General features: G+C 41.0%; 2 protein-coding genes across 3 annotated transcripts; both read left to right on the forward strand.

Moving 5' to 3' along the window:
• Positions 1 to 2,848: 2,848 nt before the first annotated feature.
• Positions 2,849 to 65,543, forward strand: RAB8B (RAB8B, member RAS oncogene family; the record flags this gene model as incomplete). The annotated part of the gene is made up of 8 exons (XM_079700366.1): positions 2,849 to 2,972; positions 51,103 to 51,163; positions 54,236 to 54,296; positions 59,141 to 59,218; positions 60,202 to 60,291; positions 61,512 to 61,577; positions 64,480 to 64,530; positions 65,451 to 65,543. 8 exons carry the CDS (start codon positions 2,849 to 2,851, stop codon positions 65,541 to 65,543), a joined length of 624 nt encoding a protein of 207 aa, XP_079556492.1.
• Positions 65,544 to 76,530: 10,987 nt separating this feature from the next.
• On the forward strand, positions 76,531 to 118,057 carry APH1B (aph-1 homolog B, gamma-secretase subunit; the record flags this gene model as incomplete). Of its 2 annotated transcripts, XM_079699941.1 has the most annotated exons (6): positions 76,531 to 76,643; positions 78,004 to 78,174; positions 83,222 to 83,292; positions 84,112 to 84,234; positions 97,634 to 97,761; positions 117,890 to 118,057. In XM_079699941.1, the coding sequence occupies 6 exons, from the start codon at positions 76,531 to 76,533 to the stop codon at positions 118,055 to 118,057; spliced, it is 774 nt and encodes a 257-aa protein (XP_079556067.1). The 2 variants fall into 2 exon arrangements, with proteins under 2 accessions (XP_079556067.1, XP_079556068.1); XM_079699942.1 differs by lacking the exon at positions 84,112 to 84,234.
• Positions 118,058 to 120,423: the final 2,366 nt, after the last annotated feature.

Consider the following 120,423-nt stretch of genomic DNA (forward strand, 5'->3'; position numbering starts at 1 on the left):
CCAGAGGGGGAGGAGCGGCTGCCCAAAAGCAGGAGGAAAAGAATACTGGCCTGACAAAAACCACAGAGGGTAAACTCCTTGGACAGCTAGATTCCTGTTACGTCAAGCTGCCATGTACATGTTAAACTTATCAAAGGCTTCAATAAACATTTACAGAATTAAATTGAAAGTGCTGGTCTGCTTAGTATCTGCAGTGACATAGCATTTTAAGGGTGGGTTTGGACAACTGGCAAAAAAGTATTGATGCAGTTTTCTCAGAACATAGTAATGTGCCACTTGTAGAAAGAAAAGAAAGTGGCAGCCAGCAGCCTGTGATCTGTGGGACCCTTAGGTCTACAAATACACTTATTGTCCAGTCTTTTGAGCAAAGTGCCTTGATTCAATAGTAGTTACTACCACCCAAATCTGACCTCTAAGTAACATGTTGTTATACAAAATATGAAAATTCATAATTCACAAAAGGAAAATATTGGATTCTTCTTGAAGTAGTGTCAGTATATCAAAATGCTTGAATGGTTCAACAGTGGTATACAAACTTATCAGCTAGAAAGTCCCAAATGTTATACACACTTGCTAATAAAGAAAAGCCAGGGAAGTGAAAACAAGACAAAAAAATTTTTAATTCCCATCAATTAACAAAATTCCCCTAAGGAAACTTAGGGACTTTAAAATTCCTAACCCTAGCTTCTCTTATGAACTTAAGTTCTTTGCCACATCAGTGTGTTCTTATTCATACAGAGAGAGAATGCCAATAGTTGCATGCAGGTAGTGGAACTAAAAGTTATTTTAATCAGTACACGTTTTACAGAAGAAAGAGGATTCCAGTGGTCTTTGAAGATTTTTTTCACTTCTTTTCCAAATGAAGAGGAAGGTGCTGTCCACATTTGTTCAGCCCTGGCTGAGGCCAAGTTCACAGACTTGCCCAAGAACTGGCTGGGACAAGGAGGCTCAGCCTGTGCCAGAGGACAGAATCCCTCCTCATTAGGGGATAGAAACTGTGACTCTGACCTTCTTAGAGATCTGTTCCCATCAAGTGGACTCTAGAAATTAGACATTAGATTAGCAGCAACCCTCTGGGTACTGTATGATTAAGAAGTGTGAGTTAATGACACATTTTATCTTTTTTTTTTTTTCCACATAGAAGGTGAAAGCAGCTACTAGGCCCAACTGAATTTTCTGGGCTTTCTTGTCTCACAACAAGACGAAGAATGGAATATCACTGGCATTGAACATAAAGTCACAAGGCACACAAGTTGTGTTTCAGAAAAACCTGCTGTCTTGTTCAACTAACTGCCCAAGTTTTCTCCTTAGTCTACTAATGGTTGAGTCCACTGGTTCCCTTAATAACCTTCTCTAACCTTCCAAAAGGTGTTTCCTTAGACCTAAGAACCATAGACTGTGGTTCTCGTATATTTTGGCCTCAGGAACCCTTAATCCTCTTAAAAATTATTGAGGACTCTAAAAAGCTTTTGTTGGTATTTGACATGTTAGAAATTAGAAGGGAAAAGATATGAGAGACAGAGAGCCCTGAATGGATAGAGCTTCTGGTCCCAGACCTCCTTAGCTATTCGCTTGCCCTTCTGCTTTACCTGAGCCATTCAATCCCCCTTTCATGAGAGCGTGATATGGTTGGGTTTCTGCCCCTAGCGACTGAAAGAGGCCTGAATCATACATCCACAAAACAAAGAATAGGCTAAGACAAGAAATAAAGGATTAAATTGAGTATAACAGAATGCTGCTTTTCCCCCATTTGTTATCCGTAAAAGTGAGAGCCTACAGAGGGCTGAAGAAGGTAACCATCACCACTAACATTTTTCTACATTGCCTTAAGGATTTCAAAGTGCTTTCACTTTCAGTATTTCACTTAATTTTTCCTACAACCTTATGAAACAGCTTGTTTTATACCCATTTTACAGATGAGAAAACTAAGGTGCAGAAAGCCTATGTGCTGTTAAGCAGATGAGCCAAGACAAAATCCAAATCTTATCCTCCAGATTCCCACGGTCATAGTTCCTGCCTCGCATGAATGCTTGCAGTTTTATAGGGCACAGGCCTGCAGCACAAGCCTTGAAAATTTCAATTCCCAGATTTCTTGTCCATCTTCCTGCGGGAGGAGGTAAGCGGTCTGCATAGCAGATCCTCTAAAATACCCATGTATTTCTCTCTGCTCTGGAGGCGTGAAGAAGAGAACAGGAGTGGGGTTCAAGCGAGAACCGCAATCATTCTTTTCGAGCTCCGTAACTGACGGCCTGCGGGAGGGGGCTCAGACGTGGTGCTGGGCAGCAGCTGGCGGAGAAGCCAGATAAGGCACTCTGCAGATAATCCACAGCCTGCGCCAGGGCAGCGGGAAGGAAAGAAAGCATCTCAGCTGCGGGTCGCGGTGGAAGAGATGCGGGATCAGCTGGACTCAGATTCCGAGGTCCTGGATTTGAAAGACACCAGCACACAAAGAAACGACGAAGTTAAGTTCCGGTGGTAGGGCACGCAGAGTTGGAAACCGGCCCTCCCTGCCTACCTAGAGTGGAAACGCCTAATCCCCGATCACCCAGCCCAGAGCGGCTCTTCTTTTATCCTTTGGGGCCGCGGGGACAACCTGCCCCGGGCACGCCCGAAGCTGCTCAAAGGAACTACAAGCCCCACCAAACACTGGGGCGCGGGCGGTGATGACGAAGCCTCCGCAGATTGGCCATGCAGGGCGGGGCGCGCAGGCCTTCTCCGAGGAAAGGGGCGGGGCGCGGGGCGGGGCGAGCGGCGGCGGCTCAGCGGGCACGCCCCCTCGCCCGCGGCCCCCTCCGCGCCTCTCTCCGCCGTTCCTCTCGCTCCGCGGTCAGAGGGCCGGAGCGAGAAGATGGCGAAGACGTATGATTATCTGTTCAAGCTGCTGCTGATCGGCGACTCGGGGGTGGGCAAGACCTGCCTCCTGTTCCGCTTTTCCGAGGACGCCTTCAACACCACCTTCATCTCCACCATCGGTGAGGGAGGGGCCGCGGCCGGGGACGGAGAGTGAGAAATGGGGAGCGGGTGCGAGGGGGCCGGGAGAGAGCGGTGGGAGGGCTTGGGAGCCCCAGGGAAGGGACCCCGGGGACAGCAGGGCTGCGAGGGCAGTGGGAGAGGGTGAAGGCATGAGGGAGGGGGGGTCGGTGGGGACGTGAGGCTGGGGGGGCGGGCGGTTGAAAGGAGGAACTTGGGGGCAAAGGAAGGGGAGGAGGAACCAGAAGAACAAGGACTAGGGGTGTTGAGAGAAATGAGAGGGTTGGGGGTGTGACAGGGAGGGGCCTTAGAGGGACAGAGTGGGGGGGACACAGGAAATCTCATGGAGAGAGAGAAGGGAATAGTGGGTGTGAAATGGATTAAAAGACAGGAAAGAGGAAGGAAATGTGAAGGGGGAAATGAAGGGTTGGGGGAATGGGAATGGGAGGTCCATGAAGTAAAGGACAGAGGACACAAGGGACAAGAGAGGTGAGAACCCGGGAATCCGGAAGGAGTTTGGAGGAATGAGTGATCAGGAGGTAAGGGATGAGGGGCACTGGCTACAAGAAGTCTGGTCATAGATATCATGGGAGGGGCCAGAAGAAAATTGCAGGTAGAAGATGAGTTCAGGGGCCAGAGGATGGAATGAGGATACTTGGTGGAGAAAGTAAAGGAGAGCTGGCTGTGAAATAGAAAGGAAAAAGGAAAGCAGAATATACAGTAGAGAGGTTGAGCAAAGAAGAGAGAAGATGGGAAAGGGAGAGGAACTGGAAAGTAGGACTTTCTTCAGTAACTGGGAGCACTGGTTACCATTTTCTCTCTCTTTACTCCCTTTGGATCAAGTGCAGGAGAAAGAGCAAAAAGTGACTAATAATGAGATACTGTCTATGGAGCATTAAATTGTTCTGTGAGTGTTAAGGGGTGTTAAGAGGATGGGTGACTTTGGGAATGGTGTGGTCAGGAAAATGTGGTTCATTCCTTTACTATCTCCTGTGCCACAGCACTTCTCAATTTTTAAAGTTCTTAGCCTTGAAGGTTTAATAATTCTCAGCTGGGGAATTGATCTTACATTGTGCCTGCCTCCCTGTATATTTTCCTTTGGTTTTAATTATTACTTGCTAAACGAATCACAACATGCAATATACTCCTCAGTTACTTTCAGTTGATTCTGATTTTTCTGGTCTTGGCTGGGAGCTGTCCCTCCCACTTTTGGAAGACTCTGGTCAGGTAACAAGATCTCTAACTTAACGTAAACCTGAAGAAGAGCAAATCAGAACTGGTTTTAAGCTGCCTGTACAAGTGACCTTAACATCATTTCCCTTGTTAAATAGCTGCGGTTAATTAAGTACCTTAAGAATCTTAGCTCTTGGTTGTCTGGATAATGTCATGGCTTCTCATAGCGGCTCACTTAAGCATCTTTCAAATGGTTCTTAGAGCATATTTCGCCATGAATTGCTGGGATTATTAGGGGGCTCGTGCTATGGTAATGAGTTATGTTTTAAGGATAATTTATCATTTATAAAAGAATATTGGGGTTTAGAGCACTCTTCAGCCAAGCACTAGGAAAGGCTATGGTTTGTTTGTTCTGGCGTCTTTCATATGGATTGAGTGGTCTGAAACGTCCCGGGTGTTATGATGTCTGGGCTTAGGGAAGTTTGAGTTGCAAGTTCTTGGCAGTCATTCTTGAGTGGGACTTTTTCTCTTCGGAGGAAGCAGATTTTAAATGTCATGTCTCAAGTATATTCCTAAGAGATTTGATGGGAGCTGTTGCAGCAACCAAAAGGCGTTAATTTTTGATGCTGCTACTCATTTCAAAACCCCATAACCCTTTTTCATTGTGGAATGCACACTGCAGTCCAGATGGTAAAGGACGGTTTCTAACAAGTCGAGTGGGTCGCCTTTTGTCCGTTCTATGAGTGACCCTCCCAGAAGTATTCCCCTGCATCGAAAGTGACTGAATCTCACTGATGCTGTTTCCATTAAGCTCCTTAAATGACTTTTGCTTGTTTGTAATAGTTTTATTAGTTTCCTCTTTTTTGGTCTTAATTTTTGTCCCACCTTTTCTGTGAGGGTGCCTGCTTCCTTTTACAATAGTAGCTTTGAAAAGTTACCTTTCGTTCTGAAGGAGTACAATCTTTCTTCCGTGGATTTTTAAATTTATTTTTTTAATGATTGAAATTTGGTTTTGTGGAGGGTTGCAGCTATTAAGGCAGGAAAACAAGTGTCCTGAAAGAGCTTAGAACTGGAGGTAGGTGTTAAATGGGGTGAATCTCATGTGTCATGTTGGCCTTTGTATTTTCCGTGGGGTGGATGTGGTAAAGAGAGGCTCTGAGCTGTGCCTTCAGTTGACATGGAGGGGGGGAAATCCCATGCCTCTTATTTAGCCCCAGAGCTCTGACAGGAAGTGGTGGCCCACTGCCTTCAAAGAGCACAAAAACTGTACATACCTGCAACCTAATGCTTTGGAGTTGAAGTTAAGCTAGGAAAATAAGGTGAATGTTAACATCATTCTAGTGAAAAGTTCCACACACACACTGATCACATAGGCTTGGAGTGTCCACATCTCTGGCAGCAATATCTACCCCCCTCCAGCCGTCACCCCTGTTTCCAGGTGATCTGAGGTTGCTGAGGGGAGAGTTGGTGGTCCATCTCCTCCCAGTCATAATTATTTCTTGAGGCACCTCAGTGTGGAAGTTTCCAGGGCTTTTCTGACTGCCACATCATTGCTGACAAAACTTGATAAGGTCTACGTCCCAGGAATTGTCCATTCCTTAATGGGCATTTCTTACTACATGGGGTTTGTGTGTGTGTGTTTTGGGAGATATGTATGGATGCCTGTTTCTTCCCATGGAGATACATTTACAGTCTTAATTTTGCTCTATTGAAATTTAAGTAGTTTTAAAAAAGGACATCTGCCACCTCTAGACACTGTTTTGATAGGGGTTCTGCATTCATGAAAGGAAGGAGACAATTAGTCATTTTGATTACAGAAACAGTTGTCTCACATGCTTTCTTCTTTCATGTATCTAAGGTTCTGGTATCTTCTCTGATGTCCCAGCTCCCCTCATTTCCTTTCTGCTCTTGGGGGTGGTAAAGGGTACAGTGTTTTCAACTGACTTGTTGGGACTCTTTTCGTATATCAGTCAGATAATATTTAACTTTTGAGTAGGGATGTTTTATCCATTTGAAGTTGTAGGCCCAGTGTCTAGGACCAACAACCAACAAGCATTTCAGTTCCAACGTTTAAGAACTGAAAAAAAATTTTTATGATTGACTCCCCAAGCCCCTTACATGATCATTAATAATGATTAATTAAATGTATGTAAAATGTAGCATTAAGACAACTAGGAAACGGTAATACAGTAGCTCTGAATTATATTTCCTATGGGATGTGGGTACATTTTAATATTGATGCGAGGGTCGTATCGATGTCTTGGAATGGCCTGTACCGAACAAGGTGCTGGGAGAACAGAAAGAGAAAACCCAGCCCTGTCCTCTAACAGGACAGTCTAAGCTTCCTCCCTTAACTGTCTCTCCCCTGCCCTGCCCCCTTCTTCCTGTTAGGGTATTTCCTGAGTGGTTTTATTATTTAGTATAGTCATAGTTTGACAGCAGAGTCTTAGAAATTATCTACCTTATGCCCATGGCCCAGTTTTATAAGTAAGAAAACTGAGCTTAGGTTGATACTGTCAAGATCACACAGCTGGTTGTAGAAGAGCCTCTAGTGAAACCCCAGATTCAAGTCTGGATCACTTTTCACAACTGAGCTGCTGCTATTTCTGATCAGTATGATCACCACCATAAATTCAAGTCACCATCTTTTCCAGGGAGGAATTCGATTTTGCACGTTTGCTTTTATGTGAGGAAAGTTAAGGTGTTCCCATTTGGAGTGCTGTATCACTTTAGGGAAACAGTAAATGCTAAGACAACTCAGAGTCCTATAGGAGTTTATATGGGCTAACTCGGCGTGTTTTAACTGTCCTTTGCCCTTTCTATGTCTGTAGTTGCACATTAGGAGATCAAAGTGTATCCTGCCATTAAAATTCCTTCCATGTGCAAAATACCTAATGACGTCATATTAATGTGTGCTGATGATCGTTGCAACCTAGTGCCTAACATTTTATTCCCTAACATTTTTTTTCCCTAACATTTTTTTCTTGGATTCACTTAAGTTTCATTTAGGGGTTGGCAAACTATGGCCCACAGGCCAAATGTGGCCTGCGGCCTGCAGCCTGTTTTTGTGCAGTCCACAAGTGAAGAATGGTTTTTACATTTTTAAAGGTTATTAAAAAGTAACACAAAACAAAGAATATGCAACAGACACCATATGTGTCCCACAAAGCTTAAAAATATTTACTAACTGTTCCTTTACAGAAAGAGTTTGCTGACCCCAGCTTAAAATTAAAAACTGTTTTTGGCTGGTAGCAATTCAAAGTTTTAATCAAGACTGATTGACTGAAAAACAAACTTTGTCATATTTACATTTTTATCCAAGATGATATCAACATTTGGCTGAGCATAATCCAGATATGTAGTACAAGTAGATTTTAATTTTCATAGTTGTTTTCCGTGGTTTCAACCTCTCAAACAAAAATATGTAAGGGACAGGCAACTTCAAATTGAACATTTTGTACATAAAGCCTTATTTTAATGTCACTGTCTCTTTTTTTTTTTCCTCTTGTGAGTGTCAGTACTTTATTTTGGCATGAAGACAGGAAGCTGGAAAATACACTGTATTTAAAATTTTCTTGGTTCCCCCTCACATTGTGGAAACCCCCTCCCCCCAGAGCTAATCTGTTCAAACTCAAATACTTAAAAATTACAGCAGCAAAACAAAAGCACAGAAAAAAGAAAACCGGATGGAGAAGGTAGCCAGGCCAGTAGTGTCACTTGGTGTGGACGACTGAGGTGCTGAACAGGAGCTTCTGTTTCTGTTTTTTCTTTTCTTCCTCCTTTCTCTTCAGAGAGGGGATCTGAAGTAGCCCGCGTGTCCAGTTTTGTGAAGGCTGCTTCAATAGCTTGGCTGAAGGAATTCTGGAAACTGGGCACGGGAGCACTGTCTGCATTATCACTCTCCCCATCGCTGTCCACAGTGGCAGGAGGACCTAAGCTGTTTTCATCTTTCTTTGGAGCAGTTTTGGACCACACATCTGCTTTTGCTTTTCCAATTCTCAGCATCTGGGCAAAGGAAGGGAAGGGAGAGTCTTCTTCCAGACCCCCAAGGCAGAATGAAGAACTGCCCTGACTGGCGGTGGGTGACAGAGGGGTCAGCAGAAAGTCTGCTTGGGAACCTGGACTTCTGCTAAGAGGAGAAAGGGAGAGAGCCCCATGGCCCTTTCTTTAAAAGCTGTCGATAGACTTCCCATCTAGGTGATAGCTTTGAAAAGAACATTGTTTAAAGATTTTAATACTTGATCATAAAGGGTTAAACTCATCTCCTCAGTTAGTGTTCTAGCGAATGCAAAAAGCTATTCAACAAATCAAGGATGGAGATGAGTCTTGGAGACAGACCTAGATGTGTCTTAAGAATAAGCATACTTTAACAAAGAGCTTCACCAGCTGTTCCGCATGGCAGCAAACCAGGGAGGAGGTTCTCTTGGCAACAGCACCAAGATTGTTTGGATCCTCTAAGAAAAGCTGGAGAGAGATAGGTTTGGATATTGTCTTAGAGGAAAATGTCTGGTCTTTGAAGACAAGGAAAAATTTAGCAGTTGATATTTTAGTGGAATCTGATAACTGAACCTGGAAGGAACCATGGAACCAGAAGTGGGAGACCAGGGAGCTGCCGACATGGCATGAGGACGTGGCTGGCTCTAGGTCAGACCTGCCTGCCTGCACACAGGACCATTCTGGAGGCCAGCACTCTGGTGTGTGTTAGAATGACTACGTGGGAAAATTCGGCAGGAAAGAGTTTTCATAGCAGGATGAGAAGAGGGTGGGAGTGGGGAATGGGGAAGTAGCTGTTAGCTGGTGAGTAATATTGTGGAACATAACATAATATGGATCTTCTGAAATTTAAGTAGCCGATGTAGCAGCTTGGTTCATGTTTGGTGTTAGGGAGATTGCATGGTCAATTAAGAGCAATAGGTCTGGGGTCAGATCAGGGTTCATGTCCTGACATCTGCCGTTCCTACATCTCTGGCCTTTAGTGAGTCAGTTGTCCTTCTAGGGCCTTAGTTCCTTTATCTGTACTAGAGTATACTAATACTATACCAACTTTTCAGGGTTGATGTGAGTTCCCTAGGGCAGGAATCAAATATTATTCACCTTTTAAGTCTCCAAGGCCTCTACTACATGACTAATCAATGGGATGAATGAATTATGAAAGCACTATATGAGCTATAAAGCATTGCTTAAATTTTAGTTATTATCTTTCCTAATATTTTAGATAACTAGACGATGTCTGAGGCAAGATTAAAAGTGCTTAATTTGGGGCTTCCCTGGTGGCGCAGTGGTTGAGAGTCCGCCTGCCGATGCAGGGGACACGGGTTCGTGCCCCAGTCTGGGAAGATCCCACAGGCCGTGGAGTGGCTAGACCCGTGAGCCATGGCCACCGAGCCTGCGTGTCCGGAGCCTGTGCTCTGCAACGGGAGAGGCCGCAACAGTGAGAGGCCCACGTACCGCAAAAAAAAAGTGCTTAATTTGAATTCTCAATACAAGAATGGTATTTCCCCCACTGTAAAATGCTGCCTTTCTATAATCAGTTTTAAAGGGATATTTTAGACTCTGAAAGATATTTCACTTGTCTTTCAGTCTCCATAATAAGCTGTTTAACACCCTGCTTCCAACCCCCCACTAACATAAATACCAAATAGAAAATGAGTGAAATCACTGGGTTTGCTTTAGAAGAGCCATTTCAGCTTTGTCTTTGCCCATTAGCTTCAAACAGTGCAACAGATGCCTATTAACAGTTTCATGCCCGGTTTTAATTAGCAGATGGAGCTATGTTTGTGTCTGTGTTCTGGCCAGCACTGTTTGAGTGACAGGGTAGTGAGTGGTTTGGAATTGGGCTGGGCGTTTGGGTTGAATACAGCCAAATTCTATTTTAAAAAAGATGAATATAAACATTTATTATATAGAACCGCTTGTGTATCTCAGTGGAACAGCATAGTGTCTAGAGTAAAACTAATGTTTGCAGTTATGTTTTCTGCTCTTATTATCCTTTAGAAATTACATAATATGGAAAAATACCTTTTTATGGCTTAAATGAAGGTTTTTGGATAGTCTTGAAACTATCATGTAGTGGCTTTCTCTGAAGATCTGTTTCAGTATTTTGGTATAGTGGGTTGAGGACTGTGCAAAGCTGGGACGAAATGGGGTTCAGCATGAATGTCGATGCTGATGGGTTGGTAGCTGCCTCCCAGCATGCTGTGCTGTATAGAGTTCTGAGGTCCTGTCTGAGCTCAGCAAGACCGAGGGCTGTGATAGATTCCTGATGTGGGCCATGGGCAATGGACGTAGAGAGTGGATGGCAACATCCTACATATTTGCTATCTATTTTCTTTTTCTTTTTCTTTTTCTTTTCTTTTCTTTATTTTTTTTGGCTGTGTCGGTCTTAGTCGCGGCACACAGGATCTTCGTTGAGGCATGCGGGATCTTTCATGAGGTATGCAGGATCTTTTGTTGCAGCGCTCTGGCTTCTGTGTAGTTGTGGTGCACGGGCTTAGTTGCCCCGCAACATGTGGGATCCTGACCCAACAGTTCCCTGACCAGGGATTGAACCCGTGTCCCCTGCGTTGGAAGGCAGATTCTTTACCACTGGACACCAGGGAAGTCCCTGCTATCTATTTTCTAAATTGAATATGTAGTATCTGCTGTCCAGTGTGTCATGGTTAAATTTCAGTATTAAAATATTATCTGCCAATGACTATTGCATATATATATATTTTTTTTAATAAATTTATTTTTGGTTGCATTGGGTCTTTGTTGTGGTGCGCGGGCTTCTTATTGCGGTGGCTTCTCTTGTTGCGGAGCACCGGCTCTAGGCATGCGGGCTTCAGTAGTTGTGGCTCGTGGGCTCTAGAGCATGGGCTGTAGAGCACAGGCTCAGTAGTTGTGGCGCACGGGCTTAGTTGCTCTGCGGCACGTGGGATCTTCCCGGACCAGTGTCTCCTGTACTGGCAGGTGTATTCTTAACCACTGAGCCACCAGGGAAGTCCCTATTGGATACATTGTGTCTGGAGATGTGTCCTTTTCCTGTGTTCAGTTTTGACTTTTGGGATTTTCCTTATTTTGCGTTGAATTATTAAGAACCTTAAAGGAAGTAGGTGCCTGGTTGTCCTTAGAGGAAGAAATGTCTGCACTGCTTTTTTTTTTTTAAAGTTACTTAGTTACTTAGGACTTCCTTAGGGAAGCCACATAAAGTGATGGAAACAACTTGGAAACAGTTCTTGCAGCACTGTGACAAAGTGTTTTCTTGCTGTCTTGCCTGTAGCATTCAGCATCAGTTTAATTAGGCACTTTGGTATTTACCTGTTGCTGAAACTTTGGACATTTTCCACAGAGCTCTCATCTTCCTCAGCCCAGAATTTTAATTCTTGGCTCCCAGGAGAAAGTGTGAAAGCTCTGCACGTCCTCGTGTTCATCAGATTAGGCTTGCTGTCGCTAAGACAGGCTGGATGACAGTGCTGCTTGCAGTCCCATGACGGCATTGCAGGATTTCAGAGCACTTAGCAGAAGCTCGGTTAGGTATGGAATCCCACCTCATCATGGTAAAAACCAACCACAAAGCCGTCAAGCAGTATGTCGTGTTTCACAGCTTCCTGCTGGCAAAGTTGGGACTGGCGTGACTTCCCCACATCATGTTGTAATTCTGCATATTTGAGGGAAGAACTTGGCAGTAATTCGTTTAATAATTCATAGATATTTTCCTGCTGTGTAAAGTAGAAGGGCAGTCTCTAAAATGTATGATCAACTTTTGACCTGAAATATAGGGTGGTCTACTTAAAAGTTGAATTATAAGAGTTCATTTCTTATGACCCTATGCAATATTTGTTTAGCTGGAATAGGTATTGCAAAATAGTTTAATCTCATGCAAATCTCATACACGAAATCCATTACGAAAAAAACAGTTTGCATTGTGAGATGTCAGTGACTAACCCTACTGTAATTTGTTGCTTATGAATTTGGATGGGATAGCTGTTTATGTTTTTCAACAAGGAATTTTTTTTTCTTTTCTTAAGGTCTCTGAATAAAATCTTGAGATAGCATGGAAAACAATTCTTTATTGAGAGTTAACTGTTCCATTTTTGGAATGATTCAGACCACTTTCTCATCTCACTCTCCATCCAACACCTCACCCCTATCAGGGTTTGGGGAGAGGGGAATGGATTGGGGAGAGAAGAATGAAAACAGCATTCCACCCTCCTCCTGTATCAGTTTCTTTGACTACTTGTTCAGTCTCTTTTGCTTTTGTTAACAGTTGGAGTAAACTGTTGGGTGAGGAGTTAGAAACTTCTGCCTAAGATATAGTGGCTTTTGACTGCACTGCTTTCTTACATTGTTTAAAACTAAATAATAAAAAATGGTCATCGGGCTTCCCTGGTGGCACAGTGGTTGGGGGTCCGCCTGCCGATGCAGGGGACGCGGGTTCGTGCCCCGGTCCGGGAGGATCCCACGTGCCGCTGGGTGGCTGGGTCCGTGAGCCGTGGCCGCTGGGCCTGCGCGTCCGGAGCCTGTGCTCCGCGACGGGAGAGGCCGCAGCACTGAGAGGCCCACGTACCGCAAAAAAAAAAAAAAAAAAAAAAAAAAATGGTCATAGCCATGTCTCAGTCATAACCAGCAATGAACAGAGTAGGATGTTGTCCATGAACAAAATAAGTTGAGTGAGTGCATTTCCTATTTTGTTTACTTACTTTTGTTTTGAAAATGTCCAGTCTTACAGAAGCATGAAAAATTAACGAAACAAGCAAAATAATTTCTTTCACATCCACAAAATTCCATAACAATTAAATTTAAAAACATGTATATATAAATATCATCAGAGGTGTGTCTCTGTCTTGGCCCTTCAACTTCGATAAACACCATTGTATTTTATTTTCTGTTGGAATCTCATATGATTTACCACATTTTTTTGGTCAGGTCATCTCCTTTTTATTGCAAAATAAAGTATATAGTACTCTGAAAAACAATTGTTGCACGTTTCCAATCAGTGATGGCACAAGTCCTTCCTAAGGACATTAGACCAGGCCTGTTTTCTCATTGTGAAAGGCAAGTTCAGGCTTCAATGGTCTTCAGTCTCTTCTGGCCGCAGCATTCTGTGAGTCTATGAAATCAAGTAGTGTCTGTAAAGAAAAAAAGGGTTTGTCCTTTTTCAGTTAATGATTGTGGGGAGGTTTCTTTTTGCAGGTACACGCTAAGGTTTTGATGACATGAAGACGGAAGAAGAAGTAGCATTAGTTAATTCAAGCTGAGCCTATGTTGATCTTGTAATTTGATTAAACTTTTTATAGTACCAAAGAGACTGCTTAATGTTTTTGAATCCTGTCCTTAAAAATGTCTTGGTTTAAACAATAAAACTAAATGTCACCAGAAAAATAACTATAGTCAGCCCTTTGTATCCATGGGTTCCACATCCACAGATTCTACATCTGAGGATTGAACCAAACTTGGATTGAAAATACTCAGGAAAAAAAACTCCAGGAAGTTCTTAAAAGCAAAACTTGCATTTGCCATGCGCCAGCGTCTATTTACATAGCATTTACATTGTATTATTAGGTATTTTAAGTAGTACAGAGATGATTTAAAGTATATGGGAGGATGTGCATAGGTTATATGCCAAATACTGTTCCTTTTTTTTTTTTTTTTTTTTTTTTTTTTTTTTTTTTTTTGCGGTACGCGGGCCTCTCACTGCTGTGGCCTCTCCCGTTGCGGAGCACAGGCTCCGGACACGCAGGCTCAGCGGCCATGGCTCACGGGCCCAGCCGCTCCGCGGCATGCGGGATCCTCCCGGACCAGGGCACGAACCCGCGTCCCCTGCATCGGCAGGCGGACTCTCCACCACTGCGCCACCAGGGAAGCCCACTGTTCCATTTTATATAAGGGACTTGAGCATCTGCAGATTTTGGTATGCATACTCTTTGGGGCAGGGGTGTCCTAGCACCAGTCCCCCACAGGTACCAAGGGATAACTGTACTTGAAAGCTGTAAAAATATTTCTTTGAGATATATAAAGTATTTTCAGATTACCTCATTTTTGTCACATAAAACGTGGCGAAGTAGGTGAAAAATAAACTAAAATAATAGGACGCCTTTTGCTTCTTAGGTATGCTGAAGCTAAATTTCTGTTTGACAGTTGGGGGGCCTGAGACCCAGAGGCATGGAGATTGTTCAAGGTTACGCAGAGCCTGGCCTTGAGCAGTAGTTTTCTGATTTCAAGTCTCTTTTCTCTTACAACTCCTCTACCTTCAATTCTCTTGCCATGGAAAGACATTGATGGTATAGCATAAAACCTGGACATAGTAAGTATTTTGTGGGAGAAGAGTCAGAGATTGAACTAGGAGACGTAGGGTGATTAGCCATTTGCTTTTGGGCAAGTCTTTTAGCTTCTCGTGGCCTTTGTTTTCTTTGGTCTTTTTTTTTTTTTGGCCTTTCTTTTCTTATCAGTAAAAAGGAGAGGCTGGGGTTGGGAACTGTAGTGATTTGTTAGTAGGCTACTAGTGTCAGACTCTAAGTCATTTTCACTAAATTCACTCATTCAGTGAACAATGTTTTTTAGTCCACGAAATATTGAGAGGAGAAAAGAGTAGCGAGTATCCAGGCAGTTTGAACACAGTGATGAAAAGGGCTTCAAAGGGATTAATGAAGATGTTAGGAAAGCATAGAGGAGAGGTAGAGGAGGGTGTCTAGGAGGGAATGACGTGGAAGTTAAAATCAGGCCCCCAGGACGGGTTAGTTGGGTAGAATGTGGAGTGTCAGGAGGGAGGGCTGTCCCCTGCAGGTGTGGGAGTCACAGCCCCTGGAAGAACTCCTCAAGTGACGGGCATGTGACAAGAGGTCAAGTTGAAGGGTAATTAGAGGGCAGATTGAGAAGGGACTTTACACCTGTTCAGGAGTCTGGACTTATATCCTGAGAGCAGTGGGGAGTCACTGGGGATTTTGCACACAGAGACCAGTTAGGAGATAAGCAGACTTCCTCAGTTGCCCCTTCGCTTCGCTTGGACCTTCACTGTTTACAGAGTACTTTCACTTACGTCTCTGTTTAAACTCCTCCGTAATCACGTCCATGGACAGAGATTGTCTTCCTGTTCTAGGCAAGGAAGCTAAGGTTCTGAGAGGGGGATAGACTCTTGATCAATCAAGTAGGTAGGTGCAGGAGCCAAGACTTGAGTCTTGAACTTCAGTTCTGGACTATAGTCTGTCCACAACAACCTGCTCCTCTCAGAATGGGCCCTGAAGTTTTCCGTGGGACTCAGTGCCCTGGCACTTGGCCTGTCTTAGCGGTCACTTCCAGTGGTCTGTAAGAACTGTGTAAACGGACCAGCAAACCCTTGAGAAGTGTGTTGAGTGGAAGGGTGAAATCAGCCTCTCCCTGGACAAGGCCCAGTAACAGCTGATACAAACATGCATCATGTTGCCTGTTGGCCTGGGACGTCAGTGAACTGTGGTTTCAGGTTGTCTCCTGGTCTCTAACCCAGTCCCTTAGGAAGCAATCAAATATATACACAGCAGAATGGGGGCAGGAGGAGACAGAGTTTAATTGTGAATCCAGCTCTTTTGTGGAAAGGGAACTAATTATGTCAGAAATCTCAGCATTGCTTCTCCACATGGGGCCGATGGTTTGTTATGCTTGTATGTATGTTGTTGGCCTCAGATAGACTGTAGTGTGCTAGGCACAGCTGCTTTAATTGTGAGCTTCCTTCCTTTGACAAATTAAACTTCTCGTTAGCCTGTCCTTTCCTTTCTTCCAGGGTGAAATTGTCTCTACTCTGGGTTTTGTTTGTAAAGCCTCGTTCGGCAGTTTTCCTCGGATTCACAGTGACATTGTAGGCCATACTGACACCTGATTTGTTTGCTAACCCTTAGTCTCCAGAACGCTGCTGTGAGCCAGAAAGCAGAAAGGTCCAAGCAGCGAAACTGGATATAACAAAGTCCATTTGCTAATGAACTTGCCTCACTGGGGAGCCCCTGGGTCCAAACTTAGCCTTTGCATTTGATTCATTAGCCTTTGATTCATACAGTGGTCGTTGGAGCCGTGCTGGGGGCCTCCTAGAGACAGGCCACCAGCATCCAAGAGGAAAAAGCAGCAGCGTGGCACCGTGGTGGTGACATTGATTATGTGACTTCGGGCAAACCAGTAGTGAGCCTCCCAGGCTTCCATTTTTCTTCATGAGCAAACAGGGAATGTTGTGCTAGATACACTCAAAAGTCCCTTCCAAAACTCCGATCCTAATTGATAGCTGTGGACTCACCAACACAATGGGAAAAGTAGACGTAAGAACTGAAGATAACATTGTGTAGATAAAAGAACTTGGGCTTTTGGGACAGAAACTCTCAAATTCCAATCCTGATTCTGCTACTTCCTACTTGAGAGCCTTGGGCGAATTATTTAACCATTTTCCTTATTGATAAAAGGAGGGTACTGACTCTCTTGCAGGAATTTTGTTATGTTTTATTTCGAGAATGAAATGCATTGTTGTGTGCATAATGTCTTTGGCACATGGGAGATACACAAAAAGGTGTGTCTGTGTGTGACTGTGTGTGGGTGAACTCAGTCTTGGTTCCCTGAGGGTGGCTTCACTCCGAGAACCTTCGTGATCCATGGGGCTTCATTGTTCTAACACTTGCTTTTAATGATAAGAGCTTTTACATTTACCTAGTGTTTACTATATATCAGGTACAGTTCTAGGCATTTTACATGAATTAACATTTTTCATGGATTGACCCATTTAATTCTCACAACAACCTCTCAGGTACATTCTGTTATTATTTCCACTATTTCCAAATGAGGTAATTGATGTACAGAGTGGTTGAATAACATCTTAGTGTCACACAGCTGGTAAGTGGTGGAACCAGCCCCAATTTGAATCCAGGCAGTCTTGTTCCAGAGTCTATGTTTTTAACCACTATGCCTTTCTGCCCCAACAGTGACTCAGAAATATTAAAAAAGAAACAAAAAAAAGATTAGCTATGTTTAAGGAGGTGATGTGGTGCAAGGTGCACTGTGGTGCTACTCCTTATCAGCTGGGTGACATCATCACATCCTTTAAACCTCCTTGGTCCCTGTCCCCTCTTCTACAGAGAATTGGCGTGAGGCAGTTTAATGCAGTACTGTAGGGAAGCATTTGGCATAGGACCTCACGCGCAGCCAGGGTCAGTAGGTGGTGAGGGTTTGGTTTTTCTCCAGGTGACTTAAGAAACACCTGCTAGAACAAGTTCCATAAAAAATATGAACAGGGACATTTTGGTTGCTTAATGGGGTGTGCTTTAGTTTTCTAGAAAATTAGTCCTTAAAGTTTAGGACTACATACGTTTTACTAAGCTAGAGTGAGAAGTATTTCTTTAAACTCATTTCCAAAGTGAAGGTGATTGTCCTTGGCCTCAGCTGGTGTAAGGAGGTGTCCAACACAGCCCTTGATCTTGGGTGCAGGGTGTCAGTATGATATAAGCAGCAAGTTCTTCAGAACCTTTTAGCTGCTGCAAACTCTCAGACATCTTGAATTCCTCCTTCTGGTGAAAACAAAAACAAAAACAAAATCAGTGTCGAATGCCCTGTCTAGAAAGGACAAATGTTTCAATTTAAATATTCCAGCTCAATGTCCTCTGTTAGGGCCCTGAATTTTAAGTGCAGTGAGTTTCTGAGTGAGGTCACCTGAATTTTAATGAGTTTGTTTGCATACATGAATTTGAACAATACATTAAATCTTGAAACATTGTAGCCGATTTTAATGGAGTAAATTACCCTACTTGAAAGTTAGTTAATAGGCTTTTCTTTACCTAATAATCAGGATGATGATACTTTCATCTCAAAAAAGTCATTAATCATATTTTTGCAATATTGATACATGCTGTTATTTTTTTTAATCATTAAACTGTCTCATCAAGAGAATTAGGGAAATAAATGTGTCAGTGTGAGTGTAAAGCGTGATCTTCCCCCCTTTTAACCCTTTCCCCCCCTGTGATATTTAGTACATACTGAATGCTTAAATGTACATGGTAGGAATAAAGCCAAAACTGGGTTTGGTTTTGTACAGTGCTTGCTTGGACCAGGAAGGTGAAGTGTGAGATGCTCTTTACTAGCTTAAAAATGTTTTTAAACATTATAAAAAAAAAATCACACACACACACACACACACAAGGATGGTACAGGAGGTGACAGGGAACAAGTCATGAAGGGGAAGGGCTAAGGAGGATAGCTTTTATTGTGACTGTAGTTGAAAGTACATATGTAGTGTTATGTGCAGGGAAGTGACACATTTAATTTACAATTTTAAAAGCTGCGATGAAGAGGGTTCATCTTGGGGTTTAATGGCACTGAAAAACCATGCCATGGAACTTTCTGGTCCAGTCCATTCCCTAAAATCATGTTGCATCCAGAAAAGTATTTGTTAAAAATGTTCAGATAGCCGGTCTTACCTCCTAATGAAGCATAAAGATTGTGAGGGTTGGTTCAGTTAATGTTCTGAGCACTCAGATGTGCCAAAATGTTGGAATGAGCGGAAGCTTTCAGGACATCCCATCTGATGGTGACCTTCTGGAGGACAGGAACCATGGCTCGCCTCTTCAGAGCTCATTTGTCTGATGTTCAGGCATGCAGTATCTGTGGAATAAATGAACTAACACCATATATTTCCTTCTGAGGAATGGATTTGGGCTCCTGTAATAGTGAGATCTCATCCATTAGCACATACATAAGCTTCAAAGGATGTGTAATTGTCACCTGTTACTGCTTATGGTCTTTTTTTCTAGATGTGAGAATGATAAAATCAACCTGTTTCTCTTTTACCCAGAGTATTTGCCTATGGTAAGAAATGCCTGCTGACTTCACTTATGCCCATGTGTAAATGCACAGTTTTTGGTGCCTGGAAGGCCCTCCGTAAATGTTTGCAGCGTGAATGAACAGTTGGTGGCCAGTGGCACTTTCCAGCTGTTCATGTCTCACTCAAATCACAGCAAGTGTCTCCCCACTTTCCCCTATTTTCCAGCAAAGACCCCATGACCCCATAACAAGAGCTTCCTCAACATCCTTTCTTGCCATTATAATTTCTGCGTATTTTCATCTTCCCCTTGTTTCCTTTCCCCTTCTCTCCAAGGAGCCGGTGCTGACCTGTTGGTTGATGTTCTTGATGTAATACCTACCCTCCTACTCCTGGGGCCGGACCCTGGCAGTCGTCCTCCTCCTCTCTTACATCTTCTCTCTCCTCTTTCTCTTTCTCTGCTGGCCCTTTCTGCTCTGCTTTCAATCCTGTTGAAATCATCCCCATTTCGATAAAGAGATTGCTTAAACTCACCCCTTCCTCAGGTCACCTTTCTCCCCATCGCCTTTCCTTTTGTCGTTTAACTTCTTGAAAGAGAAGTCTTGTCACTTGCACTTTTCTACCATCTCCTTACTCATTAACGCCTTGAAATCCTGCCCCGCCTGCTTCCACACTGCGCTCAGGTTGTCCTGTCCTCAGTGAGCAGGCCAGTGGCCTTTGCTCATTCCTCATCCCCCTTGGCCTCTCAGCAGCACTTGGCACCGTTTGTCACTTGTTCCTTGAAACTCTTCCTCCACCAGCTTCCAGGAATTGTCTGCTCAATTTGTTTCCTACTAACTGCCTTCTGGTTCCAGTGGCAGTCTCATTTTGCTTTTCAATTGAAGTCATTTTCCAAGTATCTGTTCTCTATTTTTTTTTCCTTTTTCCTCTTTTGGAAATTAGACATTCTAATGCAAGTTATAATCACAAACTGCCTGTGTGATTACTGCGTGAAAGTTTGTCTTTCCTGCCAGATTGGAGGTCCATGAGTGCAGGTCCCAGGTCTGCTGATCTTCAGCATATCTGTAGCACCTAGTACAGTGCCTGGCATGTAGTGAGGGTTCAGAGATGCCCAAGTGATGAAGGAGGTAAGCTTGCCCCCTTCCAAGCCTTCCATGTCTGACTCTCCAGCATCCTGTCTCATGTCCCCACCCTTTCCCAAACTCCTGCCCTGTATGTCCCACCCCAGCATGAATTCATTTCCTCCTCTTATCTAGTCCCCTAGATCTAGTACCCTTTCATGAATTTTCATATATCTGTTGATACTACTGTCATTTTTTTTTCATGTATCTAGGTTCGAAATCTGGAAATCTCTTTGACTCTGTCCTTTTCCTCAAATCCTATTCAATATATGTAATCTGTTGCTAAGTCCTTTCCATTCTTCCAGCACCCTGCTATAGGCCCTCAACGCCTCTCACCTGGACTTTGCAATATTCTCCTAGGTGGCCTGAGCACTTCCAGTCTCACTTGGGCAGCAGCACCCCCCCACCCCCTCCGTTCCATCCCACACATTTTGATCAAATTAATTGTGGAGCATAGCCCTGATTATACATCATGTTCATCCCTTACCCCTCCCTGAAAAAGTCTTATTCTTCACTTTGCCGAATTGAATGTCTTCCTCAGTCTACCATTCCAGATCCCTACCATGTGGCTTCACCTGTATTTCCTTCAGCTCCTTACAGGAGTCCTAGACTCTAACCGACAGACTCCTACTAAACAGAGGTACCCGGTGGGTAGTGGCCAAGTTTTCACCTGACCAGTGTAAGGTTACTAGCTGCCCTTGCATGAGAAGGAATGCCATTTTTAATTTTCTGAGACGATGTGCTTCCTACATTTTTGGAATGAAAATGCTCCTTTACTTATAAAATGACGAGGCTAATAGATAGCCATTATTTATTTCATTATCATTTGCAAAACAAAAATGCAGTAGAATTCTCGCTGTTTTGTTTCTCTGAGGGAGAAAAATCTTTCCAGTCCAGTTTTCTCCCCAAGCAAATTTTATGGAATACACAGTTCCTAGCTTAGTATGTTCTGTCTTTTAACTTCTTTCATTCTCCCTACAACTACCCTTTTTTTTTTCCTGAAGATTTTACTAATTCACAAAATTAAAGAGTCTAAGAATCACTGCTCTGCCAGAATGGATGGTTCCACGAACACACCTCGTTCTGCCTGTTGACATCCTACCTTTCCTTCCTGATGCTCCTCAGGTGTTAACTTTCTTTATGCTGCCATGTCAGAGCCTTCTCTCCGCCCCCTCTCTGCACTAGAAGATGCTTTCTCTTTCCTCAGTGGTACTTTATGCCCTGTAGTACTTCAGACTTTTGCGTGGCACTTCCCGTGTTCTTCCTGTGTTAGAAGTAGAGCCGGCTTCCTTCTCCACTTTCCCAACTTCCCACTCCCATGATAACTTCGTTTGGGGTAGAAGCTTGTTTTATCTTGGTGGTCTCTGCATTGCCAGACATTGTCCTTGGCACATAGTTGGTGCTTGGAAAAACTGTCATCAAACTGAAATTTCAGGATGATACTGATGAAGTGATTAAGTAAAGCTCTCATCTTTGGGGATAGGGGTCCCCTAAAGGTACTAGTTCAGAATTTTTTTCTTGATGATTCCAAATTACAGTCACTTACTAAAACACGTTAAGAATGATTGTCCGTTTATCTTGTAAAGATAAAATAATCTTAGACTGCAACTCTAGATATCTCAGTGTGGAGTGAAGGTCTGCTGTGGTTGAGTTGAGAAATTACACATTTCATTTGGCCTTTTTCTGTGAAACTTTTTTTGGAACGTTGATTTTGATTTCATTTTGACAGAGGAGGCCCTGAAAATCTTCTTTCTCCCAGGTGATAGGCTACAGTTTCTTTACCTCTGGCTTTCTCTAGAGCTGTCAGCAATTGGCCTGATCTAGACAATGAAGTTTTCTTTGTGTCTGTGTGAAAGCCATCTTTGAACTATATACAGGCCTGTTACTTTTATTCTTCTTTAAAAAAATTTTTTTTGTATGAACTTGGTTTTTCTTCCCACTTTGTCTACATCTACACTCTCCCACCGAATCTTTTGTTACTGAATTTGGATTGTGGAAAGTAAACCTGGCTGGGAGATAGATAGGTAGCACCACAGCTGGGCCTCCTAGTATACACGCCCGAGACAACCTTCTGTGCAAAGTACTTTCTACCTTGACCTCCTATGCTGGAGCCATTTTTCAACTTTTTCCACAGAAGCACTGAGATTATTTTGGAGTTGGGGAAAATGGCAGGGTTTTTAACATGGAAGACCCTGAAAGGAGAAGGAAGAGGAAGCCACTGCCTCTTCTGTCTTGTCTTTTCTACTGAAAAAGGGCCAGAGAGTGTGGTGAATAGTGATGGTAATGGTGGTGGCTGCAGCTGTGGGTAGTTCTTGGCCTTCTTTTTCTAAACTGGAGGCTGGATTTGTGTTCTGAGTGACTGGTGTGTAAATAGAAGATGAGAAATTGAATTATCTCTTGAAGAGGATGAAAGCTTAACATCATACGACAGGCCTGTTCTTGCAGCGTGCTGAACAGTGCTATGTGGTGTGGTTCTAATTAGCTTTGAAGAGCCAGGACTTAACTCCTCCCAAGGAATGTTTTGGGTTGTTTTTTTTTGCCGTAAGATACCACTGCATAGTGACCCATTGGAGTTCTTGCAACATCAAAAGATAAAAGCAGGAGTAGAGTTTGGGGAGCATTCTGTGCTTTGTTTGAGATGTGTGTCTTATCTGCAAAAGCCCAGATAAAAGTGAATGATCAACTCTGCTCTCTTTGGCTTAAGTGTTGTACATTTAAATCTCTTCTGGCTTTTTTGGCCTAACTTTTCTGACAGGGGAACAAATGAATAGAATATTACTGGTAGATCACAAGTGTAGAAATTACTGGGGTTAGGGGGAAATGTTTTACAGATGTTCCTGAAACTCAGCCAAATTGAGTGAATTCTTGCCCCTTTACGTGTTGGGAGCTTGAGAGTACTGTCTCGCTTACTGGGCTATTATAACTGTTCTCTGCTCCAGGCTGCATTCACTCACTGTATCTCTCATTGACAGGCTTATGTAACCCCGTCATACCTTAACAGTGATGGCCTTTTGAACAGGAAAGAATGTGTAAGACTTTAGAGAGAGTCATAGTTTGAAAATTTCCTTATAAAGCTTCTTGATATTGTATTTAGCAAATACTTCCTTTAAATAGATCTTGTTAAAAGTTAAAGTGAATCTGGTAGAGTTCAAAATTCACTTCCACTTAAATCCAATTATGGCTTTGGTGGATTTTTTGCCAGGCACCTACATTTTCCTTAGTCTCACCACGTATCAACTGACCAGTGCATCTCATACGTACCAGATCTGAAGATGAAATGCCCCTAGTTGATTGTTCCACATCATTCGGAGCCCTGTCTTCCTAGGACAGTGCGTTGTGGTCCTGCCTTCTAAGTTGTCGTGGAAGCATCCTTGGTGCAGGACAAGCAGAGCATGCTGAACTAGTTCACAGCAAAAAGCAAACAGCAACAAAAAGTTGATATCCAGGTTGTTGCATAGGTCACCATGTTTATCATTTTTAAGGATAGTTTTTTGGGTTTTTTTTGTTTTTGTTTTTTTGCGGTACACGGGCCTCTCACTGTTGTGGCCTCTCCCGTTGCGGAGCACAGGCTCTGGACGCACAGGCTCAGCGGCCATGGCTCACGGGCCCAGCCACTCCGCAGCATGTGGGATCTTCCCGGACCAGGGCATGAACCCGTGTCCCCTGCATCGGCAGGCAGACTCTCAACCACTGCGCCACCAGGGAAGCCCTTAAGGATAGTTTTTAAGGGAGGGACTTCACCAGCACATTTGCTGTTTCAGTTCATTTTCAGCTGTGACTCATATTTATTCTAGTCTAACCTAATTTTTGCTTGGAAATTTTTTTGTAGTAGAAAATGTCACTATCAACCAGGGGAGGGGAAATGCTGATTGGGGATCAGAAGAACCAAGATACTGTAGTGATAATTTGGCATCACTTTTGACTCGAGGAAAAAATAGAGAACCCTTACAAAGGAGAGTGTTGAAAAGTACACAGTGATTCTTATAGACAGATAGGGGAAAGGAAACTCACCTCTGAGCTTTACTGGAGTGGGGGTGCGGGTCAGGGAAATTACTATAGAATTTTTATATGTGGTGGGGAAAGAACCTTTGGACTTCCCCACGTGTTTCCTCATTCACTAAGCCAGCTCTAGTGAATTGCCTCACGATTGGTGTATGAATAGAGAGAAAGACACTGGAACTCTCACACTTGATCTTTTTTTTTTTTTCGTAAACATCTTTATTGGAGTATAATTGCTTTACAATGGTGTGTTAGTTTCTGCTTTATAACAAAGTGAGTCAGTTATACATATACATATGTCCCCATATCTCTTCCCTCTTGCGTCTCCCTCCCTCCCACCCTCCCTATCCCACCCCTCTAGGTGGTCACAAAGCACCGAGCTGATCTCCCTGTGCTACGCGGCTGCTTCCCACTACCTATCTGTTTTACATTTGGTAGTGTATATGTGTCCATGCCACTCTTTCACTTTGTTCCAGCTTACCCTTCCCCCTCCCTGTATCCTCAAGTCCATTCTCTAGTAGGTCTGTGTGTTTATTCCTGTCCTGCCCCTAGGTTCTTCATGACCATTCTTTTTTTTTTTTTAGATTCTATATATATGTGTTAGCATACGGTATTAGTTTTTCTCTTTCTGACTTATTTCACTCTGTATGACAGACTCTAGGTCCATCCACCTCACTATAAATAATTCAGTTTCATTTCTTTTTATGGCTGAGTAATATTCCATTGTATATATGTGCCACATCTTCTTTATCCATTCATCTGTTGATGGACACTTCGGTTGTTTCCATCTCCTGACTATTGTAAAGAGGGTTGCATTGAACATTTTGGTACATGACTCTTTTTGAATTATGGTTTTCTCAGGGTATATGCCCAGTAGTGGGATTGCTGGGTCGTATGGTAGTTCTATCTGTAGTTCTTTAAGGAACCTCCATACTGTTCACCATAGTGACTGTATCAATTTACATTCCCACCAACAGTGTAAGAGGGTTCCCTTTTCTCCACACCCTCTCCAGCAATTATTGTTTGTAGATTTTTTGATGATGGCCATTCTGACTGGTGTGAGATGATATCTCATTGTAGTTTTGATTTGCATTTCTCAAATGCTTAATGATGTTGAGCATTCTTTCATGTGTTTGTTGGCAATCTGTATATCTTCTTTGGAGAAATGTCTGTTTAGGTCTTCTGCCCATTTTTGGATTCGGTTGTTTGTTTTTTTGTTATTGAGCTGCATGAACTGCTTGTAAATTTTGGAGATGAATCCTTTGTCAGTTGCTTCATTTGCAAATATTTTCTCCCATTCTGAGAGTTGTCTTTTGGTCTTGTTTATGGTTTCCTTTGCTGTGCAAAAGCTTTTAAGTTTCATTAGGTCCCATTTGTTTATTTTTGTTTTTATTTCCATTTCTCTAGGAGGTGGGTCAAAAAGGATCTTCCTGTGGTTTATGTCATAGAGTGTTCTGCCTATGTTTTCCTCTAAGAGTTTGATAGTGTCTGGCCTTACATTTAGGTCTTTAATCCATTTGGAGTTTATTTTTGTGTATGGTGTTAGGGAGTGTTCTAATTTCATTCTTTTACATGTAGCTGTCCAGTTTTCCCAGCACCACTTATCAAAGAGGCTGTCTTTTCTCCTTTGTATGTTCTTGCCTCCTTTGTCATAAATTAGGTGCCCATATGTGTATGGGTTTATCTCTGGGCATTCTATCCTGCACCATTGATCTATATTTCTGTTTTTGTGCCAGTACCATACCGTCTTGATTACTGTAGCTTTGTGGTATACTTTGAAGTCGGGGAGCCTGATTCCTCCAACTCATTTTTTTCTCAAGATTGCTTTGGCTATTCAGGGTCTTTTGTGTTTCCATACAAAGTGTAAAATTTTTTGTTGTAATTCTGTGAAGAATGCCATTGGTAGTTTGATAAGGATTGCATTGAATCTGTAGATTGCTTTGGGTAGTATAGTCATTTTCACAATGTTGATTCTTCCAATCCAAGAACATGGTATATCTCTCCATCTATTTGTATCATCTTTAATTTCTTTCATCAGTGTCTTATAGTTTTCTGCATACAGGTCTTTTGTCTCCTTAGGTAGGTTTATTCCTAGATATTTTATTCTTTTCATTGCAATGGTAGATGGGAGTGTTTTCTTAATTTCACTTTCAGATTTTTCATCATTAGTGTATAGGAATGCAAGAGATTTCTGTGCATTAATTTTTCTCACACTTGAACTTGAAAGGCCCATCTTCATATATAATCATCCACAGATGTCTGTGTGTGATTATATATTCCCATAGTGAGGGAATGATAAATGTAAATGAGAACCATGATAAAATTTTGCCTTGCTTTCTTGCACATTTTCAGAATATGATTGAAAGCACATGCCACTGTCAGTAGTTAACTATGAGGTTCACGTTAAGTTTTTTTTTTTTTTTTTTGCTGTGTTAAGTTTTTATAAGACTTTGTCAGAAACCTAAAGCATGTTTTAGTGTCAGAGTCTTCCCTCTCCCCTCTTTCCTTCCCTCCCTTCCTCTCTCCCTTCCTTCCTTCTCCCCTTCCTCCCCTTTGGAATCAAAAGGACACTCTCGTAGGTTCTGACTAATCTCTTTTCAAAACTAGGGACAATTCCAGCCTGGACACAGATTAAATTAACTTTCATTTCTCTGTTTCCTAACTAGTACCTGAAATTGTAACTGAGTTATACTAGATAATTGCTCTCTGACATCTTTCTTCAAATAAAATCTGAAGGATAAATGTTTGTTAGACACTATTTCGCTGCCCCAGACAGGTGGATACGTAGGGAGTTGGGCTTGGGAAGGGAAGCACAGCTTAGGTTAGGGAAGCAATCATAATATGACTTAGGTCAGTGGATCAGTGTGTGGTAAATCTTTTTCCTCCAAATAGTGCCAGATGCCCAGAAAAGCCACTGTACCGCCTGAAGAATGTCTTGTTCACTTAGTAACTCGTACTTATGCTTAAAATTAATGTGTGCCTCTTTTAAATTCAGTAGGCTGTGCATTTATGACTACCGATAAAGCAACTTTCATTTAAAAGTGATGATAACAGCTTATGTTGTAATAAGGACACTTAAAAAAAAACGAGGAAACAAAACAATCTTCCTCTGATTAAGGGGAATTCTTGCACGAGGTCTCTTTCCAACCGCTTTTGCTTATGAGTACTGAAACTTAAAATGAGTAAATTGTCTTCCAAATAACATTCTACATTTTCCATTTATCCCTATCTCTCATATCTGCTCTCAAGAACAAAACAAATGTGGCTTCCTTCTCTCCACCAGTTTTGTATAATGTAGAAATTTCCAGTGCTTAAAAATTCAAAGTGGTCATTCCTTTCAAAGCATTACAGTGTGGGGGTAAAGGGTCTGTTTAATGTAGTCATCTGAGAGCTTAATTCCAGTTTGGAAAAGAATTCTGCAATGATGTTGAATTCCTTGGAAATGGGTGTGCTCAGCTGCTAACACTTTCCAAAGCTTGTGTATTTGACAATGGATGTGACCAGGGCGGGCATTTCCCGCCTCCAATTTCAGCAGCATGTCATTTCTCTTTTCTTATGTAACAATCGAGATTCGAGTTTCTGCTTTTGAGAGTTCACATTTCCTTTTTTTCCCTCCTAACTTAAAAACTGCATTTTTTTATTTCTAAAGAAAAGCATATTTTCTGTGGAATATATATAGTATTTATTTTTCTTGTTTACTGAGGTCTTTAAAATTGAAGAGCTCTTATGTCCTCATACCTTCCACCTCATTAGTGTAGAGTCAGGTGTCTGCAGTCTCTGTAGGATTCTGAGCTGCTTCCCCGTTCCAGACGGGCCACATACCTACTGTTCCTGTTTGTGACCAAATACCATGTTGGTCCCAAACCACCAACTGGGGCTCAGGGAGTCTGGAAGTTGAAGACTGATGTCTGCATAATTCAGTCCCAGGGCCCTTCCTCTCTCATACCCATCCCTCTTCCACTCTCTGATTTAGACTCCTGCCTTCCTCCATCTGGACCTCAGTTTCCTCTTGTGTAAAATGAGAATAACAGCCCCCATGCAGGCTTGTTTTGAGACTAGTGATAAGGTATATTAAGTACTTAGCACAGTCCTAAAGTTGTCATATTTTTTCCTCCTCTCTCTCTCATTAAAAAGTGAAGCTGGGGGCTTCCCTGGTGGCGCAGTGGTTGAGAATCTGCCTGCCAATGCAGGGGACACGGGTTCGAGCCCTGGTCTGGGAAGATCCCACATGCCGCGGAGCATCTAGGCCCGTGAGCCACAACTACTGAGCCTGTGCGTCTGGAGCCTGTGCTCCGCAAAAAGAGAGGCCGCAATAGTGAGAGGCCCGCACACCGTGATGAAGAGTGGCCCCCACTTGCCACAACTAGAGAAAGCCCTCGCACAGAAACGAAGACCCAACACAGCCCAAAATAAAAATAAATAAATAATTTATTAAGACTACATATTAATAAATAAATAAATAATAAAATCTTAAAAAAAAAAAAAAGAAAAATCTTAAAAAAAAAAAAAAGTGAAGCTGGAGTGGCTTTTCCTTATCAGCAAAGGATTTTTTAAAAGGAAAGAAATGGCATGTAACCTTTGGTTGACTTCCAGAATCTTCTTTAGGCCAGTGTTTTTCAGTGTGGATTGCAATCTATTATTGGGTCATGGAGTCAGTTTAGTGTGTCCAGACTTACTTTTTTTTTTTTTTTTTTGATGGAAGGGAAGAGAATAGATCATAACATAAGAATAGAAAATAAAGTACATAGAAAAGAAAGATAGTTTCCAAAATATACAAACAGCTCATACAAGTCAACAACAAAAAAATGAACAACCCAATCGAAAAATGGGCAGAAGATCTCAATAGACATTTCTCCAAAGAAGACATACAGATGGCCAATAGGCACATGAAAAGATGCTCAACATCACTTATTATTAGAGAAATGCAAGTCAAAACTACAATGAGGTATCCCCTCACACCAGTCAGAATGGCCATCATTAAAAAGTCTACAAGTAACAAATGCTGGAGAGGGTGTAGAGAAAAGGGAACCCTCTTACACTGTTGGTGGGACTGTAAATTGGTGCAGCCACTATGGAAAACAGTATGGAGGTTCCTCAAAAAATTAAAAATAGAGTTACCATATGATCCAGCAATCCCACTCCTGGGCCTATACCCAGACAAAACTATAATTTGAAAAGATACATGCACCCCTATGTTCACAGCAGCACTATTTACAATAGCCAAGACATGGAAAGAACCTAAATGTCCATTGACAGATGAATGGATAAAGATGATGTGGTATATATATACAATGGAATATTATTCAGCCATCAAAAAGAACAAAATAATGCCATTGAGCAACATGGATAGACCTAGATATTATCACACTAAGTGAAGTAAGTCAGAAAGAGAAAGACAAATACCATATGATATCACTTATATGTGGAATCTAAATATGATACACATCAACATATCTACGGAACAGAAACAGACTCACAGATACAGAGAACAGACTTGTGGTTGCCGGCAGGGGTTGGGTGGTAGAGGAGGGAAGGAATGGGAGTTTGGGACTAGCAGAGGCAAACTATTATATATAGGATGGATAAACAACAAGGTCCAACTGTATAGCACAGGGAACTCTATTCAGTATCATGTGACAAACAATAATGGAAAAGAATATGGAAAAGAATATATATATATATATACACACACACACATATACACAAAACTGAGTAACTTTACTGTTCAGAAGAAATTAACACAATATGGTAAATCAACTATACTTCAATAAAATTTAAAAGAAAGAAAAGAAAGAAAGGAAGGAAGGAAAAGAAAGTACAGAGTCCACTGCATATACAGGAGTAAGCAGGGGTAAGGGTCAAATGTGATTTCATGAAGCCTTTTCTTTTAAATATTTTTTAAAATATTTATTTATTTTTATTTGGTTGCACTGGGTCTTAGTTGCGGCAGGTGGGCTCCTTAGTTGCAGCATGCAAACTCTTAGTTGCAACAGGCATGTGGGATCTAGTTCCCTGACCTGGGATTGAACCCAGGCTCCCTGCATTGGGAGCGCAGAGTCTTAACCACTGCGCCACCAGGGAAGTCCCAATTTTATGAAACTTTTGTTTCAGTTATGTAAGTATGTATAGATGTGTTGTAATGTACTGTGATATAAAAAGTATTTCTTAACTGTGGGTCAGAAAAGCTAGAAAGCCACTGGTGTGGCTGCTTTTGCCACTGAAGACTTTAAAAAAAAATTTAAGCCAACTCTTAAAGGAGGCTGTATTTAATTGGATAAATCCTTTTTTTTTTTCCCCGTGAAAGAAAATTGGGCCTTTTAACTGTCAAACTTTTATTGATGGAGGGCTTCCACTGATGGTTTGACCTGCTGTGTCTCTGTTAGGGTCTTTTGGGTAATCAACCTATTGTCTCTCTCCTTTTCTTGGCTTTCTGCTTTTTCTCACTCTAAGTGGACTTAGTGGAAGCCATTCTAATTGTTGGAGCAGTGGCAGAAGTTCCCACACAGCAGAGACATCTGTAACATATGGTTTTGTTGGTTGTTGCCAAAGTTTTAAGAAAATTATGGTTTCTGAAGAAAGTAAAACTCTCTAACCAACGTGAAATATCCAGTTCTTCCCCCTTCCCCCCACACCCCCACTGGGTGGTATATTGGTCCTCCTAATATAACTACAGAATTGGTATTTATTTCACTGTGTGTGTATTTTTAAAAATCACCTAGATTCCTAAGCCTATCTAAAGTGACATGTGATTTTAAGGGTTAGAATTGAGATCATGGTAAGAGAACCTCATTGCGGTGGCTTCTCTTGTTGCGGAGCACGGGTTCTAGACGCATGGGCTTCAGTAGTTGTGGCACGTGGGCTCAGTAGTTGTGGCTCGTGGGCTCTAGAGCGCAGGCTTAGTAGTTGTGGCGCATGGGCTTAGTTGCTCTGCGGCATGTGGGATCTTCCCGGACCAGGGCTCGAACCCGTGTCCCCTGCATTGGCAGGCGGACTCTTAACCATTGTGCATGGTAACAGAACCTTTAATTCAGTTCCACTTCTCTAGAAGAGACTGCATTGCTGTCTCTTCTTCATTCTAAAAAGAAAAGACATCTGTTTTATGTGTGCTTAGTACTGTGTTTTTGATTTGTTCTTTTCTCAATAATTTAGTGTTTGTGTCTCTCTCCTTTTTTCTTCCCTCCCTCCCTCCCTCCCCCCTCTCTCTTTCTTTCTTTCCCCCTCTCTCTCTCTCCCCATCTCCCTCCCTCCTTCTCTCTCTCTCTCTCTTTCTTTATCACCTAAAGTTTTCCAAATATGTAACTTAATTGTTACCCATTAAGATGCATTCCAGTAGGATCAGTTTGGAGATATGTGACCCTAATTGTTTTCAGAAGTGATTAATCAATGTCAAGAAGTATTTATTGAGTGCCTGTGATGTGCTTGGCATGGGAGAGAAGTTTACAAAGAGAATAGCTTGTAAAAGATGAAGCTTAACTTTCATTCATCTCTTTAAACATTTATTGAGCACCTACTTAATCAGCTGCATACTGTGCCAGATGCTGTGCCTAAATCTAATCGGGAAGGCAAAACATCATATGAAACAAGAATAATTAAATGCCACTGCTAGTGATATTCTAAATTCAGTAGGAGTTTAAGGTAAAGATTAAGCAGGGCTGGCTGGGATATCTGGAGGACAGAGGAAGTGGAGTTACTGAGTCTTAAGTCACTGTCAGGATTCCAGTGGGAAGGATGGAGAATGTTCCAGACAGTGGGGGAATCCTGGAAAATGCTTTGAGGCAGGGAATATCAGAGTGGAACTTGAGGGAGACATTTCTGAGGGTGTGTATGAGGCACTGTGAAAACTAGGGTTGGATATGTTGGGTGAGGCTGTGTACTTTAATGTGGGTAATTGTAGAGATTCATAAGCTCAAAAGGCACTCCACATACTGTGGGTGTGTACAGTGTACTTTGGGAGAAGGGATTATAAATAACTAACCAGGATGTCCTGTGCATACTGTGATGGAGGCTGGTACCATGATGGAAGTAGTATAAGGAAAAAACTTGGAGCCACCATGTCAGTGGCTACCCTTGAGCTATATTGGTACTGCTCTGGCTTAGGGCTTAGCAACATTGCTGACTCAGTGACAAACTTCCTTTTTGGAAGCCTGGCTCCTGACTTGCCAGCATATGACACTCTAAGTTCACCAGGTCTTCCTGTCCTGAACTGCCCAGTTGATTGTGAAACTGCAAGATAGTAATAGCCAGGTAGTAATAGCCAGGGCTGCTTTCTACTCCCAACTGGAGATCCCGAATGTGCTTTTCTTTCAAGACCAGGGAGTGGCTAGGGATCTATACAGGTGCTTGCCCTCTGCCTCAGGCTCACATATTAATGGTGGAGATGTTTTCCTTAAAGCAATTATTGAAAACAATTATTCATATGATTTCACGTTTGAGTCTCCATTTATCTGACACTTCTGTCTGCTTATTTATTTACCTACTTGGTGTTGTTTGTGGAGGTATACATCAATCAACTTTTGCTGTTACACAGCCCCCAAATCTCAGTGGCTTAGAACAGTAACACACATTTAATTCTTGTAGCTAAAGGCTGATCATATCCTTGGTCAGTTTTCCATCAAATCCATTTCCTCCCTCTTCCCCTGCCCAGGCTCATGAGTCAGCTGGCTTTAGACTGAGTTCAGCCAACTAGAGACACTGGAGGGAGGTTGGAGGGGAAGAGAAGGGGAGCAATCAGGGCATTTCTCCTCCCTTTCTGCCTCAGGTGGCTTCTTCAGCAGAGACTGTTTCTCCAGCTGGGGCTCCAGCTCCCACTGGACAGGGCCACCATGGTTCCACCCTCTTGTTATTATAGGCCTTCAGCTCCAGTAACACTATCTCCTTCTTTAGTCTGTCTGGCTTGGGGGTGGTAGTGGCTCCCTGCTGTTGCTAAACCTTTTACCATCCCTTCTTTGGTGCTCCGCAACTTCATGGCTTGTGTAACCAATTCCCTATATTAAATTCCTCCTGTGTAGATACTGAAGTGGTTTATTTTTTCTGGTTAGATCCTGACTGATACATTTTTCCAAAAAAGGAGTATTTCTTTTGTCCTTTATGTTTTTCTTTCTATCGTGCAGCCTCAGAAATAGGTATCAAACAACCCATTTTATTATCCCATAAAACACCTCCTAGTAAAGCAGTGTAATGTGAAAAGAGCACTGGGTTTGGAGCCTAACTGATGTCACAGAACAGTCTATCAGCTGGTCCTATTTTAATTTTTTGTGATCATTTGTAGTTATTTCCAGCACAGTTTCTTTCTCATTATAAATTCAGAATTGGAAGATGCACCTACAATTATAAAGTTATATAAAGCATTCATGTCATATTGGAAGAAATTTATGTGCATTTAAAGGGTATTCTCTAAATGGCCAGGAAATACATTTGACCACTGATGATACCCTAGGTATTCCAAATTTTTTGGTTCTTCCTAGCTTTCCTATGGAACCAAAAGCATGTTTCCTGGGGCAGCATGAGTGTCACAATCCCTGTCTTGCAGGCCGACTTGAGATGGATTTCCATCTCAGGAGCAAAAGTTGCCTCTTGCCCCTTCTCCTGAACATCCACTATTTGGGGCCTTGCTGGAGGGGAGAGGTTTGCTTTGATTCAAAACAGACTTGCTGTGATGGAGTCTTTTCCAGTTTGAAAGATGCCAGGATGATCAGATCTATTTTGTATTAATCTATCAATAGAATAAGAATTCTTTATGGAATGGCTATACTAAATATACTGAGAGAGCTCAAAGAACTAATACCTAGTATTCAGGTCCACCCAGAGTGGACCCATTCTCCTTTTGTGATCTAGAGATGACCTAGAGCTAGGTTCAACTTTCAGTGCTCTGTTGGAAACTGGTTCCTCCCAAATCCTTTGTAATCTGAGTTGGTACCTTCAAGGCTGACTCTGAAGGGTGATTCCCCTACTAGTGCCACTTGAGTCCCAGAATTCTCATAGCGTATAGCCCAGTGAAGGGAGCTAGGCAGGCACAGATAAATATCCCAGCTCTGCTCTTACTAGCTTGTCATCTCGGACAAGTTACTTCTTTGAGCCTCAGATTCTTTGGTGGTGAAATGGGGGATAATCATGGCTATTTCTTATGGTTATACCTGGCACATAGTAGGTACACAGTAAATGGTAGCTCTTTAATATCATTTCATCATACTTATCAGACAAAAGACTTTTGAGTCAGGGGCTCAAGACTACAACTGAGCTACAGAGGGTAGCTGAGCCCTCTAGCCTTTGCTAATATAACTTAAAAACTGACAGTTTTTATTTTTAAAAATTTTTAAATTAATTTTTTAAATTGGAGTGTAGTTGATTTACAGCGTTTTGTTAGTTTCTGCTGTCTAGCAAAAGCTGACAGTTTTTAATATTACCATTCTTCGTAAATGTGATGTTTGCTCATTTTGACTTTTAGCTGGTCATCAAAGCTCTTAGAGTTCAGAGAAAATGTCAAACTTGACCAAGACTATCGTTTATATATTGGAGTGCTGGGAGGGAATGTGAAGGTGATGGTAGAATGAGTCCTTTTTTTTTTTTAAACTGTTTTAAATCCTAAGCCAAATTGGCTTCTAAACAACAGTGAAAAATTGCTGTTACCATTTTTGCCATTTGTGATAGACAAATGCCACTTGTTTACTCTCAGCCTTTGGGAGATAATTGTATGCCTGCTTGTAGAAAAGACAGAATTAAAGCAGGCAGTTTCCTATCTTAGGAAATCATGTTTTCTGTTGGTTTATCATCTGTTGTTAGTTCCTGCTCCCGAAGAGCAAATCTTATAATGTTATCTTTAACAAAATATGTAAGTATGACGTGGAATTTTCACATTAGGAGATTTTAGTGCCTACTGGCCTGGGAGCTCCCTGAGACCCATAAATTTTCATCTTTGTATTCCTCAGCACGTAGCGTCATGTCAGGCTCAGGACTTCTTGTCAAATTAAATATTGAAATTTGCCCTTTCATTAGTCAACTTGATTTTCATTAAGTGTGACTTAACATCTGACTAAGCTAAACTTCATTGTATCTATCATATGTGGTTGAGCACTCTTTAGCCATGTCTTTTATGTAGCCAAAATGAAGCAGTCTCAGTCAGTTTTCTGTTTTATAATTTGCGTCGTGGATTATACTTACTGACAGGCTGAGGAACTGGTTTCACAGTCAAAAAGGGGGCCATGTCTGGCACTTCTCTGCCTCAGTATCATAATTTCCACACATGGACTGCAGCCTTGAGGTCCGCAAAGACTTATCTGAAGTAGATGAAATATCAGTTTTTCTGAATGCACGACTTTTTTCTGGTTTCTTCTGTCACTTTCAGAAATTCATTCAAAGAACTGCAGTCCAATGGGTGTGATCTCTTCTGTTCCCAGAATGGCCAGTGACATTATTCTTCACCCTCCTCAATTCTGCTGACAGACCATTTGGGGTTAAAAATACACAGTCATTGTGTATCACGTTTCTTAACTTCTTTGCATCACTGTCATATGCATTTCCTGACCTAATGACTACACTGTCCAAATTGGGAGCACTGACATTGTGACCACCAGATGTGGAAATCCTGCCCCAGGCTTGCCCGAGGACATCACTGAAATGACAGTGTGTCTATAAAATGATCACATGCGTGGAGAGTTCTGTTTTTGTTTTCCACTTTAGTAACTGAGGGTTACAGTTAGGGTGTTGCCAGTGTACTTTTGGATCAGTCAGAAACTGGGTAGATGAATTTAACATTGTAAATTACCACCTTTTCAATTGCAGAAGTAAAATTTTCAGCTTGATGATCAAGTTTGTTTTGTTTAGTTTTTTCCCAACCGTTTATATGTAGCAACACTCTGGCTTGATCCACCCCTACACACCCAAGAACCTGGAATTATCTACCCTCTGTACCCCTGAGTTTACTTTTAAAATAATCTGTATATACCTGCTGTTTCTTTTTTCTAAACCACATTGTAATATGGAGCCTTAAGTAGAAAGATGAGTTAAAAATATACAAAGCAAATTATTCACCAAGGCCACTTGTGCCCTTTGTGTGTGGGAGGGAATTCATCGTGAGCCTCAGCTGAGCAGCTTTTAAAGTCCAGTGAGCTCCCTTTATTAAAGCTTGCACTGTTGGACTTCCCTGGTGGTGCAGTGGTTAAGAATCTGCCTGCCAGCGCAGGGGACACGGGTTTGAGCCCTGGTCCGGGAAGATCTCACATGCCACGGAGCAACTAAGCCCATGCACCACAACTACTGAGCCTGTGTTCTAGAGCCCACGAGCCACAACTACTGAAGCCGCGCGCCTAGAGTCCGTGCTCCACAACAGGAGAAGCCACCGCAATGAGAAGCCCGCACAGCACAACAAAGAGTAGTCCCCAGTCGCCTCAACTAGAAAAAGCCCGTGTGCAGCACTGAAGAGCCAACACAGCCAAAAATAAATAAATAAATAAATTTATTTACTTTTTTAAAAAGCTTGCACTGTTGCCTTCTCCTGTTTTACAGCTGCTTAGATTAATTGAATAAGATGAATAAATTATAGTACGGCAAACTCAGAATTATCTTGTTAATTAGGGACAGGGATAGCATGGGAAAGTGAAACCTGCCGATGATGCCTTTCCTCCTGTGTTTGCTCTGCCGATGCCACTAAGAAGCATCATGTGAAAGCAAGCTCACATTTCTTTATCCCTTTCTTTGTCTTCCCACACATTCTGTTGCAGGTGACAGCACATAAACTGGAACTGAAGGAATTAGGGGACAAGGGACACATTTGTCCAGGCTGTTTGGTAGATAATGGTTGCAGTCTTCAGTTAAAGACTCTTTCAGGAGCATATGAATTACTTATTTGGTGTGCCTTTTTATGCTTTTTTTCCCCCCATAGAAACAGTATTATATTCATTGTTAAGATTTTGTAAGAGCAGTCTCTCAAAGCTTCTTTAATCCAGAATTTGAAGTATAGTTGTAGTGAGTACTATTTCATCTATAGCATAAGTAACATTTTCTTCAAAATTGCTTAATACAAAGGTAATACAGGAGTATGTGAACATTTTAAGTTCATAAATGTGAAAATCATCTCATGGTAACATACCCTAACATAACTGCTTTATTGCTTTATATGTTGCTTTCCATATATATTTTCTTCATAGTTACAGACATAGTGCCTTTTATATTTTGCTACTTTTATCAAATTATAACATAAATACTTTCCAAGTTTCTGTGTAATCTTGATAATGATCAAGGATTACTTTTTTTTTGCAGTACGCGGGCCTCTCACTGTTGTGGCCTCTCCCGTTGCGGAGCACAGGCTCCGGACACGCAGGCTCAGCGGCCATGGCTCACGGGCCCAGCCGCTCCACGGCATGTGGGATCTTCCCGGACCGGGGCACGAACCCCTGTCGCCTGCATCGGCAGGCGGACTCTCAACCACTGCGCCACCAGGGAAGCCCAAGGATTACTTTTAATAGACTTAAAATACTCCCTCTTGGTGAAAAAGATGCAAAGACTTCAGTGGCTACTCTAGCATAGGAAATAGGGGAGGAACTGTTGATGGGGGGATGGGCAGCAGGCTGATGCTGTTTTCAAGGAGGTGTGTCTGTGTTTGTACCTGTCTAAGAGAAGATGTAGCTCTTGGTCACTCACTCATTCTGGTCACTGACTCCTGGTGTTCTGTTGTGGGAAATAAGGGGCATTGCCCTCCAGGACCCAAGGAGACTTCCGAATGAGTCGTTTGTATCTTACATGGCCTGTTGGTTGGGGCAACTGCCTGTTTATGACCTGTTTAAAGAAAATACTTGTATTTGTAACTTTGAAACACTTGCCCGAGAAAGATAGGTGCTAACGGACATTCTTTGATCCTTAACGTGTTTCTCCAGGATTTGGAAAGAGCTGTCTATTTTGAAAGAAATGGGTAAAAAGAAGCATAAGGTAAATAATTCTCCTATCCAAGATTGAGGACCAGTCAGAGGAAACTGTGCAGGTAGTTTCTTGCTAGAATGCTCAAGGCCTTAGTTATTGGGGCTGGGGGTGGGGTACCTTGAATGGGATATTCCACTTTGAAGTTGGTTTTATAAAAATATGCCGATAAAAATATAATTTGAAATAGATTTTTTGTCAGTTTTAGAAAAGTTATTTTATGTGGCACTGGATGAATCTCCCAGCCATTAAAGTATCAGGATGGCTTTTAAAAAATGGTCTCTTGTCAATATTGTCTAGGTTTCCTTCTCCCCAGGCCCCTCTACCACTCCCGCCCCCACCCCGCCACCAAGCACCCCCCCCCCCCCCACCAAAACACAGGGCTTTGGAAGTAGGGAGAATAATGACTGAATGTGAACCCCCTGTAGCATATCTTGACAGCCCACTCATTTTATGCTTTGAATATAGTTATTACTCATTCTTTGCATATTTGAAGTTTAACGTGGCAATTAGCCCCGGGGGACAAGGGAGGAAAAAAATAGGACATGTTCTAGCTGCTTCACTGGTCCAGACTATAGGTTAGAGAAGATTTACCAGCCCAGTTGTAACATTGTATTCTGTTTTAAAAGTCAAGCCAAGGGCTTCCCTGGTGGCGCAGTGGTTGAGTCTGCCTGCTGATGCAGGGGATAGGGGTTCGTGCCCTGGTCCGGGAAGATCCCACATCCCGCGGAGCCTGCGTGTCCGGAGCCTGTGCTTCGCAATGGGAGAGGCCACAACAGTGAGAGGCCCCTGTAACCGCAAAAAATAAAAATAAAAAAATAAATAAATAAAAGTCAAGCCAAGGAAGTAGTAGGTGGCATAATCCTTTATCACCCTGTAAAGTTACAAAAATGTCTCAAGTATTTAGAGGTGGATGGCTGTATATCTATGAGATATGCATAATAGGCTGGTAGAAGTGTTTATTACATGCATGAAGGTTATAGGGTGTTGTCAACTTTAAATGTCTCGTAGGGAAGTGTGTTTACAAATCAGAATGATATAATCACCTGGAAAAGTTTTTCATTTTTGATTGGGAAAACTGTATTCTGTTTGTGCCATTTTTGTTGATTTTTGTCTCATCCTTTTGCTTGCATATACCCCATCTGTCTTTTTAAATCCTACTCATTAGCAATAGCTTATTATAATTATCCATCTGCTACCCTGGCTCCAATGAGCTGTAAGTGCATCTTAATTTTACTGTACTTTTTGTGGCATTGATGTTGGTTTTGATCAAGAAAAGCCTTTTTTTTTTTTTTTTTTTTTTTTTTTTTTTTTTTTTTTTTTTTTTTTTGCGTTATGCGGGCCTCTCACTGTTGTGGCCTCTCCCGTTGCGGAGCACAGGCTCCGGACGCGCAGGCTCAGCGGCCATGGCTCACTGGCCCAGCTGCTCCGCAGCATGTGGGATCTTCCCAGACCGGGGCACGAACCCGTGTCCCCTGCATCGGCAGGCGGACTCTCAACCACTGCGCCACCAGGGAAGCCCAAGAAAAGCCTTTTTTGCTAACTAGATTCAGAGCAGTGTGAGTTTGCAGTTATGTTTGTTTATTTTATAATCTCTGATCATCTTCCTTTTATCTAAAGAAAAGTCAGTGGAAGAAGAGGATGGGGGAGGGGTGAAGTGGGTACTGTATGACTTTAGATGATTCTTCTCTTCCAGCCTCCAGTAATTTGGTTCAGACCCTTACCTCCTCCCCCATTATACGTTGATCTGTATTAACTGGCTGAGGAAAATTACTGAATTTTTACATTGTAAACCAATATAAGCTGAAACCTTAAACAAGTGATTTGGGTATTTTCCAGGAAAATAATAAAATCGTAGCTAAAGTTTATTTCAGCCCTAGTTGCTAACTGGTATATTACATTGATAGCAGTCTTTTTTGGGTTTCCTCTTTTAAGAGCTCATTCTCAAAGGGAAAATACATATCATTTGTTTTTAGTTAGCTGTACCATGTAATATTGTTGCTTAGCTATTTTTTTCTTTTTAGCTTTCATTTACCTCCAAACGAATGGAAAGTATGATACATAGTCAGTACTTGGAAAGATTTAAAGGATCAGTTTTGCTGCATTTTTGGTGCAACATCATTGGAATGTAGTTGTAATTTTTTCCAGTGGTAATTCCAGTGATTTGGCAGTATGGTTTTCCCATGGCAATAATATGTAAAATCTGGGGTTTGCTTTTTTATCTTCATCTTTTGAATAACCACAGTATTCCCTTCACCCTTAAATGAAACAGACCTGACCCTGAGTTGTCAAAGTACACACAAAGAAATTCCAGGTTTAGGACTCGTACTGGAGGGCTTTGCCTGTTACAAAGGTACAGTTTTTCAGAAACAGTGAATAGAGCAGACGAGATGCAGCTGGTTTCGTTGGGGAGCAGTTTGGTTCTTGGAGTGGTCATGAATTAATAACGGGAAAAGAGATGGAAATCTCAGAGGCATTCTGAACTTTTACCCTTCAAGGAAGTCTAGTTCATAAATTAGGCTTTTTATGAAAAGAGGTTTTATTGAAGGGAAAACATCTGTTCATTGAAAGCCTTTAAAATCCACATTTTGACAACTTCAAGCACATTGCTACTTCCAGATTGAGTAACACTTAAAACACATTTCCTTTTGAAAGTGCAAGATTTGCAAAAGAGACTTGTGCATTCTTTGGCCATTCTCAAATTGTCAGTTGAATGCTGGGTAATCGCTGCTGGCTCCTTAATCAGATTTAAAATTCTCAGTCCTTCCTAGGTGTTTCTGCATACTTTATCTGAGTTGTTGTAGCTGTGTTATTACACCTTATTTGCCAATTCTGTTTTTCTCTCGACATTTTGGCAGCTCTAGCATTAAAACCCTTTCATTTGTAATTCAGTTATATTTTAGTAGTTATCATTTGGTATTATAGTGATTTGTTATTTTGCCCTTTCGTTGCCCAAAGACATTTTAAGGGTTAATTAAATCTTTATATTTTAATTTATAAAGCCCTTTGAGACTCGCCAATATAGAGATTCCTTAAAGCTATTCTTTTTTTTTTTTTAATAAATTTACTTATTTATTTATTTTTGGCTGCATTGGGTCTTCATTGCTGCGTGCGGGCTTTCTCTAGTTGCAGCGAGCGGGGGCTACTCTTTCTTGCGGTGTGCGGGCTTCTCATTGCAGTGGCTTCTCTTGTTGTGGAGCACAGGCTCTAGGCGTGTGGGCTTCAGTAGTTGTGGCACGGAGGCCCAGTAGTTGTGGCTCGCGGGCTCTAGAGCACAGGCTCAGTAGTTGTGGTGCATGGGTTTAGTTGCTCTGCGGCATGTGAGATCGTCCCAGACCAGGGCTTGAACTCGTGTCCCTTGCGTTGGCAGGTGGATTCTCAACCACTGCGTCACCAGGGAAGTCCCTAAAGGCTATTCTTTTTTTTTTTTTAAGAATTTTAAAAAATATTTATTTTATGTATTTTTTTAGCTGCATCACGTCTTAGTTGTGGCATGCAGGGTCTTCATTGAGGTGTGCGGGATCTTTCGTTGAGGTGCGCAGGCTTCTCTCAAGTTGTGGCACGCGGGCTTTCTCTCCAGTTGTGATGTACAGGTTTTCTCTCTCTAGTTGTGGCGCGCGGTGTCCAGAGCGCATGGACTCTGTAGTTGCAACTTGTTGAGGCGCGCGAGCTCAGTAGTTGTGGTGAGCAGGCTTTGTTGCCCCGCTGCCTGTGGCATCTTAGTTCCCTGACCAGGGATCGAACCCACGTCTCCTGCATTGGAAGGTGGATGGATTCTTTACCACTGGACCACCAGGGAAGTCCCTCTAAAGCTGTTCTTAAATGCACTGTTTTTGTATATGTCAGGCATATGTTTATGGTTCAAAGAAAAATTAGTAAATCCTTCCTAATTTCTAGAATTAGTTTATGAATTTGTTATCGTTTGTTGGCATGATTAGATTTTATGGGTTCAGCTGTCTAATGAAGAATGCCAAGAATTGAATTTAATTCAGTAACAAGTAGGAAATTCCAAAACAGTGTAAAGATGTGCAGCTTTTTCAGCAGGAAGTGGTGATAAGTGTTACTGCTGATTTACACCATAAATGGGGTTTCATTTACCACTTCCTATTCACAGAGTAGAGGAACCAACGAAATCTGAAAACTTCTAGTCTGTCTTCTTTTTAGTATATCAGGTGTCCTTTCCTTTAAGGGCAAATAATATTCGCAGACCACTTGTTAGTCCATCTTTAAAAAAAAAAAATCCCCCTTTTCTAATATTGGATTTAACAAAATTAACATATTTGGCTGCCAGCGATCATTTCACGCTGTTGTCAAAACGTCTTCTAAATTTACTTTTAATGTGTTTTTCCTTTTGAACTTTAGATTTTCTAATTCTCAAATAAGAAAACAGATAGTAAGTTTGAATATAAGTGAATAAAATAAAAAATAGTTCTAAATATATGCAGCAAAGTTGGCACTTGGTGGAAATGTGCTTTTATGAACTTATAGAGTGTGTTCTTAAAAAAGAACAATGCCTTGAATGCCTCTCTTTCAATCTAAGTAACATTCTTAACTTTATTTCTACTTTTACACATTTTTTCCAAGTCCCTTCTTTATTTTGGAAAAAAAATAGTTTAAAGCTTCAATCTATGACTCTCATTTTATCCTATTTCATTAATCTGTTTTTCTAATTAGAGCTTTTAGCTAATTATCCTGAAGTTAGCTACTCTAAAATTTTATTATTCTGCATGTTTAAAAGTCCACAGGAAAAAACATAAGCAAAATATGGTTGTCAAAGTTTCGAAACTGGCAGGATCCAGCTATACTGTATATTCATTATTAATAATAAAAGTCTTGGGCCTCCCTGGTGGCGCAGTGGTTGAGAGTCCACCTGCCGATGCAGGGGATACGGGTTCGTGCCCCGGTCTGGGAGGATCCCATATACCGCGGAGCGGCTGGGCCCGTGAGCCATGGCTGCTGAGCCTGTGCATCCGGAGCCTGTGCTCCGCAACGGGAGAGGCCACAACAGTGAGAGGCCCGCGTACCACAAAAAAAAAAAAAAAAAAAAAAAAAAAAAAAATAATAAAAGTCTTGAGTAAGGAAGCGAATGTAACATTTCTTTAAAGTGGATTTCAATATTTGAGAAACTTTTTTTCTATTCCTGGAGTATCTCTGAAATGTAAATAGAGAAACCACAAAACTCATATTCAGATAGCCTGGAATCACAGATGTTTTTTGTTCCCAAATGTACTTTTGAAACAAAGTACATTTTTTTCTTTTTAATTGTAAAAGTGCAGTGTTAAACTTATACTTCTTAAAGTGGGTCAAAGGGGATAGATGACCCGTGTTTTTTCTCCCTCCATGTGCAACACTGGGGTAAACCCAGCATTGGAATCTTACATTGCTGTCATTCATTGAAAGGCTCAGTATCCCAGAAATCTGATTTTATTTTTTTCATGGCTCTCTTGACTTCAGCCAAATTGGACTTTTAGACGAACATCAGTGGGAACCACATGTCTAAAACTTCAGTTGAAGGATGGTCCCTACTGTTTCTCCACCCGTGATTTTCCTGGGCCGGGCAAGGAAAAGTGACCAAGTGACCCAAGATAGAAGAGAGAGCTGTGTGTGTGTGTTCTAACCTCTAGCACCCATAGAGCAAAAATAAATCAAGTCACAGCTTAGGCTGAAGGTCGAGACAACTCCCTGGCCCCCCAGAGTTAGTTCTGAAGGCCGGGAAAAGTCCTTCTTCGTACTCTTTTCCCACACTTAAGCAATGGTATCCTTTTACCCATTCACAAACCTGGGCAACCTCCCTGTTCTCTTGAAACAGAAAAGGTTTTGTTATATCTGTTGGCTGACTAATCTGACTTTGGTGTGAAAGAATTTTGTCCATCTGTTCGCTCTCCATGTTAAATCGTATCTAACTTGCGGAACGAAAGGAGGCCCAAGACTGCTTATTCCAAACTCCTTTTCCCTCTAAGGTCTGTTAACTGTGGACTTGGGCCAAGTTCAAAGTTTCTGTCCCTTTCTTTTGCTGGTCAAGCCCTCCCTCCAGGTCCACCACTGGTTTCTGAGAACTATGATTGATAAGCAGTGCTTTGGGCACGTGCTTGGTTCATATCCCTCGCTAGAGCCTCACTGCCAGCCTCTGCCAGGTCTTGTTCCTGTGGGTCGCCCTGAACAATGCAGAAGCCTCAAGTATACTCCACCTTCTCCTCAGAGGTGCAGGGCAGACCCCTGCTCCCCCAGCCGAAGCCTCTTCCCTGTCGCATTAGAGATGGAAAATCAGAGCTCCTTTGTTCCTCTCCCACGGTACCATTCCCAACAGTGACCACATGTGTATTCCTCCCTTGTCCTTGGCCCACATGGAAGCTCCTTTTCCTCCAGTTGGGGAAGGAAATGTCCTTGATACCCCTACTGGAAATCTGAGTGGCCAGCACTCCTTGCAGCCCCAAGCCACTCATCTGCCCCCTCACTTTCTGAGCTTGATCCAGTCTTTCTGTCACCCCGTAACTGGTCACCAAGGGCTCAGTCTATTGAACTGAGCACCAAGGCCCTCTTTGTATTGAACAAGTTGGGGAGGGGGTGGTGCCTGTTCTTCCCTGGCCTAAATCTTCTCAGGTGCCTTTCATCTCTCAAATTTGGTTTGATTTTTCTCCTGCCATGAATAAATGTGTGCCTCCCTATGTCATTTTTTGAGTAATTAGCCATTGCTTTTAAAAAATCATGAACAAATTTAGGCATACAAAAGTATACCTAATAGAAAACACTCCCACGTTCATGTAACCACCCCTCACTTTTAGAAATAATAAATAACAAGTAGAGCTGAAGTCCCTGTGAACCCCTGCCTAATCCCTCCTCTTCCATTTCTCTCCAGAGGTAACAGCTATCCGGATTTTGTTGATAACCATTCTTGCGTATTTTTTTGTATTTTAATTACACATGGATGGATGTATAAATGATCCATACTGTTGTTTTTGGTATTGAAATTTTACAGAAATGGTTGGACTCTGTGTGCATGTCTGCAGTTGCTCTTTTCACTGGATGTTGTTTTGAGCTTCATTCATGTTGATACACGTGACTCATGTTCACTGCTCCCTAGTATTTCCTTATATACCAAGGTATTCTTGGCTTTGTATAGCAGGGCATTCCTGTTGTTGCTAGTGCTTTGCTACGACCCGTAAAGAGGAGGCCTCCTCAGGGAGATGTGGACATTCTTGTATGCATCTCTTCAGGAAGGCCTGATCTTTAAATGCCCAGATTTGATTTTAACCCCGTTTTGAATTGGCCTTTGTGAATCTGGGTAAGTTGCTGCGTCTCCCTGAGCCTCAGTTTTCTTCAGCACAGGGCGGGGACTGGACTCAATGGTCACTAGAATTCTGTGATTCCTTTCATTTTTCCCTCGGTGCCTCCTTATGCTACATAATATGTATCAGTGATGAGCAACCGTTTAGCATGAGAATCAATTCAGAAAAAATAAAATCTATTAGTGAGTGTGTGTGTGTGTTGTGTGTGTGTGTGTGTATGTATTTAAATTCAGAATGAAAAATGGTTTTGAGTCCCTTGCGAATGTTTTTGTACAATTTAGATTTCCTATTTTATTGACTAGATAAATATTAATGAGAAAACTGGCGCTTCTTTAAAGCCATCAAAAAATTAATGTCAGGGCATATTCAAACAACATGGAAGCAACGATGGAGTCTTCTTTTGAGCATAGATGTTGGCTGTGCTGCCAGCCAGGTAGGCTGCATGAAGCCTGGTGGCTCATGGATTGCTCATGAGGTGGGATGACTCAAGGTTGTCATTTTGAACATGAATTATTGTATTATGTGCTGCCAAAAAATGATGCTTTCTAAAAGACTATTGAAATACAGGGGGCTCTGGACTTCCCTGGTGGCACAGTGGTTAAGAATCCGCCTGCCAACGCAGGGGACACAGGTTCGAGCCCTGGGCCGGCAAGATCCCACATGCCACAGAGCAACCAAGCCCATGCACCACAACTACTGAGACTGTGCTCTAGAGCCTGCGAGCCACAACTACTGAGCCCGCGAGCCACAAATACTGAAGCCCGCGTGCCTAGAGCCCGTGTTCCACAACAGGAGAAGCCACCGCAATGAGAAGCCCTTGCACCGCAACGAGGAGTAGCCCCCGTTCGCCGCAACTAGAGAAAGCCCACGCGCAGCAACGAAGACCCAACGCAGCCAAAGATAAATAAATAAATTTATTAAGAAAAAAGAAATACATGGGGCTTTTTGACCCTAAATGTAATCCTCTTCAGGAGCTGTGTTTTTTGAGATTGTGTAATCCTTTTAAAGGGAGGGGGAAAAATTGCTCCCTTACTGCTAGGATGAGCTTTGGTTCTTGCTGCTGCCGATGACTGCCTCCTCCTTTGCAATCTCTAACTATCTGGGGCTAGAGCACAAGCCAGGTCTTTGGAGCTGTGGGCTTGGGAACTCTCCTAACAGTGAAGATCATGGTTTAGCCCAGAGATGTTGTGGCAGCTACTTGGGTTGCTCGTTGTCCTTTTTTTCCTTCTTGTTCATGGCTGAACATGAGAAATTACCTTCAGAGAAGTACTATAGTTATCATGAAATTTAATAACATTTGTGCCAGAGTAGTAGTGATAGCTGTTAGGATCTCTCTGTTTCATGTAGCTATGAATATAAAATTTTATTAAATAAACTTGTATTATTCTAACAGATACTATGATGGATCCAACAGCTTTGCCCTCTCTCCTATTTTTAGCAGGATCAGGGGGAGTGACCCAGCCCCAGGGATGGGCCTTGATTAATCTCAATTTAGGGATGGGTTTAGACTAATCCAATCTTGGTAACTGCCCGGGGCAGTGATTAGTTGAGGAGCTCAGTCTTGGCCCCCAGAACATGACATTCCCTTGGTTATAGATCCAGAAATGAGGCATGAAGGAAAGGTCGCTGGAGGCTTTGGGGAAACATTTCCTCACTTTTAAGAGAGAGACACAGGAAGATGATCTCTTTTCTTCTCAGTCTCGCTGTTGTAGTCAGGAACTGCTATCAGTCAGAGAATGAAATTGATACTCCCATGAGGACAGAGCCAAAGGAGGTACAGAGAAATGAGCCAGAACTACTGGATTGAGCCATCTCTGAACCGGACGCGCAGGCCCAGCAGCCATGGCTCACGGGCCCAGCCGCTCCGCGGCATGTGGGATCCTTCCGGACCGGGGCACGGACCTGTGTCCCCTGCATCGGCAGGCGGACTCTTAACCACTGCGCCACCAGGGAAGCCCCTTAAGCTAGTTTGATTTGGGGTTTCTGTTATTTGCAGCAGAAAGCATCCTAATTGAGAAAATTGTATTATCATTCTTATGACTGGTTATTATTTAATCCTGGAGTAGCCTCAGAAAGTTGTCTTTCCTTTACAGTAAGTATTAATGCACTATATATTCTACTGATATTAGTGTCAAAACTAATTGTAGAGATCTTCATTTTCTTAGTGTCATAAGATTTCTCAGCATCCCTGCTATTCTCACGAGAGTATGCTGACAAAACTTTGAACTTCCAAGGTTTTCTTAGCTCTCTCCACACTTAGTAGAATTTAACCTTTACTTAATTACACAGGGGTATTTAACCTTTCATTTAGGATCTACTGCATACATGTTTCTGTGTGCAACCTAACTGGCAAAGAGGATGGAACCCTTGCTTGATGTGAGAGCAATTCAGGACAATATGTTAATAAACCCAGTAACACAGTATTGAATTGCTGTGCAAAAGCCAGGCCTGGAGGTAGGGATGGACAGGCCTGAGTGGAGAGGACCTCAGGGTAGGGTGGCGCCCTCAGAGAAGGCTGCCGAGTGAGGTAGCTATGCACGGGCAGAGGGGAGGAGGTGTGGGGCCCAGTGAGAGAAACACAGGCCGAAGTTGGAGAGAGGCTGGGAGGGTGGTGGCGTTGGGAGAGCGGTGCACCTCGGGGGAAGGCTGGATTGCCAGGCCTAGGAAGTTGGATCCATGGCTTCTTGAATAGGGAGGTGACATTACCACAGGGATTGTTGAAAACTGTTCTCACAGTTGCATGCAGGGGAATTAGACCAGCAAGAGGTGTTGGCACAGCGCCCGGGGAGGCTATTACCATAATCCATGCATGAGGTGACAAGATCTGCCGGATAACAGCATCTGAATGTGTAATATCTTACATCTGTGTGGAATTTCATAGTTCCCACAGCACAATCAAGCACATGATCTAATTTATCTAATGAGATTCTCTCAACCTTTTTTTTTTTGTGGTACGCGGGCCTCTCACTGTTGTGGCCTCTCCCGTTGCGGAGCAACAGGCTCTGGACGCGCAGGCCCAGCGGCCATGGCTCACGGGCCCAGCCGCTCTGCAGCATGTGGGATCTTCCCGCACCGGGGCATGAACCCGTATCCCCTACATCGGCAGGCAGACTCTCAACCGCTGCACCACCAGGGAAGCCCTCTCAGCCTTTTTTATGGATGAGAATGTGGAGGTTCAGAACAGATAGGCAACCTCCTAAAAGTTGTTAATGACAGAACCCAACCTACAGTCTAGGTCTTTTGACTTCCAGGGCCAGGGCTTTTCAATAATAACATAAGTGATATTTCCCATTTTTAGTGAAATTCAAGTTGTGCTAATTTGACTGTGCTCTGCAGCATTTGTCTGTCACCTGGCTCTTGATAGCAGCGTCAACCAAAGCTAAATACCAGTTCACAACTCTTATAAAATGTTGAAAACCTCTGAATAGTAAACAGACGGTTAAGTATCACAGATAATGGTAGAACCTCCTCCAATAACAGAAAGGTAATCCTTCTAACAAATACAAAAAACAAAAGGCTGGGTCAGTAGAAAGTTTCCTCAATGTTTCACATGAATGGAGAGTAACTGAGACTTAAGGGCGCCTCAAAATGGCTTTGTTGAATGAAGGTGGAAAAGTTGCCCATGACTCCTGACTACAGGTAAAAACAACCTTGAAAGAACCGGAGTTACATCTTAATAAAATAGAATAAGGAAAAGTATTCTCATTTGGCAGGCATTTTGATAGACATCATCTTTTACTTAAAATGTGAATGAACTATTAAAAGATGGAATGTTGGATGACTTTAGTCTTCCAGTTAAGAAAGTTATTTTCTGGAGATACAGTAAGTATTTTGAAAGTCATGAATTTTTCTTTTTTTTTACTGTGCTAAAAAAGCCCCATACACACACATAAAATAAAGTTTACCATCTTAACCATTTTTTCAGTGATCAGTTCAGTAGTATTAAGTATATTCACATTGTTGTGAAATAGAACTCCAGAACTTTTTCATCTTGCAAATCTGAAACTTTATGCCCAGTAAACAACAGCTCTCCTTCCCCGCCCCCTCCCTTCAGCCCTTCATAACCACCAGTTTATTTTCTGTTTCTATGAATTTGGAAAATTGTGAATTTAAAAAAAAATATTAACATCAAGAAACATTTATTTCTTGCCTACCGCGTGTTCGGCATTGTTCTTGATGCGAGGACCAAAAAGAGATAAAGGCTAGAGAGAATCCCTAGAGGGTCTTTGTTACACTGGATTTGGAGATATATAAAAAGGTAAATCACAGTAAAAATCAATGTGTGTTGAATCTTAAATGAATGATGGCCACAGTGAATTCTGTGTGATGCTAACAATAATATTTGTGCTGTGTTGCTCAGTTTTGCTTCAGTGACTGCAGACCCTGCAATACTGAGGTACCTTAGAGGAGGAAATGTGAGCCAGATAACCTGGGGGTATTGGGTATGAGATTGTATTTGTTAACATTACATGGTTATTAGTGAAGGGAAAGAGTAAGGGGCTGTTCTGCTGGATTAGCTTGGGTGTGATTGTTGCGTATTTCAAGATTCACAAGCGTACCTGAAAAGGTTCCCTGGGGGAAAAGTGCCACGCAGAGAAGAAGGGGCAAATCCACTTGGTTTATGCCTCTGCCATATATGGAGCTGGAGCCAGCAAGCAGCCTTTTTGGGTGTTCTCAATGTTAATTTGTAGAAATACTGTAATAATGTAGCCGTTGAAGGCTTTTCTCCCTCGAAATAGCTGCAGTTAATGTTTCAGTCACTTTAGAGGATGCATAATTGACGTTTTCTTGAAATGTCTTGGAAATCACTTTAAGGGGCTCTATAGAGAATGTGAAGGAGTAGAAACATCTGAAACAAAGCTGAGTAGCCAGATGATGAGGATTTAGCAAATTGCAACCGAGCTGTATTCACTAACTGGTCCCTTCAGAAAGAGCAGCAGCCTGTTCCTGTTAAATGGTAGAGGATGCTGATATTTGTCAGGGACTTTGTGGTTCTTTGTAGTTGAAATTGCTGAGTTAAGTTTTGAGCTACCATAGTGGGGGGAAGTAGGTGAGGGAGGGGTTGAACTGTTGAGTGCTGGAGCCACAAATGACTTTGACATGCTACCTGTCAGGCTGGTTGAATGCTTCTTAGCTTTGGCTTCAGGTTGGAATCACTTGGGGAGCTTTTAAAATTACTAGTGCGCAGATCCTATCCTTGACCAATTAAGTCAGAATCTTAGAATTTGGGGAAGGGAGCAGATCTAGTCATGAGTATTTTTATTTTTCTTTTAAGTTCTTGAGGTAATTCTAAAGTGCAGCCAGGGCTAAAAGCCCTTTTAGCTATTTCAGCACTAGCCAGAAAGATGCAGGGAACATTTATTAACATGTATGTAAAGTACTTGCTAACTGTATAAAATAAATATGCAGGCTTTCTCATCCCTGCCTTCAGATAGGTGGGTTTTGTTTTGTTTTTTCTTTCTTTTAGCCAGTTGCAGATTCTAAAGAAACAAATGGAAGGAGGTGGAAATAAAACAAAAAGAGGCCTCACGGCCTTCTTTAGGGAAGGACGGGGCACGAGGGGTGGGTAGGAAGCTTTGTTTATCTGTATTTCAGGAAGTGGAAAATATGGCATGTTCTCCATCTATCTAAATTAGGTACCTTTGAGGGATGTGTTCCATTTGTGTCAAAATAATGAGGCATATAATACGTTTCATTTAACATGTGTGGGAATTCTTTGCAGAGTAATTAGCATTCCTTTCTTCAGCCTGTATTCAGAGGAAACATACCATTCACACCCTCTCTGTGTTCACATTTTCCAGTGCGTTGGAGAGCTTTTTTTCAAAAGAAATCTTTGTCCTTTTCCTAATAAGACTTGGATTATATTTGAAGAAATTTAGCATGTCTTTCTTTCTTTTTCTGGCAGGAATTGATTTTAAAATCAGAACGATAGAACTAGATGGAAAGAAAATTAAGCTTCAGATATGGTAAGTAAAAAAAAAATATATGCACACAGCATTTCTACCTTAATCAGGAATTGAATGTGGGAATTAAAAGGTGAATTGTGGTAAATTAGAGGTATCGTTTGGTAGCTAAAACTTCTTTATCAGAACCAAGGGGAAATGGGTAGGTGTTCAAAGGTATCTTCACCAAGAGTGGGATGGTAAGGATGATATCACTAAGTCTCACAGCCAGGAGAAATTTGAGAGCTCATTCTTCCAAAATGCTAATTTTATAGGGGAGGAAACTAAATTCTAAAGCGTATCAGTTATTTTTCCATTGTAGTTGTTGCAGCTGTGCAATCAGATAAGGCAAACTAGTCAAGTGGTAGGAACCCCAAAGTTCCTACCCCAGAGTGCTGATGTGGAGTCCAGCCTCTAAATTAAAGACTTGGTGTTATTTGCTTCCCTTTTTAGGGACTACTTGTCCTCATTTGTAAATTGATTGGTCAGACTGATGACATCTGAGTTCCCTTCCAGCTCTGATATTTTCTCATTTATTTGCATATTTCTTCTCCTTAAATAAAAAATGGGGAACACTGCACTGGGGAATAGGAAGGGAAAAGGCATGCCTGTCATCTCTCATGTTATAATATGCAAGGCAAAGATCTCATGATCAGCCAACTCCGACTGGTTAATTCCTCAAGAATTTGTCATACTACAATGAATAAATATGGTTCCTGCAGATTGCCTGGTTGAATATTTTTGGCTTGAACTCAAACTCTTAGATTTTCTTTTTTCTTTTTTTTTTAACCTCCTTAATTGCTTTCATTGTAGGGCCTTCCATGGAGCCACATAGATTTGGAGCCTTGAGGAAGGTTTTTGATGATGTTTACTGACCCAATGTGCGACAATAACAGCAGGAAACAAAGCTTAGAAATTTAGAGCATCATAGACTTAAGAAGGAAGCAGGGCAAAATAATAAAGTAATACATATATATCAGCTTTTTCCATAGGCTGTTTTTCTTCTTTGAATTTCAGAACCGGGATAGAACTAGAACCTTATATTGAAATCCACTAGCCTTTCTTTTATAGGAAACTGGGACTTATAGTGGTTAAGTTCATCTGAAGGCATATATCTGGGTTAGTGATGGAGTTGGGACACCTACCCAAATCTCCTGGAACCTTGTGTCAGCTTCATGTATTAGCCTTATATAGAGGTTCCCCGTATACTTCACTGGAAAACATTGTGTAGGTCACCACAAGCTACTCTTTTCATCTATTGGTATTTAATAAGAGTCAAATATTTTAAAGAAAAAAAATGTTTTTTAAGGGAGAAGCGAAGAGAATCTCGGACTCTGTGCTGTACAGTCCTGATCATAACAATAAGGAATGTTTCTAGGAGCCTGTGGGTAATCAGCTAATTAGAACCCCATGGCACTATTTATCAGTCCTCTTGGCAGCAAAGTAGTCTCCATTCAATCTTCATGACCTGCATTTAGGATGGTAGGGTTTCTCCTCCATCCTTGCTGCAGAGCTGGTTCTAAATCAAGTAGCATGTTAGAATCAAAATATGGTGGTTCTGTGCTTCCCTGGTGGCACAGTGGTTAAGAATCCACCTGCCAATGCAGGAGACACTGGTTCAAGCCCTAGTCCGGGAAGATCCCACATGACATGGAGTGACTAAGCCCATGCACGACAGCTATTGAGCCTGCGCTCTAGAGCCCACGTGCCACAACTACTGAAGCCCGCGCACCTAGAGCCCGTGCTCCACAACAAGAGAAGCCACCACAATGAGAAGCCCGCGCACCGCAGCGAAGAGTAGCCCCCACTTGCCGCAGCTAGAGAAGCCCGTGCGCAGCAACGAAGACCCAACACAGCCAAAAATAAATAAATAAATAAATAAAATATGGTTAGTCTGCTCAATGGCGTTTGGCCCCTGTTTTCCTCATGATTTGTTTGCTGAGTCCCAAACAAGTGCCTGTGTATCTAATCCTGATCAGTGAGAGGATGGCAGGATAAGATGATGGTAGTGTGAGGCCAGGGCCTGCACTAAACAGCCAAGGTCTAGAATGCTTGAGTCTCATTCAAGGGTATGAGCTGTTTAGTGGCAGAACTGGGACCACAGCCCACCTGAGCCTGTTTCCTCTTCTGTAGAACAAGGATGATGGTAATACCACCACATTGGGCTGTGGTGGGCATCATTTGAGCACCATGTGAAAGTATTTTATGTAAGGTATACATAAATGGTAAGGTATTTATTAATGTTTTAAATTTACTATATTTCCCTTAGGCCTTTATCTCATTTGGGTTTGGTGTGTGTTAGATTTTTAGTATATTTCCACAAATGCTTCTTTTTTAGTGTATTTCCACAAATGCTTTTTTTTTCCTTTTAGGAATATTGATTTTTCCCAGATATCAAGGAAATTTGACTTCCTTTATAGGGGTTGCTTTGGTAAATGTAATTCGAAATGTTGGCATTTTTCAGAATGTATTTAAATGGTACGTCATCCTCCAGAAAACCAAGAATAAATGCAAGTTGATGTAATTTTGAGGTATTGTTCATATTTTGAAGTCGTTGTCAACAATTATGTGTTGAACTCCACGCTCTCATTTAATCACAGGCTCTAGAGCTGAAAAAGTTCTTGAGGAGACCCATTTTAGTGTGCTCTGCTGAGCAGAATTTACACGGTAGTAAGTCCAGCCCAACTGCTTGCTTTGTACAGAAATCAGACTTTCAGTCAAGAGAGCAAAATGCCTTAATCATTGGGCATTTATAAAAAGGATTAGAACTGCCTCTAGGAGTCCAAGAATTTAGAACTATTCTCTACTCTGTTCCTCATCTGACTGATGAACACAACATGCCAGTTCCTAGCAGGACCATGCATTTTCCTGTTGCTGCTTTTGTCATCAAGGTCCAAGTTTTTCACCCAAGTCATTGTGAGCTCCCGACAGGCTTCCAGAGGTGCAACAGGCTCCCTTTGTGTCTCGTTCCCCATCTCCCTGAAACCACTGCATTTGTGAGCAGACCACAATTATATCTCCTACAGCTTCGAGTGTCTCCTCAGCGATTCTTGTGATGACTTTGCAAACCACTCTCTCCTTTGTTTCAAATTTTAGGGACACAGCGGGTCAGGAAAGATTTCGAACCATCACGACAGCATACTATAGAGGAGCTATGGTGAGTGTGTTTTAGGGTTTTGTGGAAGTAAAACATGAATATTCATTCGTCACATTTGTAATATTCAAGCTAGAGTCTAGTACATTGGAGAAAATAGATTTTTTGATGTGCAAACAAGACATTTAAAGGGGTTTTTACGTTTTGTGTTTAGTAGCTGTGTACTCTACCATTGGTCTTCATTATATTAATCATGTAATTAGCTTGGAGAGGTTTTAGAACTCCTCCACACATTCTGAGTGATCGTATATTTTTGTGCTTTGTCCTTTTATTAATGCCTTTGCCAAATCTTAGCAAACCACAAGCTCTGTGACTAAATATTCATTTCTTGCACCCTCTCCCCATTCAGCCCTGCCACCATCATCCCTTATCTCTCACCAGCTCCACAACATCCACTCCTATTGGCTCATCTCTCTGGAGTCTCCTCCACCAGCATTCTGCCAGCTGGCCAGGAAGTAGCCAAATGATCTGTGACTCTCTGAGGCTTAGAATCTGGTGAATCTTGACTACTACTACTACTATCATGCTGCTCTCCCTCCTCCACTGCCACTCACCCTCCAGTATTTGAGTGCCAGTGACATCCCCACACAGAAGTTGGAGATTCCTTTTGGGAATTCCTTTTTGAAGCTCTACCACCTTGGGACTCTATACCACTAACCATTTTATATGTATGTGTTCTCCACCCTATAATACTTTGAAGATTGTAAAAGGTCATCCTTTTAAGAACGGCAGTTGTCAGCTACTCTCTACTTTGCTTGGATTGGAATCAAAGGGAAGGGACTTACCTTGTGTGGAGAAATTTGTTTGTTGTTTATTTCCTCCAGAAAGGATTTTGGGGGTACATAAGAACATCTTAACAGGGATGATTTAGAATAGTTTATAGGTAGTTTTGATTAGAGGCATCTTATAAACACAGGCCTTTTTTTTTTTTTTTTTTTTTTCCTGTACGCGGGCCTCTCACTGCTGTGGCCTCTCCCGTTGTGGAGCACAGGCTCCGGACGCACAGGCTCAGCAGCCATGGCTCACGGGCCCAGCCGCTCCGCGGCATGTGGGATCTTCCCGGCCCGGGGCACGAACCCGTGTCCCCTGCATCGGCAGGCGGACTCGCAACCACTGTGCCACCAGGGAAGCCCAACACAGTCCTTTATATTGACCAATTTTTTAATTTTCTAGGAATGATGTATTGATACCACTTGCAAGCTTGTTTTCAATACAGAGTGGGCAAGAACACTTAGAATGTGGAGCAAGTGTCTTCCTTGGCTGTGTAGCTCTAGTTCATGGTATAAGGAAAGAGATCACTGAAATGTGTTCTTTAATTTAGATTTCATTTATCTACTGCCTAGCCTTTTTTCACATTACTGCAAATAATTAGAAATTGTTGCTGTTCTAAGATATCTTGTCCTTTTCATTTTGAAGGTAGGGATTTTTGTCTCTTGTTTTACTACAAATGCCAGTGCCTTGCACATAGTAGATGCTCAGTAAATATTTGCTGAAGGAGTGAATCAGTGAACAATTTCAGACCTAGAAACAATCTTAGATACATGTTCAGGAAATCCTGCTCTACTTGAGTCTTGGATCCTGCATGTCATCTGTTCCAGTGGGATGTGGGGCGTTGTGTTCTCATTTCAACAGGTGGTGGTTCTGGCAGGTTTAGTTTGGTTGGCTCAGGTATGCGGCGTTTTGGTAAGCACAGTACTGAGTCTGACACCGTGGCAGAGTCCTTTGGTCTATTTCAAACTATTCAGCTACATTTGTAGGCATAGCAGTAACCCTGACGGACAGTCGGGCTTTGTGGGGAGAAGGGACCATATCATTGCATTATCGCCATTTCTCAGTACTGTCTTGTGAACTCTTAGGAGGCCGTTGTTAAAGGTATGTATAACCAGATATATAACGTTTTTACTTGGTATACCGGAACTTGTATTTCCAGCTGATACATAATATCAATTAGCATACAAACATAGGGAATAGTCAAAGGGTTTCTGCTACTGAAACCAAAGATATAAATTAATAATTGTTGCCAATTATTGAGTCCAAGCTGTGTCCTGGATTCTAGGTAAAGTACTTTACAAATAATATCTCAGTAGATCCTCAGAAATCCAGTGTGGAAGATGTGCTGTCCTCATTTCCCAAACACAGACTGAGAGGGATAAAATAACTTCTCCAGGATCTCCCAGGTAGCATGTGGTGGAGCCCAGACTTGATACCTCTGACTCCAGAATCTGTGCCCTTAACCACTACACTGTGTTCACACTTCCTGTGCTAACCACCCAGAGTGCTACTTGACAGACAGCAGTAAAGATCAAGGTTGTCCACATAGCCCAAAGGGAAGTAAAGCTCTGGCAATTTTTTGCTTAATTTTACTATTGTAGGTAGCTAAGCTGTTTGAATCAGGAATTATTCAGATTGCATTTTGAGGCTTTTAAAAATTATGGTAAAATATATGTAACATAAAATTTAACGTTTAAGTGTACAGTTCTCCACTTTGATTGTTTTTTTTTAATTACCTTGGTAATTGTAAAATCTACTTTACAATGTAGCCAAAGTTAAATATTTGCATTTGAGGCTAGGAGGAGGGAGGATAGAGAAGAATGTTGTTTGTCATTTAAATTTAAATAATAATGTATATTTTTCTGGTTGTCAGAAGGTTACATGTAGTATAGAAAGCTTTGAAAATCCTGAGAAATCATCTGAAATCCCACCACCATAAGAGATAGCTTCTGTTAACATTTTGCTATGTTTCCTGGATTCTTTTATCTATGTGTATTTTATATGATTTATATTTATTTACATTTATATTTTGTATTTATTTACAAAGTTGGAAGCCAGACCCTGAAAGATTTTGTCTGCTATTTAAGGAATTTTAATTATGAGTACAATGGTGAGATGCCAAAGGATTTTAAGCAATGAAGTGATAACTCTGGTGCCCTTATGGAGAGTGGATTAGAGGAGGTTAAGAATGAAAGCAGGGAGACGTAAGTCATCCAGGTAAAGGCTAATTGATGAGAATGTGAGTAAGGCCTTGCATGTGGGGTATCAGACTGTGGAAATGTGGAGGTTGTTGAGTCTACAGGACTTAGTGACTGACTAGTGGTGGAGCAGATTACTCCCAGGGGTCTGCTTGGGCTGGCTGGCAGGGATGTATGGCCCTTCTTCAAAACGAGAGTACAAGGAGGAAGAGAAGATTTGAAGGGGACAAAGACAACTTCCTATTTCACTTAGTTGAGTTTTCGGTGACCACAGGGGCCATCTGGGAGCCGATGCCCTGTCAGTGTTCTCCAAGGCACACCTGACCCTGTCTATGTCTTCGGCCTCATCTTGTGCCCTTCTCCCATTGGATCTGGGCAGTCTTGCCAAGCTGACAGTCTATTACTCAACCTAGTAGGTTCTGGGCCTTCCTGGTGAGCAAGATATTTATCGCATTTCTGCTATGTCCCAGGCACTGAGGGCTTCCCCTCTTCACTCCAGCCTCTACCCCTTTGCCCAGTTCAAGTCTACTCAGCCATCAGGCCTTGGCTTTAATGTCATTTTCTCAGGGAAACCTTCCCTGAGCCACCCCAGCCCCTCAACCAGATTAGATTAGCATTTTTACTCAGATCTCCTCATGCTTCTTCACAGCGACTGTCTAAATTATAATTAATTATATAATTATTGGTTCATTGTTTTCTTTGCTAGCCATCCATGAGAAGAAGGGGCCTTGCCTATCTTATTCACTACTAGTAGCATTTGGTATACTATCAGGCACATAGTAGGTGCTCACTAAATATTTGTTGAAATGGATGGACGGGGGGTGGATCTAGCACTTAATACACAAGTGTGGTCTTGTGATACAGATTTTGGAATAGGTGGCATACAGGTGTCAGTTGAAACATTTAGAAGATAAACCGTTTAAAAATACCAGACGTGGGGTCTTCTAAAATATGATGAGGATGCTTTTCATTAAACTGTGTAACAAATGCATTATATTTTAAGTGTCTGTGATTTACTTAGACAAATAGTAACTTTTTTTTTTTTTTTTTTTTTTAATAGTGTTTATTTTTACTTGTTGACAGTTTGCTTTATCTATTTATTTATTTTTGGCTGTGTTGGGTCTTCGTTTCTGTGCGAGGGCTTTCTCTAGTTGTGGAGAGCGGGGGCCACTCTTCATCGCGGTGCGCGGGCCTCTCACTATCGCGGCCTCTCTTGTTGCGGAGCACAGGCTCCAGACGCGCAGGCTCAGTAATTTTGGCTCACGGGCCCAGTTGCTCCGCGGCATGTGGGATCTTCCCAGACCGGGGCACGAACCCGTGTCCCCTGCATCGGCAGGCAGACTCTCAACCACTGCGCCACCAGGGAAGCCCGACAAATAGTAACTTTTTTTAGTTTAGTAACACTTCAGTCAGTTCATATAAAAAGAAAGAAATCTAAAGCCATATGGTTACAATCTTAGTATAAGAGTCAGAAACAAGATAATTTCTGCTTAGAATAAACAAGTGCACAACAGAAACGATTACCTCTTACTCTCAATGTTATCTCTATTTTAACTTAAGTATCCTTTTAGCTTCAGTTGGTGCCAGTTTTATTATATGAGGTCAGGTAGAAAGGGTGTATCATCTTTACCATAATCACTAATTCATTAAAGGTTAAAAGTGAAATAAATGTTAACAGAGTATTTTTTACATGGTGAGACAATGGAAGATTTTATTTATTTCTGTTTCTCTGTACTTAAAATTTTTATTATAAATTCCTTTTATAAAGATAGAAAAAGGACAAACACAAGCTTTCTGGAGGAGAAGAGTACATTGACATTATATTCTTTAACTTTAAATGTATAAAGTACTAAATAATGGTCTTTTTTCCTCTTATAGGGAATTATGCTGGTCTATGACATCACAAATGAAAAGTCCTTTGACAATATTAAAAATTGGATAAGAAACATTGAAGAGGTATGTATGGAAAGAGAATGGATACTAGAGAAGAGTCCTGCTGGGTGCTTATAAAGGGCTCCTCCCTTTATAAGTGTCTCCCTATCACTCAGCTGAGCTGCTAGGAAGTAGGGCGTAGGCAGGTCAGGCCCTCTGCTCTGAGGAGTGCCAGGGAGGGTGACATCTCTGGTACCGCCAGTCTGACTTCTCTGCTGGACTGGGGGGGTACAGACAGAGGAGCAGTTTCACAGAATTTTAAACTTGGCCCTGATCTTGAAAATAATTTAATCCAAGCCCCCATTTTACACATGAGAGGACTGAGGCCAGAAAGAGGTGACTTGCATGTGCTCATAGAGCCTATAAAAAGGAGAGCGAGGATTAAAACCTCTGGTTCTCAGGTTCTGTCTGTTCCACCATGCTGTTTGACGGACAGAAATATATCTTTATTCTGGCAGTTTATCATTTTGCCCTTCTAAGATTTTCTTCATCTTATATATTTAAAATTTGGTTTAGTTCCAGTTTGATTGGTATGAAGATTTTTTTAAATGTCTTTGACATTTCAGAAAGAAATCTGACTCTGAAATAATTTCGTACACATTTATATTAACCTACGTGAATTTATTGTTTAAGTAGTTCAGAATCCAGAATACCTTCTGCATTGGCTCACTTAGTACTGAGGTTTTCTCCCTTCTTTGACCCAAACTAAAATTTGTAAGTTTTTTTGTTAGATAACTTTAAGTTTTATTTTTGTTTGTTCATGTACCAAAAAAGACATGAGAATGACTGCAAGCCTTTGGGAAAAAAGTTTGCATGGACTCTTATGCTGCAGCTTTCCCCTCCTCTCATCTTTAAAATTTTTCTGTGAATCAGGCCTTGTGTTGAGTGAAAGATTATTTGTCTTATAATTAAATTTCTGGATCTGTTTCTGACAGGTTAAGATTTGCCTATTGAGTAACTGTGTTTTTCTCAGGTTGTTTGTCTGACATACTGTTTTCTCCCTGCAGCATGCCTCTTCAGATGTTGAAAGAATGATCCTGGGCAACAAATGTGATATGAATGACAAAAGACAAGTGTCAAAAGAAAGAGGGGAGAAGGTAAATTTGAACTGAATGCATAAAGATTGGAATCTACTCACGTTAAGCATTCATTTTCTTACTATTATTTAATTATTGATTTAAGTTTTAAAAACATCTATATTTTAATCTGTTAAAAAAACAACAAAAGGGTTGTAATCCATACTTGAATGGTATGAATTAGTATTCGAGATCCCACTCCATATACTGTGTAGTCATGACTCATTCCTAAAGAATTTGCTGTTTTCTGCGAGATACAAATTGGTCCTTTTTCAGATTCCTGCAGCTTAGAGTTCAGGCTATTTCTTCCATATCTGTGTGTAAATGCCCAGTTTTGAAGTTAAACCAGTTCATTCTCTTTGAAAAAAAAGTAGTAGGATAGGTGAAGTTTCAACAGTAATCATTTTTCAATTCATTTTTTTTTCTAAGAATATTTTACTACACATTAGATTTAGGTCATTATGGAGTTTTAAACTCTTCATTAAGCTACGGATATCATTTGTAGGCATTTCTCTATTTTATGTCCTGCAAAACAAGAGTTTATTACATGTACGTATTCATTTCTATGACATTTTCCAAATTGACTTAGAGGCTTCAATTTTTTGTCTTGGAATTTTGCTTTAGACTTCTTTTAGTGATACGTGCAAAATGCATTTTGTTTTTCAATCTGACTGCGAACTTTTTTCCCCTAAAAACATTCACTTAATCTTGGTGTTGCAAATGAACTGGGAACTCTTTGGAAATAGATGGAAATGTAGAAGAGTTCACAATTTGCCACAATCAATAGAAACCCAAGCAGTGAGTACTTAGTATTTTAAGCTTTTGTTCTTTTATGCACCAATTTATTAAAAAATAATGAAAAGTTACAATAGTAACTGTTGGAGGTTTGTACTTTGGGAGCAGATAAAAGGGGCAAATGTATCCCAAATTAATGATAGGGGTGAGCGTCTCATAGGTTTGCTAGTGATTTTATTAGAGAACTACAGGTATAATCGTAAAAAAGGGAAGTACTTAAATTATGTTTTGAGTGGAAGTGGTGCCATTTTACTTACTTGTGGTGATGAAGTTAGATATCTAAATTTCAAACATGATACAGTAGAAGAAAGCAAAGAAATTTGAGAACCACAGGAGTTCTGAACTAGGTACTCTCCCTTTAGGACTCTGAAAAACCTAAAAAATATAAATGCTCTATATGTTCAAGAAACTTGCACTGAATTTAAATGTCTCTCTTTGTCTTTCAGTTAGCAATTGACTATGGGATTAAATTCTTGGAGACAAGTGCAAAATCCAGTACGAATGTAGAAGAGGTGAGAAGGAATTTTTTGGTGACTTATTACGTAGTAGCATTAGTGTCTTAGGTGCCTGTGTTCAAGCAGCTCTCCAAGCCTTGATATTTTCTGACTTAGTGAATGCCTTGTGGGAAATCCACTTCCATTCTGTAAACGTTTATGCTTCTGACTTTTATGTGGATCCTGGTTGCTGGATTTCTAACACCCGTCCTCCACATGGGATATATTAGATTGCTCAATTAAGAGTCACTGAACAGGGCTTCCCTGGTGGCGCAGTGGTTAAGAATCTGCCTGCCAGTGAAGGGAACACGGGATCGAGCCCTGGTCTAGGAAGATCCCATGTGCTGTGGAGTAACTACTGAGCCCTCGGGCCACAACTACTGAGCCCGCGGGCCACAATTACTGAAGCCCGCGTGCCTAGAGCCCATGCTCCTCAACAAGAGAAGCCACTGCAACGAGAAGCCTGCAAAGAGTAACCCCCGCTCGCTGCAACTAGAGAAAGCCCGCGTGCAGCAACGAAGACCCAACACAGCCAAAAAAATCCCCCAAAATGGTCACTGAACAGAAGATGGAAGTTCAGGTTAAGTTCAGTTTTGCCCTTTGTTTGGGAAGCTGGAAATCCTTCTCTGGCCGACGAAGCACACTGTCCTCTGCTCATTTATCATTGTCCATGTCATCCTACAGTAGCGTGTAGCACAGAGTCTTAATTACTTTCATGTCTGCACTCTCTCAAGAGAGAATTAAACTGTTAGCTTATTGAACAGATTCCCTTAGTGTCCATGTTTGAAGTCGATTAAGCATGATACATTTTAACACTATGGCATTAAGTAGAAATAAGAAAGTGTGTTTATCAGAGAGTAGTTTTAATAAGTTTTCAGTAAGTTAACTGTTAAGACCAAATTATCTAAGGTCTTCTAAGAATAGATTTTCTTTACCAAGCGCAGAGTTGTTGATAATATTTTCTTTTTTAAAAACATTTTAAAAACTGATCATAAAAATAATACATGTACTATGTGTTAATACACATAATTTATTTAACAATAAAACTGATGGTTTCATAAACATTTAATTTCTCAAGCTATTCATTCTTCACCATGACATATGGCTAAAAATTGAGACTTAAGTGACTCGACTAGTGGACACTGATCAGAACATTTTCTTCCTTTTAAATAACTAACAGTCATTTTTTCAGGTTGACTAATGGGTGTTAGGAAACAGGAAGCCTCTACTGATTTATTTACTCAACCATAGATATGCAGAAAAATGCTTCCTTCTGCTTGCTACAAAAGGATTTCCTTTCATCAGAAAGAGGGGAGCCTCTTCAGTCAGGTTTAATGGTGGAGACAGGAGAAAACCTTGCTCACTGAGATGGCCCACGTAGGATTGCTGCCACAGAATGAGCTCTGTACCCTGGCTTAATGGAGCAGGCTTCGGTCTCTGTTAGTCCTGAGCCCTGATCATACCTGTGACTTAGAGTATTGAGTTGGGAATTCCCTGGTCAGGGAACTAAAATCCTGCAAGCCGCTCGGTGTGGCCAAAAAAAAAAAGAGAGAAGAGAGCATTGAGCTATGGAAATATAGACCTGGGGATTGCCCAAGCTGCTTATTCTGGCCAGGTATTCTGCAGAAGTTAGCAGATTTCCCGGGGCTTTAACTTAGCCTCAAAAACTGAGATGGGCTTACTTAGAAACTTTGACTCACAGGTGACCAGTGTGACAATGAGACACTGACAATGAGTGATAACAGTAGTTATCATATTGCTTCTTTTTGACTGGTTTAATAATAATCCTTTTGCTGAACATTTTTGGGGGGCATTAGGAGTGATTGGGAACAGACTGACATACCAGTGGGTTTAGCATGGAGACAACTGAGGAAGCCTTAAGAGTCATGTAGAAACAAAGTAGGGATGATAGTTTTTTTTTAAATTATTAATTTATTAATTTATTTATTTTTGGCTACGTCAGGTCTTAGTTGCAGCACAGGGGATCTTTCGTTGCAGCAGGCAGGCTCTTCATTGCGGCAGTTGGGCTTCTCTCTAGTTGTGGCACGTGGGCTCCAGAGTGCACGGGCTCAATAGTTGCGGCTCATGGGCTCTGTAGTTGTGGCACACAGGCTCTCTACTTGTGGTGCATGGGCTTAGTTGCCCTGAGGCATATGGGATCTTAGTTCCCCGACCAGGGATTGAACCCCTGTCCTCTGCATTGGAAGGCGGATTCTTAACCACTGGGCCACCAGGGAAGTCCCAGGGATGATAGGTTTTAAAAACGTTTGGCTTGGGTTTGGGTCAAGAGGCGCTAGGCATAAAATGCCAGTGAGATTTGTCCTGCTTCTATTTCACTGATTTCCACAGTGGGGAATTTAGCTGAGCTGTAGGAACTGTTGGGATTTTGGAGTGTTGCGACACGAGAGGTTATATATTCTCAGGTATAAGAGTGAAAGCAATTTGAAAGAGAGGAGGTTGGGAATAAAAGGTGGAGATTTTTGTGAAAACAAATTTTAGAGCTATAGGGTAATTCATAATTATTCCTTCAGTTATCAAACAGATATTCAGCATCTCCTAGACCAGGAACTGTGCCCCACTCTGGGGATGCCCAGGAGCTTTAGAGCCTCTGCCTCCCAAGTGATCTTATTATACCCATAATTCAACAAGTGTCATTTTAGGAACTTGTGCCAGATGTTATGTGCAGAAAATATTTGATGAATGACAGTTTGATTACACTGGAAAACCTTTATGATATGATAAATGAAAAGTAAGTTACAGTAGTCATGTGTCTACTGTGATTGCAATTATGTTCTTTTCTCAATTAAAAACCTCAAAGTAATATATTTATATTTTATAATGAAATAATAAAAAAAGGCTATATTTCTATTTTAAAAGATATTATAAACATATAATAATGAAATCTTTGGTTTACCTTTAGGCATTTTTTACACTTGCACGGGATATAATGACAAAACTCAACAGAAAAATGGTTTGTATGACATATAATTTTTATTTTCCTTATGCTGTTTTTAAATTTGTTTTCTTATTTGTGTTGTTTATTTATTTAATTAAAGGGATAGGCCTGATTATAATATATTCACATTAACCCGTTTTCTCCCTGACTTACATTTTCACCCGCTTAAACTTTGATTCTTATTTCTGTTTCTTCAAATTTCTTATTTCAGAGCTGCAGTTGTTTCAGTTCTTTCCTCTGGCTCTTTAAGTGGTCTTTATTTTTATTATTTTTTTAACATCTTTATTGGAGTATAATTGCTTTACAATGGTGTGTTAGTTTCTGCTTTATAACAAAGTGAATCAGCTATACATATACATATATCCCCATTAAGTGGTCTTTAATTGAATTTTGATCAGAATAATTAAAGTAATAATGGCAAAATTAAACTTTTTATCTCTCTCTATATCAGTATATAATTATGATCTCAAAGTCGCTGAAGTTTGCTTAAATTTGAAACAATCTCAGTGATGAATCATTACGACGTCCCGGAAAGTTTGGTCTAACCTGAATCTTGCATATAATTGTATACCTTATGTTACCAACTCTTCTTACCTCCAAGAAAGGGGTTGCCTGTACCAGTATCTTAACATTGTTTCCATTATTACCCTTGAAACTTTACACTCTTTTGGTTATAATTTTTTTGAACTGGACTTAGGAACTTCCTAATATGTGGTTAATATATTAGGTGCTAGCCTTAAAATATTTTTCCTATATTAACCCACCGTTTCCAAAGAAACAGACAACATCAGAGCTTAACTAGTTCCCTTCCTAATTAACAACACTACTGAGGACACATTTATGGCATGGTTAGATATTTTTTTATTTCTTAGGTAATTGGGCTGAAACCATGAAACTTTGATTTCCTTGCTAACTCCATCTTCTGTTTTTTTTAGAATGACAGCAATTCATCAGGGGCAGGTGGACCAGTGAAAATAACAGAAAACCGATCAAAGAAGACCAGTTTCTTCCGTTGTTCGCTACTTTGATGAACTCTTTCTGAGAGACTGCAGCACACCTAGAGGACCCTTTCCTGCTTCTCTGAAAGCACAGGTCACCCAGCCTCAGAATCATCCTGTCTGGCTGCTACTGAGAGCACCGCTGAACCTAGACCTAGATTCTGCACACAGAATGTGCAGTGGATTCCAATCTCATGGCCCATCAAGATAACAGGCTTCTTCTTTCAAACGTGGAAACAATGAAGTGGAGACACGTGCAGGACTTAACTTGTTTTTCCTCTGTTTTACTGCGTGTTGCAGAAGCTGCTATCTTTTTCTTTTTCACTTTGCACATCAGTTGTTAGCCTTTCCTTGTTACAGCACAATCTGAGATTCATATCTGCACACTTCTGTCTGATGAGGTTCTAGACAAGTTTGCATTCGGGAATGTTTAAAAAAAGAGTAGAACATTCAAAGCAGAGGTTAATATACGAAAATTATAGCATATCTGGTTAGGTTCATATGGCCAAATGTTATTGCATTGATAGCATTTATTTAAGGGCTCTGATTTTCTTAAATAAAAGAGTCATTAAATTCTGATAAAATTTATCTTAAAAATTCATAAAAATGCCCATCTGTTCATCAAAGGCCACAGTTTCTTTATTTCTTCAGATTGTTTAGAGTTTTGCTTCATTCCTGACTTTTTTGCCAGAGAGTCTGGGTAGCTGAATAAATCACTTTTTCAGGTGATTTGTTGATTACCTCTGCCTAATCTATTGACACTGCATTTGGAAATCCCTTTAATGTCGCTTTTCTTGAGTTTTGTATTTGTTCTTCTTTCCTATGTTTGACCTATTATAATCACTCACCTAAAACATAACATATTGAACATTGTTGTCTGTTTCTAAGTGTAAGCTTCTTAAACTGAAATTTTACATAGACAGAGAGACACACTATTTAGGGTTTTATTTCAGCATCTAATTGTTGTTCTGTCACATCAGCAAACATAATATATTTTGTCTTAGATTCACTCCTTAGCTGTTGGTTTAGTAGTAATGCCCAATTCTTATCATAATCCCTGTCTACAAGAATTAACAAGAGTTATATTTAGACTTAGTTCACAGAACGCTTACCTATAGGGATAGAGATTAATTTGTGGATATAAATTTCATAGAGATAGCTCTTGGTAATGGTGAAAATAATGATTTTTTTTTAATTTGGGCGTTTTTTTAAAAATAAGATTAATTAGACCTAGTGCAGCCTCTAGGAAAAGTCTTGCCTTTTCATTAGAGCAAATATGAGCATGGTTTCAGTTTTACAACAGCTGTTGTTGAATGTGTAGAACCCAGTTCCATCCGTTCAGGTGCATTGTTATAGAACCTGGTCCAGCCATTTGGACCAAAGCCAACCAAAAAACTTAGCTGCCTTTCTCACCAAACACTGGTACTGGTATGCCTTTTGTAGATGAAACCGTCACATGAGAAAAAAAGGTATTTAGTGTTAAAGTGCCAAATTCATTGTTGTTATTCTAGCCTTCAGTGTCATAACACAGAAGGGAGTAATAAAGAGGTGATTAGGAAATAATAATTATTCTTCCTGTTTGGCCTGTTTTGTTTCACAAAGGTTACCATCATGCTTGATAGTTAAGTCTGGGAGATGAAAGTGGAAATGGATTGCTTGTTACCGCAGAGAATTCTGCTTCAAATTAAGATGTATCATTAGAATACTTGGACCAGTCAACCTTTACTACTTGTTTGAAAACTTATGCACAATTTAGTGGCAGGAAATATATACCAGAGCTATTTTTGATGGGTTCACTAAATTTATTGTTCACAAATTTCAGTCTCCTTGATTTTTTCTTTCTTTCTTTTTTCTTTTTTTTTTTTGTACTTACTTATAGGCTTAAAGGCACCAGTTGGTGTCCCAGTAAAATCAGTAGTTCCTTGATCAAAAGTTGACTGTAAGTCTACCATCTTAAAATTAGATAGATTTCTGGAACAAAAAAGATAATTTCTTAGAAACATCTTGTATTCATTGATTTTCAGAAAAAGATCCCAGCAGTTAAGCTTTCTGGATGGTAACAAGGTAATTTCTAAAAGGCAAGTGCTATGACACCATGTATGAATGTAACTCTCTTAGTAATTTACCTCCAACTCTTTGGTGTCTTAACACTTTGGTTTATATCTCAGGGGTTGTCTGCAAACCAAAACTGACATATTCTGTGGTTAGCCTTTTTTTTTTTTTTTAAACAGAATGCTTTGCTTTTGTTTTTTTTCCCTCTCTCTTCTATTGTCTCATATGGGTTAATAACTAGTCTCCATGAACTTCCCTTTGAAAGAGCCTATAAAAGTTAGATGAGTCTAAAAGTGTTCTTTGAAGTAGCAGCAAACTGGGGGTATATACTGTTATATAGAAATAAATTGTCCTTGCTATTTTCTTACATTTAGCTTTGCTAAATTGTATATAATTTGAGCTAAGACCATAGGAGATTCACTTTCTGCATGGTAAAATGCCCTAATAAATATTCCACTTTGCTTAATAATGTACATATAGTGCATTATTTTTTCTATTTGTAGATGAATTTAGTGGCAGATAATTGTCTGTTCCCTGCTGAAATCTAGTTTTGTGTGAACATTTTTGTGGTTTTATGGATAAAGGTACATGAAGGTTTATTGAAGCAGTATTAGTGGTTCAGTGGCTGCATTTTATTATCAGTGTGCTAATTTTTGACAATGATTGGACTAGATCTTTTCAAATGGAGTCTGAGGGTATCAGACAATGAAAATGTGCTGTAACTAAGTAGCATGTAAATCAGTTGATTGTAAAGCGTTTCACTGGGAACTTATTTTAGCTATATTTTACTTCAGACAGATTATGAGAAAATAATCCACCTGTGCATCAGTTAGGAGGTGCTGCAGGGTTTCTTACTATTTACATGAACATTTTGTGCAGTCTTTGTTATAAATTTTCAGAAGACTATACTCTTTACTTTGAAGGACTATTTTTTAATTATACCTCATTTAGCTAACTAGTATTCTAATACCTAGTAGAAAAACAGTGAGCCAGTCTTTAAGTATCCAACACAATATAGACTATATGTTTTGTTTTGAACTAAAGGCATCATTGGAAAAAGTAGCAGATAGTTTAGGATAGAACATACATGTCATATCCAGTAGCGCAAAAAAAGTATTATCTTCCTGTCTCCATTAATAAATTTAGCTGTGCAATATAGATAAATGTTTGCAGAAATTTCTAAATAAGAGATTATAACTCCATTTTACAGGTTCTGAATGCTGAGAATCTGTATTAAGGCTTATAGTTTTTCCTGTGAACAGTAAGTGATACGTGTAAGCAGACTTCCTTTCCTAGTTCATGACTTAGATTTCTTTATAAATTTAGTTCTTAATCTTTAAAGATGAGCTTCTAAGCTTAGAATTTTAAAATAGCATTTCATTATGTTGGTTTACTTTTCTCTGATTTTAAGCACTCATTTCTGCTGTCAGATTTTTTATAATTTTTCTTCTAACAGAAAGGACATTCCTTTTTCCTTCTTGTTATATCCAAAGAAGGGGGTGGGGGAATGTCTAAAAATGAAATTCCTTGTCCTAGAGGGACCTAGATGGACAGGATATACTAATAAAATTTCAAATGCTAGCACAATTTTACAGTAGAATTGGTCTTTTTTCAGACTGATAAAATTAATGGGTGTCATGTTCAGTATGAAAAAAACTAAATGAAATTTACAGAAATGAAAATTAGCAAACAATTAGGGATATTTTCAAATTTTCATTTTTTGAAATGCTTGTGCCATATGCTATTGCATTTCTTATTGCCAAGAACCAATAGAACTTCTTGTTTTATTTCTTACCGTTTTTAAAAATGTGAATTTAATTATAATTCATTCCTATGGCCTTATATATGGGTTTTGTTTATTTGCAGCTGACACTGTCCCTTTAAAGCAAAATACTGTAAACTATTTGACTAAAATCATGCCCTAATGGGAAATATCCATTTTTTCCATAGAATCATCCTACTGTAAGTTTGAGCATATTTTACTTTTGCTCCAATGGCTTAATGTGAAAAAGCTCCTGCAGATAAAGTGGACCTGTCATGTTGTTAATCTTGTTTAAGCCAATTCATTAACTGTGTACTGATAATGATGCTGTGTTTTTTTTAAGAAAAAATGGATTTTATTCCAGGTGAACTTTTTTTTACAATAATGTTCGTCTAAAATAAAAACTACATAATGAAAATACTTATGTCTCTCTGAAATGGATTGCACATTTTTAAAATGTTTCTTCTAATTTGCTAAGTGTGTGTCTCAAACCACGGTAGACTTGAGATATTTTAGCAAACTTTACATCTTACTTCGAGTTCTTCTTGTTTTTTTGTAGGGAAATTTTATTTATTTATTAACTGAAGTGTAGTTGATTTACAATGTCATGCTAGTTCCAGGCATACAGCACAGTGATTCAGTGATATATTTTTTTTCAGATTCTTTTCCCTTACAGGTTATTACAAGATATTGAGTATAGTCCCCTGTGCTGTACAGTAGGTCCTTGTTGGTTATCTATTTTATATATTTTAGTATGTATGTGTTAATGCCAGCCTCCTAATTTATCCCTCCGCCCCCCCCGCCCTAGAGTTCCTTAAAGACTGAGAAAAATGGCCAGAGCTCCTGCTCATTCTTAATTCAGCATACATTGAGGTTATTTTGTTATAGAACTGCAGCCTTAAATTGATCGTCCTTCCCTTCTTAGTCCTTGCGTGTTTAGTTTCTGTTGTTTTCACTTTCAAATAACACAATTGGATGTCGATGTTCTGCCAGCGTTCTACCCCTGGGCTGGTGCATGTTCCCGGTAGCTTTTGCCATTCATCCCCAGAACCATTTTGAACCTTCACAATTCCTCTCAAGCTTATTTTCCTTTCATTCTTTTTTTTTTTTTCTTCAAGGTCAAGTCTTTATTTATTTTTGGCTGCGTTGGGTCTTCGTTACTGCGTGTGGACTTCCTCTAGTTGCAGCGAGCGGGGGCTACTCTTCATTGTGGTGCACGGGCTTCTCATTGCTGTGGCTTCTCTTGTGGAGCACGGGCTGTAGGTGCGTGGGCTTCAGTAGTTGATTTTAGCCTGGTGAGACTCATTTCATAATTCTGACCTCCAGAACTATAAGAGTAAATTTGTGTTGCTTTAAGCCATTAAATTTGTGGTAATTTGTTTACAGCAACGATAGGAAACTAATACAGTTTTCACATTTGTATCTCTAGCCCCAGGCTCTTTCCAGAGGGCCAGACTTCAAAGTTGATCAGCCTACTGGACACCTCCCCTTGAATCTGCTACAGGTACATCAAACAACATGTCTGAAACTCCAACTCAACTCTCCATCTTTCCTCCTTCTCCAGCAATTCCCACCAAGAACTCTAAATCCCAAGAGGAGAAACCTATTCTTTCTCTTCTTCTCTCCATCTTGATAGCACCGTCATCTACCCAGATCCCCAAACAGTTAATCAACCTCCGAGTCTTACATGTCCTAACTCCTTACTCTCTAATCTATCTCCTTGCCCATTATTTTTGCCTCTTTGTTCAGGCCTCCTTATCTTTTGCCTAGATTTCTGCAGCCTCTCCTAACCAGTCTTCCAGTCTCTAATCTTATTTTCCTCCAATACAGTTTTCACAGTGCTGACAGGTTTTTAAAACTGAAGTCTTACACCCCTGCCAAATTTAATCTCATAACCTTGGGGAAAAAAAAAACTAAACTCTGTAGCCTGGCAAAGTCCTTTGCGATCCCCACATCTTTCTTTCCTGCCTTAGATTTTGTCACTCTTTAACTCATATGTACCTTTTGAACTGCGCCAGTAATTGCATTTCCTGGAACATAACATGCTTTGTCATTCCTTTCCTTATGCTGCTCCTTCTTCGGACTCCCTGCCCCTTGTCTAACTTCTCCTTATCTTTCAGTAACTTCTACTTATCTTCATTCAGTAAGGGTTTCTCTGGGAAGACTTCAGCCACAACCCATCCCTGGTTAGGAACGCCCTCCTGTGTCTGCCCAAAGTGTCACTCACTACCCTGGATTCAAATCATCTGTTTACTTTCCTTCCCCACTAGACTCTAAGCTCTTGTAAGGTGGGGACCGAGTCTTTGGTTTTTGTAGTCACAGTATCAGGCAAAGAGCCTGGCACATAGTATGTGTTTAATAAATGTTGAAAGAATCAGTGAACTTCAGTAGTCATCACAATCAACACGTTGCTGAAGAAAGCTAAGTGTAATTTAGGAGCTGTTTGGTTCTCCATTTACTTGTAATTTGAAGAAAGAATGGAAGTAAATTCATCAGTGCCTCAGTAAGTTTGGCAATAAAAAGAGAAGCTTCATTATCTGGTTTTTATTCTGGCCTTCATCTTACACTATTTTAGTCTTTGTTATATATCTTACACTCTTTTATCCTTTATTAAATATAGAAGAATTTTCTTTTAATAAGATAAACCACCCAGAATGCTCTTTATGTATTGATAAATTGAGTAAACCCTCTCTTCCCCTTTCTTCATGTTTTCTACTCTCAAAATTTAGGTTTTCCAATATAGTTCCAGGGATATATGAGGATGCCCCCATAGCAAGCGTGGATGAAAAATGTCACATGCCATATCAGTAAACAAAGGATGCTGCGACCATCAAGCCCTCAGCCACTGCAGCTGCCACCCAAAACTGCACCCAGATGGGACTCAGGATGAAGAAGAGCAGGATCCTGACCCTAGATAGCTAAGGTGCATATCAAAGGAATGTTTTCAATGAGCCAAGACTCTTGCGTCTTCCCACACATAGAAGAGTGCTAAATTCATTAACTTGAGATGTCTGGTTTTTCTTTAATTAACAGTAATCATCAGCACTTCTAACCGCTGGGTTTTGTTTTTGTTTTCAAAACTCCTATATATCTGGCTCCTCCCTTTGGCTCTTTAGAGCAGTCCCAAGCCCTCAGCAAGTCGGCCGAATAAAACATAATTCTCAACTTTTAGGTTGTGCATTTTTTTTCAGTCAGTACAAGTAAAATTAATTAATATTAATTAATTTTAGAATATATATACCTTTCCAGAAGTCATCACCCTTGATTTTTTCCCTCCCTCACTCCATGTAGCTCATCATGTCATTAAATTTTGTTTGCACAGTTCCTAAATCTCTTCAGTCTTTCTGCTTCTCTCCAGACTCCTGCTGTTGCCCTGATTCATCTGCAGATGCCAAAGACCTCTTATCTGAAATCCCATCTTCCATTTTCTTTACAAAGGAGATCTGAGCCTGTCACTCCCTTGGATAAACTCCAGACTTGAGGTAAATTCTAACCTGCTGGCCTTTTCTGTCTTATCTCTCCTCACACTGAGAGGACATCCTGAACTACTTTCTGTCCCTGAGAAATGCCCTGCTTTCTTTCACTTTGAGGCCTTTCCACTTGTCCTTCCATTTCTCCCCTACTTCCTAGCTTTGCTAACTCCAAAGCTGAGACCTGAATGAGTGGGTGTCATCTTTTTTAGCAACAGCTCACAAGTTCGGATTGGCTGTCCTTCCCCCTTCCTGTATATCCTCATAACCCCTCTGCTTGCCTGTCTGGCTTCTCCACTAGACTGTAAGCTCAGTGGAGACAGGAGCACAACTGTTTCATTGGTGTACTCCCAATCCCTAGCATTTTGCCTGATACTTCATACTCACGCAGCATGCATTTTGAATGAATGAATAAATGGTTGAGTATAAATCTATCAGCACTATCAGAAAATAAAGCTCAAGTGAATTCATTAGTATATTGTGAATTACTGGTAGGTATGTCCAAGCCTTATTGGATAAATTGCTAAAATGTGGTATTGCTTTTTGCACCCTCCCACTCCTCCAGGCGCATACCCAGCAGTCGATATCCTTATCCATAGTGTGTGCCAGCCTCTTTTCCCCAGGCACCTTTTAGAGATTTAACTCCCACCCTCACTTAGTATGTTTTCAAGTCTTTGGAGAAAACTCATAGTAAGTTCATAAAAACTTAAGGAGTCAATAGCACTGCTTCTTAGCCTCACATTCCTCACTTGTAAAAGAATTGTGGAAATCAGTGTAAAAGTGCTTTTTAAACAGCCATACATCATATAAATGTAATTCAGAGAAAACTTGAAATAAGTGTTTCTAGTAAATAACCATGAATGCTGAAGAAGTCTACCTTATTGGTGATTTTGACAGTTTGGTCTAGTTATTTCCTTTTCTATTTTATTCCAACAGACATCAGTTAAATATGTCTTCATAGATAGGGGGGCAGAGTCATTACATTTTGCATTGCCGTCCCATTTTTTAACTGGACTTGGGGACTAAAATTGAACTGAGATATGGTCAAGATAACGTAAGTGCAAATTCCCCCAATTTATAGCTCTGCATGTTGAGTTGTCTACTTCCAAAGTATTTGAGGCACCTTTAATGGAGACACAGATCTTGGTTAAAATCAGGATAGTCAAATCAAAATAGGGATAAAAGAATAAGCCATATTCTGAAGTCATGGCAGTAATTGTAATTTAAAAAAAGAATAGTTGCTACAACTGACTATTAAATTTAGCTCCAAGCTTCCTGGGAATTAAGATAAAGCCTGAATATGATGAGTTAGCTCTCAAGCTGAGCGTATGCATTTGTCAGGAGAAACAAAACTTTTTTCTAGCCCTGAACTCAAACAGTAAATTAGAGATATTGAATAATGATAATGAAATAGTTTATGAAATATGCAAGAAAAAATGTAGATGGCCATTTTGCTACCCAAAAAATGGGGTTCGCCTCTTGGTGGGTGTCGAGCCAAAAGACACAACCAAGCCAAAGATCAGGAGAAGGAAGGATTTATTACTTGCAGCAAGTAAGGAGCACACTGGGGATCTTTCCCAAAGAAGTGTGTCTCCCCAAACAGCAAAACTGGGGAAGTTTTAAGCTAAGGGTACATGCATATTTATGTAGGCGCTTGAGCAGAGGAGAATTCAGCATAGAATTGAGGCAAAGGTTGACAGAGTCCAAGCTTTAGTTGATTGAAGTCACAAGGGTCAGAAAAGGTCAACATCATCACCCCTTAGGTTCCAGCTGATCTGGTGGTTGAGGCTTCAGGCTAATCTTTACCATTGAAACAGAGCTGGGAGTCTTTATTACTGATATATTATCTTTGCTATTGTCACTTCTCTTGCCCAGCAACAGTCCTACATTATTTTCTTCCCTTAAGACTATTAATTACTAAGGCCTGTTCAAGGACAAGCATTGTGTCTAGGCTTAGATGACAAAATAGCTTAGGCCAGAAACAGATTTTCTTATGTCAATGAAGCCATGCCTGGTTCTCTTTCTCTGGGGACCCCCTATCCTATCTGCTTACAATTTCTTGTATTAAAAAAGCTTAATTTACACCAAGGATGTGAGTAGGATATGCCTCTGTGATGGCATTTCTGCATGGAGCTGAAGTAATATAATTGTATTTGACAAATTTGATTCAGGATAAAACCAAAAGAGTCTATCTAATGGTGAGTCACTCTATCAGTTTCAACTGTTGTCTCAACCTGAGTTTTAATAGGTGATGGACAAGACATTTCAAAATGAAGAAAAATTCTGTGGAGTAATAGGAAAATATATATGTCTGTTTTAAATGGACAAAGGTGACATTTTACCATAAAAATTAAATACTTGTATTATTTGAAGGCCCATTTTTCAGAGGTGAGCTGCAAAAACATCTTCAGTCAGGTCCCAACTTTTGTCTTTTCAGTGTTGATTTCCAAGAGCTTTATTCACGATAGACATTAAAGAATAAGTAGGAATGGCTAACACTTACATAGCACTTACTGTGCAGGCACAATCCTCAAAATAACCCATGACGTATTATTATCCCCATTAGACATGGAGATAAATCTTAGATGTGAATGATTACGGAAATTAACCTTCTGGTTTTAACTTGTAAACCTTTCAGAAATTGTTTAATTAATATAAAATAGCAAATGTTTGTAAGTTCCACTTTTAAAATTATTTCATTCATTGAACAGATATTTGGTTCAGCACCTTCTTGCTGCTGCAAAAACAACAAAGAACAAAACAAAGACCCTGCCCTCCAGAAGTTTACATTTTAATGGGGGAGACAAATGAGCAAGTAAAAACTGAGCAGGGAGATGTTACTGTTATTACGGGGTGATCAAAGAATGCCTTCAAAAACAACTTTTTAAAGACTTGGCGGGAGTGGGGTACAAATAAAACCAGCTCGCCAAAACAACCCCGAGATGGACAGCTTCTACTGTGAGTTATCGCCTGGGTCACTGCTCTCCCAGCTAGGGTTTTGTACATAGTTTCACGAAGTTCCCGCAACTATACAAATGGCATAATGTGCTTCAAAAAAAGACTCCTTTGTTTAGAAATGGAATCCTGCCTATGTCCTGCGCGGAGTTTTTCGTTAGCTGATCTGGACTCTTCCCCAGTCCTGGCTCCAAAGCGGGTTAGGGACCTCCCCTTCTCTTAGCCACCTCGTGGGCGGTGTCGTTGGCCTGATGGATGCGTACCAGTGGTGGTGGCGGGGTGGGGGGGGGAGGGCGGTGCCAAAGCTTCTACCCTAAAGTCTCCAGCTACCGCCGCCTCTTTATCAGAAGCTGCTAAGTCTCCCGGGCTGAAAGCCCGGAGGTGAGCCCCGACCCGCCCCTCCCGCCCCCGCTCCTGCCCCTCCCGCCCCCGCTCCTCCTCCTCCCGCCCCCTCCTCCTCCCGCCCCCTCCTCCTCCCGCCCCCCTCCTCCTCCCGCCCCCTCCTCCTCCCGCCCCCTCCTCCTCCCGCCCCCCTCCTCCTCCCGCGCCTCCTCCTCCGCCTCCGCCTCCTCCTCCGCCTCCTCCGCCTCCTCCGCCGCCGCGCCCCGCTCCGCCCCGCCCCCGCCTCCTCCGCCGCGCCCCGCCTCGCCCCCGCCTCCTCCGCCGCGCCCCGCCTCCAGCCCCTCGGCCTGCCCCGCCCTCGCCGCGCGCTCTTCTCCGTTGTCGATCTGAGCCCCCGCGTCCCCGCTAGGCCCCCGCGCAGGCTTCTGCGGTAGCCATGACGGCGGCCGTTTTCTTCGGCTGCGCCTTCGTTGCCTTCGGGCCTGCGCTCGCCCTCTACATCTTCACCATCGCCACCGAGCCGTTGCGCATCATCTTCCTCATCATCGGGTAAGGCGGTTGCGCCGGGAAACCCGGACCTGGGGCTCCCCTCCCCCGCCGGGGGTACCGGCGATACCTGGCGTCCTCACCAAACGGCTCGTCCTCGTTGGGCTTTGGAGCGGAGAACGGTTAGGAGGGGGGAGAGCGGAGACCCCACTCCCCTGGGACTCCTCGCCCTCCTCCGACGGTCGGCGAGAAAAGAACAAGAGCCCAGCGACCCCAGCGGGCGAGCTCTAGGGAAAGAGATAACATCGTGGGTCTCAGAAAACCCTGACGCTTGGCTCCCGAGTTTTGCCTAGGGTCCGTGGGTGGGCGTTAGTGAGTCATACATTAAAATTGTATTTTAAAAATTGTGGATAACTTCAAATATCTATCTTTTATTTTTTTGGAGGGGGAGGTCCCTAGTTTCCCTCAGATTCTGATAGGCATCTGTAATCCCCAGCGAGTTAAGAGCCCTTAAGCACCTGGGGATCAGGTGCTTTAAAACATACCGATGCCCAACACCTACCCCTCCCTGAATCAACTGAATAGGAATGTCTAGGGGGTGGAATTCGGACTTTTTAAGAGCGTCCCAGGTGATTCAGGTGTGCGGCCAAACGGTAGAAACCTGTGAAAACTCCGCAGCACCTGTAGTACGTATCCTTGCAGGAGCTTGATCAATACCGAACTCTGGTGGCGAATGAGATCATAATCCGTTTTCACCTGTCTGGCAGCTCTTATTGGAGCTCCCCTACGACCTTCTCCGCCACTGAGTCTCCAAGCACCAAGAGAAACAGCCAGGCGAGGCCAGGCTGTTTTTTTGAGCTTCTCACCTCTCACAACTGTATTGAAAATGCTGCATCACACGTGTCATTTAAAAAACAATAGAGATTTGGGCAAGAGGTCTGTAAAGCTTGTTATAATCATTAAAATCCACAGGAATGTTGTAAAAACCAGGCCTGGAAGACTGATGTAGATCAGAGCACAGGCTTTCAACCTCTGGATTTTAAACCAATCGCTCTGTTAATAGAGATGTAGACATTTTCCTGGAAAAGACATTTGCACATCAATGGGCAAAGCTTTAATTAGGAAGCTTAGCAAATAACCAAGTTTCCAGACAGACAGTCCTTGGCAATTAGTCTGCAGATGTACTTACAAACAGCAGGGTCACTGAAAAAAGTGATTTTTAAGAAAAATCTCAAATTCTTCTTGGCCTGCATGTTTATTTCACCAGGGAAACTGCACCATTGATTAGGACCAGTTGGTTAAGAGCATCGCTTCATGAACACTTTTTTTGTCAGGAAATCTCTTCCTTCTCAAGCAGGATTTTTTCTGCTTTTAAATCATTATTAGTCCTGTTCACTTGTAACTCCCCCCCCCCAATTTTCAGAGCTTTCTTCTGGCTGGTGTCTCTGCTGCTTTCTTCCTTCATTTGGTTCATGGCAGCAACCCTTACAGATAACAAAGATGAACCAAGACAGAGAGATCTGCTGATCTTTGGAGTGTTAATCTCAGTCCTTATCCAAGAAATGTTCCGGTTTGCATATTATAAACTTTTAAAGTAAGTTAAATGCTTTACCTTTTTTCCCAGTTTTATTTGAATTATGATTTAGTAGTTTGAAACATTAATGTATTATTGTATTTGAAGGTCCATGTCTTCCTACATAGTTCCAAGCCAAGGGATTGTACATTTCCAGCCTGAAAATATTGAGTATTTTAACTTGTGGACATTCATTCCTTCCTTCACTCGTTCAAAAAAATATGTCTTGAGAATTTGCTCAATGCCGTGCATACCCTAGGTACTGGGGATACATCATGATTAAAAGACAGCCTCATGGTGGTAATATTATAGTGGGAAGACATAGACAACAAATGAATAAACAAGAAAAGACATTGTATATTAAAAGATAGTAAGTGTCATGGAGAAAAATAAGCTAGAGAAATAGTCATTGGAACAAGAAGAACAAAAACTGTTACAGATCAGAATTTATATGCACTTCTCTTTTACATCACCTAAAATAGATAATTCTTATGGTGATTATGCCTGCCATTATTTTGACTGTATTAGGGAGGAACAGGGGTTCATTTTGTGATATGTCATTTGATTTCATGTCCAGAATAGAAAAATACATTAAAAAAAAGCCGTGGGCATGAGTTCCCTTTTTAGGCCAGAAAGTAGGTCATCTGTAGGATCCATCAGGATCTCACATGAAACCACTGTTTTGAAACACAGCTTGAACTTGGAACCATATTTTCTTTCAGGTAGTCATGAGATTGGCTTTGATTATGTAGTAAGGCTTAGTTAAGGTGATAGAGTGATAAATAGAGTGCTATGTCTTCTCATCTCTGCAAATGAGATAATTAAAGCACTTTATGAATTTCATGGATGCAACCAAGACAGAACCTCAATAACATCTCTTATAATAGGCTTCTGATAATTTGTTCTTGCCAATATGCCAGGCCTTCTGTATTTTTTACTTGTTGCTTTTAATAACAGATATTGAAATTTAATAACGAAGCAATGTAAATCACAAGTAGAAAACCAGGAAGCCGTTGCTTAGAAGCAAAAGTCATATCTGAGAAAAAGTTTAAAAACGAAATTTCCATTAGTTCCTGGAAATATTAAGGAACAACAAATAAAAATCAAACATAACATTTCAGGTTCCATGGGAATACAATACCCTTAACAGATGGACATTCAGCTGTGGTTGAATGTTTCTGGTATGCAGCAGTTACTACTATTCCAAAATTTAATTTTAACTGTAGAATATACTAAGGTAATAAAAATCTCCTTCTTTCTGACCTCTGCCTTGCACAGGCAAATGCAGTCTCTGTCACACAGTTGTCATCTTGTCTCTTTCAAGGCTAAACATTCCTCATTTCTTCAGCTGGCCCTCAGGAGAGATGGATGTGGCTTCCAAACCTTTTCCCATCTCTGTTCTTTTATGTCAGTGGACACCCCTTTTTGTTGGTGCCTGGGATTTACCTGTGCCTGGAACCCAGCACAGTACCCTGCTGTGGTCGAAGCAGTGCAGAGAGCAGGGTCCTTCCCACCCTTGACAGGGCACTGTTCTCTTAACTCAGCCTCGGGTTGCACTGGATTTTCCTGTCTCCAACATCACTGGCTCATGTTGGTTTTGCATTTACTAATTTCAGTAGTTTTTCATAGATCAGGATGTGACTTTAATAACCCCTTAGGACTTGAGGTTGTAAAACCTCACTTACCTGGAGTGACTAAATGGGTATCTGCTGTTCTTCACTATTGTGTTTCTTCACGGTTTCCACCTGAAAAGCAACCCTTTATTGGCACTAACCTAAGGTTCCAAAGGACTACAAGCTGAACATGGGTAGCCTTTTTTTTTTTTTTTTTTTTTTGACTACGGCTGTGTGTCTGGTGGGATCTTAGATCCCCCACCAGGGATTGAACCCGCGCCTTCGGCAGTGAAAGCACGGAGTCCTAACCACTGGACCACCTGGGAACTCCCCATGGGTGGCCTTTTTTTTTTTTTTTGGCTGCACCGAGAGGCATGTGGGATCTTAGTTCCCGACCAGGGGTGGAACCTGCGCCTCTTGGAGTCTTAACTACTGGACCTCCAGGGAAGTCCCAGAGTTGCCATTTTTAATAGGGCAGTGAGGGCATAGGGCCACATGCAGGAGGAATTATGGCTGTCATTCTGCAGGCTCTCATGCCAGGAAGTTCACAGAAGCCTCTTTGGCCTTCTGGGGAAACCATGTTTGCTTCTCTGAAAGGACATTTAGAGATCTGCAAACAAATAATAGGACAAACCTGTATTAACAGTTGCCTTTGTTTGCCTTTACAAAATGCATCTGCTACAAACCTTTGGAATATGGTCCAGTATTTTCCTAGCACATTTTAGAATATTGGATGTTATGTAGTTACATGTTAAAACAAGTTTGAGAATTATTATGATACTTTATTCATGACTAACATTTATATAGATATATTTAAGTTGCTCTCTTAGGCTTTACTACATTCAAATATAGGAACTTCAGTTTAATCAATATTTTAATTATCTCCACTGCCAAAGTAGGTTTTGAACTTTTAAGTTTAAAGTACTGCCTCAATCAAATTTTCGCTCTCTGAATTTGGTGCCAAGATTAAAAAGTGGAGAGCTTGCACCAGTTTTTTTACATATATGGAATTGAATCAAAGTATTTATCATTGTAGTCCAATATAAATTTATTTCATGGCTTAGGTCTTAGGACCAGTACTTCATCTTGAATGAATGAATTGTCACTTTCAGCCTAGCAAAGAGTTGCACTGTGAGAAATTGACATGTGGCCACATGTGATAGCCCTTTCTACGTTAATCAGAAGGAAAAAGAAAAATCCAAGTTATGGTCCTGCACATTGCCTAAAACATACATTAGAATTTTTTGGCTTGGATTGAAGCTTTTGTAATTTAGTTCAATTGTCTTATAATGCTGATACCATAAATATTTGGTAATTTGAGAAAATCATTTATAGAAAAAATAATAAGATAATCATTGCTATAATGTCTTAAAAGGCATAAGTCTATTTAAAAAATTTTCTAAAATGGTGTATTTACTTTATATGCATATTCCTTGGTACTTTCCCTCTCTTACACACACGTATAAAGTAAATCAGAACAAACAAGAAAGCTGGTATGATTTATCATTTGTTTTTCAAAGTTTATATTTAAAAAATTGAGCTTTTTCTTTTTTGTTCTTGGAAACAATAATAAATGCAAACAAAGAATTTTCCACTTCAGTAAAATGGTCAGATTAAAATCACCGTCACAAAAAAAAAAAATCACCGTCACTTACATCATCAGTTGTGTGATGTATCCGTCAGGAACACGGAAACTGATGGTGTTTTTTACTTTTTCACTTCCTAATGTTGGCCCTAGACCTTAAATTTATATCTTTAATATATTTGTGATAGCAGTACTTTGTTATACTAAATAGCAAAAATCTTTTATTCATTGCTGAGCAATTTATATAAAACAGAAATCCTCCAAAATTTATTGATTCTATTATACCATTATATCTGTTTGTTTATGGAAGTTATTGCTATTGTATAGGTCTCTAAGCATTCATTAGCCTTTAACAACATTCCTGTGACAGGTAAGTTTATTTAGGAAAATTGCACATTTCAGGTGGTTACTGCTCCAGAGAAAGAAGATGACAGTCACTTAAATTTTGGCTCATGTCCCTGCTACCAAATGATGCTTCCAAACGGAGAGCACTGAAATGGCAAATTGTTTCTTTTGAGTCTAGAAAAGAAAAAGACCTTTTTTTTTTTTTTTTTTTTTGGCTGCATCGGGGATCTTAGTTCCCCGACCAGGGATTGAATCTGTGCCCCCTGCATTGGAAGCATGGAGTCTTAACTGCTGGACCGCCAGGGAAGTCCCAAAGACCTTCTTATGTTTATTACTATTTTGGTTGAATTCTGTGTTGCCTTAATGTAGTCAATAGTTATATTTATGTCATGAGATAGGCTCACTGTAGTGAATATACATACCTTAAAATTTAATTAACACAATACCCAGAATATAATTTCCATGTCCCGGTTAATTTTCTACTCTTAGAGTTAATTGAACTCATTTTTGTTTCAGCACTTGTTGAAAAATTCTTGTAAAATGTTTGGTTCCTTTATTGCTTTAATAAATATACTTTAAATATAATTTAAATATCCTTTGCATCAGGATTGTTGTTGCAGACTTTCTAGCCAACAAGGGGTAGCAATAGTGACAAGAGCGGAGCCGACCTGCCACAGTCCTCACGCATTTGTGTGGGGTGCAGGGGCTCATAGTCAGTTGGCGAATTGTCCACGACAGAAGCATGGATATGATCACTCTGAAGATCATTTCTTATTGAGCAGTAGTCTAATGTTTCATTCAGGTATTCATTTATCTTCTTTTCTGAGGGTAGCATTTTATTCTCCCCTGATTACTTCTCCCCTGAGGCCTGACTGGGGTTATGAAACAAATAATGTTTTCGAATCAGAAGACCATTTGATTAGGTATCCATATGAGAGTCCACACTGTCAGTGTTGTAGGATTTAAGAGTAAGGAGAGATGGGATGAATAATTATCAATCACTGGTAAAGGTGGCTTCTTTGAGCAATTGTTGCATGAACTAGACTTTGAAGAGTGAGCACCACTTACGTTCTAATGAGTGGAAGGTAGAAGGGAGAGTGGCAGAATAAGTCTAATCCAGGCGGAAATACAACAAAGTACCAAAGAAGTGGAATAGAAGATACAGTACTTTGGGAAGAGGAAAAATGCAGAGTGGTAGATGCCATATGATGTTGAATTAAATACTTCCTAAGCTTAGTCATAAGTATTGCTTTGTTTTGTATTATTAAACTCAATCCCTGATGGCTTGTTTATTATATTCTTCTTATTTTTCCTCCTCTTTGTGAATGTCAGATAAAAGGCAAAAGTTGGTTGGAAATTTTGGTTGACTTTAGTTAATTGAAAACTTGCTGTGTTTGTTTAAATGGATTTTAGATTTAGAGTATAATGTGATCAAAAACCTCATTAAGTATCTGGCTTTTAAAATATCTTATGTGTTTTTCTGATATACTACTTAAAAAAAATTATCTGTGTGGTTTTATTTTAGAAAATCCAGTGAGGGTTTGAAGAGTATAAACCCAGGTGAGAAAGCACCCTCTATGCGATTGCTGGCTTATGGTAAGTTAGAACTGCATAGCGTCTTAAAGATAAAAGATCAGACTTGACATAAAAGCCATCTTTAACTTTTAAATCTTTGTAGGTTTCAAGTAGTATTTTACTACCTCATTGGCCTATTGGTGTACATTGTTTATTTTTCTAGCTTTCCAGGGCCCTTATGTAAAGGAAAGTGATTGCAGGTGACCCTTATCTGTGTGTCCATTAAATATTAACCAGATTTGACAGTTAGGTTTTTTAACATGTATACACTCTAGTTAACAATTTCTAAGTGATGTTATTGTTACCTTCTCTGGGTTGTTTCCATGACTTTGTCTGTACTGAGAGGACTCTTCATATTAATACAGTTAATACATCTTTGTATTTTTCTTTCAGAATTATGGTTTAAAGGTTGGATCCGGGTCCCTAAATTGAGTCACCCAGCTTGACCCAGGGATCCCTCTTTACAATACAGTCACCCCTCAAGCTCAGTTCCATCAAACTTAATTCTAAGATTCTGTTGTCATGAATTAAAGTCAGAGCTTCAGTATCGTCTCCTTCTGTCTCGCCTGTCCCTTTGGAGCCTTGCTGGATCTCTTTCTCTCCTTTTTCATTTCTCTGCTACATTTCACTGACCACTTCCTTTCCTCTTTTCTCCCCACTTCTCTCTCGGTTCATCATTTAGCCAAGTGCTTGCCTTTTCTGAGCCAGCTTTCTACTGCTTCTAACAGCATGTGCACCCTTTTTCCTTCAACAAAATAGTGTTCCTTAGCCCTTGGGAATTTGATTTGAAGAGAAATCACAGCTTGAGTAAGGTTTAACAGTGTTTTCCTTCCTCTTTAGTTTCTGGCTTGGGCTTTGGAATCATGAGTGGAGTATTTTCCTTTGTAAATACCCTGTCTGACTCCTTGGGACCGGGCACAGTGGGCATTCATGGAGACCCTCCCCAGTTCTTTCTGAATTCAGGTATGTGTCTGGTAGCTGTGAATGTTCAGATTTATGATCTAAATGATCATCCTTAGTGGAGTTCCCTGGCTTAGGAAATGAAGTGTATAGAAATTTATGTTATATCTTCTAAAGGCAAGATACTGTTAGACACTGTGATGGAAAGGACCTAGGAAAATAAAAATTACAGTTAGAGGGGGCTTCCCTGGTGGCGCAGTGGTTGAGAGTCCGCCTGCCGATGCAGGGGACATGGGTTCGTGCCCCGGTCCGGGAGGATCCCACATGCCGCGGAGCGGCTGGGCCTGTGAGCCATGGCCGCTGGGCCTGCGCGTCCGGAGCCTGTGCTCCGCAACGGGAGAGGCCACAACAGTGAGAGGCCCGCGTACCGAAAAAAAAAAAAAATTAGTTAGAGCATTGTAGAATTTTAGAGTGGAACTAAGCTTGCATAAAATTTATTTTTCTGTTACTATACTAACAGTGTTGCTGTATAGCTGATATATTGTAAGTGAATTTTTATAGGCTATATGCTTTTTTTGTTTTTGTTTTTATTAGTTTATATTTCTCTTCACTGTAGCCCTAATCTTTAGTTCATTTGTCATCTTGGCCTCTTTTGGGAATGGGAAGTATAATTTAATCTTGAAATTGAGAGGAGAGAAAATAGTTCTTATTTAATGTGAGGTAATGTCATATCTAAAAACATATATTTAAACATATATATATTTAATTTTAACTGTAACAATCCATCTTCCCTGTTCCTTAAGAACTGGGACTCCAGCAGGAACTTAAGTCCCTTGTTCCTCCTCACTCCTCCCCCACAGGTAACTGTTGCCCTGATTTTGTGTTATAAAGTCCCTGGGTTAACCAGGTCTGAAAGTTAGGTTTTTAACATGTATCGATGTTTTACTTTGAAAGTAAAACCTGAAAGTTTTACCTTCATGTGTGTATCTGAAAAAAAAAAAAAGAAAATTTAATATTCTTGCTTTTGAGCATTTAAAAATAAATTGTACTATATTTTTTAAAAAAAAGAAATTGAGAGGAAAAAAATAATAGATGAGTTGACCTTTATCCAAAGATGCAGGTAAAAGGACCAACCCATTTCAAACCGCTTTTCATCCACCAGATGAAAATTGTCCCCATGGTGCAGTGGTTACACATTTGAGAGTTGGTAATATACATAATTAATATAAGATCTCTCCTAAATTACACAAGAAGAATCTTTTAAAAAATAGTTTCTAAAAACCCCACTGTATTTTTTTGTCTTCACAAGTTGTGTCGTTGAAGTAAGTGACCCTATGCACAGATTCTTTTAATTAAATCATTATTAATTTATCATCTTATTAAGAATAAATAGAATCCTTTCCAAAAAAATTTATCATCTTTACTAAAGTAATTTCTGTCTTCAAGGAGCTTATCTTGTAGAGGGAATAAGACCAAAAAAGTGATTAAGCATTTCAATGCAGTTTAACATAATAGAAAAGATATAAGGAGGTATGACCAAATTAAAAAAACAAATTGCTGCAGTAAAAAATTGAGAGACATGCTGCATGTTATCGTGATCCCCAAACCCAGTGGACCCTTGTTCATCATTTCAGTTCAGACCTTGGTATCTCCTGTCTAGATTACTACCATTAACTCCCACCCGGTTAGCCTTTCCTCAACACATTTTTCATGGGAATCCATCCTGTATACAGCCCCCCAAATGACTCGTCCCTGTACAAAAATGTATAAGGGCTTTTCAAGGCCTGCAAGTTATTCAGGGCCGTTCATGTCCGGCTACAAGTTAGAGGACAGGAAAGTATGTCAGTGGAATGGGTCCTACTTATTTAGTTGCGCCCCCAACATAGCAAATTATCTTCCTTTTAAACATTCCATAATTAGAATATTTCTGACAGTCTTAAAAAATGAACATAATAATGAGTATTCGATTTTTAGAACAACTGTAATATTAATGCTAAAATCTGTTAGCATCCAATATAAGTTAATAAAACATAACCAGGAGGGGGTGTTACTGCAGCAGTTTTCTATATTTTCTTAAATCAGTCTATTAGACTGCTACGTAAGCTTTTTTTTTTTTGGTTTCTCAAGTCTCCTAGTGGAACTTACTTTTCTACCAGATTCTGTCACTAGATGGCGCTAATTCCCTTTTGTGAACTAGGCTGTTTTCATAAGATTGGCTTAAAATGATTCTTTTGGAAGAAAGTAAAAAATGTGCTAGCAATTTGGGGATTGTATTGTGATGTCTATAAATTCAAAGAAAATAAAGTGTTTTAATATCTTTAGCTAAGTTAGGACGGCAGGTTGACCATGCTGTGGATGTGTACCTATAGAGTCAAGAATAGCTGTTACTTTATCATGTGCTAGAGTTTATTTGTTATAACATCATTCTTTGGAGCATAACCTTTGAATTAAACACTTAAGAAACTACTTATTGCATTTAAAAATAATAACCCCAAATTTGCATGTATTTGTGTTTATTGCATATATTATTTGTAACTGCTGCTGTTACCATGTACTTAGGCATGAGCTTCTTTTTAATTTTTCAGTTAAATAGTTTAACATACTCCATTATAAATGCCTAAGTAATAATCAGGAATACGGGGTATAATTAGTATGTCTATGTTAGTACAAGATGTACACTATATGATACCTGTATGTACATAGGTTTTCATGTGACAAGTCAGCATAGTTTACAAATTAAATGTATTATAAGTTAATTCTTTTTGTTTGTAGTTGTGTAGTAGGCTAACGTTAACTTTTATTAGAATCATTACTGTATCTTGGTTATTCTGTATAGAGGCAAGTTATAGGAATTGGAGTCTTAATTTTAAGTCTTACCCTGGCTCATTAATTTAGTATTTTGGGCAAGTCCATTTGATCATTTAATCACTCATTCCACAAATAATTAAGTATTTTTATTTAACAGCCCAGTTAATGTTTATATGTTCCACTCATAGCAGGGAATAAAGACAAACAGCTGATTACAACAAAGTGTGATAAATACTATGATGAGGAAGAGCCATGAGTGCACAAAAAAGCTGTAACCCCCTCGGGTGGTATTGTACTTCTCCTTTGGAGTACTTACCACATTTGGAATTAATTGATCAACTGTGTAGTTATTTGTTTATGTCTTTCTCCCCAGCTGGATGCTCAGCCATATAAGTGCAAGGACTGTCTGTCTTGTTCACTGCAGTATCCCCAGCACCTTGTGGAGTTCTTTGTTTCTAGATGAACTCATAAATATTTATTGAAAAAAAATGAAAGGCAGGGCTTCCCTGGTGGCGCAGTGGTTGAGAGTCCGCCTGCCGATGCAGGGGACACGGGTTCGTGCCCCGGTCCGGGAAGATCCCACATGCCGCAGAGCAGCTGGGCCCGTGAGCCATGGCCGCTGAGCCTGCGCGTCCAGAGCCTGTGCTCCGCAACGGGAGAGGCCACAGCAGTGAGAGGCCCGCGTACTGCAAAAAAAAAAAAAAAAAAGAAAAAGAAAGGCAATGCTTATGGAGGAAGAGCTATCTGAGTAGAGATTTAAAGGATGAATGGTAGGTGGCAGGCAAAGCAAGGTGGTTGTCAGGGAAGAATGTTGCAGGTAGAGGGAAGCAGTCTTCCTTGTAGTCCTGGAGGTTAGAAAGACATTGTTCACGGGGCACAGGAAATATTGGACTTCCATCTAACCCCTCAATTTCCTCATCTTTCAGCAGAGGCAAAAATAATACCTAGCTCAAGGTCGTAGAGAATGAAATGAAATTAGAGAGTATATATTTAAGTGCTCTATAAACTGTAAAATAGCCCAGGGGTAGAGAATTTGGTTCTCGAAATGAAGAATAGAATTTGGAGAAAGGATAATTTCTCTAATTTATGTGGTATCTGGATTTATCACTCTGAATTGCCTCCCTTATGCTTTAGAAGAAAAATGTCTTTAGTACTCAGTAAGGATAGCTGATATTTTATTTTTAAAACTTCCCCAAACCATTCATTTGTATTGGGTTGGCCAAAAAGTTCGCTCGGTTAATGAATACATTGTTCAATGAAGTTCTTGGTGAAAATGAAAAATGTGCCTTTTATTTTTACTTGAAACTGAATGAACTCTTTGGCTAACCCAGTATTTTATTTTCTTAGCAGTGCTCTTATCTAGGTAAGGTTTTCAACTTTTCAGCCACTAAACCTTTTACTAGGAGAAATCAGTATGGGTCAGATCACATGTAGAGTATCGTGTTCAGTTCTGAGCATTGTGATTTAATAGGAATACTGAAGAACTAAAGTTGGTATAGAAGAACATCGTTAGTATGGTGAAAGATCTACAAGCTGTATGATTGAAGGGAAGAGGAATATTGAGCTTGAAGAAAAATAAAAGTAAGGGGAATGTGGGAGATTTCATTTTTGTCCAAATTTGTCATTCTCCTGTAATAGAAGTATACATCCACACCCTTGCATTGACCTCATGCTGACTAGAACGTACTTCCCTACCCCTGACTTTGAGCTCAGCCCTGTGACACGAATTGGCCAAATAGTGAACGTAAGTCACTAATTGGATGTAAGTGGATGTAAGTCAGAGACATAAAAAGCACTTGCATGGTTGGTTCTGCCCTCTTGGGCTCTGATTATGTGCCAGAGAACATGCCCCCATAGTTAATGCCCCCTTAGCCTGGACCACAGAATGAACAAGTATAGAGCAGACCTGGGCCCAACCTGAAATGACAAGGCAAACCCAGCTGTACCAGCAGCCTGTAGCAGAGCTGTCCAGCTGACCCCAGCCTCACTTAATCAGCCAAAGCACAGTCAACCTCTAGACCAGTGAGCATGAGAATAAATCCTTGTTGTTGTAACCCAGTGAGTTTTTTTCATTCATTCATTTTTTTCCCATAGTATTTTAAGTATTGATATAATTTCTATAATACAATGTGGCAATTTGTTAAATGTTTAAACTTTTAAGTGAAAGCACTTTTCATGCAAGACTGTCTCAAATAGCTACCAATTCCAGAGAGGTAGAGAAACTATAGCATTGTTAATGATACAGAGAAAATGATCTGCAATAGAGCTTAATCTGCAATTCTTATCCTTTTCTGAATTTGTTAGAATCTTAATTTCTTATAATTATCACAACTGTCACTGCTTATGACACAAGGATGCTCCATATACTGTAATGTGTCATTGGTTTTGTCACCAAATATATATTTTCATTACATCAGTAGTGTAATAGTCTTTCCTTCAAGCTTCTCAAATAACTGAGAATGGAAAATTATACTTTTGGAATGTCTTTTCCCCAAACCTTGGCCTGTTACAGGCTCTAGTAGCCTATGATACATTATCAAGTGTGCAGAGCCCAGGTAGCCATCTTTAGGCAGAGTGCAAACAGGCAGCTCATTGAATTGCTTCACAGAGTGACTGAAAGAATGACACAGGCTGTGGCTCTTCCACATGTGTTCTAGGTCACCTTCTGTGACACTGACATCTCTTTGCTCACATGGCTGGGTGGAGAGCCCCTGCTGACCCCTTTGCAGTTCAGGCAGCCTAATGCCTTGTGCTTCTCTCTCCCTTCAGGCCTTGTGTCGTCTTCACATGTAAATTGGTCCTTATTTTCTTCATCCACTGCTGCCTTTAATTTTTGGTGGTTTCTTTTGTGTGTGTGTGTGTGTGTGTGCGTGTGTTTTCAGTGAATCTTACAGAGATTTTTTCCATAGTGTGATGAACAGGATAGTACCCTATAAAGATGATTTGCATTGGGAAAAGGTAATATTTTTTGAATACCATTCAGCATAGTATCTTCCTTCATTTAGCCCCATAGGAATATATGTTTACTCACTATACCCAATATTTATAATTTGAAAGGAGAAAAAAAATCCTGTCTTCAACTTTATTGATGAGCCTAGCCTTGCTCAGCAACCTCAGCTTGATCCTCTGCAGCTCCATAGCTGTGCTAGGAGGATGTGCTGGAGTCCCGGCATTTACTGAGTTGCTCCATGCGCGCTTCTCACCAAGGATGCTCGTCACTACTGGGGCCGCTCGTACCAGCTCACTCTTCTACCTCCCCTCAGCTCTGCTAAAGAGAATCACAGTGTGCACGTCAGTGCTGCTGCATTGCACAATTTCTGGGGGAATCATTCACATTGTAACATGTTTCATTGGTGTACTCTGAGGTTTTCCAACACTATTCCTGGAGCAGGTTTTAACTAAATTTCCCAAAACCACTTTTCTTACATGCATAGAAATTTGGAAATCTTCATGGTTCTATGAAGGGATTAATCAAGCTTGAGGTTTATTTTAAGGCAGCGGTCCCCAACCTTTTTGGCACCAGGGACCGGTTTCAATCTTGAGAATGAAGTGCCTTGTTTCAGATGGTAGGCTGCTTTTCCATCTCTCAGGAGACTTTCTCCTTACATTCAGTGGAACAGTGATTGCAATACTGCTGATTTACCAGCATTTCTGGAGGACAGAAGGCATGGATGGCATCTTTAAAGCGGGGTATCTCTGTGGTCTCCCTCATCTCAGTTGAAGCACTTCCATCCTTCCTGTTGCTCAGGCCCAAAACCTTGGGAGTAATTCCTGATTCTTCTGTTTTTCTCGTTACTCACATCTAATCCAACTGCAAATCTTACCTCCCACTTCCATTTAAATCTCCATCCAAGTTCTTATGGGCTACCTTTTGCTTTATATATGGAGTCAGGCATGGATGTTTGAGAGACGCTTTGGAGCAAACTTTTAAAGAAAAGGTAAACCTGTTGGTGCTGAAACTACTCCAGGGCAGAGACAGACATGAGAAGGTCCTAGTTAATTTCGTGAAGTCTGTGAAGCATTAATACAAAGTAATAGAATCCTGAGAGCCCACACTCACTGAATTAGGGAATTGCACCCTAGGTTCCTGTGAGCACTGCCTTAGACCCCATGCTCCCAATGGCAGCTCTGGCCAGTGAGTTTGGCTTGGTTTGTTATGCAGCATTTTTGTGATAATAATTGACCTATAGAGAGAGTTTCAAGTATTTCTTAATGTGCCACTATGGAAAAAAAGAGTTGACTTTTGCTTCTTCAAAGGGCCTTCCTAGGCTTAATAATCAGGAGCTGGAGCAGGGTTCTCAACCTCGTTACTGTTGACTTTTGGGGTTCTTTTTTCGGGGGGGGATTGTCTTGTGTACTGTAGGGTGTTCAGCAGCGTCCCTGGCTTCTATCCACCAGATGCCAGAAGCAGCCCACCCCCAGTGTGGCAACCAAAAATGTCTACAGATATTGACAAGTGACCTCTGGGGGCAAAATCCCCCCACTTGAGAATCACCGAGTTGAAAGGCCAGATTTGGGTTCGCTTTTAGAGGGAACTTTCCCACAGTGACTGTTTTGATGAAATAAGCTCCTAAACTGGAAGTATTTGAAGTGGACCCTGTGGGATCTGCTTTTTCATTGCACAGGGGACTAGATCAGCAACTTCTAAGGGGCTTCCCAACACTGACTCTCCACACTGATGGGCTAATTGGGGGAGAGAATTTCATCATTCTTCACCATCTGCTAGGGGGACTGTAAATGTAACATTGCTTCCTTGGCAGTCTGTTCAGCTCATGAACATCCTTCAGGAGCATTTTCATAAATCTGAAATGATATTTTGTATCATTATATTTGTTTATATTCAGATTGCTTTCAGGACATTTTCTTTTTGATCTGGTTGGTATGAAGGGACAGTACTATGCCTTTCTTATGGCTGTGTCATATGAGATGGTTTTCAAAATGTCTTATGTTATCTGGAGAATGTTACTTGCTTAGTAATATATGTACATCTACATTACAATAAACTAGGTCACAGAATCCTGTTACATTTTTTAAAGCAAAAATGTAAAGTTAAATCTTTATTGCAGGAAAGGCATTTTCAAAAACACTTGTTTAGTTCTGGGTCCTGAATTGGGCTAGGTCATTGGAGATCTCTCCAGAATCTGGTGAGTTTCTGCAACCAAGAGGGATGGAGGAGAGTCTGTCACTTCGCAGAGCCTTGAAGTCCCAGACCCTTCTCTTCCTCGGAAAAAGCATCCAGAAGCCCTTTGGTAATCACATCCTATCTCTGGGCAGCTGAGGCTAAGCCTTGGCTTTGGGAAGTCCTCCTCTGTCGTTGCCACCATCCAGCAGCAGGCCTTGGAGCTCTCTGGCCTGGTTATAGAGATGCTCTGAAGTTGTCAGGGGAAGCCAGATGACAGCAGTTTCCATGCTGGCTGGATCCAGTATTAGGATCTATAGCTATATTAGGCCATTGTCTTTGCAAGAACAGAAAAGTAGATATCAGGAATGAGGGAGAGAGGGACAAGCGTGAAAATGAAGATATTTATGAATCTGTGTGCTAGTGTTTGGGCTATGTTCAGGAAAGGATTAAAGAGCCAAATAGTAAATGTAGCATCTTAAAGATAACACTGAAACATTTTGCTTAGAAGTAGGTTGGATTGAAACATTCTCTACCAAGAGAATGTGTAAAAGATTATTAGAAAAGGAAGTCCATTAGCAAAGTATTGAAATATAATTTCACAAACAGATGTAAAATACTTGTTAGAACTCTTCAGCTTTCTGATTAATGTTCCAAAACATTAAAATTATGGGAGCTCTTTTTATTAATCTGGACGATAAAAGGATATAATTTTGATATTCTCATGGTTAACTCAGAAAAGTGTTTTTGTTTTTTTCTACTTTTAAGAATATTAGAACAAAGCAATGGGAATTCCCTGGTGGTCCAGTGGTTAGCACTCCGCGCTTCCACTGCAGGGCACATGGGTTCGATCCCTTGTTGGGGAACTGAGATCCAGCATGCTGCATAGTGTGGCCAAAAAAATAAAAATAAAAAAGAACAAAGCATATTTTAGGGTTAAACTCACTGAAGGACTTTGAGAATTTTATATATTTAGGAACATGACATGAGAAAGGTTTAGTAATTGAAAGATAGTACCCTAGAGATACTATTAACAAATCTTCATTTCTAGCTGCAGTTAATTCCATTTATTAGAGAGAAGTTTCAAAATAGTATGTGTGTAGCTCTAGCTACATGTATGTGACAGAATAGTTTAGATATCCAGGGCTCAGTTTCTGTTGGACCTCTAACCAGTTGCAGAGGAAACAAACAATAAATCCCAGTAATCTAAATAGCACATTGTAATAGTAAAGACTTACGACTATAGAAGCTAGCCAGAAAGTAGTGCTAGCTGAATATATAAGCAGTCAAGTAGGAATATACAATGTTTTAATAAATGTCTTGAGAGATCCTTTTTAGATATTGTGTTAATAAAACAGTAAACTGAAACGACGCGCTTCTTTTCTGAAAAGGAAGTTCCATGGGACTGTATTTTGTTCACCGTGATAGCCTTATTGCCTGGCCCATAGTGGGTGCTAATAAATCTTTGTATGGATTAATAAAAGAGGGGAGGAAGAAAGTAAATGTGCGAGTAATACAATGTCAGAGGAAGAAATAATCTATAAGAGTGAACAAGAGTGCATTTTAAAACATAGTCAAGTGCCCAGGAAGCTTGGATGAATGTGGTAATTGCGTGCTGCTTTGCTTCACTTTCCCGCCTGTTAGTACAGACTCACTAAATTCAAGGTCCTGGCTTATGTTCATCTTTGAATCTGGAGACCATAGCACATAGTAGTTGTCATTTATTGAAAAACTGTGGTTTGCAAAGCACTGTTCTTCCCTGCACAGCAACCCAGGGGCATTATTTGCATTTTAGAAATAAAGGAAACAGAAGCTCAGAGGGGTTGGAATAGCTTGCCCAAAGCCGTACCATGGAGCTAGGATTCCAGCTCAGGAGTGTGTGACTCATAGTTCATAGGCATCATCTTCAGGCCAGACTCTCTAGGTTCTCAGTAAATGTGTGTGGAGTGTTTTAAAAAAGAAAGTAGGTATCAGGATGAATTCACCAAGGAGATGGCACTGAGCTAGATGTTAAATAAAAGTAAGATTTGGATGGAGTGAAATGGGTAGGCTGGTGGTGAGGTGTACAGCATTCAGGCAAAAGGGGTAATCAGTTAAAAAACAAAAAGTGAAAGCATAGAGGCATAGACAGAGTATAAGTAAGAGTTCTGGTTTTCTTCCATGTAGGATATGTTTGAAGATTAGTAAAGGATAGTAATTTGGGTCTAGGTTGTAGAGGGCCTTCGATGCTAACCTGAGATGCTTGGACTTTACTTTGGAGACAGGGCCAATCCATCAGAGATAATTTTTAGCAGGAAAGAGCCTTGCAAACAGAAATATCCACCTAGAATTTGAAAGAAAGTTGAGGGCTAATGATATCTTGAGAATGTTTGTCTGAAACAGAGTAATGCTCTTTTGGATGAGAATGAACTGAAAAGTCCATAAGTAAGAGCATTTTCCAAGTAGCTGAACTCTAGGACTTGATCACAGGAGGATAATTGGCTGGCTTCAATATATGTGATAATGCATAGAAGAAAGGGCAGATATAGCTGTCAAACAAAAGATAATGCAGGAGGCTGCAAATAAGAAAAGAGTTTATTTGGGGTCTTAAGAATTGCAAGTCAGGGACTTCCCTGGTGGCTCAGTGGTTAAGAATCTGCCTGCCAATGCAGGGGACACGGGTTCGAGCCCTGGTCTGGGAAGATCCCACATGCCATGGAGCAACTAAGCCCGTGCGCCACAACTACTGAGCTTGAGCTCTAGAGCCCGTGAGCCACAACTACTGAGCCCGCATACCACAACTACTGAAGCCCATGCCTAGAGCCTGTGCTCCACAGCAAGAGAAGCCATCGCGATGAGAAGCCCGCACACCACAAGGAAGAGTAGCCCCCGCTCACTGAAACAAGAGAAAGCCCACGCGCAGCAATGAAGACCCAATGCAGCCAATTATAATTAATTAATTAATTAAAAAAAAAAGAATTGCAAGTCAGGAGACAGTTTCGTGTAATCTTGAAAGAGTGTTCCAAGGAAGAAATAGACTCGGGCTTGTAAAGACAATAGGCGATGAGGTTGTTAAAAGTTGCCTGGTGAGAATTGTGATTGACCTAAGTCGGAAAATATTTGTCCTTAAGGAATCACAAGTTGTTTTAGAGTAGGGGTCCAATAAGTGGATAGACTGTCATGAGTTATTTTAGGGTAAAGGTTCAATAAGTGTCTTGAGTTTCTGGCAGGTGTCCTGGATGACTTCATCAGGTCAAAATGTCAGACTCCATCTCGGCTGAGCCATGCCTAAGTTACACTTCCTTAATGGCCACCCGGCTCCATTTGGAGAGTTCTCTTAGCAATACTAACTCCATTTTGATCTTCCTTTCACATAGCTCATGAACAGATGACTCATTAATGATGTCATTTCTTTCTCTTGACATGTAATTGATGTGTAGGCTTTAGAAAAACCTTAGAGTTTGAACATCTGTGTCTATAGATCACAATTTCTACTCTGGTCTTTTTTGTGACATAAAATTAACTCCTGGGTGTTTTCAGTTGTCTCACCTCTACACCATCACATAAACAGGCATCTGTCTTCAGGGAAACTGACCTTTGAGGGATCATCAATGGAATTAAAATGCATCGTTTTAGTTTCGTCTACCATTGTCCCAAAGTTTTTTCTCTTTTTTAAAATCCCTCCTCTGCTTTAAAGAATTTACCGGGCTTCCCTGGTGGCGCAGTGGTTGAGAATCTGCCTGCCAATGCAGGGGACACGGGTTCGAGCCCCGGTCTGGGAAGATCCCACATGCCGCAGAGCAACTGGGTCTGTGAGCCACAATTACTGAGCCTGCGCGTCTGGAGCCTGTGCTCTGCAACAAGAGAGGCCGCGATAGTGAGAGGCCCGCGCACCGCAATGAGGAGTGGCCCCCGCTCGCCACAACTAGAGAAAGCCCTCGCACAGAAACGAAGACCCAACACAGCCAAAAATAAAATAAATGAATAAATTAATTAATTGAAAAAAAGAAAAAAAACGAAATTGAATTATGTGTAGCGAGTTAAAAAACAAATGGTTCTGAAGAACCTAGGGGCAGGACAGGAATAAAGACGCAGACGTAAAGAATGGACTTGAGGATATGGGGAGGGGGAAGGGTAAGCTGGGATGAAGTGAGAGAGTGGCGTGGACATATACACACTACCAAATGTAGAATAGATAGCTAGTGGGAAGCAGCCCACTAGTGGGAAGCAGGGAGACCAGCTCATGCTTTGTGTCCACCTAGAGGGGTGGGATAGGGAGGGTGGGAGGGAGACGCAAGAGGGAGGAGATATGGGGACATGTGTATATGTATACCTGATTCACTTTGTTATAAAGCAGAAACTAACACACGATTGTAAAGCAATTATGTTCCAATAAAGATGTTAAAAAAAGAAAGAATCTTGGATAATTACTGCAATTTCTAATATTTTTATCTTCCATTGTTCTTAAAAAATCCAAGGAGAAATTTCACTTTAATGAGAAGCCTTGTTTAAATTGAAGACACTTTTTTAAAAACAATTAATTTATTTATTTATGGCTGTGTTGGGTCTTTGTTTCTGTGCGAGGGTTTTCTCTAGTTGTGGCAAGTGGGGGCCCCTCTTCATCGCGATGCGCGGGCCTCTCACTATCGCGGCCTCTCTTGTTGCGGAGCACGGGCTCCAGATGCGCAGGCTCAGTAATTGTGGCTCATGGGCCCAGTTGCTCTGCGGCATGTGGGATCTTCCCAAACCAGGGCTTGAACCCGTGTCCCCTGCATTGGCAGGCAGATTCTCAACCACTGCGCCACCAGGGAAGCCCAAAGACACTTCTTTTAATTGAGAAAAGTTTCTCAGGGACCTCCCTGGCAGTCCGTTGGTTAAGACTTCGAGTTTCCAATGTGGGGTTGGGGGTGTGCTGGTTTGATCCCTGGTCAGGGAACTAAGATCCCACATGCTGTGTGGCGTGGTGTCGGGGGAGGGTGGGAGTTTCGCAATTAGTGCAGAAGGCTAATTTGGAGAAAAGCTGATTAGATATCACAGTAGTTTTATTGCATTCCTAAGAGAAACTCCTTGAAAGCCAGATCCAAGTTGACTTTTTTTTTTTTTTTTTTTGAGGTATGCAGCCCTCTCACTGTTGTGGCCTCTCACGCTGCGGAGCACAGGCTCCAGACCCGCAGGCCCAGCGGCCACGGCTCACGGGCCCAGCCGCTCCGCGGCATGTGGGATCCTCCCAGACCGGGGCACGAACCCGTGTCCCCTGCATCGGCAGGTGGACCCCCAACCACTGCGCCACCAGGGAAGCCCCCAAGTTGACTTTTTGTTTCACAAGTTCACGTTCTAGATGAGAAGCTGCTTCAGAGTTGGCCCCCTGGTTCAGGAATGTTGCTCTCACAGTTACTATTCAAGCAAATATGTGTCAGGGTCCCGCTTCTGTCAGATAGGGTTGAACCCTCAGAGTAGTGTGGGGTACCCCAAGAGCGTTGTCCCAGGACTAGGTGTTTAGTGGGCTTTGGGGTTTGTTGTCCTGTGACTGGGCACTAATGGTTGCCTGTCTTTCAGCTTTCATGACTCTGGTGATCATATTGCTGCACACGTTCTGGGGCATTGTGTTTTTTGATGGCTGTGAGAAGAAAAAGTGGTACACCCTGCTTGTAGTTCTTCTGATCCATCTACTGGTGTCAGCCCTGGTGAGTATTGCTACTGTGCTCAAACTGGTTTTTGGAGCTCAAGTCTGCATATCTAAAGTGGTAGATTCCACTCTGAATGAAATACATGCTCATAGGAAAATGAGGAAATTCAGAAAAGTCATTTAAAAGAAAGAAGTGAATGAATGATAGATAAATCATCTCTTACCATAGAAAGATAACTATTAATTTGTTGGTTGGTCTCATAAAAGTTTTTTGGGGTTTTTTTTGATATGTGTCTTTCTTTTAGTGGGTAGAGTCAAACTGAAATAGGCTTGCATTATGCTTATGTTATGTAACACATCTTAAACAATTTCCATGTTATTATAAATCCTTTTAATATTTAAGTTTTAGTGGCTTTAGATCATTACATAAAGTTATAGTTTGCTTAACTGATTGATAACTTGTTTTTCTACTTTTGTTTATTATAATGCTGTCTGGAACAACTTTGTGTGTGAAACTTTTTCAATTCATTGTTTAGATTCCAAGGAATGGATTTTTGAAGTCAAATGGTGTGAATATTTTTAAAGCCCCTGATGCAAATTGCTAAAATACGCTGTACAAGGGTTGTACTATTTTTACGCATTCTGATCAATGTCAAGAGTGCCCATCTTACTCTCTCCTCACTGACGTTATAATGCCAGTTTTCAAAAGTAATTTAAAAAGAATACTTGATGTATTGTTTAAGCACTGTTTAATGCTTTGGTCTTAGTTTAATTGTAATGTGTCATATACTTACATCAGAATTATCCCAGCCACTGCTTTGTCCAGACCTTTATCATTTCTCACCTACAGTATTGAAAAGCTTCCTTCTGATGGTGTCCTGCCTCATGTTTCTCTCCTCTCCATCCATTTAGAGTTCATATCAGGTTTTCTTATACTGGGCTTCTTGTTCTCTGTTCCATCTAAAAAACAATCTTATTGCCTTTCTTACCTAAAACCTTTCAGTCATACAGGATACTAAAGTTACCCTTAATATGACGGCAGCTATGTAAAGTCAAATCTTTTTTTTTAAACTTTTTGATTTTATTTTATATATTTTTTTATACAGCAGGTTCTTATTAGTTATCCTTTATTTTTTTATTTTTTTATTTTTGGCGGTACGCGGGCCTCTCTCCCTGTTGTGGCCTCTCCCATTGCGGAGCACAGGCTCCGGACGCGCAGGCTCAGCGGCCATGGCTCATGGGCCCAGCCATGTGGGATCTTCCCGGACCGGGACACGAACCCGTGTCCCCTGCATCGGCAGGCAGACTCTCAACCACTGCACCACCAGGGAAGCCCTAGTCATCCATTTTATACACATCAGTGTGTACATGTGAACCCCAATCTCCCAGTTCATCACCACCACCCCCGCCTGCCACTGCTTTTCCCCCTTGGTGTGCATACATTTGTTCTCTACATCTGTGTCTCAATTTCTGCCCTGCAAACTGGTTCATCTGTACCATTTTTCTAGGTCCCACATATATGTGTTAATATATTTGTTGTTCTCTTTCTGACTTACTTCACTCTGTATGACAGTCTCTAGTTCCATCCACGTCCCAACAAATGACCCAATTTCGTTCCGTTTTATGGCTGAGTAGTATTCCATTGTATATATGTACCACATCTTCTTTATCCATTCGTCTGTCGATAGGCATTTAGGTTGCTTCCATGTCCTGGCTATTGTAAATAGTGCTGCAGTGAACATTGGGGTGCATGTGTCTTTTTGAATTATGGTTTTCTCAGGGTATATGCCCAGTAGTGAGATTGCTGGATCATATGGTAATTCGATTTTTAGTTTTTTAAGGAACCTCCATACTGTTCTCCATAGTGGCTGTATCAATTTACATTCCCACCAACAGCGCAAGAGGGTTCCCTTTTCTCCACACCCTCTCCAGCATTTATTGTTTGTAGATTTTCTGATGACGCCCATTCTAACTGGTGTGAGGTGGTACCTCATTGTAGTTTTGAATTGCATTTCTCTAATAATTAGTAATGTTGAGCAGCTTTTCATGTGCTTCTTGGCCATCTGTATGTCTTCTTTGGAGAAATGTCTATTTAGGTCTTCTGCCCATTTTTGGATTGGGTTGTTTGTTTTTTTAATACTGAGCTGCATGAGCTGTTTATATATTTTGGAGATTAATCCTTTGTCTGTTGATTCGCTTGCAAGTATTTTCTCCCATTTTGAGGATTGTCTTTTCGTCTTGTTTATGGTTTCTTTTGCTGTGAAAATGCTTTTATGTTTCATTAGGTCCCATTTGTTGATTTTTCTTTTTATTTCCGTTCCTCTAGGAGATGGATCAGAAAAGGTCTTGCTGTGATTTATGTCAAAGAGTGTTCTTCCTATGTTTTCCTCTAAGAGTTTTATAGTGTCTGGTCTTACATTTAGGTCTCTAATCCATTTTGAGTTTATTTTTGTGTATGGTGTTAAGGAGTGTTCTAATTTCATTCTTTTACATGTAACTGTCCAGTTTTCCCAGCACCACTTACTGAGGAGACTGTCTTTTCTCCATTGTATATCCTTGCCTCCTTTGTCATAGATTAGTTGACCATAGGTGCGTGGGTTTATCTCTGGGCTTTCTATCTTGTTCCATTGATCTCTGTTTCTGTTTTTGTGTCAGTACCATATTGCCTTGATTACTGTAGCTTTGTAATATAGTCTGAAGTCAGGAAGTCTGATTCCTCCAGCTCCGTTTTTTTCCCTCAAGAGTGCTTTGGCTATTCAGGGTCTTTAGTGTCTCCATACAAATTTTAAGATTTTTTTGTTCTAGCTCTATAAAAAATGCCATTGGTAATTTGATAGGGGTTGAATGGAATCTGTAGATTGCTTTGGGTAGTATAGTCATTTTCACAATATTGATTTTCCAATCCAAGAACATGGTATATCTCTCCATCTGTTTGGATCATCTTTAATTTCTTTCATCAGTGTCTTACAGTTTTCTGCATACAGGTCTTCTGTCTCCCTAGGTAATTTTATTCCTAGGTATTTTATTCTTTTTGTTGCAGTGGTAAGTGGGAGTGTTTCCTTAATTTCTCCTTCAGATTTTTCATCATTAGTGTGTAGGAATGCAAAAGATTTCTGTGCATTAATTTTGTATCCTGCAACTTTATCAAATTTATTGATTAGCTCTAGTAGTTTTCTGGTGGCATCTTTAGGATCTCTATGTATAGTATCATGTCATCTGCAAACAGTGACAGTTTTACTTCTTCTTTTCCAATTTGTATTCCTTTTATTTCTTTTTCTTCTCTGATTGCCGTGGCTAGGACTTCCAAAACTATGTTGAATAATAGTGGTGAGAGTGGACATCCTTGTCTTGCTCCTGATCTTAGAGAAAATGCTTTCAGTTTTTCACCATTGAGAATGATGTTTGCTATGGGGTTCTTGTATATGGCCTTTATGATGTTGAGGTAGGTTCCCTCTGCCCACTTTCTGGAGAGTTTATATCATAAATGGGTGTTGAATTTTGTCAAAAGCTTTTTCTGCATCTGTTGAGTTGATCATATGGTTTTTAATCTTCAGTTTGTTAATATGGTGTATCCCATTGATTGATTTGCATATATAGAAGAATCCTTGCATCCCTGGGATAAATCCCACTTGATCATGGTGTATGATCCTTTTAATGTGATGTTGGATTCTGTTTGCTAGTATTTTCTTGAGGATTTTTGCATCTATATTCATCAGTGATATTGGTCTATAATTTTCTTTTTTTGTAGTATCCTTGTCTGGTTTTGGTATCAGGGTGATGGTGGCCTCATAGAATGAGTTTGGGAGTATTCCTTCCTCTGTAATTTTTTGGAAGAGTTTGAGAAGGATGGGTGTTAGCTTGTCTCTAAATGTTTGATAGAATTCACCTGTGAAGCCATCTGGTCCTGGACTTTTGTTTGTTGGAAGATTTTTTTTTTTTTTTTTGCGGTACGCGGGCCTCTCACTGTTGTGGCCTCTCCCGTTGTGGAGCACAGGCTCCTGACGCGCAGGCTCAGCGGCCATGGCTCACGGGCCCAGCCACTCCGCGGCATGTGGGACCTTCCCGGACTGGGGCACGAACCTGTGTCCCCTGCATCTGCAGGCGGACCCTCAACCACTGCGCCACCAGGGAAGCCCTGTTGGAAGATTTTTAATCACAGTTTCAATTTCATTATTTGTGACTGGTTTGTTCATATTTTCTATTTCTTCCTGGTCCAGTCTTGGAAGGTTATACCTTTCTAAGAATTTGTCCATTTCTTCCAGGTTGTCCATTTTATTGGCATTGGCATAGAGTTGCTTGTAGTAGTCTCTTAGGATGCTTTGTATTTCTGTGGTGTCTGTTGTAACTTCTCCTTTTTCATTTCCTATTTTATTGATTTGAGTCCTCTCCCTCTTTTTCTTGATGAGTCTGGCTAATGGTTTATCATTTTTGTTTATCTTCTCAAAGAACCAGCTTTTAGTTTTATTGATCTTTGCTATTGTTTTCTTTGTTTCTGTTTCATTTATTTCTACTATGATCTTTATGATTTCTTTCCTTCTGCTAACTTTGGGTCTTGTTTGTTCTTCTTTCTCTAGTTCCTTTAGGTGTAAGTTTAGATTGTTTATTTGAGATTTTTCTTGTTTCTTGAGGTAGGCTTGTATAGCTATAAACTTCCCTCTTAGAACTGCTTTTGCTTCATCCCATAGGTTTGGGACCGTCGTGTTTTCATTGTCATTTGTCTCTAGGTATTTTTTGATTTCCTCTTTGATTTCTTCAGTGATCTCTTGGTTATTTAGTAACGTATTGTATAGCCTCCATGTGTTTGTGTTTTTTACGTTTTTTCCCCTGTAATTGATTTCTAATGTCATAGCGTTATGATTAGAAAAGATGCTTAATATGATTTCAATTTTCTTAAATTGACTGAGGCTTGATTTGTGACCCAAGATGTGATCTATCCTGGAGAATGTTCTGTGTGCACTTGAGAAGAAAGTGTAATCTGCTCTTTTTGCATGGAATGTCCTATAAATATCAATTAAATCTATCTGGTCTGTTGTGTCATTTAAAGCGTCTGTTTCCTTATTTATTTTCATTTTGGATGATCTGTCCATTGGTGTAAGTGAGGTGTTAAAGTCCCCCACTCTTATTGTGTTACTGTCGATTTCCTCTTTTATAGCTGTTAGCAGTTGGCCTTATGCATTGAGGTACTCCTGTGTTGGGTGCGTATGTATTTATAATTGTTATATCTTCTTCTTGGATTGATCCCTTGATCATTATGTAGTGTCTTTCCTTGTCTCTTGTAACATTCTTTATTTTAAAGTCTATTTTATCTGATGTGAGTATTGCTACTCCAGCTTTTTTTGATTTCCATTTGCATGGAATATGTTTTTCCATCCCCTCACTTTCAGTCTGTACGTGTCCCTAGGTCTGAAGTGCGTCTCTTGTAGACAGCATATAGATGGGTCTTGTTTTTGTATCCATTCAGCCAGTCTGTGTCTTTTGGTTGGAGCATTTAATCCATTCACGTTTAAGGTAATTATCGATATGTATGTTCCTATGACCATTTTCTTAATTGTTTTGGGTTTGTTTTTGTAGGTCCTTTTTTTCTCTTGTGTTTCCCACTTAGAGAAGTTCCTTTAGCATTTGTGGTAGAGCTGGTTTGGTGGTGCTGAATTCTCTTAGCTCTTGCTTGTCTGTAAAGCTTTTGATTTTTCCATCGAATCTGAATGAGATCCTTGCTGAGTAACGTAATCTTGGTTGTAGTTTCTTCCCTTTCATCACTTTAAGTATATCATGCCACTCCCTTCTGCTTTGTAGAGTTTCTGCTGAGAAATCATCTGTTAACCTTATGGGAGTTCCCTTGTATGTTATTTGTTGTTTTTCCCTTGCTGCTTTCAATAATTTTTCTTTGTGTTTAATTTTTGCCAGTTTGATTACTATGTGTCTTGGTGTGTTTCTCCTTGGGTGTATCCTGTATGGGACTCTCTGCGCCTCCTGGACTTGGGTGACTATTTCCTTTCCCATGTTAGTTAAGTTTTCGAGTGTAATCTCTTCACATATTTTCTCGGGCCCTTTCTCTCTCTCTTTTCCTTCTGGGACCCCTCTAATGTGAATGTTGTTGTGTTTAATGTTGTCCCAGAGGTCTCTTAGGCTGTTTTCATTTCTTTTCATTCTTTTTTCTGTTCTGCAGCAGTGAATTCCACCATTCTGTCTTCCAGGTCACTTATGCATTCTTCTGCCTCAGTTATTCTGCTATTGATTCCTTCTAGTGTATTTTTCATTTCAGTTATTGTATTGTTCATCTCTGTTTGTTTGTTCTTTAATTCTTCTAGGTCTCTGTTAAACATTTCTTGCATCGGTCTCGGTCTTTGCCTCCATTCTTTTTCCAAGGTCCTGGATCATCTTCTCTATCATTATTCTGAGTTCTTTTTCTGGAAAGTTGCCTATCTCCATTTCATTTAGTTGTTTTTCTGGAGTTTTATCTTGTTCCTTCATCTGGTACATAGCCCTCTGCCTTTTCATCTTGTCTATCTTTCTGTGAATGTGGTTTTTTTTTCCACAGGCTTCAGGATTGTAGTTCTTCTTGCTTCTACTGTCTGCCCTCTGGTGGAGATGGCTATCTAAGAGGCTTGTGCAAGTTTCCTGATGAGAGGGACTGGTGGTGGATAGAGCTGACTGTTGCTCTGGTGGGCAGAGCTCAACTTTAGTCTGCTTGACTGCTGATGGGTGGGGCTGGGTTCCCTCCCTGTTGGTTGTTTGGCCTGAGGCAACCCAACACAAGCCTAGCTGGCTTTTTGGTGGGGCTAATGTCGGACTCTGGGAGAGCTCACGCCAAGGAGTACTTCCTGGAATTTCTGCTGCCAGTGTCCTTGTCCCCATGGTGAGCCACAGCCACCCCCTGCCTCTGCAGCAGACCCTCCAATACTAGCAGGTAGGTCTGGTTCAGTCTTCCCTGTGGTCACTGCTCCTTCCCCTGGGTCTCGATGTGCACACTACTTTGTGTGTGCCCTCCAAGAGTGGAGTCTCTGATTCCCCCAGTCCTGTCGAAGTCCTGCAGTCAAATCCCACTAGCTTTCAAAGTCCGATTCTCTGGGAATTCCTCCTCCCGTTGCTGCACCCCCAGGTTGGGAAGCCTGACGTCGGTCTCAGAACCTTCACTCCAGTGGGTGGACTTCCGTGGTATAAGTGTTCTCCAGTCTGTGAGTCATCCACCCAGCAATTATGGGATTTATTTTACTGTGATTGCGCCCCTCCTACCGTCTCATTGTAGCTTCTCCTTTGTCTTTGGATGTGGGGTATCTTTTTTGGTGAGTTCCACTGTCCTCCTGTCGATGATTGTCCAGCAGCTAGTTGTGATTCTGGTGTTCTCGCAAGAGGGCATGAGAGCATGTCCTTCTACTCCGCCATCTTGGTTCAGGACCATAAAGTCAAATCTTAATGGAAAAAACACTGGCGAGAGAGTGTGTTAAAATATTAACAGCTGGGCTTCCCTGGTGGCACAGTGGTTGAGAGTCCGCCTGCCGATGCGGGGGATATGGGTTCGTGCCCCTGTCCGGGAAGATCCCACATGCCGCGGAGCGGCTGGGCCCGTGAGCCATGGCTGCTGAGCCTGCGCGTCTGGAGCCTGTGCTCTTCAACGGGAGAGGCCACAACAGTGAGAGGCCCGCGTACCGCAAAAAAATATATATATATATTAACAGCTTTCATTTTTGGGCAGATTCTTTTATTCTTTATGGTTTTTGGCATGTTCCAAATTTTCTACTATGTACACTTTAATAAACAGAAAGGAAGTTGCAAGAAAAAGAAAATATCCTTCTTATGGATCCAGTTGGCCATTTATTCACTTGACAAATAGCTTTCTATGTTCCAGGCACTGTTCTAGGCAAACAAAACAATTTAGGGCTTCCCTGGTGGCGCAGTGGTTGAGAGTCTGCCTGCCGATGCAGGGGACACGGGTTCGTGCCCCGGTCTGGGAAGATCCCACATGCCGTGGAGCGGCTGGGCCCGTGAGCCATGGCTGCTGAGCCTGTGCGTCCGGAGCCTGTGCTCCACAACGGGAGAGGCCACAACAGTGAGAGGCCCGCATACCGCAAAAAAAAAAAAAAAATTTAGTGAAAAAAACAAAGACCCTGCCTTTACCATCTAGTGGAGAGAGATGCAGTAAGCAATAGACATAATAAAAAGTTTTATAGTATATTAGAAATTGATAGGTGCTATGGGAAAAAAGGGAAAGTAGAGCAGGTTAAAAGGGTTCCAGATTGTGTGGGCTGGGGATGTTGAATTTTTGAACTATGTAGTCAAAAGTAGGCTTCATTGTGAAGGTGACATTTGAACAAAAAAGTCAAGGTGGCCATGTGGCTGCCTGGAGAAAGAGCATCCAAGATTAAAACAGCTAGTGGCAAAGTCCTAAGACTAAGGAACATGCTTGGCATGTTTATGGAAGTGAGGGTGGCCAGAACCAGTGCGCCTGGGTAAGTTAGTAGCAGATACTGTCACAGATTTGAAGTTGGGGATGGAAGTAGAGGTTGGAAATGAGAACCACATCTAGATAATGCAAGATTTGAGCTTTTTACTCTCAGTGAAATGGGAGTCATTGTAGGGTGTTGAGTACAGGGACATGACTTGAATCACGTTTTAAAAGGATCATTTTGACTGCTGTGTTCAGAGTAGACTGTAATGGGGGAAGAGATTACAGTCATCAAGAGAAGGATGGTGACAACTTGGGTGAGATAGCAGTGGAAATAATGAGAAATGTTCAGTTTCAGGACATATTTTTGAAAGTAGAGCCAACAGTATTTCCTGACAGACTGGATAAGGCAAGGGAGAGAAGAAGAGGAGCCAAGGATGTCTTCAAAGTTTTTGGCCTGGATAACTAGAAGGATGGACTTGCCATCAGCTGGGATGGCGAAGCTTGTGAGGGAGATCAGGAGTTCTCTTTGGGCACGTTACCTTGGGGGCGCCTATTGGACATTGAAGTGGAGAAGTCAGTTAGGCAGTTGGATGAAAAAGTCTGGAGTTTGGGAGAGAAATCCAGGCTCGAAGAGATGATTACAAGAAGTGAGTATAAGCAGACAAGAGAATCGGCCCAAGGAGTAAGGCCTGGGGCATTTCAGCCTTGAGGTTGGGGCAAGAAGAGGAGCCAGCAAAGGAGACTGGGAAGGAGCAACTTAGTGAAGTAGCGGAGCCCCAGGAGCCAGGTGTCCTGAAGCCAGGTGTACTGGGGAGGAGAAGAGCTGTAGCAGAGGCCAGTGGAGTAAAACGCAGACTTCTTTGTTTGACGTAAGCCTCTTACTGATTTTACTGGTGCACACCTTACCTCTTGCTGCTCCCCATGGTTCACACCGTACCCTCCATCTAAATTGATCCAGTGTGGCTCCCCAGCAGGGAGTGCCTTTGTTCGTGCTGGTTTATCTGCAATGACTGCTAACCTAGGTCAGTTTGGAAAACTCCTGAGCGTTTCACCTGAGGCCTCCCTGGAAAAGGGGCACATTTCTGACTCAGCACTATCACTAGCCCTTATTTATAGCTGTGTTATAACCCCCCTCCCCAGCCAGCATTATTTTATTTGATACAATTTTTACATCTACCTCTCTAATTAGAGTTTGATCATCAGTGATGGGACCTTATCTTGTCACTCTTTGTATCCTGAATCCAAGGGCATGTGCAGGCAGGGTGAGGGTGAGGACGGTGAGGTGCCTTGGAGGCACTCCCCCTGCTACCCCTGCTGGGCAGAGGTGACAGACTGACCCAGTCAGAGCCTCTTGTTTGTTAAGAAGAACCCATCTCCCCACCTTACCCTGGCCCAGCACAGGAAGTATCCTTTCTTCTATCAAAGGCCAGTCAAAAAAAAAAAAAAAAAAAGGCCAGTCAGTCCCTCCACTTGGGCTTCAGACCTAATTCCTTCCTACTTAAGGACTTTACTCCTTTGACTGTGCCCTCTCTCCTACATCACCAGCCTATCCCTTTCTTCACCAGCATATAGACATATCTGAAATAAAACTCTTCATTATTGCCTGTTCTCCTTCGAGCTATGACTTTTTTTTCTGGTTCCCATCGCAGCAAAATTTCTCAAAGCGTTATCTCCGCAAACTCTGTCTCTGCTTCTTTCATGCTTCTAGCGCATTTTGCCTTCTGTCCAACCACGCTTCTAAGACTGCTTTATTTTTTTTATACAGCAGGTTCTTATTAAGTCCAAGTCTTTTAAGCTTGGTCTTCCTCAAGTCTTTTTGTATCTCATTAAATAGCACCGCCATTTGCCTAAAGCCAGAAACATGGAAGTCATTCTTGGCCTCTCCCTTTCCCTCACATTCCATCCACCAGCAACTCCCATCACTTCCTATCATCTGCTCTCTCCATCTCTACCACCATTACCCTGGACTAAGTCACCAACCTGTACCCTCCTCATTCAGTGCAGAGTCTTCCTGACTAGTCTCCCTGCTTTCACCATAGCCTCCTTGAATCCATTATCTGCAGTTTAAAAAATCTAAAATCATGGGAATTCCTTGGTGGTCCAGCGGTTAGGACTTGGCGCTTTCACTTCCATGGCCTGGGTTCAATCCCTGGTTGGGGAACTAAGATCCCACAAGTGCAGGGCAGCCAAAAAATAAACAAATAAATAATCTAAAATCATTCACCTCCCCGACCTAAAACCCTTCTGTGCACCTCCACTGCACTGAGGATAAAATTCACCCTCCTCACCAACATGCTGTGTAGCTGGCCCCTGCCTTCCTCTCCTATCTCAGTGCTTACCCTTCCATCCCTACACATCATTTATATCAACTCTCAGGTTCTCAGCTGAAATGAACTCTTTGCCCTCCTTTGGTTCCCTCCCTTGGTCTACACCAGGCTGGCTCCCTCCTCCTCCTGTAAGTCTCAGATTAAATGCTGCTTCCTCAGCGCCTTCCTTGACGCCCCCTAGGTAGATTGCCTTGTTCTTACCTATGCTAGCACATCTCAGTTGTAGTTATTCTGTCCTGGCATTCATCACAATTTGGAATTATTTGTTTCTTCATTCATTACTTGTCTCCCTTACTGGCATATAAGCTCCATTAGGATGGGCACTGTGGTCTGCACTAGTACCTCGCAACATCTCATCAGCAGTTTTTTTTTTTTTTTTTTTTTTTATTATTAGTTTCTGCTTTATAACAAAGTGAATTAGTCATACATATACATCTGTTCCCACATCCCTTCCCTCATGCATCTCCCTCCCTCCCACCCTCCCCATCCCACCCCTCCAGGCGGTCACAGAGCACCGAGCTGATCTCCCTGTGCTCTGTGGCTGCTTCCCACTATCTATCTACCTTACGTTTGGTACTGTATATATGTCCATGCCTCTCTTTCGCTTTGTCACAGCTTACCCTTCCCCCTCCCCATATCCTCAAGTCCATTCTCAAGTAGGTCTGTGTCTTTATTCCCGTTTTACCTCTAGGTTCTTCATGACATTTTTTTTAAAATTCCATATATATGTGTTAGCATACGGTATTTGTCTTTCTCTTTCTGACTTACTTCACTCTGTATGACAGACTCTAGGTCTATGCACCTCATTACAAATAGCTCAGTTTCGTTTCTTTTTATGGCTGAGTAATATTCCATTGTATATATGTGCCACATCTTCTTTATCCATTCATCCGATGATGGACACTTAGGTTGTTTCCAGCTCCGGGCTATTGTGAATAGAGCTGCAATGAACATTTTGGTACATGTCTCTTTTTGAATTATGGTTTTCTCAGGGTATATGCCTAGTAGTGGGATTGCTGGGTCATATGGTAGTTCTATTTTTAGTTTTTTAAGGAACCTCCATACTGTTCTCCATAGTGGCTGTACCAATTCACATTCCCAGCAGCAGTGCAAGAGTGTTCCCTTTTCTCCACACCCTCTCCAGCATTTATTGTTTCTAGATTTCTTGATGATGGCCATTCTGACTGGTGTGAGATGATATCTCATTGTAGTTTTGATTTGCATTTCTCTAATGATTAATGATGTTGAGCATTCTTTCATGTGTTTGTTGGCAGTCTGTATATCTTCTTTGGAGAAATGCCTATTTAAGTCTTCTGCCCATTTTTGGATTGGGTTGTTTGTTTTTTTGCTATTGAGCTGCATGAGCTGTTTATAAATTTTGGAGATTAATCCTTTGTCAGTTGCTTCATTTGCAAATATTTTCTCCCATTCTGAGGGTTGTCTTTTGGTCTTGTTTATGGTTTCCTTTGCTGTGCAAAAGCTTTGAAGTTTCATTAGGTCCCATTTGTTTATCTTTGTTTTTAGTTCCATTTCTCTAGGAGGTGGGTCCAAAAGGATCTTGCTGTGATTTATGTCATAGAGTGTTCTGCCTATGTTTTCCTCTAAGAGTTTGATAGTTTCTGGCCTTACATTTAGGTCTTTAATCCATTTTGAGCTTATTTTTGTGTATGGTGTTAGGGAATGATCTAATCTCATACTTTTACATGTCCCTGTCCAGTTTTCCCAGCACCACTTATTGAAGAGGCTGTCCTTTCTCCACTGTACGTTCCTGCCTCCTTTATCAAAGATAAGTTGGCCATATGTGCGTGGGTTTATCTCTGGGCTTTCTATCCTGATCCACTGATCTATCTTTCTGTTTTTATGCCAGTACCACACTGTCTTAATTACTGTAGCTTTGTAGTATAGTCTGAAGTCAGGGAGCCTGATTCCTCCAGCTCCATTTTTCGTTCTCAAGATTGCTTTGGCTATTCGGGGTCTTTTGTTTTTCCAAACAAATTTTGAAATTTTTTGTTCTAGTTCTGTGAAAAATGCCAGTGGTAGTTTGATAGGGATTGCATTGAATCTGTAGATTGCTTTGGGTAGTAGAGTCATTTTCACAATATTGATTCTTCCAATCCAGGAGCATGGTATATCTCTCCATCTATTTGTATCATCTTTAATTTCTTTCATCAGTGTCTTATAATTTTCTGCATACAGGTCTTTTGTCTCCTTAGGTAGGTTTATTCCTAGATATTTTATTCTTTTTGTTGCAATGGTAAATGGGAGTGTTTTCTTGATTTCATTTTCAGATTTTTCATCATTAGTGTACAGGAATGCCAGAGATTTCTGTACATTAATTTTGTATCCTGCTACTTTACCAAATTCATTGATTAGCTCTAGTAGTTTTTCGGTAGCATCTTTAGGATTCTCTATGTATAGTATCATGTCATCTGCAAACAGTGACAGCTTTACTTCTTCTTTTCCAATTTGGATTCCTTTTATTTCCTTTTCTTCTCTGATTGCTGTGGCTAAAACTTCCAAAACTAGGTTGAATAAGAGTGGTGAGAGTGGGCAGCCTTGTCTTGTTCCTGATCTTAGTGGAAATGGTTTCAGTTTTTCACCATTGAGGACAATGTTGGCTGTGGGTTTGTCATATATGGCCTTTATTATGTTGAGGAAAGTTCCCTCTATGCCTACTTTCTGCAGGGTTTTTATCATAAATGGGTGTTGAATTTTGTCGAAAGCTTTCTCTGCATCTATTGAGATGATCATATGGTTTTTCTCCTTCAACTTGTTAATATGGTGTATCACATTGATTGATTTGCGTATATTGAAGAATCCTTGCATTCCTGGAATAAACCCCACTTGATCATGGTGTATGATCCTTTTAATGTGCTGTTGGATTCTGTTTGCTAGTATTTTGTTGAGGATTTTTGCATCTATGTTCATCAGTGATATTGGCCTGTAGTTTTCTTTCTTTGTGACATCCTTGCCTGGTTTTGGTATCAAGGCGATGGTGGCCTCGTAGAATGAGTTTGGGAGTGTTCCTTCCTCTGATATTGTTTGGAAGAGTTTGAGAAGGATGGGTGTTAGCTCTTCTCTAAATGTTTGATAGAATTCGCCTGTGAAGCCATCTGGTCCTGGGCTTTTGTTTGATGGAAGATTTTTAATCACAGTTTCAATTTCAGTGCTTGTGATTGGTCTATTCATATTTTCTATTTCTTCCTGAGTCAGTCTTGGCAGGTTGTGCATTTCTAAGAATTTGTCCATTTCTTCCAGGTTGTCCATTTTATTGGCATAGAGTTGCTTATAGTAATCTCTCATGATCTTTTGTATTTCTGCAGTGTCAGTTGTTACTTCTCCTTTTTCATTTCTAATTCTATTGATTTGAGTCTTCTCCCTTCTTTTCTTGATGAGTCTGGCTAATGGTTTGTCAATTTTGTTTATCTTCTCAAAGAACCAGCTTTTAGTTTGGTTTATCGTTTCCTTCATTTCTTTTTCATTTATTTCTGATCTGATCTTTATGATTTCTTTCCTTCTGCTAACTTTGGGGGTTTTTTGTTCTTCTTTCTCTAATTGCTTTAGGTGCAGGGTCAGGTTGTTTACTCGAAATGTTTCCTGTTTCTTAAGGTGGGATTGTATTGCTATAAACTTCCCCCTTAGAACTGCTTTTGCTGCGTCCCATAGGTTTTGGGTCGTCGTGTCTCCATTGTCATTTGTTTCTAGGTATTTTTTAATTTCCTCTTTGATTTCTTCAGTGATCACTTCGTTATTGAGTAGTGTATTGTTTAGCCTCCATGTGTTTGCATTTTTTACAGATCTTTTCCTGTAATTGATGTCTAGTCTCATAGCATTGTGGTCGGAAAAGATACTTGATACAATTTCAATTTTCTTAAATTTACCAAGGCTTGATTTGTGACCCAAGATATGATCTATCCTGGAGAATGTTCCATGAGCACTTGAGAAAAATGTGTATTCTGTTGTTTTTGGATGGAATGTCCTATAAATATCAACTAAGTCCATCTTGTTTAATGTATCATTTAAAGCTTGTGTTTCCTTATTTATTTTCATTTTGGATGATCTGTCCATTGGTGAAAGTGGGGTGTTAAAGTCCCCTACTATGATTGTGTTACTGTCGATTTCCCCTTTTATGGCTGTTAGTATTTGCCTTATGTATTGAGGTGCTCCTATGTTGGGTGCATAAATATTTACAATTGTTATATCTTCTTCTTGGATCGATCCCTTTATCGTTATGTAGTGTCCTTCTTTGTCTCTTCTAATAGTCTTTATTTTAAAGTCTATTTTGTCTGATATAAGAATTGCTACTCCAGCTTTCTTTTGATTTCCATTTGCATGGAATATCTTTTTCCATCCCCTTACTTTCAATCTGTATGTGTCTCTAGGTCTGAAGTGGGTCTCTTGTAGACAGCATATATATGGGTCTTGTTTTTGTATCCATTCAGCCACTCTGTGTCTTTTGGTGGGAGCATTTAGTCCATTTACATTTAAGGTAATTATTGATATGTATGTTCCTATTCCCATTTCCTTAATTGCTTTGGGTTCGTTATTGTAGGTATATTCCTTCTGTTGTGTTTCTTGCCTAGAGAAGTTCCTTTAGCATTTGTTGTAAAGCTGGTTTGGTGGTGCTGAACTCTCTCAGCTTTTGCTTGTCTGTAAAGGTTTTAATTTCTCCATCAAATCTGAATGAGATCCTTGCTGGGTAGAGTAATCTTGGTTGCAGGTTTCTCTCCTTCATCACTTTAATTATGTCCTGCCACTCCCTTCTGGCTTGTAGAGTTTCTGCTGAGAGATCAGCTGTTAACCTGATGGGGATTCCCTTGTGTGTTATTTGTTGTTTTTCCCTTGCTGCTTTTAATATGATTTCTTTGTGTTTAATTTTTGACAGTTTGATTAATATGTGTCTTGGTGTATTTCTTCTTGGATTTATTCTGTATGGGACTCTCTGTGCCTCCTGGACTTGATTAACTATTTCCTTTCCCATATTAGGGAAGTTTTCAACTATAATCTCTTCAAATATTTTCTCAGTCCCTTTCTTTTTCTCTTCTTCTTCTGGAACCCCTATAATTCGAATGTTGGTGCGTTTAATGTTGTCCCAGAGGTCTCTGAGACTGTCCTCTGTTCTTTTCATTCTTTTTTCTTTATTTTGCTCTGCAGCAGTTATTTCCACTATTTTATCTTCCACCTCACTTATCCGTTCTTCTGCCTCAGTTATTCTGCTATTGATCCCATCTAGAGTATTTTTCATTTCATTTATTGTGTTTTTAATCGATGCTTGATTCATCTTTAGTTCTTCTAGGTCCTTGTTAACTGTTTCTTGCATATTGTCTATTCTATTTCCAAGATTTTGGATCTGGGAAATAGAATCTTGGATCAGCTTTACTATCATTATTCTGAATTCTTTTTCAGGTAGACTGCCTATTACCTCTTCATTTGTTAGGTCTGGTAGGTTTTTATCTTGCTCCTTCACCTGCTGTGTGTTTTTCTGCTTTCTCATTTTGCTTATGTTACTGTGTTTGGGGTCTCCTTTTTGCAGGCTGCAGATTCGTAGTTCCCGTTGTTTTTGGTGTCTGTCCCCTGTGGCTAAGGTTGTTTCAGTAGGTTGTGTAGGCTTCCTGGTGGGGGGGACTAATGCCTGTGTTCTGGTGGTTGAGGCTCGATCTTGTCTTTCTGGTGGACAGGTCCACGTCTGGTGGTGTGTTTTGGGGTGCCTGTGGCCTTATGTTTTTAGGTAGCCTCTCTGCTAATGGGTGGGGTTGTGTTCCTGCCTTGCTAGTTGCTTGGCATAGGGTGACCAGCACTGTAGCTTGCTGGTCGTTGACTGAAGCTGGGTGCTGGTGTTGAGATGGAGATCCCTGGGAGATTTTCGCTGCTTGATATTATGTGGAGCTGGGAGGTCTCTTGTGGACCCGTGTCCTGAAGTTGGCTCTCCCACTTCAGAGGCACAGCACTGACTCCTGGCTGCAGCACAAAGAGCCTTTCATCCACCCAGCTCAGAATAACAGTGAGAAAAAGTAGAAAGAAATAATTAGTAGAAGAAAGAAAGAGAGAGGGAAAGAAAGGAAGAAGGGAAGAAAGGAAGGAAGGAAGAAAGAAAGAAAGGAGGGAGGGAGGGAGGAAGGATGGAAAGAAAGAAGGAAAGAAAGGAGGGAGGGTGGGAGGAATGAAAGCAAAAGGAAGAGTGAATGGAAGAAGGGAGGGAGGGAGGGAGGAAGGAAAGAAAGAAAGAAAGACAGGAGGGAGGGAGGGAGGGAGGTAGGAAAGAAAAAGTGGAAAGAAGAAGGGTGGGAGGGAGGGAGGGAGGAAAGAAAAAGAAAGAAGGAAAGGAGGAGCGGAGGGAGGGAGGGAGGAAGGGAAGGGAGGAAAAAAAGAAAGAGCAGGTAAAGTAAAATAGAATAAAGTATGAAATATAGTAGCGTTATTAAAATTAAAAAGTAATTATTGAAAAAAAAACACGGACCGATAGAACCCTGGGACATATGGTGGAAGCAAAGCTATACAGAGAGAATCTTACACAGAAGATTACACATACACATTCACAAAAAGAGAGCAGGGGGAAAAATCAAAAATCTTGCTCTCCAAGTCCACCTCCTCGATTTGGGATAATTCGTTGTAAAAAGAGGAAAAGGGCGAAAAGTCTGAAATCTTGCTAAGTCCACCTCCTTAATTTGAGATAATTCGTTGTAAAAAGAGGAAAAAAAAAGGGGGGGGGGAAGTCTTAAATCTTGTCCTCAAGGTCCACTTCCTCAATTTGGGATGATTCGCTGTCCATTCATGCACTCCACAGACGCAGGGCACATCAAATGGACCGTGGAGCTTTAATCCGCTGCCTCGGAGGCTGCACAGAGAGATTTCCCTGTCTCTGCTCTCACAACTCCCGGGTCTCAGCCTTGGACCTGGCCCCGCCTCTGCGCGTAGGTCGCCGGAGGGCGTCCGTTCTTCGCTCAGACAGGACGGGTTTAAAGGAGCCGCTGATTCGGGGGCTCTGGCTCACTCAGGCAGAGGGGAGGGAGGGGAATGCCCTCTCCTCGCGCACCAGGCAACAAAAGGGAAAAAAGTCTCTTGCCTCTCCGGTAGCTCCAGACCCTTTCCCCGGACTCCCTCCGGGCTAGCACTAACCCCTTCAGGCTCTCTTCCTGCCGCCAGCCCCAGTCCTCTCCCTGCGCTCCGACTCTCATCAGCAGTTTTTAAATGAACTTTTGGAACCCTCAGCAATTGTGCGGCTGAAAAAGATGCTATTCCCTCACGTTCCCTTAATACTAAGGATTTTTACTAAAGTAACCTGGACTTGTCTCACTTTCTTGCTAACTCTAAGAGCCAGTTAACACAGAAATGGTTAAAAACTGGGCCCTGGTTATGTAACATCTATCTTCTGTTGGGTATTTCATTAGGTCTGGCTTCTGATTACCTTCTAGGGTTGCCATTTGAATATATTGGATTGGCCAAGAAGTTCCTTCGGTTTTTTAAGTCAAAATACACATATTTCATTTTCACCAAGAACTTTATTGAACAGCGTATTCACTGTTTTGTTCCACTACCTTTTGCTATTTTTCAGGCAACCTCATAATTCTGTCTTCCTAAAACTGATTATCTTTTTGAGCAAAGAACTGTTCCAGGTGCCTTTTACAGTCTTCCAGGGAATTGAAATATTTTCCATTAAGAGAATTTTGTGAAGACCGAAATAAATGGAAATCCGAAGCTGCAATGTGTGGTGAATGTGGTGGATGAATCAGAACTTCCCAGCCAAGCTGTAACAGTTTTTTGCCTGGTCATCAAAGAAACATGTTGTCTTGCATTATCCTGATGGAAGATTATGCTTTTTCTGTTGACTATTCTGGACGCTTTTCGTTGAGTGCTGCTTTCAGTTGCTCTAATTGGGAGCGGTACTTGTTGGAATTAATCGTTTGGTTTTCCGGAAGGAGCTCGTAATAAAGGACTCCCTTTCAGTCCCACCATCTACACAACGTCACCTTCTTTGGATGAAGACCAGCCTTTGGTGTGGTCGGTGGTGGTTCATTTTGCTTGCCTCACGATCTCTTCCGTTCCATACTTGTATAGTATCCACTTTTCACTGCCCATCACAATTGGTTTTAAAAACGGAACGTTTTCATTACGTTTAAGTAGAGAATCGCATGCAGACATACGGTCAAGAAGGTTTTTTTCACTTATGTGGAACCCAAACATCAAAGCGATGAACATAACCAAGCTGGTGCAAATGATTTTCAATGCTTGATTTGGATATTTTGAGTATGTTGGCTATCTGCTGCGTGGTATAAAATTGATTGTTCTCAGTTAATGTCTTGATTTGATTGCTATTGACTTCAACTGGTCTACCCAACTGTGGAGCATGGTCCAGTGAGAAATCTCCAGAACGAAACTTTGCCCACCACTTTTGACACGTTCGATCAGTCACAGCACCTTTTTCATACACTGCACAAATCTTTTTTGCATTTCGGTTGCGTTTTTACCTTTCTTGAAATAATAAAGCATAATATGCTGAAAATGTTGCTTTTTTTCTCCATCTTCAATATTAAGATGGCTACACAAAAAGTCACCAATTTTGATAAGTCTTTTTTTAAACGCATGCTGATATGACAGCTGTCACATACAATCTAACAAAATTGTTTTGAATGAAGTGAAAGACAACTAAGTGCTACTACAGCCATCTTACGGAAAAAAAACGAGTGAACCTTTGGCCAACCCAATATTTTCTCTCCACAGACCCAAAGAGAAGCTTGGCAGCCAGGTTACAGTTCCCACCTCTAAAAAGCTGTCCTTTTGCTCAAGGCAAATAAACTCTCCGCGTCTCAGCCTTTCTGCATCTTCACCAGCCCTGGGCACTTCCCTGCCCATCCTCAGCTAGACAGAGATGCCCCCTGCTTCACTCTAGTCAAGAGCTCTCCTACACCCAGCATCTTTTCACTCTGAGAGCCAGATCTGGCTTCACTTTTCCTGGATGCCTAACCTGTCAGGTTCTTAAATCTGAGATTGTTCTTCTATGAAATGGGCCCTTAGCTCACAGGTTATCATCGTGGGACTGGAATGTGTGACCCAGGTGATAAGTACACAGCACAGCACCTCGGGCACGCTCACTGGCCCTTCCTGCTGCTGCCCTCAACGTGCCACGCGTGCCATGGAGACCAACACGGAAGACTTGGGGAAGCTGTGACAACACTAACTGTTCCATGTGGCAATGATTGTTATTAGGACTCTTCTCAGATACCCTGTGCCAGAACCTGTCATAAGCGCCTTACTGGCGTTATTTTAGTTTCACCTCAGTCCCATTTCACTTACACAGAAACAGACTTACGGGCTAGTGTCTGTTGACTAGGTTAGTCCTATGTGTCTTTGTGGGTGCATGACATACATCGCATGTTTGGTGAAACACACCTCAGCTATTGAAAGTATTTCATATTTTCCTTTTTCTTTGGTTACTCCACATGTTTAATAAGCTTGCTGTTATTTTCCCCTTGCAGACCTTCATAAGTCCTTATTCTGGATTAAATCTGGTGTTGGCATACATCATCCTGGTGCTCACGGGCATCTGGGCTTTCTTTGTCTCTGGAGGCAGCTGCCGAAGCCTGAAACTCTGCCTGCTTTGCCAAGACAAGGACTCCCTCCTCTTCAACCAGCGCTCCAGATAACCTCCAAGGACCAGCGCTTCTCAAACAGTAAGCTGCCTCTTTAGAGGAAGCGCAACGGTGCCTTTTTCTAAAAATCCCTTTTCCTGGTGGAATTAGAAAAAAACAAACTATCTAGATACAGCATGGCTTTCATGCAACAGCTTTCTGAAAGGGATTCATCAGTGGTGTGCAGCCAGGCTGCACATTAGAAAGAACTACCTGGGAAAGCATAAAGAATACTGATTTCTGGACTCCACCCTCCAGATTTAATTGGTCTGGGCATTTGGTGATTTTTTAAAGCTTCCCAGATGACTCTGATGTGCAGCCAGGTTGAGAACCATCGGTGTCCAAACAGGAACTTCCTGAGAACACCGTAAGTGAATAAGAATCAGATGTTTAGCTGTCTCTTAACTCGGCCTGTGTTGGGCAAGTAAGTATCTGAAGGTCAAATCCTGGTTAGCCTTTGTCTTTTCGAGTTTTGAAGTCACAGAAGGCTAAAGGGCTATTATCTCTGTGAACCGTTTTCACATCCTTCACTGGTACCCTGTTTTATGAGAACATGGTAGGCCGTGCTTCTAACTATAATAATACATTGCACTGACTAACTATGATCATTTAACCAAAGTAAGCTATTGATTAATAGACTGTATTTTCCTCTAGTTTTTTCATTCACGATTTTGCTTGTTTGAAGCATTACATTACATCACATTTTTGAGCATAGATTATGTTTCTTTAACTAAAAACCAATTATTTTCCAACTTCCTGGGAAGATGATATAAAACCAAGAATTTTTGTGCAACTTCTGTAAGTCTTTCCTGGGCTCAAGGCTTTCCATGGGCTCTGCCCCAAGGCAGTGTTTACCAGCTGAGTGCTTGCTGCTGGATTAGTTGAGGTGAAGCCTGTTGTTCTATCTCTGAGCAGCTGCTCTGCAGGTTGCTGAGTGATGTACCCTGGAACAGGCTTCACTGGAGCTGGCAGAAATTTACGAAAAGCAGGAGGAAAACAAGCTAGTAGGGAGGTGTTGACACTTATAATTTGCTCCTGTGATATTAACTAGTACTTCTCCCCAAATGGTGTAGTGAAAAATTGGACTTAAACTGCCAAATTCACACTTTTAACATAGCCCATATAATCTTTAGATCTTGTAAATGTCTCTGGGTTTTGCTGACAGATACAGCATTCCCTTTATAGGAATATCTAAGATGTTTGTTCAGCTTCCAAACAACGCTTTTGGTTTCCTTTGTAAAGAGCAATTATTCCCAGTTGATGGCTTTTAGGAAGCTGATAGTGTGAAATGTAAATTCCCTACACATTTAAGTGAGAAGTTCAGTGAATCCCGTATGTGCAGTAGAACAGCCAAAAGAAATAGAAGCAGCAAATGAGAGGACTCACTAGTGATGTGACAGATGGGAGAATTTGACAGTACTGTGGTGGGGAAGAATAACAGACATGTTTAAAATGGAAATGCAGCCAGTATTTTGGGTTAGCCACACATCATTCCAGGGACCAGAACCTTACACGTGAACTAGACCTTTATCAGAGGAATCCCCTCTCATGTTTAAATTATTTGAATTTTTCAATCTAGGGATTCAGGAGGAATAGGGTTTCTAGCAAGGCTGTAAACAGTCCCATAAGCAATTATAGTTATTCCGCTAAAGCTTACTTCAGCACTAATACCAATGTTTTTGCTGGGGTTTACAATTTTCCACCTTTTTACAAGATTTTTTTTAAACTAGGTGAGTCATAGAAGAGCCAAGGACATAGAGACTGAATAGTGAAATCTATTGTGCAGAGTTGAGGGGAACAAGATACCCACTGAACTGGGCTTCATTCCTATTGGAGCATGGTATTCTTTGATGAACAGGTTAAGAAAAATATAGAGTTGGTTATTACTGTTGACATACACATCTCTTAAACGGATAGTCTGGTTAAATATTTGCTGATCTGTAAAGTATAGAAATATCTGAGAATATTAATATGACTCATGCTTGAGCTCTGAGGATGTCCTGTGTGCATTAATAGTTTAATATTAAGTAAGGAATCTGGGATATTGTGACATCTCATTTATAAAAGCATCTCGGGCAGGAAGAAAATTTTCTTTGATGGTGAGACTGTTGTCTTAGTTTTATTTAATAGTTCATTTAATAATCCTTGATTACCTATGAATAAAGGAACTTTGTAATTCCTTATTTCTCTTGTGAGCATTGCCATAGTCGGCTTAGGCACTGTTATTGCAAGTAGCCTTGATTGCCTAATGCCAAGGAAGCCCAGGGGGAGAGTAGTCTTCCTCTGTTGTGTGTATATATTGAGATGTGCTTTATTTTTTTAATTTTTATTTTTTGCGTTTGTTATCTCTACTGAGCTTTCTGAGCCCTGATAGTATTTGG

This window comes from Hyperoodon ampullatus (assembly GCF_949752795.1).
Source record: "Hyperoodon ampullatus genome assembly, chromosome: 3".
Lineage (NCBI taxonomy): Eukaryota > Metazoa > Chordata > Mammalia > Artiodactyla > Ziphiidae > Hyperoodon > Hyperoodon ampullatus.